The sequence below is a fragment of the Leuresthes tenuis genome, unplaced genomic scaffold (assembly GCF_036924035.1).
Source record: "Leuresthes tenuis unplaced genomic scaffold, fLeuTen1.0.hap1 SCAF_3, whole genome shotgun sequence".
Lineage (NCBI taxonomy): Eukaryota > Metazoa > Chordata > Actinopteri > Atheriniformes > Atherinopsidae > Leuresthes > Leuresthes tenuis.
In genome coordinates this window covers 11057905-11176574 of record NW_027325357.1, presented here as the reverse complement: position 1 = coordinate 11176574, position 118670 = coordinate 11057905, and the positions used below count along the sequence as shown (strand labels likewise).

The window sequence follows — 118670 nt, the reverse complement described above, 5'->3', positions numbered from 1 at the left end:
ATGCCTGCCTTTCATCGGCACCGAGTGAAGGAAAGAGAGAGGGAGAGAGTAAGAGACAGAGAAATTGGGAGAAAGGAGGGGGGTGAAGAGGAGGGGAGAGAAGCAAATACGGGACTCATTTGTTATGGGTGATATGGGGATGAGTGAAAAGGAGTGCACAATAGTGTTTGAAAGGAAGGACAGAGTGGGGCGAGGGCCGACCAGTAGACTGTGGGGGGTGGAGGTGGGGGTGTGAGGCGTGTTTGGGCTTGTGGGATGTCAGGAGGGGGTAAAGTACCAGTCAGTGGTTGTTTTGTGTAAGAACACCGTGGGACCCCCTGACCGGCCACTTATTTGTTCCTAATGTCACTGGGATGAGCTGGGAATGAGTCTTGTGGGAATTTGTATCGTTTTGGCCTGAAGGCATTTTCAAACTAAAGCAGATAATTCAAACTAGGAAAGTGACAAACAAAATACTTCATTTGAATTTAACAAAATATAGATATAGATTTAGATATATATATAGATATAAATATAGATTTGAAAGTGCGTCATATGATCCCTTTATCCTAATGATTGATAATGCTGGACTACCAGGTGTTGCAGAGCAATGACTTTTTTTCATTGCTCTTCACATGCCCTGTTAAAACAAGGATGCAAATGCAGTAGTGTAGTTAGTGTCACATGAGCTGTACCACCTTTATCAAACTGACTCTGACCTCACTTTGTTGGCGCTGTGTTCACATACAAACACTGGAGAACGTCTGGAGATTTATAACTGGACTTTGTTGGCAGTTGCCATTCAGACATGAACTTCACAGTGGGAGATTGTCCGCTAGGGATGTGTTCTTGCAACAAGAAAAGCTATGGAGCGGCAATGGTTAGAACATGCAAGGGGCAAGACACAATGTAAAAAAATGAAGCTGCGGGAATCACATTGTTCTGTTCACAATGTGTTGAGAATGGTGGATGAGACTTGCCCCATAAGTACATCTTCTGCTACTCTCAATGTGTGTGCATAGAAAAAATGATGAATGGTGATTTCTACAGCCTAGTTTCTGTATCACATCCTGTCTACTGTTTATTAATATAGACAGAGGTCCCCCTCATCCCTTCCCCCTCATTTCCAGCCTTGTGAGCTTATTTCCAGCAAAACAATGTCACTGTGAGACACATATGCACAGCAGCTTTGGAAAAAAGTCTAGACAAAACTTTTGCCACTTTCTCCTTACAATCTCTGGTGTTTATGTGTGAATATGGCTTCATAAATGCTCTGGAGGATTACCTGCTATGCCCAAAAATGGGCTCACTTAGTCAATTTCTGGTCTTTTTACTTGGAAGCTGGCTGGATAACTTCAGGAACAAGTCAATAGTGGATGTTGTGAACATCTCACATGTAGCCCCTCCAAAACACTTTAGGGCTGCAATGCACGTGTCGAAACAGCTTAAGAAACAGCTGTCCCAATATCAGCAAAAATCAAGTATTAGGATACACATGAAGAGTTTATAAATAAGCTTTATAAGATGAATGTAAGGTTAAAATTCATGTGGTCATGCTGACTGATTTATTTTCATTTTATTTTTAAAGTGTCTCTGATGCCTCTTTGAGAGTCATTGGGCAGCAATATAGTTGTAAAAGTGGAAGCATGCATCTAACGTGAGACATATGTGAAAATTAAATGCGTGGTTTGGACTGCACTCTGAGTGCCATGAATACAATTTAAAAATACTTAATGGAGTAGAGATATCAATACCCACATAAGAGTCTATTTTTAACCATGGCTGGCTTGATCTACAAAATGGGGTAGTTTGAGCGTTGTTTTTCTTCTGTATGTATAGCGAATATAGAGAGAGTAAATGGTCAAACAAAACACAAATGGATACGTAAAGTAATCCAAGGGACTTATATATTGTCATGTCCATTCAAACAGGCCTGTTAACACTGTCTCTGCAAAATGCACATGACCAGTTACACACACACAAACATATATTCATTATCCACACTGAGCTTCACTAATAATCAAGACTGTCTTTGTTCTCTTCTTAAAAGAGGGTCAGATTATAAGGCCATGGTGATTCAGGAAAAGACATGTTGGGACAGAAGAAATTTCAAAAGTTTGTGTGTGTATCCATCCAAAGAAGAAATTGTTTTTTTTTGTTTTTTTTTTATTAAAGCTGATTCTGAAAAGTGTTTCCAATAGTCTCCGTTATGGGGGTTCTGAATGCTGGACCAGTGCAGATGCCAGGTGTAAATGTAGAAAAAACATATAAAAATTAAATACTATAGTCTTAAAATGAAAAAGTTCATAAAACATTCACCAAAGTTTAAGAGCAAGTTTGAGCATTCAATAGAAATTGTATCCATACACTAAAAGTCACCAGTCAGTAAAAAGTGGTTTGGACAATAATAGGGGAAGTCTTACTTTTACCTTGTTTGAATGCAGTTAGCTGTCACTGTGGAACTTCTAGTTGTGTTTTTTGTAAAAGGTGGCTTTCCTGATGGTGAACTCCAGTGAAGCTAAAACCTACTCACACATATGTACTAGAAGAGTGAATTTTTCTATTACAAACACCACATCACTTTTGCATCAGATAGTTGTTTTCTGTGCCACTACACTTTCATAACTGCAGCACTTACAAGTAGAAAGTCGCAGTTTGCAGTCCATTTCAAAACAGGTCAAAACACATGTAGAGGTGACACAGAGTAAAAATCTGCAGGGCTTGAACGGTAAGAGGTTTAAGTTGTTGTAGATGGACAAAATTCTGCTCATCTCCTTGAGGAGATCTGGTAGAAAGGGCTTTTCACTTTAGCTTGCTTGTCAGGAAACCATCTGATTCTCCAAATTGAGAGCACTCTGACTGCTGTCTACTGATTAGAGATACAGATTAGACTCTGACAATTCACAAAAACTATGACCAGTCATAGTTTTACAGTGCATGTATATACCTACTCACTGGAAATAGTACTTTACAGTGTAATCTAAAAACATATCAAACAGTACCAGTATGAATAATTAGGTTGTTAATTTCCTGCCAGCATGATCCCTACAGTTGTTTTCCCTGATATAAAGTCATGTCCATTTCCATCTATGCTTCATTTTGGGCAAACTATGTGGTGGTTGGTGATTAAAAGATAATCACATGGAGGTTATTTATAACGTATTTTCTAAATCGTGACAACATTTTCTAGCTGCTCATTGTATTTCTGAATGTGTTTTTAGATTTGATCCTTGCTCTGTTGGTATTGCCAAATTAAACACAGTTGTTTAAACTACGAATAAAATGATAACAGAAAGAGGCTACGAGACTAAGAAGATTTGCTGTGTTATTCGGCATGATCCCGAAATGATTTATTCCCTAAGACGCGCTGCTTAGCTGAAACATCTGGTGATTTACCAACTGCTATTAACTAAGAGTGGAGGAAGAAGAATAGTTTGAGAAATACTTTTTTACCCCAGTTTATATGGTTTTTAAGGGCATAGAAATAGAGTCAAAAGTGTGAGTCATGTTTGTGGGTGGGATATTCTGGGAACCCCATCAGCCTCCAATTTTCCCTGGCCAGAACCAACACATACAGTAAACAGGAAATTTTACACTATCTGCTTTTTGTTTACATGACCCATAATTTATCTAACCCAGCACTCTGAAAGAAAATAGCCCCCACTTTGCCCTTGTTTAGTGACAAATAAGAAGCATGTTATTTGATCACTGCGTTAATTTATCTATTCTATTTCTTTACAGTAAGCGGTCTTCCAGAAAGATGCGGACTTGGAAAATGACGTGTCCCTATTAGATAGATGTGTTGTAGAGGATGTAATGGAAAATGTGGCGTTGCAAGATCAGACAGGGAAATCTATGGCTGTATCAGATTAGCAAACATCAAGAGTCTGAACAGTGATCAGATGGAGGCAGAGAGGGGAAGGAGGAGAGGGAGGGGGAATATGCTGGAAATAGGGATAGAGAGGGGGGTGGGGGGGGTCAATGATGAGGTTGGTGGGAAAAGTAGCCGCAACACAGACAATTACCCGGAATGTTTATTGAACAGGCAGTTTGAATGGGGTAAAAGAAAGAGATCAAAACTGAGATATCACTGTACAATTGAACGGCTTCTGGTACACTGAATCAAAGTTGTCTTTGATTATCAGTTTTGCTGTGATTTTGGTTGCAAAGGCCCAGATTTGAATCTTTCTCACTGATGAGAGTAAAAATATAGTATTAACTATGTCTCGTGTCTCTGTAGTGGCTTCAGCTAATGCAATGTATAATAGCCATCTCGGGGCTTCATACAGGACAAGCCCTCTTTTATTTTCTCTTCTTCTTGTTTTGTCAGTGCGCTATAAAGATATTTTGGCCAAAGATGCTGAGGCGAGTTAGAGTTTGGCCAGAGAACTGGATGTCCTGGCTCACTTAAACATGAGGATAGACAAGTTTGATGATTGATAAGACCACATTCTCCGTAACACACATGCACCAAATTCACACAAAGACTGATTTAACACAACGTGAGGCTGGACAGCGTATGAGTGTAAAAAGCTATGGCTGGGAAAAAAATACAAAATTTCACACACATTTTTTTTTTTAAACCTATAAAAGGTCTTTGACATAATTTCACACATATTTCGAAGAAACAAATCTCCCAGAGAAATTCAATCACCAAGGTCACCCTTTCAAACTCCTCAGAGAGTGCTGAAAACAAAATGCTCTCACCATATGTGGGTTTCAGTTCAGCAGCACTGAAGGATCCTGTATCTCAAGTGAGGTTTCTTTAGGGGACAACACATTTTCCAGTTCAGATATTATAAATGTATTAAACATTGTTTCACGACATGTTCTCAGCTACGGACAGGCTGAAGGAGTATCTATTGTAAGGTTATTGACAATTTAGAAAACAGCATTTTTTATCAGAAGGACACATTCACCCAGTGACTCGGTCATGTTAAAAGCTATATAAAAGACATAAATTGTATAGAACAGACAGTCACCATGTTGTCAGTCATTGATTTGCGGATGACCATCCTGAATCCTCAGTTCGGCTTTAGGCCCTTGCCATCTTAGACTTTTGGAGCCAGAAGTGAGGTGGAAGGGTTGAAGTCGACGACAGAAAGCCTGAGAACACTATTAGCTGTTTTATTAGATCCTCTGACTATTAATGTCAGTTGGGTAGCAGCCACAGCACTCATTTGTCATTCACTACAGCATTGAATAATGCTTTTATGTAGCCCTTAATATGATTCAAACGGGCAAGAAAAAGGAAAATCCCAACCCGCACAGTTGTCGTGAACAAGTAAATTCGCTCTGGAGACCAAAACTCTTTCTTCTACCTGGCAGTAGATGTTCATTTCTGCTGTACAGTCGGGAGATTTTGACCTGGGGATCAATGGGGTTTGAAAGGAGCTTGTATATATTGAAGATGGATTAAGTGACCTGGTGTCAAAAAAGAAGCCAAATGTGCAATGCCACTGACAGCCTCTAGGTTTTGACTCCAACTTGTCTGGCTCCAATAGATTCAAGATCTAAAGCTGTGCACATCGTAAATTTTGAAGCAGTTCATTTTTCATTGAACCGAAGTCATTATTGTGTCATAACTCAATTTTACTCCTTCTGATCAGTGTGGTGGTTGTTCTTCTGAAAATAATTTCGTGATTAATAGCTGCTTTTGGGTGACAGACATACTCAACTGAAGCGCCCGGTAACTTGTTTGAGAGGCTGACAAGCATATATCCTGAAAGATATGTCACAAGATTTATCTACCCGTCAATTCATTGTTTAATATTTTGATTCATGGCGTATGTTTTGTTTCTATTTGTCCGTGCCGACAGCAATACAGTTTCTACAGACAGTTTTGCTGTGTTTGATGGTTTCAATAACTTTGGGACCAGTGTAATTTAGCTTGTTCATTAGTTAATCAGATGAAAACAAATGAGACATTCAAATGATTCGTATATTTTCATGAGTAAATGTCTCTTTCCTTAAATTTTACTACATTCTTGGCAATTTTGAAATGAAGTGGAATATTAAAGCTGATGCATTTTTTCCTAAATGTTAACAAGAGAGGGACTTCTCTTCATTTGATTGTGGAACCAACCCCAAATCAATAAGGGAACTTTAATTTATTCTCTCAAATTGATTATTTGGTTGTGTTGAATCCAATCTTGTTTACAACTTTTACAGTCATAAAATCCCCTATATTTCTTTCTTCCCGATTTCTTCTCATCTCTGGGGCCTATTCTAAAGAAACGCTGTTTACTTTTTCTAAAAGTGGAAGTTTGGCAAGGGAGCGTGTGAACAGAAACAGATGCTGCATACTTCCTTGTTCTGTCACTTTCTCACTCCTTATCTCTAACACATAGGCACACAATGGCAAACAGCTGCTTGAGGCTTGAGCAGCTACAGTGAAAGTAAATCATTCAGTATGAATACATACATAAATACAGCAGGTTGATTTTTTACAAGATAATAATGTGGCATATTTTACAGAGATCATTTTTTTCAACCCTTTTGGTGAGAACTAATCTTAGACCTGGTATCAATATTTCTTTTTTCTTCACAACTTACACAATAGCTGGGTTTCTATTCATCAGTGAAGCAAACAAGAAGAGATCTTATGCAAAGAAATGTGAATCAGACATGTTTCCATTAACTGGTTTGAAGTGAATAAACTAGGCTGGAAACAGGCGGAAACAGTTATTCTTACAAAAAACAAAACCTCAAGGAGGGGAAAAAACAAGGGTTAGAGTTAGTGGTGGACAATATAAGTATGCTGTCTGCACACGAACTTGGAGGTAAAATAAATGGTAGTTCTGGACGTTACTTCAGTTCTACGAGTATGTGTCTCAGAGTATGTTTGGAGGAGAGCCTGGGTGAGGATATTCTCGCGTTATCACGTTATCCACATTCTCTGGATTTTACTCAGACATTCCTCTGTGTTTGTGTGGGAAAATGTCTGATGAATCAGGTCTGGACATTGTCCGCATGCCCTTCTATACACATACAAGAGAACAGGGGATGGTCCGAGTGAGACCCGTTTAGTTTGAGCACTCATGAAGCAGGACAGGGTTTTTTTTTACAGTGCATTAAGCATTGCAGATGCCCCTCCAGTCTTATCTTTTTCATCTAAAGATGCATTTATTTTGCATTTGAACTATTTTTGATGAAAGAGTGCAAAGCAATAAGCAAAAAAAAAGGAGTAAAGCCAGGAATAAACTTGCTTTTTAATCACATGTTCATGTAAGCAACTCGCTCCATTGCAAGCTTTGGGGGATGCAACTCTGGGTCATACCAGACAACTCAGACTGGAAAAAAAACATGCCATCTGCACCTTCCTCACTCTGTTTCTCCAATATTTTCCCTGTGCGCGGATGTGTCCAAAATGACACTAAATCTCTCGGCAGCTATTCTGACAAGCACATTTGTCACTGTGCAGTGGCAAAGATGCATCATTCTCGACAAGCAAAACATCCTGCCATTTTTACCGCCGCTGACCCCATGAGCCGACATCCAGTCAAACACGGAGAGATGTAAATTAGTCCCTGTAAATGGTGAAGTAACTGTACTGCGTTGAAAAAGTACCCGTTAACGCAACATTGGTGCAGATTGGTGAACTATTTATGTGAATGTCCATACTTAAGTATAGATCCGCACGACACTATAAACAACCGTCCAAACAAATGCACAAGGAATGAAAAGCAGGTATATTCCTGGCCTCAGAAGCTGTCTCCAACATGCACGCGCTGTCACCATGAATAGACAGGGTATTTACATGTTTTATTCATATGCGGCCTAAACCTGTCATTACACTAATGTTATTCTTGGGAGTCAGTGGAGGTAAATAAGCAACAACGTCCTATTTGTCTGATATGGACAAATTGCACTCCTTCAGCCCTTCAGAATATTGCCTTGAAATTTCAGGGCTACACTGCAATGTGTTTAAATTACTCAGCCAGTACTTTAGTCTGTCAGCCATGCCTGCTTACAACCTCCCCCCTGTTACAATTACATGTTGGTTACCGTATATATCTGCAGATGCTAGGCCTTCTGCGCTTCTCCATCTTTTCAGCCCCTGCCACCCTCCTTCCCTCACAGCCACCTGGCCCTGCCTCTGAGCATGCTGACTGACCAGATGCACCCTGAATAGAGCAGGCCGACAAGAGAAGGGAGACAGAGGTTACTACGGATGAATATTCAGTCAAATACAGATTTTTACACCAAATGGCAACATATACACAAGATAGATTTGAGTCTGAGAAGAAGAAAAAAAAGATATTTCCAATGTATGGATGGGGTGCATTTGAGTTCCTTAAAGGACAATAAAAACGAACAGATGGATTAAATCTGAAGTTATTCAGTGCTGCTCAGAAGGGTGCATTTACTTTTGAATGAGGGTAATGAAAAGGAGCAGCAACTCCTCCTCATGAATGTTTGTGTTTATCTGACAATATTTGCTTGTTTGTTTTTGGAGAGATGATTGTCTGCGGACTCTCACATGTTTAACGTGTTCTCTTAATTGTTGGTTGCCTAATTAAAAAGAGATTAATGCCCTATTTGCCTGAGGCTTAGAATGAATTTAACACGATTCGCTGTACTTTCTTGAGGCAAACTGTCGGGAGGGAATAATAGACTGAAGTGAATTAAGTCCACAAGCTGCCCAGTCTCAACCAGGCACTATTATCTTAACCTGCATTGTCTTTTTCACTCGTTTTCGAGGCTGGGCATAAATCACACAGTGATTTAAGTTAAACTCAGTAAAGATGGGGCACAGAGGGTAAGAGAGAAGAAGAGGAGAGCCGAATAACTCATTCAAGCTCCTCAAGTGTCCCCAATTGGTTTGGCTGCCAAGGCAGGGCTGAGTTGGTCGCATTAAAAGAAGTGAGACAAAAGAGGGTTTCAGTGAAAGAGCCTCAAAAAGGGTGGTGAGGTGGTTAGTCTTAAAACACTTTAAGAGGAGATCCCCACTTCTGTTGATGGGGTAGAGGGGAGGGTGGAAGGGAGTGGGAATGCTAAAGCCCCCCCCCCACACGCACACACTCGTTCGTCTCCCTTGGCACAGGCTCTTGTTTAGCCTTTAGGTGCCAAAGCAATTAGTTATGTTAATTGCAAGGTCCGTTGCCGGTGAATGCAGGTTGAATAGGGCCAGTGGATGATTGGCCAGGATCCATGAGGGGAATGGTTGGCGGCGGTGGGGAGGGAGTGCGGCGGTGGGGCGCGAGGGGGCTGTGACGTTGCCGGAGCAATCATCCCATGAAAACAGAGGAGAGGAGTGTGTGGGAAAACGGGGGAGGAGCTTCAGCTGAAAGAGAGAGACGGAGAGGGTAGAAGGCTTAGAGCTTGAGAGAGCCAGCCTGAGAAAGGACGCAAATGCAACCGCAAAAAGAAAGAGGGAGAATTGGGTACTACGGTAGAGACAGACTGAGTAACAGAAATAGAGTGCCAGGGGGAGCTTCGCAGAGACGGAAGGAAAGTAAGTGAGAGTGTAGGTGTGCGCGCGTGAGTGTGTGTCGTGCAGCGTTTTGCTGGTCTGCTCGGTTATCTGTCTCCATCTGGGTGCCATCTGTGTCTCTGGCTCTGGCCTTCGCCACACTGGAGCTCACATATGTGGGAATGCAAACACATGCCTGACATATGAAGGCGTGGAGTCACAGAAAAGGACAAAAAGCAGAGGATAAGAGAGCAAAACTCTGCCACCGCAGCTGACTTTCTCCGAAGGACCGAAGAGTGGACTCTACTAGAGTGGAGGTAGGAGCCAGCGGGTCTAGCCTGGATTTGTGTTGCTTCTGAGTGTATTTTTAGTGAATAGTGTTGGTTTGTAGCTATGAGAAAAGGAGTGAGAGTGTGTGTTGTGGCAATCCGTGCTGTGCATGTGTGTGTGTGTGTGTGTGTGTGTGTGTGTGTGTGTGTGTGTGTTCCAGTCTAATTCCCAGAGCTGCTCAGTACTGTACAGATGGTGTTTCATCCTCCCCTCTTTATCTCTTCATCCTCGTCAGCTGAGGTATGAGTGAAGCTTTCTTAGCACGTGCACAGAAAACTTCTGCTGTGTCAAAATACATTTTTTCCCCCGTTTATTTTCTCTCACTGTTACCACAAGTCTTTCGTCAACATTTCCCTTGTGTTTGGCATAAGGTGGAATAATTGGATTCATTTTTTTTCCTTTAGTGAATTCGGATGTTGCACTACTTTCGCTTTTTATTGTGCAGCGGAATTTCCAACAGAAATCCTTCTTTAGTGAGAAAGAAGACCCCAACATTGACCAGTCTTTGATTTCTTTCTTTTTTTCTAAATTCCACCATTTTCTTATGCCGATGGCATTAGCAGAAACTGAATCTACCTGGATTAAATAAATGAATATATAAATAAATTCGATTCAGATGAACAAACTCAGCAATGTAATTTGTTTTGTGTGAATGAGGCTCGGCTCACAGCTGTCATTTACTTAGATGGTAATCAGTTTTTCCACATGACAAACAGAGCAGAAGAAACAAAGTTAAGAAGACGTGTGCATCTGTTGTACAGTATCCCAGGCATATGGGAAGAGCAGGGAAGCTGCTGTGTCTGTCTTTCACGCTGTGTTTACATGTTACCCACGAATATCAATGGGACCCAGTCTAGCAGTAGCTTAGTTGAATTTGTGTATTTTCTAAGTTGCCCATCTACAGCTCCTTGCAGGAGAAAGTGTCTTGTGCTTTTTTTTTTTTGCCCCACCCCTTGCATGAGATGATGGAGATGATCTGAAAGGAGGAGGTGTGCGAAAGAGAAGCAGACAGAGCAAACACAGAGAGTCCTGGTTAGTGTCACGCCAGGCCAGGCCAGTTCATCAGGGAGATAGGAGCGACTAACTGTCGGCTGCACAGTCTCAAAGCAGAGACCCCTGTCTGCTCTGCTGGACTCTGTCATTCTCCTGACAACGCGGTCTGCGCTGCTGTCTATCCGTTTGCCAGCTTGTGTGTCTATGCAGAGGGAATTCCAGCTTCTTTTATCTAGAAATGTCATTTTTTATTTCCGTCCATTTGCGGCGGGCAGTTGTAGTTTCTCTCATGGGCTTGAGTGGCTTTTGAAGTCTCTGATCACACACTTGATAAGTGTATGTTTGAGTTAAGGAAGCGTGTCTCCATGTGTGCACCAGGTGTCCTGCAGACATTGTGTCTGCAGAGCCTACAAGGTTGCTTGTCTTTTAGCTTTCCGCAGCTTTTTTTTTTTTCCTTTCTCTGTTTGACCTCAATCCCAGCTGGGAGTTTCTTTGCTCAAAGTGTAACAATAAATAGAGAATCAAACCACAATGACCCTCACTTGCTCTTTCTGAAGTATTCCTCACAGAATAGCCCCATTTCAGCGTGCACATATACACAAAACAGAGCAGCTGCTTGTAGAGTTTGCTGCAGGAAGTGCTCTATTAGTTCCAGTGGCAAGGGCGGTGATATCTGGCCCTCAGGGTTCAGGAAGAGGTTTTGAATTTAAATGTGTGTGCGTGCTTGTATGTTTGTGTGTGTATGGACATAAGAGACTAGTTTATTTACCCCAGCAGAGATATGTCACTTAGTTGTGCCATAAATGATTGTTTCGTCTCCTGATTGTGTAAATGCAGAGGTGTATATAAGTCACTGAGCACCTGCACTTCTCTCATCCCTCCTCTCATAAACCCATTTGACATTGTAGCCTCTCTCGTTGTGCTAAGTGCATGAGTCAGGGGCCTCTTGCAAGAGTCTACTGACCCTTTACTACCCTGAGAGACCTGCTCAGTGACCCAAGGAAAGACCTTTACTTAAGGGGATGGTGTGGTTTGAGTGGAGCAGCAGCACATGCTTAAAAGGCTGTAAAATTGCCTCAGTTGAATTCCCTAAATGTCAGTGAAATGCTGAGAGTGGTGAGAAGTCACCTACAGTCTGTGTGTTGATTATGGAATCTAAACATTTAACTAAAATGAGCTCAAATGTGCGCTGTAATGTGTCCTTGTTTGTCCAGTAGCCCGGGTTACCCTGCTCATGGAGTCATTTCGGTGTTTATTTTGCAGATGCAACAGAGGCTAAATGCTTAGTTTTCCAAGACTTAACCAAGGAGGCACAAAAACAGAGCTGTGGGACCCAGAGCAATAAGATGTATTTTGAGTTGAGCAGTTTATCGGAAAGACTGTCATTTTCCAGTGCAAACCCCAAAAGGCTACAGTTGGTACACAAGAGGATTTGAAAAAGAAAGGGGAGGGAAAACTAGTGTGTGCTGTGTTGTGAGGTGTGTGGGTGGACAAAAAATGGGTGGCGTTGCCTCTCCTTGAGTTGTCTGTCATAGTCATTAATTTCTCTCTTTCTTCAATTTTCCTTCCTCTTTGTGAGGAAGCGTGGACGCGCTCCTCTTGCATCCTATGATTTGCTTAAGACTTCAACTTCAAGTATGCAGACACATCAGCAATTATGTTGTTGAATATTACACGTAGGAAGCTGCATTCATCCTGCCTCGGTACTTCTTGCCGTCGTGTTAGCCATCAAGACACGCATTTAACACACCAAAGGATACGTTGTGCTCTTAAACACAAGTGCAGGCAACCCCCCCCCCCCAACAGTTTGCAGTGATAACACATAAACACACTGACGCACACGCTCATCCTCCACAGCTATCCCTGCTTCATTCTCTACATTGTTTTGAGCACAGCTGGCCTCTTTGTTTTACTTATCTGTCCTTCTCAGCGGTTGTTGGGCCCTGGTCTCTCGTACAGCTGGGCTCTGAGCTTGCCCACAGCTCTGTTTATGGACCATACGCACTGCTCTACTCAGCTTTGAATCATTACATCACAAAAACCAAAAAAGGGTGACAGATTAGGATAATGTCTTTGTTTTACCTCGGTACACTTGGATATGCTTTGTTGCCGTATTATTGTCTCTCTTTTATTTTTTTTATTTTTCACATTGATTTGCCGTCCCTTTTTTAATTGTTTGTCGGTAATGTGTCTTCACAAGCCTACTGACAGAAACGTGATCATCAGGTGCCCTTATATGTATCACAGTGTGAGTGAAAAAACTGAAGCATCTCCAATGGCCGAGTAATAGTCTCGGCATGGTATGTGGTAATGTTAACATCTGGTTGGACCTGATCCCTGTCCATTGTGCTCCGGTGCAACCAGGGCCTGTTTCAACCTGCCACACCTGGTCCGAAACTGGCTCATCTTCATGTTCACTTTGTTTTCTGTCTTGGTCTTTGTTTTATTAACGACTGTAGCTTACAAATTCAGAGTGTGTCTGTGTGTTAGTATTGACTTGGGACTAACTATGTATTTTGCTTGGCTGCGGTCTAAGTTCACTTTCTTGGTGTATAATTTATAGTAGATACCAAGGCTTAATCCTCCAGACAGACACAAATATTTATGCCCATCAGGGTAGCTATATATCTATTTCTTCTGACATCGTTTTCACTGTTAGATGAAATGTGCAGTGGGGGGAAAGAAAAAGTCAGCAATACAAATTCGTTTGAATGTCATGCTCCCTTAAGTGCTGCAGCTGACTGTTTTCCACTCGGTGGTTTTGGGTTTAAAGACTCACCAGGCTCATGATGATTGATGCCTAGGCTAACCAATTAGTCACAGAGAGGTGAGAAGGGTTGTAACCAAATAGGAAGATAATCCACTGCGCTCACAGAGGGGGGAGTTGGTGTGAGAGTCTGGATCTTTTGTGATGTTGAGTATGGCTGAATAGTTGTTGTTGTTGTTATTGGTGAGGGTGTAGCATGTGCCACGGTCAGGCCTTTCCTCAGGTGAGAGAGTGTTACTTCAGGGATATCTCTCCTCTCCCCGCATGATGACAGCCGATGACAAACCCAACACCTGGTAAATGGGACCAGTGCACTTCCACAGACATACATGCACGATGACACATTTCCACTTCCAGCTCCGTCACTCATTGCCCAGCTGTTTGTGACGCAGGCATGTCTCTGAATAACAGAAATTCATTTGCTCTATTGACGATGGAGCTTATAGCTTATTGCATGTGTGTTGGGTCTGTGCCAGCATGTAGATTTTCCCCCTTTTTAAACCAGTTCAAGAAGTGATATTACCGGTTGCAAACGGGTTCATTTAATAATTTGACAGTTGTCTTTTAAAAGAATATATGTGTGTGTTATAGTTATGGTTCTTTGTGAAACATGGGAGTGCTCAGACGCTTGTTTTTTTAAAAAAAAATGTTTTCTGCTTTGAGTATTTTTGATTTTAGCAACCGTAGCTCCTATCCAGCTGTTCTTCTCCCTGCAGTCTGACCTCATATACACGTGGACACTGTCCGTGCTCAGAAACCCAACATCTGCCAAACCTCCCCCTCCCTCCAGCGTCACATCACTGTACCTCTTTTTACTGCTCATTCTCAGTTTTATAGACGACGTCTGTCTGCCTTGCCATCCCCTCTTTCTTTTTTTTAAATTTTTTTTCTTCAAACTGCCACTAAGTACATTTCCATCTGTGGGTCCCTCATTTCACTATGTGGCATGCTGGATTACTGCAGTGTTTTTGCAATTATCTCACAGTGATGAGGTTATGCAAGGGCTTCTCTCACCGTTACTCCGTCAGGACGACATGGGAGGAATTCACCTCAGGGACATTTCTGTGCTTTTTCACATACGTGCATAGAAGCCTCTAAATGTTTTTTTCTCCACCAAAGTCACCCCTTCCTCCCCTCTCAGCTCTTTCATACATAGCTCTTGCTTTACCCTTACTGTCAACCTTACCACCTCCACATTGCTCCCCATCCTAGCAGAGTGTTGACATTGGGTTTTATCCAAATATGTAGTCTACAGGTCTGGAAGGTTGGTAATGAGAGCCAAGAAAAACAGCCTGGCTCCGAGTCTAAGACAACCAGGCTTGTCCTCCTGATGAAACCAAATGAAAACAGTATTTTCTCTCCTTGTTATTCCCTCCCTCCATCCTTTTTCTTTCTGTTGGTGTCCCTCCTTCTTTAACTGGCGCCTCTATATTGATGACTAATTTCTTCCTTCCTGTCAGTGCTCGGTTAAAAACTTTTACAAGGTCTTACTATGATAACAAATAGAAAATCTTCAGGCCAAAATAGCAATGTTAAGTGTGATAAAGTCAGTTTAATGTCACTACCACAGATATGTGCGTAGTTCCTTCTCTGCATTAGTTTGAAGAGCAAGTAAAGTCTGACTGTTTTTGGTACATTATAGAACATAGTTTGAAAAGAATACAAGTGCCGATGTATTTTTAAATGAGCCGCTACAAAATACGATTGTAGCATGTAGCTGAAACTACTCTTTAAACCAGCTTGCTGTCAGCTTTATTGTCAAAGAAAAACTGTGTCATTGCAACAGTTGAAGAGATGTCAGTCCCAAGAGAGCAATAGTATGAATTCAGCTGATTGAATTAACTAAAGACTCTAAAATGCCTTCTGATTTTAAGAAATGTCTTACTACAAAGTCATTGAACCTGTTGTTTATCTATACAGCGGTAATAACTGATACTGAGAGTGGCCATGCATGCACTGTTGAATTATCTCTTTTTGAGTGGATGCGGTTGTGTTGCTGCATGCACCCTCGCTCCGTGTGTGTGGGTGGAGGTCAGGAGGGAGCCTTGGCTAGAGGAACAGATGTGTGCTGTATTGTGGCTGTGTGCGTGGATGGACGGGGACCAGGTGCAGCCTTTGTCTCCCCAGCATTTAAGTCCACTCACTCTCATTCAGCTGCCTCGTGCCACCCCTCCCCTCCTCCTTCCTCCTCTCATTGGAGGGAAGGCAAAGATGTGTGTGTGTGTGTGTGTGTGTCTGTGTGTGTGTCGGGGCTGCCTTGGCCTGGAGGAGGAGGCTCCAGCAGTCCCTTCTGTGCCCCCCTCCTCCCTCACAGGTGACTGTTGGAGGTCCCAGCTGGCTAGCTCTTGGCCGATTAGATCCATATGGTACAGGAGGGGGGAAGAAAGCCTGGTTAATGTCCAAATCAATTGCTGCTGTCTGTGCTTTTTGTTGATTTTCCTCATTTCTTATCATATCAAAGCTCTGTTTTGTTAAAAGTGCAGAGTTACTTCTTTATTTCAAATTATATACATGAATGCCCTGATGGTTAGATCTTATTTTAAACATTAAAAAGAATAGCCAATAGTTTTATTTTCAATATGACATTTCTGTGTACTGTGTGGTATGTCTGTAACCATGCTTAGCACAAAGAGAAGAGACAGTTAAGCTATCCATGCATATATGAGAGAAGAAACATTGTTTATAGCAACTTTTTTTTTTAGCAAAGTTGGTTTAAAAAAAAAAAGAAATAATTAAAGACATTGCCTCTGACTTTCTGTATTCATAAGAAAGCTATGGTGTGCAAGCTAATTAGTGCATTAAACATGCAAAGTCTATATTTTAGAGCTCACAGCTTTAGAGTTGTATGACATTTTGTTCTGAGCTAGCTTGCTATCTAGCTGGGTGTCTTACTTGGTAAGTGAGGCTAAATAGGCCCTATTGATAAATCTTAAAAAAAAAACTGCATCTTTCTGTTTTTTAGCATTCCTTTAACAAGCAGTTGAAAGTCTGATCCACTTAGGAGGATTTTTGTAGGCTACGTGCGTGTACTGAACCAACATAGTTGTACCGTTGCACATGCCATGAATTTTCTTTTTTGCTCCGTGATAAATTAGCCAGGCCTGCGTTATATCTTCTCTCACCTCATCTACATGACAAGACGGAGATAACGGAGAGCACAACCATTGAACACAGCTGCCAGCCTTTCATGGAGCGTTTAGACTTCGGACTTAAAACAAGAGCTTCATAAACCCTAACAAAGAACGTGTTTATTTACGCACTACATCAAGTATGATTCATTTCTGCTGACGCATTTTGAGTTATCCTTTACATGGAAGATAAATAAATGACCATTATCTTTTCTTTTCCTATTTCAGCAGTTAATTTATTCATAGTAGTGGCTCAACAGAAATAGTTGCTTTCTGTTTTTCTGTCTGCCTTTCACCATCTGAGCCCCATTCTGAATCATCACCTGTGAGGCAGAGGCAATTAAAGCCGACTGAATGTTTTAATGCAGACGAGCGTCACCTGAAGCTAAACAAACAAGGAACACCTGGCTAGCAACAGCCATCACCGTAGATGCATTTTACTTTTCCGTTCCTGCAATAACAGCTGTTCTAGAGATCAAATACAAGTAACTTATAAGATTAAATTGCCTATATCTGTTGGAGAAGACATGAGAGAGAAGAGCAGAAAAGAGTGGTAGGAGCAACACACGGTCCTTTTTCATTTTATTAACCACAAATTTTAGAAGAAATTTTGAAAGGGTGAGGACAAAAGTAACCTGTCTCATATTCAGGTTGCTGCTCAGACTATATCCCCTGTATCTCAAAATGTTGTCTATACACCATGTCATTTTACTATAAACCTATCCTTGTATGATGAGGAGCTTTGTGTACTCTCTCTTTGTTCCATTAGAACAAGGATGACAGGTGGCGTTTAAACCAGACAAACAGCCCACATCCTCCTTTAAGCCAATATTCACCTGAGTTAACTTTAGACCACTTTATGCACCCTGTACACGTGTGCTTTGTGGTTCCAGCGACAGCTGCCTCCCCTGACAGTCCTGTGACCATATACCATGGACTCAGGTGCTTGCAAGCCAGATGAAGTCATCCAGCTATGTTTGCAGTCTAATTGACAAGCAGAGGCAATTCTCAATGGGCTGTCAGCAATATATGCACACACCTGATGTCTCTTGTTTTGGCTATTACCTCTGGCACAACTAACAAGAGACCCTGCCATATCTTGAGATTTTGTGATCACAGCTGTAACCTAATTTCTCAGTTCCCTACTGAAATAGGTCACACGATAAGTCATTCCTGTTGTACATGCTTATATTCTATGGCATTATGTTTACCTGTCTGTCAAACAAAGTTGGCTTTTACAAAGATGGCTGTTGAAGATGTGACAAAGTGTGAATACATTGTGGAAATTCTAGTATAAGCCGAATCCCCAAATGCTAACTCTTGTGTGTGTGTGTATGAAGTTGTTTACATAGTAACAGTGTTGACACTAAGGCCATATGCCCCGTTGATTCTGTTATTGAGATGTCAGTCTAATTTCCTGGCCATACGGGCGGAGTGTGCGGAGCTTTGGAACCGGTGTGTGTTCATGCCGCAGGCTGCTTCCTGCGGTGCGCTGGCAGAGCGTGTGTGTGGTGGGTATGGCAATCCAAATGTCTGCATAGATCCCTCCTTCCTGCCCCCTGTGTTGGTGAACAGGTGGAGCGATGACGGGCAGGCCACAGGGCTGAGAAAGAATGAGAAGGATAGAGGCTGAGGGAGAGAGGTGGAAGAGGACTACGAAACAGAAGGAAGAACAGTCAAAGCTGTATAATGAGTTGCAGGCTTGACAGATGAGTTGCATGGGGCAGACAGAGTTTGCAGATAGGACTTAAAAGGCAATGGGGCTGGGAAATATGTTGTCAAGATTGCAGCAAGGTTTTATTTTCATATTTAAACATGTCACTTTGAATTTCCCTGCATTCGACGCATTAATTTGTGTAAGTGTTTACATATTTTTGTACTCATAAAAGTAATGTAAGTCTTTAGTATTCCTTTGAGTTACTTATTGACAGTTAAAACCTTCCATCTTAAGCCTTTATAAACTGGTACCCTATGGCTCAAGGCCATCAAGAGTTCATAGCTGTGAAAAAGATATAAAGAATGCCATTGAAGCCAAAGCCCTAAAACCATGAAACCACATTTTAAAAGCTGCTCTCATCTGACCCATGACCCGCGAGACCATGCTTGTCTATTAATCGTCAATTGTCGAAGCAGTTAGAAAAGTCTGATCCACTCTAAATGGAGACGGGACCCGGCCTTCATGGATCTCCCAGAGACAAAGGCAGCTTCTGATCCCACATCTCCCCACCACCACACCCCCATTACACTTTCTCCAAACCCCTTGTCTGGTGGTCTTATTCACCGTCAATAGCATATTGAGAAGTTGCGTTTAACATTCAAAAGCTTTGCCGATCTTGTTAGTAAAGCGTGAAATAGCCCCGTCCCTTTCTCTCTGTGTCTCTTTTCTTTCTATGCCCCCCGATTTGCTGGGAAGCTCAATGAGGGCGCATTCTACTCCCACACAATAGACTTCTTCAGCATTTCTTCTGTTATTGATCTGAATGGGTGAGAGTGAGGGGCTATACTTTAGACATCTGGCTCTTTGATGGGGGGCAGGGTGGTTGATGCCCTGGCAGTATGTGTTGTATGAAGTGAAGTGTGGGGTGGGGGGTTGTTTTAGTTTTGCAGCTCGAGATCTGGAACTTTTGCATTCATTTTAACCCAATGTGCAGAGAGTTAAACTGGTCTTGCCTTCTTTTTTGTTGCTAAACCAGCCATTCTCTCGTGTCTTTTAAGTTAATGATAATGCAAGTGCTATTCATCAGAGCATCGCTTGTTCATTTACTGAAAATAAAAGAGGCTCATTACAGCAGCAAAAACCTGGGCTTATTTTTAATTCACTGCCTTGTTTCTTTGTCAACAATATTTTGAAAACTGTTTCTGACCCACAGCTGATCTCTCTCTTTTTTTTTCTCTCTCTCTGCAGACAGTATAGAGAAGAAGAGCCCTGCCATGCCCGGTTCGCCTGTGGATGCTAAGACTCATTCCAGATCAGCCCCCAGCAGCAGCGCCAGCTCCACTATGCCACCCCTGCCCTCTGTCAATCCCAGTGGCCCTCGTCCGGCCTCGTTTTCCACCACAGCATGTAAGACTAGTCTTAAATTCCTCGTGAATGTGTGTGGTTATCGCATAGGTTGAGAGCATCTGGCCTTAGGTTGATCTTAATGTCAGCCCTCTTCATCGCTCGTCTCCTCCCCAGTGACCAATGGGAATCATCATTCCCCACCAACCCTGAATGCAGTACCGTCTCCACCACAGCGTTACAGCAACGGACCATCCTCCTCCTCTTCCTCATCGCTGGCTAACCAGCAGCTGCCGGCCACCTGTGGGGCTCGCCAGCTGAGCAAGCTAAAACGTTTCCTGACCACGCTGCAGCAGTTTGGCAACGACATTTCTCCTGAGATTGGAGACAGCGTCAGAAGCCTCGTTCTGGCCCTCGTGGTAAATCCTTTCATCCTTTTTCAAGATGGGGAAGAAAAAAATGTGAAGGAGTGTCTTGTTGAAAATGATTTCTTTGTGGCTTTTAAAACCTTCACTTTGCTTGTCCCATAGAATTCAACAGTTACCATTGAGGAATTTCACTCACGGCTTCAGGAGGCCACCAACTTCCCATTACGGCCCTTTGTTATTCCTTTTCTCAAGGTAAACTTACCTTCCTCCCCTGTCCTCTGAAATTTACTTTTACTTTTTCACAATTGAATACTTGTGTGCATATATGTTTTGTTGTAGCACCTTTCCTTTCTCTTGCATTTAAAGTTTAAACTTTAAACTCCATGGCCAACCTTCTCTCCCTCAATCTGTTGAGATTTTAACCAAAGGATAATCCTATTTCAAGATGATCTGAATAATCTATTGACAGTCAGACGGCAGCTTGAGAGTCATGATGGAACGTAGATTACAGTCCATAAATGGGCTTTTCTGTAGTTTTTAATCCTTGAATAGGTTACAGATTTCTTATCAGCAATTTAAAGTAGCAATCAGGCATTTTGTTTTGACCTGACAAGCAACAGATGAGTGTGTGTGTTAAACAGCCTCTTGAGGCCCTTTTTGAACCAGGGGAGTCTGCAACAGTATACTTTTTAGGAGCTCCCCTCAGTAAAGCAGCCCATAAATCTTTAGTCGGTTGTACCGCTGAACTTCAAGCACTCAAAATCTCTTTTTCCACCCTTACCTCTTACTTACCTTTGGAGCCCCTCCATCTGTCTGTCTGAGGCTGAGACAAGAATCCTCTGTTCACCTCCTTCTACTAATTTATTACAAGGGTGTGGGCTCCCCACTACTTAATTCCAACTCTTTGAGAGTAAGAAAGAGATGGGACAGATGGGACAAATTCTGTGTGGAAGTGGAAAAGTGAAAGAGGTGGGTGTGTAGGAGAGAAGGAAAAGTGGGAACTCGGAAGTGTGAAACATGCCTATAAAGTATTCCCTTCTCTTTTTATGGTCTCCAGTGCGCCATATGGAGCCGCTGTCCCTTTTTAAAAAGAGCATTCAGCTGCCAAGGCGCCGCCAATCTAGCATCCGCCCCGCTGAACCCCAGAGAGCCCTACGCTCAACTGACACCCACCACATGTGTCCGCTAGCTGGGGCCCCAGGGAAAGAAGGGACGCAGAGGAGCGTGAGAGGTGTATAGGGGTGTTGTAGAGAGGAAACCATAAAGCAGAGGTATAGGCATCTTTTAGGAGGGTATAGAACATATGCTGCAAGATTAAACTATCATGGCGTTTAAAGAAGCTCTACAGTTTTTAAAATGATGGTTAGAAATGCTCCAACGGACAGAAAGGGTATGGTTATTTATCTGGTTGCTCAAGAAGAGGGAGCAGAGGGAGTGAGGAAGCGGTGTAATTGCAAACACACTTGAGTCTGTTCCTAATTAGGGAAAGGCAGGGAACAAAAGCGAGAAGGAAAATTCTGACCGTCAGAAACTGATATATATGCATATAAATGGAGAGGGAAATAAGGTAAGGAAAGAAAGAGCAGAAGAGCTTGTGTATCGTTTGTTTTTAAATGTTTCCAAGCGTTGGTATCATCATGCATACCTTTGCTGTGACCGACATACTGTGCTCAGCACTCGGGAGGTTTGAAACCAACATCAGGGGCAACTCTGTCATTTTCATTTGAATTAGGAAAGCCACAGCCTCCATGGCGGCAGCCACAGAACAACACCCAGAACCCAGCTTTACAGCCAGACCTCAAGGAGACGTTTCCCCTTTAAAAACCTTTTCCTCAGGAGGCAGATCAGCTATGTTGCAGCAGTGCTGTGGGCTCTTGGTCAGTGGACGTGTTTGCATATTAGAACTAAATTTCACAAATATTATTACTTCCTGCTAGGCAAACCTTCCCCTGCTGCAGAGGGAGCTGCTCCACTGTGCACGGGCAGCCAAGCAGACCCCTGCTCAGTACCTGTCCCAGCATGAGCACCTCCTGTTAAGCACCACTCTGGCCTCCTCTCCAGACTCTTCTGAGCTGCTGATGGAGCCTCCTGAGACCGGGACCAAGAGACACAGCCCCAGCAGGTTGGATAACAGCAGAAAACCGCTACTAACATTACATATAACCTACCAGAAGTTTGTAGAATTGAACATGAACCCAGTCTTCAACTGAGAACTGCTCTCCTCTATTTAGAGTAAAAGAGAATGGTTTCCATGAGCGTCCACCGGTTGCCATGGAGCCCGCAGCAAAACGAATCTGCACCATCAGCCCTGCTCCACGACACAGCCCTGCTCACCCGCTGCCTCTCAGCGCCCAGCTTCACCCAACCCCTCCACCCTTGCAGCATTACGCCCTGGACGACATAGCAGCCCCACACATTTTGCAGCGAGAGCACAGCCAACGTGTGCTGGAGATCCGCGAGCTGAAGGACAGGCCCAGAATCCCTGGTATGTGATAACTGTATTGCCTCTACTTTGTTGGTAATAAGATACTACTTTTCAGTGTGACTGCTAGTACAAGACCACCATACCTTATAGTTCTTATAGTCAAGAAAGTACTAAAAAAAAAATACTGTCGCTTCCACAGTTGTAAAAAATTCAGAAATTGCTTGCAAAATGAGAACAGACTCGCATACTACATATTATAATTTTTATACAATAATGGGTGGTCTGTTTGTGTACCCAGATCCCATATATCTCTGGAGTTCAGTTATGTGAATAAACAGAGCCATACTGTCCAGGCAGTGAGGGTTGGTTCTTCTCTGGTGTATATCTGCCCTCCATTTGGGGCTTGTCAGCACTCAGTGGAAACAGCAGTAGCTCACAGACTCAGGCACACACACGCATACACACCTTGATGTGTTCATGGCAGAGGTGCTGTGTTTACGAGGCCTTGGTCCCTTGTCTAACAGCCTCCCGCCCGCCTGCCGCCACTTAACTCAGACGCACACACACACGCATAAACATATCAGTCCACACACTCGTAGCTTTGAACTGATGAACATTGATGAGAACCAGAAGTAGGGAAGATGTTGAGAAGGCGGGTGTGTGTTTGTGTGTGTGTCTACGTGCTCACGATCCCTCTTATTTGCTGTTTCTTACCTAGACTGAGGAGATTGTGGTTTTTATCTTTATACACTGTGTGTATTATTGCAGTTCCTATGTTTGTGGACATATATTAAAATGATTTTGGCTCCTGCTTGATCACTACCCCCTGTGTGCAAACTATTATTTCTGTTCAGTGTATAATTACATATTGCGTAAGCCATGCAGTGATTGGAATCAGATAGCTGTGCATATGTGTGTTGTAATGGTACGCAGTGAGTGTCAGACCGGCTGGTTGTGTTTAGAAGTGGAGCCGCTCCACTCAGCCTGAGTGTCTCCCTACTGGAATGCTGGGAGCTCCAGGAGAGGAGGGGCTAAGGGAGAAGTTTGGGGAGCGTGTGTGGTTTACAGCTGACTTCCAGATGTGTGTAGACTCGGGATGCTCGGAGGCTGTTTTGCATCACCGGTTTCTGCTTTTCTCTTTCACTCCACCTTTGCTGCTCACTGTCCCCAAGTCTGTCATGCCTCTTTTGTGACCCCTTTTCATTCCCCGGTAACCTCACATTGTTCCTGTCACTCTTGATTTTGAATCAGTAAAGGAGTCGCTTTTTGACTTTCTGTGTGAAAAATGTACACAGTGCTGACTTCGTGCTCTAACATCTATTTAGTGATCTATCAGTTTATTAAATTATTTTATTTTTTGCGATTGCTACAAAGCACAGATTGAACACATCAACAGATATCTTTCACTCACTCACTGTCACTTGTGGCTTCTCCTACATTCAGAGGAATGTTAATCACATTGGCCTGCGGTCTGTCCTGTGTGTGTTTTAATCAGGCACTAACGGGGGCTACCGCGAGGAGCCGGTGGACCACAGACTGACAGACAGAGAGTGGGCTGATGAATGGAGGCATCTGGACCATGTAAGTCTGCAGACAGGCACGACTGCTGCTAATGGTTTGTGATATAGAAGGAATGTAATTTGTTTTACTGGGATGTTGAGCAGGAGTGCTTTAGCTTTTCACAGCTTGAAGGTAATGTTACACTGGTACCATTTCATGATGAGACATCAAAGGTGTGTGAGCTGTAACTGATATTTATGAATGATTAATGCAATATTGTTAATGATTCCTAGATCAGTTAAGGCATTAACAAATAACAAAACCTTAGAGGGCACCATATGAACTTCCTACTATTTTGACTGCAGACGTCATTTACAACTGCATTCGTAATGAATTGTAGAACCAATGATTTATACATTTTTATAACTGCACTAACTTCTGCTCACAGTTACAAACATTTTAACTGCAGACCTTACAGACCTTAAGTATTAATTGGTAATCTGCATTATAATATAATTATTATGCAAAGGGAACATTTAATCATTTCCTTTGGTTTTCCATTTAAACATTGTTCACGTCTGTGTGGATTTGTTCTACCTTAGGCAGGCCAAGCCGTGTACATATGGAAATAAGTGTTGATGTAGTTAAAGTCTGACGATCGAAGTGTTAAGAAGCTGTTCCAAAGCCCTATTCCAGCCGATAAATGGTCAAACAGAACAGTCGAGAGGAAATGCTAAAACCAGGCACTTAGGTATTCATGTTCGTTTGGATGTTTTTCTTATTAGGCATGGAGGCTTTAGAAAATGTGTTTGGTTCTTACAGGAAAAAAAGTTTTGAATACTATTAGATAACAAGAAAGCTATAGCCTCAAATGATTCTAAATGTAATGAATTGTGAATAAAATAGAATTTTAAACCAAGGTTGCTTTGCATCTAAATTTGCTGTCTTCCCCACTCTCTAGGTGTTAAACTGTATAGTGGACATGGTGGAAAAGACACGCAGGTCAGTGAGTGTGCTCAGACGATGCCAGGAGTCAGATCGTGAGGAGCTCAACTATTGGAGACGCCGAACGAGCGAGCAGGAGGACCCACGCAAAGGAGGCTCAGTCTCCACTCCGTTTTCCAAGACACACAGCCCCCACTCTGCAGAGTCGGGTGAGTACCTCCATTTTAAGCCTGAGTGTGTTGGTATAAAGCAGCAGCAGTATTTTAGTAGCATTTCCATGATTGCTTCCTATTTTATTTCTGTTGATTGCTTCATTAAAACTAAGAGAGCAACTAGATTTTTGTTCTTGTACGCTATGATTTTAGTTTTGTGTACTAGTGACCATCACTAGTTAATTTATGCTCAGAAGAAACAGCCATTTCTGTGTTTGAGACTTTAGCATTGAATAGATCTTTAATATGAATAAGCTTCATGGATGAGCATCAGTTTGACTTTCTAAAAAAACAGAAAGGGGGAGCAAAGACCATAACCATTGGATGTTGAAGGTAGATAAACAGTCCAGCCTAAATGTCTGCTGTGTTCTAAATAACAGGATATAACGATTTGGACATCCTGAGATTAATTTGGATGATGAACCCAAACCAGGACAGACTCATTTCTGTTTTCATGCTCGTTACGTCATCTAGAGGTCATTTATGGAATTGCACTCATAAGTCACATGTCAGTGAGCTCTTCCAGTTAGTCCCCCAGTCTGCTATGTACTGGCAGTGCTCTCTTTGTGTGCCAGCCTTGCCATCCCCCTGCTGCTCCACACTCACAGACAGGTGCCAGGACTGGCCTTCGCCATATCGGCCACAGAAGGGCCGTCCTGCCGTCCTGCAGGCTCAGAGACCCAGAGCTGGCTGACTCGCCAGAGCACCATCTGGGCCCCCAGCCGGAAAGCCAGCCTGCTTGCCTGGGCTTGGGCCGCGGTAGTGGGGGTGTGCGAAGGCTTGTTGGAAGAGAGGCGATGTAAATGAAGGGAAAGAAAGAAAAAGATAGGGAGATGGGACATGAGAAATGGGGAAATAGGAGGTGATCCAGGCAGAAGCATTGGAGAGGCAGAGCCCAGAAGCGACAAAGAAGAGAGTTTAGACGCAGGAAAAGAGATATGAGGGAACAGTCAGAATATTGACACAGCTTGTTGGCCTGCAATTCCCTCCAAACCAAACACATTCCTTTCTAAAGCTGTCAGATCTCAGATCAGTCCAAGACTCTGACAACCAACAATTACGTTCGGTTTTGTGGCCTAGATCTGCACACTTGTTTGCGTCGGTGATAAAATTCAAAGCTCGATGTTAGAGCTATTGTTACTTTCTGCCCATTAGGCTTTTTTTTTTTCTACACACCTGTTAGCTTGATTGAGCCGTCAGTCAAAAGCAGATGTTATTTAATACAATACATATAAAAAAATAGATAAATAAATAAAAAAGTCCTGACAGGTGCTTATCCCCTCTGTTTCACCCTTTCCCTCAGACTCTCAGCGTGACTTCATTCCACGGCCAGGCTCAGCATATGTTACAGATGAGATCTGGAGGAAAGCCGGTAAGAATGCTGTCGAAATGTTCTTCAGGCACAAAAATGACTACTTTTAGACCAAGGCTAGATTTTGACCTTGGTGGCTACTTTTTGCTTACGCACACAAGATGAGCTAAACTCGCATCACTCGTGTGTCTCATATGCAGAAGAGGCGGTTAATGAAGTTAAGCGTCAGGCCATGGACGAGGTTCAGAAAGCAGTGGCCGAGGCCGAGCAGAAGGCTTTTGAGATGATCGCCGCCGAAAGGGCTAAGATGGAAAAGACTGTGGCTGACGCGAAGCGGAAAGCTCAAGAGGATGCCATCATGGTCATCAACGAACAAGAGGATTCCAGTGAGGTGAGCAGGAATAGACATTTTTAAGACCATATGACATTTAGGTAGCCCTGCATGAAAGATGTTTCAAGATAATTTTGTTTTACACTTTGCATTCATAATCAAGCTGCTGTGATCTACAATATTCAACATTTTTACATTAGAATGACAGGGGTCTTGCTCAGTGAACATAATGAAGCATTTAGCAGTCAGATACTTTCCTCAAGAATATGGGACTCACAACTCCCCTAAATGAATGTGAAAGTTGCGTAGAAACTGGATGTGTCAATTGTTTGCTCATGAGTTCCGTTTGTGGGTCTGTTTAAGAAAGCAGGTTTTAACAAAAACTGGAGATTGGAAACTTGGCTTCCAGGACAGCTGATTGCATTTAGTTAATTCATCTTCAGTGTTCACTCTTGAGTAAGAGCATGCATTGGTAGTGAGAAAAAGCCATAATCAGTGGGGCTCCAATCCTATTATTCACCATAGCAACCGGTGAATAAAGAGCAGAACTTCTGTTGATAAAAGGGGAATGAGGAATATGAAGTGTGAAACTGTGGCCTTGGACGGAGAAAGGAGTCAGTAAATCAACACCGCTAAGCCACTTAAAATGATCGATGAAGCTGGAATCCTGCTTGAACTTCACCATATATTACATCTTAATCAAAACATTGTAATATGATGAAACTTAATTAAACAGTGTGGAGACTGCGGTTGTGATTGACCAAGAATGAGTTTTGCGATTCTCTATATAAAGGTTTTACACAAACTTTGCACAAATTGCCGTAAAAAAACAAAATCGCGTGTAGTTTCAAGACATTTTTTCACAAGGAGCCCATTTATGGATGTTAAAGATGAACTGAAGACACAGTTGTGTAGCAGTATGTGAAACCCATGTAAAAAAACAAAAAAACAACAACTTTAAAGTCCACTGTTCTTTTCTCCTTAGTGTTGCTGGAATTGTGGTCGTAAAGCTAGTGAGACATGCAGCGGCTGCAACGCCGCCCGCTACTGTGGATCCTTCTGTCAGCACAAAGACTGGGAAAGACATCATCTGATCTGCAGCCCAGGACTTCAAGCTCAACCCAAACCTGTCTCTACCATCACTGCAAGCAGGGTAGCTTCTGTGGCTACAGCGGCAGTAGCAGCAGCTGGAATGTCTCCCGTCGGTCTAGCTGGGGTAAAAGCTCCTGACAGCATGCCTTCAGTCTCCAGTCCAAACGGAGAGAAGGCTTCAGTCACCTCTCGCTCCTCCACTCCCTCCACCCCAGCCTCAGCCCCTGAGACCAATGGACACTAGGAGGTGAAGGATTTTAGGAGCTAACGAGTCACCAATCCTCTTTGCTTATTGGGAACAGTTGAATCAGCAGCATGCGGAAACTATTTGTGGGTTAAGTTAGGATAACAGATTTTTCATCATATTCTTTGGCAGATAAAGAAGGACAGATTATGGATGACTGTTTTGAGTGATATGTCAACTGGGACTTTGGCTTTGGCAAAGAACAAAGGGACTCGTCTCGTATGCAGTCATTGGATGAACAGATCTCGCGAACAGATGGAAACGTCTTTCTTGTCGTCCAAAACCTCAAATCTTGGATCTGTGATGGTTGAGGGGAAAAAAAACTAATGATTGATCTCAGTCTATCTATGGCTGCAGGGAGGAAGTTGTGAAAGGAAGGTATATAACCCTGCACACCCCACCTCCCCCATCTGCAAACTAATATCCTTACTTTGTGTGCATAAATGAAAGCTAAGGAGGTGGTTTTGGTAAATGTAAAAAGTGTAATAGTACCAGCCCTAAAGCATCTGTCATTGTTATGTAGGAAAATCTGACACTAGACCACATAAGAGTCATCTCTGCAACTCCTCTGGGTACATAAATATTTGCTCTCCAACTTCTTGTCGGAATTTGTTATGAATGAGTCGAATGTTGTGCCGTCTGTGACTATAGTTGAGCACATGATTATTTTTATCAAAGCAATATTAAAATGAAGTGTTCAGGTATTTCAAGTTGTTTCTACATCACCAAAGTTTTCAGTTGCTGAAGAGTCATTGTCGTTGCCTGTTAGGTGTCAGTGAACAAGAAATAACCCCTCTGATGACGAGCTTCACAGGTAACCTGGTCAGTGTTTGTCATTTTCCATCGGAGATGATTAATGGTGGTTGAGTCAAGCAAGCACACAACCTTTCAGTCATGGCTGCAGCTTCACTCGGGCACTTGTTCACATCAGCAGCTGTGTGGCAGGGTCAGATGTTGCTCCAACTCTTTCATCACGGACGTTTGTGCATTGGAGGACGAGAGTGTCGAAGCCAAAATCCTTCTTAATGCATTACAAATGACCCACGGGGAGAAAATTCCCACTGATGTCTACATCGCAGTGGTACGGTCCAGAGCAGCGACTTTGTCCCTCAGAATCTCAGGAGCTAAACTGTGTTTGTATGTACAAATCATTCTTGTTCTTTTGTTGCAGTTAGGTTAAAGTTTAGTGAGGGACTTTGATTTATCGTACTCTGCTGTTGCAATTGAGATAACTTTGTTTCTGTTTGTTGTAAGATGACTTTGTAAAGATTATGAGAGAATGCCTTTATTTTGTGAGCCACAATTCTTCCCTTCATTCTTTAAACATGTTCTTTTGTTATGAGGCTTAACTTCATATGGAAAACACATCTTGACATAAAGTATGGAATAAAGAAGTAGACTTACTTCAATAAGTTTTTCTTATTGTCTGTGTCTTTCCTTTCAGAATGTGCAGTCAAAAGAAAGGTAAACCTAGACAGATCTAATTGAAATGCAGCCTATTTCAGATACTATTGGGCAAGAAGCGGGGTACACCCTGGGAAAGGTCGACACAGAAACAGCTGGGGTACCTGGAGAGAACCACGCTGACACGGGAACATCATGCAAACTCCATACAAAAAGCTCCAGCTGAGATTTAAACCAGGGCTTTTTGCTGTGAGGTGACAGTATTTACCACCACCCCGACATGAAGCCTCCATTTGAACATTTTGCAGCTAATTAAAGGGATATTCTTCTTTTTTTTTTTTTTTTTTAAGTAAAGTGTTTCAGAGTAGTTGGCGTCTTGCCTCCAATAGATGGCAATCAGGGAGCTTTTAGCATAGAGAATCAGAAGCTTTCCCAAAGGATGAGCTAAAGCTAAAAGTTACGCAGAATGGAGCCACCAGAAGAGCCAATTTCTACCATAAAAAAACAACTCGAACCTATGAAAAAAAAAATCAGGTTTGAGAAAGGGCTATAATGTGTTTATTTACACTTCATCACTTCTGCAGCAAGCACTTGTTTACACTTTCTCCAGTGCAGAACGTCTGTAGTAACTCTGTGGCGGGTGTGACAATACGGACCAAGTGATCAGTGTAAATATCTACAATATAGCATTAGCTTGAACCCCTCTGAAACATTTTAGATTTGATCATTTCACAGTGATGTGGTTAGCACCATCGCCTCAAAGCAAGAGGGTTCCTGTTTGAAGCTTGGGCCTTTCTTAGTGGAGTTTGCATGTTCTCCGCTTGAATGTATGGGTTCTCCCACTATCCAAACACATGCATGTTAAGTTAATTAGTGGTTCTAAATTGACCCTAGGGGTGAGTGTGAGTGTGTGTGGTTGTTTGTCTCTGTGTGGCCCTGTGATGAACTCGTGACCTGTCCAGGGTGTACCCTGCCTCATGCCCAGTGGCAGCTGGGATAGGCTCCACACACCCCTGTGAGCCTGAATTAGATTAATCAGGTATATGAAATGGATGGATGGGTCATTTAATTTGCAAAAATTGAGCTATTCTGGCAGTTATTTTCAGTAGCTTTTAGCTTTAGCTTTAGATTATCATTGGGAAGCCTCTTATTCCCCAAACACTGAACAGCTCTCAGCCCATCAATACTTCACATAACCTCCCTAAGAAAATTTGCTTTCAGCTAACTGCCATCAGATCAGTAACATGATGATGAAGAGTATTCCAGAGTTGATTCTGGCTCTCTTGTCATATGACAGCTTGAATATACTTCACAGACGGATGGCTATAAGTTGGAAACAGTAACATTTCCAAGTTCCGATATTTGATATTGGCTTTTGTTTATGCCAAACAAAAGAGTTTGAATTGATCAAGTCAATGCAGCATCTTTTTCTTTGTGTTTTGTACAACATCTAAACTTGTTTTGGAACCGTTATTGTACATGAACCCTTGAAATAACTCATTAATTTAAAGAAAAAATATAACTTCCCCTCAGGACGAAATAGATTCTTGAAAACATTTGCAATGAATGATGGAATGAATGAGCTCCTTTGTGTTATGAGCGCATGATTTCTGCTGAACAAATTTCATAAAAAGTGGATAAAATCTCCATGGAAGGAGTCAAATGATACGAGCAGAAGCGCACCTGTGAAATTGTTGGGTTGAGGTTCTTCTCAGACAAGTCTCTGAATTTTGCATCCTCTTTGTCCCTCTAATGTTATGAATCATTCAGTGGCTCCTAATTAAATATGCAAGAGACACCTTTGAATTCAAATATAAAGAACTGAGGAGGCTGCTGCCAAGATGGAATTTTTCTGAAGTGGGTGGAAATTATGTCATGTATAATGCATACTGTTTTCTACCTCTGAAGTTCATTAACATTACGATCTGTATATCGAAGACCTTCTCGAAACAAAACAGTGTTTGTGGGAGAGGATTACTTTCAACTGTTACTTTAGTCATCATGACATTTTACATCAAAGAGGCAAAATATTCAAAGGCCAACAGGCAGAAGAAAGTTGTAGTATTATTTGTTTCCACAAGGTGACAGTACAAGCTATATGTTGGGAAGTGAAGTATCTTGCTGATGCTTTACAAGACTGCAGCAAACTGTCATACAAAAACATTCTTTTAAAGACTACACCCCTTCATATGGTTGCAAATATAGCAAATCTAATGTAAAAACCGTAAGAAATCAATTATTAGCATTAGAATCTGTACTTCAAAAAAGTACTTCAATACAAAGTACTTCACCAAGATGAAAAAAAGGATTATATATATATAAACATATAATTATACAATTAGTCAACTGTACAGACATTAGCACAAAATTGATCAAACCATTCATTGAAATCTCATGTCTTATAGATGGAAGCATTGTTATCCAGGAAGAGTAACTGCATCATATGGTTAAGGTGATTAATCAGAACAACTTTCTATTTATTTGGGAAAGCAAGTGGGCTCAAACCATCCCAACAAAATGTCCTCATCATAACAGAGCCACTGCATGTGTGAGGGTTTACGATAAACTTTGTTCAACCTAAATGGACTGTCACATGGTTAAACAAACACCACTTTATCAAATATGATCAAATATGTATTTTTCAAACACATTTTAAAGTATGAACAATTGGACTGTATAGTTGACAGTCTAGTATGATCAAACCTGATGGGTGAATTAGGCAAATAGCATTTTATTGTTGCACTTGCAGGTGGAATCCTATTATACTGCCAGGGTTTCACTTTTGTTTTCTTTTAAAATTGTATGTTTTTATCTATCTAAGTCAGCTTTTCTCAAGCTCAACATAACATAATAGTTAGCAATAAATTTGGACTCCATAATTCTATAGGGAAACAGATTATTTGGCTACTGTTCTGAACATGCCAATCCTTGCTGTGAGGATTGGCATGTTCAGAACAGTAGCCAATCCTCACAGCAAGTTCACCTCATAATCTGACAGTGCTATCACAAAAAAAACTGAACCAGTATGGTTTGTTTGGAAGTGTTGCCAGAAGAAAGCCTCCTCTTTCAAAAGAAAAATCATACCAGCACTGCTTAGATTAGCAGGGCTGACTCTAAACAAACTCTAAGGTTTCTCAAACAATGTCTATTGGACACAGAGACATTTTGCAATACTGTACAATACCATATTTGGCAAAAAACATAGTGTCAAGCACAGTGATGAAGAGGTGATAATATGAGCTAGTATTCTAGAGCCAAATGTTGACCCCATCTGTTGAACATCTAAGAGCTTTGGCTCAATTTGGGTCATGCAACAGGATAAAAATACCAAAGACAGTGGTACATCTACAACAGAAGGGATGAAAAAGGCACGAATAAAGGTTGAAATGGCCCAGTCAAACTCCGGACCTCGACTAGATTTAGATTCTCTGACAGGACCTTCAAAGAAATGCGGGCGCACAAAAAAGAAAGAAAAACACATACCTCAATGAACTGAAACAACACCGTGAAAAGGAGAAGACCAAAATTTCCTCCACAACAATCTGACAACATCATACGGAAGGCAATTACTTCGACTTATTTCTATTAAAGGTCCACCAGCTATTGAATCAGCAGATGTACTGAGTTTTTCTTTTTCTCATGCTGCCTCTGCATTTTGTTTAATCAAAAAATGACAAGTTGTAAAATGACATGTGTTATTCATTTGTGGTTGCACAGTGTTTACCCTATCTTAAGATCTGATGAGGACAATAAGATTGTTTGTTTTTCATTATGCCCTGATACTTAAAATCTTAGAATAGATAGAAGATGTTAAGATCACTATTAGTCACTTAGTTAAAAATAACAGTTTTCATTGTTTAACATTTCACTTTTAAAATCACCTCAAAGCAGCTCGTGCTGTCTGTATATTCGTGTCTCTGGTAAATAATTATGAAGTATTCATGCTGATCATCAGTTGATCTAAAAATTAAACATGACTCATCAGTTCTCTGAATGTAAATGTACAAGAATCGCTGTGTATAGTAACAAGATTGAAGTGTTTTCTTTGTGCTGATGATGGTAAATGGACTCGGTTGTCACGTCTTCTTTAAAATCCTTTTTCGTTGGTTGTTTGGATCCGAATGTTTTTTCCCCTGCACACAAAATTCAGGTCTATTTGTGAGGATATTAAGAGCTTCCTCTGTATTGGTGTGGAGTTTTGTGTACTTTTGCATTACCTCTTTGTGTTTTTTGCTTTACTTCTGTTCTGCAGTTATTTTTGAGTTCTTAGCTCTGGTGCCCAAAAATTTCCCCAAAAGAAAAAGCGGGCTCAGTAAACAGTGAGCAGTGTTTGTGTGTATGTGCCAGTCTGTGTTTTTTTGGCACTGAGCAGGACATCTCAGTGTGTGGTGTGCTACCTCTGCTTGTTTCTTGGCAAAAGTTCTACAGCACAATATGTGCGGGAGGGGTGGGGGGGGGGGGGGGGGGGGGGCAACTGGTGTTATGATGTGCCTGGTTTTAATCCTGGCATCTTGCTGGAATCAGAGTATATTGAAGTAATTTTAGAAGCTGTCCTTGATTTCATGGCTTCCAGTGAAGATATGCAAAGAAGTTATGCTGAGGAATCATTTCTATCATACTCCTTTTTTTCCTGAAATCTCATTCTATTATCCTAGATTTTTGTTAAATCAAAGAGTAACAAATACTGACAACAACATGGTACTGATGTTCTCAAGTTCATCTTGCATATTTTTTGTGTGGTTTGTTATGTTCTATCAAGTAATTGGTTCATGTTATGAGTCATCAGTCTCCTACGCAGTAATATAACTTTCATACAATGATCTTTAAAGATACAGAGCATTAGACCAGTGTTTCCCAATCCTGGTCCTCAAGGCACACCGCCCTGTATGTTTTCCATGTTTCCCTGCTCCAGCACACCCGATTCAAATGAATGGGTCGTCCTCATCCTTCTGTATAGCTTAAAGACCTGACCCATTCATTTGTATCAGGTGTGCTGGAGCAGGAAAGCATGCAGGGCGGTGTGCCTTGAGGACCAGGATTGGGAAACATAGGATTAGACATCCAATATCAAATATAGAATGACTAGATTTGTATGCAATAATCTAGTAAATAAATTGTTGTGCAAGTGAGAAAATCTCCCTAGATTTAATTAAAGGAGAACAATTCAGGGTGTTCATATAGCTCCAGTTTGCATTAAACTGGAACCATACAGAGAAATTAAAAATACCCAATTCAAGTCCAATTCATTCCAACTTACTGCTGTCCAGTCCGATAGCATTCTTTAAATCCAATTAATGGATTCAGTCCCATATCCTGGGCATGCATGGAGCAAAGGGTGACAGTCCTAACTACAAGCTTCATCACAAAGATGTCACGGCTTGGTAACCAGTTCTGAAAATACTCAAGACCAGATAATGAGTCAAGCTAAAAGAATTAATTGGGACACGAAGTGAGTGGAGAGTCAAAGGCTTAATCCAGGCTGGGCAGGAACTCTGCAGGTGGAGTGAGAAGGTTAGGAGATATTTCCAGGATAGGGTAATTATCCTAATTAGTTGGCTTGTCCGTACTTGTAGACCAGAAGGAATCCAAGCTGGAGGAGAGAGTGCAGACTGTGTTGCTTGGTTCTGAGTCAGCAGCGAGGTGAGCAGGCAGGTTGGTGATAAAAGGTGGAAGAGGTTCATCCAACCACGAATGTCCAAACAGGCACAGGGAAACCAGAACACAGAGACAGGAAGAAGGAGATGAGTACGAGCGAGACAGGTAAATGTAAGACTTGAGCAAGAAATAACTCTCAATAGAACCACTAGAGTCGGCCTAATTACCACAATGAATGTGAGACAATCTGGCAAAGAGTGGATGTTCCTGTTTCTCCTTGATGAAGGCAGATGTCTTTATGAAGGCAGCTCCTTGATGAAAGCAGATGTCTTGATGAAGGCAGATGAGGAACAGGTGTGATGGCAAGACTCCATCCAAGGTTCCTGAGCAGGTTTCCTGGGAGAAACCAAAAACAGTCAAGTATGATTGTGACAAAAGGACGATTTTCAGATTAATCTGAATGATAGAGAGAGTGTCTGAATCAGTGGGGCAGATTTATGTGACAGAGAGCAGATTAATGGATAATAATAACCCAAAAACAGTCAAACTACTCCAAAAAAAATAACAACATCATCTAAATTATTATCCAACAGGTTCTAAAACAGGTTCTAAAAAGACACCAAAAACAGCTGGAAAGCAAGACACAGACGAATGGGGCTGCGTTCACCCTTATCAATACAGATTAATACATTTTTTCACTTTTAATACATTTTTGTGATTACAGATATGTGCATTCTTTTAATCAGATTCTTGAAGCATCCATATATTTTCTATACCCTCTTAATCCAGTTTAGGGTGACAGTTGGGCTGGAGCCTATCCAGGTTGTTATTGGGTGAGAGGCAGGGTACACATGGGACAGCTCACCAGTCCATCACAGGGCCACACAGAGATCCAACCAATGCACGCTCATGGAACCCTCTTGCTGTGAGGTGACGGTGCTAACCCACACACCACCGTGAAAGCATTGTCCTTTTAATAAATAATCAAGTGATTGTATGCAAATACACATGCTTGTGTTCGAGCCTGATTTCCTCTTTGATTTCCCCCTTCTTCATCCTTGTTTGGAGGGTGTGGAAGCGCTCTCAAATAATCATGTCCTTTTAGAAGTGCACCACTAGTTATCAAACATGGCAATAACAACAACTGCAAAGAAGAAATGCAAATTTAATTAACATAAAGTTGATTCACTCGTTGAAGAAACAAGAGACAAGAACATTTTATTTTGTTTAATTTGGTTGTCTCAGTTTAGGGATTGAGAACAGAACTTGAATGGCAAAAAGTAACGGGGCATATCAACTCTGTAAGTTCAGAGTAACAAACCATCCAACATCACAAATATCCTTCGTTTCACTATGTTCACTATGCGCGACTGCAGGTATAACACCAATGTTAACCAGGAAAATCAATAACAAGGCATCATGTGTTCTTTTGAATTCTTGGAACTTGTCTTTTCACCCCTTTGCTCATGCCTGCTCATTTATGGCCTCTTTCCTGGAATTAAAGTTTTGGGACCGTTACTGATACCCTACGTTTGTATCATCTGAAACATCACAGTCGGTGTGATACACTCACCGAGCCCTTCATTTTCTAACCTCTAATGTAACCCACTAAAACCTCTCTACCATAAATTCTCCTTTATGATGTTTTCGTATGTTTTGTTGTAGAGATCTTTTTCAGAGGGCAGCAGGGGTTTACTGCTCTGCGTTTCATCTAAAAATGTTTTTACTGTATTGTCCTTCTCAGGTATGTTTGTGGGTTGGAGTGGACTTCATGATAGAGATAAATTAGAATTATTGCCTTCTTGACAACTTACAACATAACCTGAAAAAGCAGAATCTAGATAAAAGCTCAATTTATGGCAGCGATGGCACTGGGCTGCACATTAGGCTAGATTACTCATTTGGCTCGTGCATGAGGCAAGCAATTTCATTCAAGTAAATGACACACTATATATGTGCTGTCACCTAACGGCTTGTGGAATTTGTGTTTTGAAGCTTTGAGTGTCTCCTCATTTTCTGCCATTTAGAAGTTAAAAGTATGAGCAAGGGTTGGACCTGACTGACCTGACCGAATGTACGGCCATTTACTTGACACAGTACTGCGGCTGAAATAACATACAACTTTTAAGTCTTAGTAGAATTTCAATAGGTCATTTATGTTAGAAGTCAGTCTTACCTCAATGGCAGTTTCTTTGATTTATAGCTTTATGTTTCTCTGTTCAAGTCAGTGAAGTTGCTGCCGGTGCTGTGCACCCATCAAACCTGGACCTGCATACAGACAACAGGAGATGACCAGGTGTTCTTATTTTAGAACATGCAAGGAGTCATTTTGACTTTTCTAGATGAAGATTTTGTAATTATCTAAGGAAAGATCCATTCCAAGGCACTGTCTTCCTCCCTAAAACACATCCATGTGATGTTTGTTCATGCAGGCAGATATGGACAATAATTATGTTTAGAGAATACGCAACATCTAGCGGTTGAGAGAGCAACTGCATGTGAAGGGTTAAAATGGTGTCCATCACGGCTCGGCAGCACTGTAAAAATAATGTGTTTTAGCTCTAACCAGGATTGTTTTCTACCCCAAACCTAGTAAGGTTACTTTCTAAAACCAACCAGAAAGTGACAACTTTTGATCATGTAACCAAGGCAACCAACAGGATGGTACTCTTGATATTGAAGGTCAAATTGTAAAAAGAAATTTTAAACCTAACCATGATCTCTTTCTAACCCCAACTAAGTAATGTTATTGCCTAAATCCAACAAGGAAGTGGCAAAAAAATTAGCTATAAACAAGCAAAGAGGACAATGCAGTGACATATTTCACTCCTCAAAAGGACTGAAATACGTCACTGCATTGTCCTTTTAATAAAGGACTGCGTTTCATTAATTTACATATTAATGCAATCCTATTTAATGTGATTGAACTAGATTAGTCTTTTTCACATCTCACTCTGTTTGGCTCTTCTTGAAATAAATAAATGCTATCTGGACCAAAGTTCTTCAAGGCCAATTTACTTTCACTGTTCTGCAGCAGTACTGTACACAAATAGTTGTATCGTACTGCTGCTGTTTTGTTTATGTGTGATTACCAGTTATTCTGACAGCAATGTATCAAAGCATGTCTGTGTGAGTCTCTAAGCTAACAAGGACAAGTGACTCAGTATTTAGGAGGCAAGGAGCCCACACATCATGCCACCTCCCGCACAATCAAGACTCAGCTCGAAAAAAATGTAGATACATAAACAGAAAATAGGACAACAGCTGCTGCTTTGTCACCCTTGGCCCTAACCCTAAGATATCCGAGAGGCTAGTTTGCAGCAAACATGTCAGATGTACAGAAAATAAGAAAATAAATGCCATATTCGGATTCATCATAGTTTCCTTTATAATCTATATGAATTATATGTTATATTCCCTTTATGTGACCTCATTTACACGTTAACCATGTATTTGTCAGATAAAAAACAAGAATGACTGATAATGTTTGGCACATTATTTTGTGTTCAAATTCTTCAAGGTTTTCCGCCATTCTCTGTGGTCAGAAGTTTGAACGCAGCAGGGAGACTCACACTTTGACTTTGGGTGTCTTTTCTGTGTTGCCATCTTTACAAGACAGTATCCAAGGTTGTAGAAATGGTAATAGTGAGGAACGTAGCAGAACAGCAGATGTTGCTTGGTCACCTTAGCCCTGGCTCTTGGCTCTCTGAAGTGATGTCCTTTGTGTGCACACATCAGAGCCAAGGAGACCTGCCTGAAAGAGAATAAAAAGGGTCTCTTTCTTCTCTCTGCTGCTGGAGGAGGGGTATATAGAGGGGTGGTGTTGTTGTTCTCAGAACTATGTGATTGGAAATAACTGAGCAAGGTTTTCACCTTGACTTAGGCTAGTCTTTGGGGTTCCTTTTGATACAAAGAAAAACATGTTTCGCATTCAGGAAATGAACAGTGGGAAAGTATTAGATGAAGAAATAGGGAGTATGTGTTGAAGGAGGATTTTGTAGCTTTGGTATTAAAAAACTATCACCACAAGGGGCAGAGTTTTAGCAGAAGAGGTGTATGCTTCGATTCCCATTAAACATTGATGAACCCTTTTGCAAGTCCTTATTTTCTTTTTTTTCAAAAGAATAGTGAAAAAAAATCACCTTCATAGTCTCTGTTGAAAACGACTGCCTCTTTCAATTTAGAGGAAAAATAACAAACAACTAACAATAAGCATTTACACATTTTTTTTCCTGGGCATAGCAACAAAGCTACCTTTACATTATGTACAGTTTACATTATACAGTTAACTTGTTTTGAACACAAACGTGGTAGCAGACATATCAACACTGTAGCCCTTTCTCACTTACAGTATGAGTTCTACCTTGTTGACAGAAAAATATGTACTTGCTGTTGTTCCTTCATCAGTAATTCACACACCAAACAGAGGTGGCTCAGCGCCACATTGACACAGTAAACTAACATCATGGAATCAGCTGAGAAACTATTTAGCTGCAAAGCTGAATCCAAAACGTTAACGATACAAGCTTTTTATTTACCACTCAAGAAAAACAGTTGCAAGTTCTGCATCAGATTTCGGTCCTTTCCAAAAAAGATGTTTCTAGTGAAGAAAAGCAACACGAATATTTACTTTTATTTAAGCGTTTTTTTTAACCCTTCCTTGTCTTTGCTACAGAAGGCGGTTGTGCTTGTTGAGAGGGGTTGATGATGAAGTTAATGTTCCTTCTCCAAGAGCTTCCACTATTGCTGTAATTACTGTGCTTTTCACTATTACTCATCTTTATTGTCTGTTAACTGGCAGTTTGTTACCGCCACTCCCTTTTCTTCTGTTGGCTCCAGGGCAGACTAGACACTGTTGTGATGTTCCAGCTACAACCACAAAGTCGTATAACAGGAAAATCCGATCCACCTGTACAGGTTCCTAGTTTTATATCTGAGCTGCGTAGTGCATAGGTGGTTTTTGTATAATATCACAGCTATTACTCTTTTCTTATTTAATAGTAGCTTTTCTAGATAGCTGGTTGAACTTCTGATGTTACTAAACTATTATTTTCAAACAAGAGCACTCTTAAATAATTCTTAACATCAGACATCAGTCCAATAAAAACCCTATGGACACAAACAAGCCTGCAGATGCTTATGTTATTCCAGTATCTTATTAGTCTGTATAATGCAACTGCAAGACAAAATCACCAGTGACTTGGGTTGTAATTTTGGAACATTATCCATTTTGGAGCCGTTTCACCAATATCTCGCCCAGCACAAGCACAACATCACTGTGCTGTCTGTAAAAATGGAATGGAGACTGAATCAGTCCCTGCTGTCTCCAAAATAGACAATATATACGGAGGAATATTTTAACCACAGAGTTTGGGTATGGGCTAGGATCAACAATAGCATGAGGTGATGAGGTGAATTAATATCTAGTGCTGCAAAGAGGTGATTTGATTTTGCTGAAGAGTTTGGGGCAGAGTCTGTACTTGGAAACAAACTGCAAATGTCACAATATGGAATACTTTTATCGAAATAAACCGAATTTACATGGTGATGTTTAACGAGAGTTTTTTTCAGCAATAGCCACACAGTGTATTGACAGATATTAATTACATTCTTGTTTGATAGTGGCAGGGTACCCAAATCAGGCTTCACATTACCCTTGTATGAAAAATTAACTCACAGGAAGCATCATAAAGTAACCAGTCGCTGCCTTCTGTTGGACAGAGTGGCATCAACCTTCATAACTAACTTACTGTCAGGAAATTGATAAGGATATTTTCTCACAACATATAGCTCCTTTGACATTTTGACTTTGACTTTGACTGAATTGTACTTAAAGGAGTCATATTATATAGCTTTTTTCTCATGTTAACATATCTGTGGCATTATATAGCCTAATTAACACAAAGAGCCCCACGGCTCTCTCTTCCTGTCTTTACACCTCTGTTCAGCTAGTTTTAGAGGATAAAATGAGCCACTTGACTGCATTTGGCCCCTCTCTTTATGAATGTGCCACACTTGAGAGCTGTCCAACAGCATTGAGCCACTGTGAAAACATACAGTTGGACACAAATTGCAGTCAATAACCCTTGAAAAACTGTTCATTAAAAGTTAACATTAATTAATCAACATCATCTGTCTTTGAACAGCAATGCCCTTTGTTTCATTTGATTTTTTTTACTTATCATCTAGAATGCATTTATTAGTCCTGAGTGATAGTGGTAACTCTTGGCCTTCAGTTTTTGTGGAACTGATGACAATTGAAACCGTGTGGGCGCACATACTCTACATATTAATTCTGCCTTACCACAGACAGCCTGCCTTAGAGGAGAGATGAGAGGGTTTCCATTTACCTGCATCAACCATGCAATCAAATGTTACAGCCCCAGCAATCAGTTGAGTCATTTTCCAACCTCTCCCGTGCACACGTGTGCACAATTGCAAATTTGGCACAAACAGTTTTGACAACAGTTTCAACAATTACGTATTTCCACTTAAACATACTGGCTGTGAGGTGGGATCTGAAATTTGATAGTCAGAGGTTGTCATATTTTCATTGTAGAGAGAATCAAAGCACACAAATACAACTCTATTGAGCCCTCTGCATAACAACAGTTAAGGGAAAAAGAGATTGGACGCATGTAGCAACCCAATTCCCTCACCACTCAATAGGATGCACCACTGCAACATTTACTATGCAGTCCTTCTGGTCAGCCATGTTGTGAAAGGTGTACGATGTTATGAAAGCAGTTCCTACAAAGTGTCCTATTACTAGCACTAGAAATGATATGAAGCACATTTTAACTACATTAATATAGGCTTTTGTTTTGGATGTCTCTCTCAAAGTTGACTAAGCTGCAGTTCCCCGTCCTCTAATTGTAATAATTCAAACGTAACAAAACTTAAGGTGAAATGCCCGGCTTGGATGAAATGCTTACAACTGAAAGATATGCAACATTTGACAATGTCACAGGCTGACATGGACAAGCATTTGCTGGTGCTGTGGAGCCTGTAATTGGACTAAATTATTCTGTATCTTACTCTCACAGTAAGCATGTGTCCAGTTTGATTTAGAGAAGTTGAAAACATTTCAAGAGCTGCTCTCATTCCAAAGCACTGTAGTGAATACATGATTCTCAGAGTACTGATTGCTAAAATGATCAAAAGAAGTGGAATAAGATGTTTCTATGTACTATTTTTGTGAGCTAGATTTAATTTAGTTTGCTTGTTAAATGGTCATTTGGGTTTTAACATTAATTTTCAAATAATTTAAGACAGACTGAATCTGGTTTCTGCTATGAGTTGAGAGACAATAATGAATTCAGCTAAAGCTGCACCAATCAATATTTTTGAGACCAACTCAAATGTCAGAGCAGATACATTAAAAAAAACATAAACTGGACCCTTTCAAGCACACAAACCAGTCTTTAGAGTAAAACGTCATTCATGTTTCTAAAAAGTAAGCAAATGAGATCACATGTGCAGGAGTGACGGGGTTGGTGGTTTACAGGCGTAGTATGTAGAATATTAATGCTTACTGTGTATTAATGTTGATCTTGAAATCAAAGCATTTTGAACTCCAAGATTGAATATATTGTTTATTGACTAGATAAACTGTATTTCTTGTGGCTTTTTCTTTACATTTGTCTAGTCAGAGATCAAAAACTATGAGCTCCCAGTTTCTATTAAAACATGACATAGACAGACTGCACTTAGTCACAGAAAGAAGTAATAAATCAGAGAAAAAAAATGCGATTTATCGGTTGTTCCACAGAGGATACTTAACAAATATGTCACCACAGATGCATAATCTTATGTAAAGGTACTGTTTCAGTGAGTTTTATGAGTCAGTATTCTGCTGACAAAACATGCATATATGTGCTTTTGTGTGTGTGAGTTGAAAATTGAACTGATAATTCCAATTTTTCTGCATTTAATGTTGGAAGTTGGTAGTAAGAATGCAGAGTCATGTCATTTTTTACTTATGTGCATCCAAAATAAGTAATTGAACAAGAACATGGTTGCCACCAGGCTGTCTTGTAAGCAGTTCTGTATCTATAAATGAAAAAGTATTAAAGATAAAAAAACTGATATAAGGCCTACTTTGTCAGCCTTCTCTCTAGGAAAATACTTTAAAAAAGCAAACGTGGGACTTGACAAACCTTACATGAAACCTAAAATGCACAGGAATTAGACTACCACTGAAATTCAGCATTGTGAGGGAAGATGAAAAATTCTTTCTTCAACCTGCAGCAGCACCTTGGGTTTTCACAGGCATGAATTTTTCATCAATATGTAGGAAAAATTGTCTTCCCTCTTACGCCCCCTAATTCAAACTTAACTAGAAGCTTCCAAATGGTACGAAAATGCCCAACAGACCTTTTCACTCCAATAGAAAATGAAAGAAGGATTCTTGACTCTGTTTTGACAGAAAAAATAATAATAATTTGAATGTGAAAAACAAACACTTTCTCTCTTCTTTAATAATTTTATTAAAGTTGCTTTTCAGTCATTGCGAGGTGTAGATCACCAAATTAAAACACAACAGAAATGTGAATATACAGTTTGTGAGTTCTATATGTACAGATGGAATAAACTCCAACATGATCAAAACAAATACATTATACATTAAAGTTTATCTTTTTAACTTTGTGATACAATGAAATCAATCTGTGTTAATTCTCTTTTAAGATATTTTTACATTTGAGACTGAGAAGGAGTCTCACACTGACAATCAAGGTAATTTAACTAATAACTGATCACTTGTAGCTCTAGCAATATAGAAGAAGGAGCCTTTTTGGCATTCTGTGCACATGACAGTAGGAAGGCTAAATAAATTAAATAAAACAGTGCGATACTATCATACAGCATGTACAGCAGGGATGAGCCCACATCAACATGCAGGATGCAGTAACCCTCCACCTCCTCATCCTCTCCGCTTTTTCATCATACTTAACTGTACTCAACAGTAAACAACTCCATTATAAACACAAAACATTACCAGTAATATATTTCATTCCAAACTGGTTTGCTTTAATAGCCTATACTAGTGTGTTTTTGGTTGTTTCTGTTTGGCTTAATATCAGACAAACACTGCAAGAGAAAGGCAGCCAAAACACAACTGAGAGACAAGGGTTAGAAAATTGATAAAATTGCTTTTGCATTGCAGAGTCAGTTACTTTCGAGTCTACAGATAGGCTATAGGATGCAGCTATGCCAACTACGCCTTTGATATAAGCGGCACAACAATGAGTAGTCGAAGACTGGAACATCAGAGGATGCAGCTGGAGGTTGCTGGATGAAGCTATCGTCTCCTGTTGCTTTTAAACATGTGGATGCCTCTTGAATTCTGTCGTGTGTGTCTGTGTGTGAGTGAGTGTAGGCGTGTTAGAGTGCATGTAGGTAGGTGGGTTGATGAACCAGTGTGTCTTTGTCCGTGTGACAGTGTAGGCAGTGGATGTGACATTCTGGATTCACTCTTTAGTCATAAGCCACCAGGAAGCTAAAATAAAAACACATAAAAAGAGAAAAGAAAAGTTAGGTGGCATCTCCAGGGTAATTTTGTAAATAAATATGCAAGTTATTCACATCATCAGGGAGGGAGCACTTTCACAGAATGTAGGATCATCATTTTGTTGTCATCTTTGTTTATTAGCAGAGTTGGACAGACTTGACACCAGTAAAAAGATATGTGCTGCCTTTCAGAAGATCAGAGAAAATCTGAAAGCAGGTTCCCAAACCAGCACAGTGCTGTTTTATCTATTCCTCCGTGACTGACTCCGGAGTCTACTTTGTCCTGCTCCTCTAACAATAAAAAATAGTAACTCATCGAAGCGCAGCATACATGTAGATAAAGCGTTCCCATATGCAAAAACCTTCAGTGACAGAAAACAGCTTTTTTTTTTTTTTTACAGCTAAGCCCCGGAAACCTGCAGAAAATATTAAGATGAGTAACAAAAGATAAAATCCAGCCAGGGTGAAAAAACAAGATGAGTTTTCAGGATTTCATCCTTCTTCTAGTCACTTTGATGCAATCAGACATGGTCACTATCTACCTAAATTGCAACTTCCTAAAAACATTTTTTATTTATATTAAGCTAATTATTCTTGACTGAATTCCTGTAATTGTCCTTGTTTACTGTTTTCCAACATCCAGAACTGGATTTTTAAAAAAAAAACTTTATAATTGCAGTTCATCCCTGCTTTCTTTCTTTTTTTTAATATAAAACATCAATTTATTTTTGTATGGAGTCTGAATACTGTAATTGTACAATCCCAGTTACTGTACTCTAGTTTAATCTCAATTAAATACATTTACACACTCTGACTTGGTGTGCTGTACAGTCAAGAATTGTTGGGAATGATTTCTGAAAAGAGTAAATCCCTGCTTTCTTAAACAAGCTGCATGTGATTCCTGTTGAGCACTGGCAGGGACAGATTCATGTGTTTAGTTTTTATTTCTGAAACAGTCAGCGTGCATACATTCGTATCACAGATGTGGAAGTAAACCACGTACGGTAACCTAGCAACGGGCACAGCCGATGCAGCCCACACAACTAAATACCCATCTGTAACATACGCAATAAGGCAGAATTGGTAATTAATACTTTTGAGTTTCTGATGTGAAAGTAGTGCAGCGTTGCCTGCAACAAATTGATCAAATGTCAGGAAGAGAGCCATGATAGTGGCCTGAGCTCCAGTGGCTGTGAATCATGTTACTCTGCCATGTGTTGTGGAATCAGTGACGTGAGTGCAGATTATGTGTGCGTCAAGCAGAAATCACTTTGCTCCCTCGTTAATTCCCCCCCCCCCCCCCACATCTTTGTGCTTATGAATGTCTGTTTCTTTTGTGTTCGTCTTTACCCTTTTATGATGCTCTCATATATCATTCAGCTCTATGTGAAAACAGCCTCGAGTATTTGAAGAGAGAATCTATTCTTGGATATTTATTTATTCAGAAACATCCCATATTTGCATGTGTACAATAAATACAGGTTTTGAAAATACCATCTCCCTTTGGACTCAATAACCAAAGTGAAAATAATTGTGGCCAGGAGAAACTCTAAAATTAGAATATCCTCAGATGGGAGATTTGAGTGCATCTCAACACACACCTCAGGCAGCAATTGAATTAACAGCTGAATGTGAAAAAGCAAATAACACAATAAATAATAAAAAAAATCCTGTGATTTTTCAGCCAGGGCTGTTAAATATTGAGAGTTCTATTTCTGTACACTTACAACAATCAGGGTCTGTTAGTTTCAAATAAAGGCTCTTTTGTTTTGCAATCCATCAATGGATTGTGCCATTGCTAAGCGCATTCCTTCACTCCCCTGCAACTTCTACCGATGCACCATTGAGACCATTCTGAGCACTTGCATCATGGTATGGAGAGGTAACTGCACACAAGCAGACGGTAACTGGCTGCTGAGAGTGATGAAGTCAGCACAGCACATTACAGAAACCGCCCCTCCACCCCTGCAGACATCTACCGTCACTGGACCATCAGAAGGGTCAGCAACACAACCAATAGTGCGGCCACGTCATCGTCTTTTTATTTATTATATTTATATGTATGTTATTGGTGTAGTTACAGATTTTATATGACACTGAATAGAGAGACATTCAGAACTAAGCATTTCATTGCACTGATAACTTGCTTATTACTGCATATAATGATAAAGCTTTTGGCCTTTGATAATGGGCTCTCGGTCTCTAAATCTCACTATAAAGATTCTTATAATGCTATACTAAATGCAAAAAAATTAATAAAGTAATGTCAAATTTCCTGTTCCTGAAGGAAAATGGTAAGTGCATCCATGACTTGTATATTATCTGCAAAAACAGACGGACAGTTCGGCTGTGCAATTAGACAAGCTGACCGATAATGAGGACATTTCAAAGCCATCCAGAATGATATGGACACTTGTTGCAAGCTCCATTTTCAGCTCTGATGTCTACACAGGCTTGTTTATTTTCTAAAGAAATTCTTCAAAAGAGGGACAGCTGCACACACAGTAGGAGAAGCAAGCCTCAGTTTGCACAGTGGTAAATGACTCCACAAGCATCAGAAAAATGACTGATCCTAGAAGCAATGACCAAATTAGCAGAAAATGAAGCTAGCTTCCTCTCAGCACGCTAGAGTTCGGGTCTAATGCCAATCACTCTGGGGAGACCTTTCAAGCTAAAACTGGACTATGAATCAGAGATTGCACACCAATAACTACATATGATATATCATGATGTCCATGGTAGAAGAACACTGTGATCAGAAGGTTTGGCCTTATTTCATATCTGTTGATATCATCTCAAGCAAGGTTTTTTGGTTCAGGCTCTGTAAAAAAAAAGAGATTCAAAATATTCTACGTACACTTATATCTATATATGTCAGTGAATGAAACACAGATACAAACCTGGGAGCAACATTGTAGAAACTTCCTCAGTATCTTCCAACATGTCAATGATGCAGCGTTGGAAATCTTTGCTGCCGTTAGACTGAAGATAGCTGCAGAGACAGACAGATGGCAACAAAAAAAAAAAAGGTAAAGACACATCTTTGAAAAAGTTATATGAAAAAAAGAGCATCACAGATGAGAAAATAACTTTAAATTTCACAGATTTTTTTTTTTAGTCTGATACGATAAAGCAATGATAGCATATATACAGTATGTTTTGCACAGTGCATGCATATAAAATTGTTAAATGTGTAATGATCCGGTTATTTTTTTAAGAGTGCTGTCTAGAAAACAAACAACTAAGTCTATTGAACTGAAAATAATTTTAATTTATCACATTTTTCTCAAAGCACAGCTTTTCAATATAGTCAATGACTATATGCATGAATTGCATCTAAAGAAAATATCAAGTGTACCTATGTGTATGAGTGTGTTTGCATGTGTGATAGTGGCATGTGTGTTTGACTTTGTGTGTGTGTGAGCAGAGAGATTGGCCATCTGCTCATCTTCACTGGTGGGGAACATTTCCATCAAGAAGTTAAGGGTGCCAAATAGTCTGCCAATATCTAATGCATAACACACACACACACACACAATCACACTGTACTGACCTCATCCAGGAGATGCGGTCTTGCCAGAACTCATACATTATGTAACATGACTTTCCCGTAAGCTTCTGAACAGACACGCTGACAGCGAGACCAAGAAAAAGAGTAGAGTGGAGGAAGAGGAAGAAATAATAGTGAGTTCCATGAAAAAAGTTTTCATCTTTAGAGAGGTATCAGTCATAGTTAGGCAAGCGGGAAGGAAAGACAGCAACAGAGCACTGAAAAATACAATGACCTGTTTTAAAAAAGTAAAAGATTAGCAAAATCAGTCAATAGTTATTTCATAAAACACATTTTTATCAAGCTGGTCTTGTGAAGCCTAATGAGAGCTGATACAATATCCCAGCATAACCAATAAGACTATATTACAGTGCAAGTATTTTTCTATTCTTTTTTCTTAGTTTTGGCACTGTTGACTATTTAACCTCCTGATTCAGCATTGCTCAGTGCTTGCAAAGCTGCCGCAGCAGCGGAACTGGACACAATCTTTATAAGATGTATTGCTTGCTCTGGAAACAAGCCACTCACTGCAGGTTGTCAGAGTGGGCTGAGGTGGCATCGATGTAGCTCTTCAGAACTTTCCGGAAGTTATCCAGATCGTCATCAATCACCGACATCTGCCTCTGAACCAGCAGGATGTTCTGTGGGCACCAAGACAAGCGACAGAAGGGGAGATGAGATGACAGCTGAATTTTTCAGTGCAAGGCTTCTAAATCCATCTTTGTGAGGACTGACTGAGCTCTAGAGACTGGTGTTAAGGACAATAGAGGAACGTGAGGATATTTTGGCTGATCTCACTTTCTGAAATACGTTTAAGTTACTATTTGAGGGTTTAAGTTACAATTAAATTCAAGTCAGGGATAAAGGTTGAGGTAAGGCATTAAGTGGAAATGGTTAGAATAAGGGCCAAAGGAAGGTGCTATAAGTGCCCTTGCAAAGATCAAAACCTGGGTGTGTGAAGGCCCCCGGGATCCAGGCATGTGTGCAGATATCGTCCTTTTGATCTGTGAAATCATTGTTTCTTCCTAGGTGTGCATGTTTATCACTAATAACAGGTTATATAAAAATAAATAAATGCAAATTATCATTGTTCTCACTTGAGTGGAACACTTGATGCTTTGTTTGCCAATGTAAAAACCTTAGCCTGAGAAAAAACACCTGAGAGCAATGTGGACTTGGGGAATTTGAACAACCAATTATCAACATCACAGCAAACTGATCTATTAGGATACTGGCATGAGAAATGCCCTATTCTAATCATGTTATGGCAATATCTATTTTGTGTCTTCCAGAGTAGTTTGTCACTTTCTATGTACAGCACACACTGACCACAACTGCCTCTCAAATGCGAACCTATAGAACAATAAGTCAGTGATTGTCATTTTCTCCAAATCCATGTTCTTCAAACATAGGTTTCTTTTGGTCTATTAACAATCACATCCCTGGAGACAAAACCTGCATATAAATGATACCCGATGATTCTGGGTATGAACTGAGGTCCTGTTTTATATTTACCCTGATCCTGCCACCTTCCCCTTCTCAGCAACTCAAAAGTACACACATCCAAAATCAACTTTGACCCAAATCGGTCTCGTTTCAAAAGGATAACTGGTTGATATTCACGTCACATTTTACTGGAAGTTTTACATGAACGTTTTTTCTTGTGAGGCTTGTCATGTATTCATTATAATAGTTTGTACAAGCATACAGACTACTGCTTGTGTTAAAATGGATAAATAAAAAGAAGAATTTCTGGTAGAAATGCCACTTCATTCCCCATCTTATCCATCGCTCTTATCCATTATCTGAGGGAGCTGTAAGTTCAATGCTGACAAGAAAAAATACATCTTCTTAAAGGCATGACTGCTGAGTGCAAATTAAAAAGAAGGACCGCAGATCATATTTTGCCAGCTTTATGGAACATGCTGTAACTACTGGAGGGGTAAAGAGTCAGAGGGAGTAAATGAGGTGAAGATGGAAGTGCAATCAGCAACTGATTGTTTAGCTAGACGAAAATTATGCTTTGATCTGAAACAGATCAATGTTTTGAATTTACAACTGATATTGATCTTCCGTGCATGTCCACTGTTTAGATGTGTGAGCCGTCTATCCTTGCTGTTTTGTGTTCAGTGAAAAAGAGCTGAGTTTGGATACAAAAAAAAAAGGTTAATTGAAAACTTCTGTTCAGCAGGCACCGCAGTGAGATTGTTCTCAGTCTGCACTTTATTCTGCCATCAAAATGCTGCACAAGTCTTCCAAAGACAGAGTTACTTTGAAATAATTCTGCTGCGGTTACATCAGGCAGAGAAGTGAAAAATTGCAGAATTATACCTCAAAGGTTTCAGCATATTGTTCAATCTTGAGGGTTTGATGTCTGTAAAATCTTGGTTTAATCGTCGAAGAAATCTGACTAAGAAAAGATTAAATCGGTCTGAGGCTCTACAGTTTTGAGAATGAAATGAGAAACCTAAAAGAAAAAGAAGAAGCTTTTAGGACTTGTTAAGGGGTGTCTTTCAGCTTTCATCATATCTGCTCCAAGGAGGAGTTACAATAAAAAGTAAAAGCAGAGGGATTGGAGCTGTGTGCCATAGCCTCTGATTTTGGAGGAATTATCATTGAACAGTCTACATGTCTCAGACAGGTTATGCTCAAGTTTATTCGTATTATCAGCGTCACACAATGTGTCTTGCAATAAACGATCAAGTTCTCACACAATATAGCTGCCACTGGAAGGCATTTGGTATGCATTTGTGAAAAATCTGCCAGACACTGTTGATCTCAGAAGTGGAACAACTCTGAGAACAGATAAAAGACAGAGTGCAGGATTAAGTTTAATCACGGAGACAAATTTCTGATGCCATGCTGGCTCCTTTGTAAGCCAGTCAAGTTCTCAAGGGCTCAGAGAAAGGTGAGCACAGCAAGAGAAATGAAAAGAGGATTTTAAAATCTTAAATTGGGATCAGGCTTAGCAGGGATCGGTACGGTATTTTTTATTATTTTAGAGACATGGGAAAATGGTCACAATATGATTTAAATGTTCCACTAAGTTAACTTTTGACAAGGAGAAATTCATGATGGGTTTGCTGCAGTGGACAGATATGCAAACTTTAGCTAAAACCAAATTATTTGGAGGACAAAGAGCCTTCTATCCAACACTGAATCTTTTCATATATTTGCTATTCTGAAATATTGCTTCACGACTGTGTTTGGCAGATACTAATTATTACTTTTTTCAAAACTGTTCACTTGTATTCTAACAGTTCGGAGAACTTGTAAAAGGAAAACAATGTCACTCAATGTGTAAAAGGCATTAAAGGGAAGTTTTATTGTGACACATGATAGTTGATCTGATCAATCATTTACTTGCCTTATATGCCAAATGCAACTATGTCACTGTTCTTTCTAGACATGGCCACTGATTGGATTTGCAGCTCCCCAAGTGGCAAACACTGCCACTGTTACTCATGGGATTTGGAGTAAATGAATATATATAATATATCATCTTATTTTAAAGGCTGTTGATCTCAACGTGTATCTTTGTAAAGGATCTCTGGATCATGGATATGAACTTGGGTGTCCTGATGTTTGTACATACCTCATTTATATGGTGTGAAAATGTGCTGTGTGATTTAACTGTTTAACAAAACATAAATAAACTCTATCTGAACATATGGAGTAATCTTTAAATGTAAAGTCATTTTCTGTAGAAATGTCATTTGCATTTGAATAGATCTGCTACTGTTCCTCTAAGATAGTCATGATTACCTAACTATAGTTTGTTATGATATTGTACAGTATACATTTTTACTCAGAAATCTAACATACCAAACAAGTTCTCACTGCAAAACCACTTTTCCATACCTGAATTAAAGTTTTCTCAGTGAATAGCAAAACTCCATTTGGCTGTCTTCTCTTTACTTTATAGAGTTTTGTAAAACAAAAACCTTGACCTCTTTCTGAATCTGTTCATACAGTCACACAACAAGTTCTTCACCATTTTAAATGTGTTTTCTGCCTTTTCTGGACAGTCAAAAAGTCAGAAGCAACTGAACCAGCTGTTTTTTTTACCACCAAGTGGCTATATGTGGGTGTAATCCAAGTACAATCACATGTCTGATTACATCACCTGCATTCCCTTGATATAGCATTTTAAACCTTCGGTGCTCAATATCTAGCACAGTGGATTCAAAATAAATAATTCAAATCCAATTAGACAAGTATTAAATCTTTTTTCTGAAAACTAAAGCCTAAAAACATACTGCTTCTTAAATAATGCACTCGTGAAAGAGCAAGACGAAGAAGATATCTTATTTTTTTAACTTTTCTTTTCTCTAGGGGTATTCCAGGTGAAGTCAGTGCTCACTTACAGACTTGTATGTGCTGGCTAGTGTGTCCTCCTTAAGCGGCTCCAACTTGGGACCCTGAAACAGGAATGAAGATAATTTATGCTTGAGGATTGAGCCTACATTATTGCCACATAACCCATTTAAATATATGTGTGCAGCATTTTTTTCCAGCTGCAATACATTTGCATTCTCTGACTTATTCATTATAATCTTTGGCTCCTGACAGTATACACTTCTTTATCTTTGATCTGCTGTGTTTGATCTGACTGGTTTTTGTGTGTAGTTTCTTTAGTTTTAATTTTCAGGAGCTACTGCACAAGACAGCTTTCCAACAGGGAAATAAAGGTTACAGCCACTCATCCAAAAAAGGCCATTGTGTTTCTCACAGTAAAGCTAAAATGTTAGGACAAAGTAATGAGATAAATAATAAGATACAGATGGACGATGGAGATGAGATGAAATCTTTTATCATGAAAAATAAGAAAAAAACTTGTAGGTTTATGAGATATGTTGTACCATGTCCTTTGGATGTCTTCAGTCTGTGAACGTTATGTTTTGTTTTGAATAATAAAACGCAATCAATGTAATAACAGAGCTTTTCGTCTTTGAAGTTAGGCATTTATATGCATTTTATCTTTTTGGAAGAATTATAACCTTAAAGGCTGAAAATTCATTGTGTTGCATTTGAGAGAGCGACAAACAAGAGTGAGATTTGGACAGAGGGTATATGTGATGATGTCAGCAATGAGGTGCAGGGATGGATATTGTACTTAGAACACCCTGCAGGTTAAGAACTGCTTTGATATTGCACTCTGGGTCTTTCTGGGTTGACAAAACAGAGGACCAGAGAGAGAGAGAAATGCATTGAGAGGGACTGAAAGGAGGGGAGAAATGAGCATCAAAAGGTAGGAACAAGAGTTAATAAAGGAAAAAGCAGACACATAGGGGAGAAGGAGCAGGAGAGCGTGAAACAGACTTCTGGATGTGTGGTGGAAATAGGTCACAGGATGAGAGCTGGAGACGTGACTGTGCTTTGTGTTTTACAGATACACAGATGTCCAGATGTCCATTTGGAAAAGTAATATTTAAAAAAAAATACAAGTTCATTCATTGTTCTTTTTGAACATATGCAGAACCCATAGAAATGTTCTATATATATATAGATATATATAACATAACTGACACATTATTAGATAAAAATGACTGAAAATACACAAAGTCCTTAACCTGTCTGTTTTCTTCAGTCCAACTGTGTACCTATATATCATTATTCTAAACATTTCAATGTTGTCAGCTCCAAAAACTCTAGTTTTAGATTAAGTCCACTACCAACTCCAACAATGTAATAGATTAACATTTGTATTCATAAGAGAGTTAGGCTTTTATTCAATCTATGGATGATCAACATGACTTATGAATTCATGACTAATTGAAGTAATATTTGTTCCATGACCCTTTTCAAAACAAGACCACAAAATGGGACACAGCTGAAAAGATAGACGAGCACTGGAAAAATACATCTGCAGAGGTGATGTGGATAATAGACAGAGCAAGACTCGTCCTCAAAAATCAATTCTGTCTACCACAGGCGCTCATAGCTGAACTGACTTTGTTGCAATGACTTTTTCAGAGTTTTCATGTATGCTGTATGATCTGACTGCTGAGAGCCAGTTGCTCTATTTTCTAAAGCAACACTATAAATAGCTGTTAGATTAGCTCTAAAGATAAATCATGTGTATTTCACTGTCCCTCTCTAGTGCGTTTACCAGATTATAATAGAAAATAATAATTGGCGATATTCCTTTTTTTTCTGAGTTGTGATCACTTTGATTGAATTTGTTGAATAGAACAATTTTCAAAGCTGTTTTCAGTCTTTTCTGTAATTGTGTTGAGGTTCGTTAATCACAAAGCTGCCATGCAATCATAAAACAAGAAGAAACAAGAAACTTAGAAACAGAGCAAAGAAACTGAAGTTTATTGGGGAAAGCCTGAAGTAACGCAGGTAGACAGATAATATAGTAATGGACACTATCAGAAATGCGTTTTCCACATAAATAAAGAAAGACACACCTGACATTCCAGTTTATCCAAAAGTTGTTGCAGCCTGTTGACCTGAGAGCACCAGTTCTCCCCATCCTCCATGCCAACACCTGAAGGCACTGCAATATGAATAACCAGAGTGACATAATTCCATCACATGCTGAAATTCTAACCAACATATATATATTTTTTTATTGTATACATTTACAGATAAATGTATACTATGTTTGGGGAGAACTATTGAAGTGTATCCACAAAACCATTTGAAATACTCTAATAACTAAGGTCACAAACTAAAGTGTAATTAGCCCCATTCTCTAATATCAGGTTAGAGATTGTTTGGAAGCAATGGGAGCCTCAAAATGCTCATTGAAGACATCTAAAAGCTTCTTGCACTTGCCTGCTTGCAGTTTCTGTCAGTCTTTGTGCTAGTGGTTCCGGTCCTTAGTTAGTAGTTTCATATTTTTTATTTTTTTTGCACGAGCAGAAATGAGCTCTAAGATCTGGGTCACCACTCATTGTTGGCTAACTTATAACATCTAATCTTAACATTTTCAGTCATTATTGTGCACTGTTAGATGTGAGCTGACAGTATTTATCTGTCTGAAAGAGCCAAGACCTAATTTAGGTGTATGGAACAATGCACAAACACAGGGACTAGATTTAAAATCATTAAATGAGTGCACATAATTATATCTCTTGTACATCTTATGTTTAAAGATATATGTAATTCTGAGCCGCACTATGTATAGTTTGGAGCTGGAGAAACAGCAGAGAGTTGTCTATCTCTATTCCAGTCTTTGATTGATGTAGGAGACCTCATTCAATCACATCCATGAAGATGATATCCATCATATGACAACGGCTAGGACATAGCCGGCAGTGTAGAGCTTTAAAGGAGGAGAGAATCAAGTGGGAAAGAAACCCTGCATAGTAAGTACTGTTAATGATGATAATCAGGTTGAGACTTATTTTCCATATGTAAAAATGTTTGTTTTCCTTTTGTGAGCCAGTCCTTATTCAGGCTCATTGTGAATGAAACATAAATCAGGCTTAACATAAAGTAAGTAAATCTAAAATCTAGAAAATGTTAAATAAAAACATTAAAGTAAAAATAAACTCTTTAGGGAAAGCGTACTGCCAACTGTATTTATGCACTTATATATATATTCATTTATAAATATTCCATTATTCCAAAAAATGAATAAAATAAAATAAATAAATAAATAAATGTGAACTTACAAACGAGGACAGTGTTCATGGTCACATATTTTCTAATTTAAGGCCAATAACCTGAAACAAATGTATTGTCCTGGACCATTTATAATGTGAATTTGGTACATATTTGTGACACAAGGAACTCATGGGTACTCACAGCGGAAAAAGTACTTGTTTTCGTCTATCAAAGTCATTCTATAACCATCTTTTTTTTTTATCTTTTAATGCTGCACTACAGCCTGAGAAAAGAGAGAGTACATTTGGCTGAAAATGACTTTACTAAAGATGATGGAACGATTTAAAAAAGAAAACACCTTTACCAGTTAAAATTATAAAGGATGTTCCTCTTACCCGTGGTCAGGGTTCCAGAGCAGGGATCTGATGAGGATACGCACTGGTTGTTATGAACCCTGCGACCACACCGTCTGCCATTTCTCTGCACTGCTGTAAGCTCTGGTGCCTTTACCTCCCTCCTGCCATGGCAGCGGTGGAGACCCAAGGAGACAAACATCAGAGAGAAAGACAGCAGCTGTCAGAGGAGTGTGGAAGAAAGAAGGAAACAAAGTGATGATATGGCAGGAGGAGTTAGAAGAAGAGGACACAGAATGAAGTTAAGGAGGGAAATGAGAGGATTGGGGAAAAAAGGTACAAGAGCAATGCAGAGAAAGAAAGGCAAGGAGAGAGGGGAAAAGGGATGGCAGGCTCATGAGTGACACAAGAGGCAGAGACAAACAGCAAGTATCCAGAATAGATGTGAAAATATTTAGTGAAAAGCAGGACAGACACCAGTGCTTTTTACCCCACAGGTAGAGATTTAAAGAGGATGAACCCTTGCACTTCCACGCACAAATCATCACATATATAGACATTGTGCTCTGTCATGGCTGTGAAAGTGTGTTGTGCAGTTGCACTAAATGCAGAGTGTCAAGAGTGGGATGTCAAGCACTGTGCAGTTATGAGGGTGCTACACCCATAGATGATAACAAATGTGAGCGAATACTTCATTTTCACTTGTGAGCTACTCTCTTTGGGTTCCTCAGTGTGGGTGAACATTTGTTTGTTCTTGTTAGTGAGTTCCAGTCTCTCCCTTCTTTGTTGTGTCTTTGTCAGTGCACGCTATAATGTGTGTGCTGCATCATGCTGACAGCACAGAGGGAGCGTATTGCTAGGAGGTTCTCATGCTGAGAACTGCCTGGAGTCCAAAGGCCATTGCAACAGCCATAAATCCGCTGCAGTGAAGCAAAACAGAGACAAATAAAGTGCTGCTTAGCTTAATTTACTCTTTAATTCTGCCACTCCCAAAGCTCAGAAAATTACTTTGTCTGCCCAAAATCTATATCTGTATAAAAGCTTATCTGTCATTTGTGGCCGAAAAGTACCTCAGTCTCCATTACAGGCACATTCAGGCTCTGTTCCCTTCTTGTTTTATTTTTTTCTTTCTTTTTCTTTATGAATCACATTCTTAACATGTAATTGTTACCTTTTCTCCTGCTGCTCCCTCTCTGCTTTCAAGAGTATCTTCTCAATAATTCACCTTCGCTATAATTACTCTGTTATTTCCAATAATACCAGCGTGGCACCCAGAGAATTTTAAGTTGTAATTAAGTTATATTATTGATTTTTTTCCTAAACATTTAAAAAAAATAAGATTTATTACATCAAATGAATATGAGCCTGTGCTGATGACATATTCCAATAGTCCAATTACAGTAAAGGTTTAAAACATGGAAAAAACAACAATGCTTTGTCCCATAACCTGGCTATGGGTGCTACCAGATGCTTGGGGCATCCAGGGCCACTTCCTCCAAGAACACTAGGCACCAGGTGAAATTCCCTGTTTTTAATCCTTTTGTTTTTATTCAAAGAGTTTCATTTACATTTAATGGAAGTATTAAAGACCTCTGCAGAGGTTCTGAATTTCAAGCAGCTGCCTATTATTGAAGTAAGTAAGAGAAATAATAGAAAGTTGTGTGTTTAAAGCATTGTGCTGGCAGGCATGTCTTAAAAAGAAATTTTAAGTTCACCCAATTTTAAATTTTAAGGTCAAAATGATCTTTGGAATTTCATTACTTCTAGAGCAATACAATTTGCACAGACAATATTACAGAGAGGGTAGCCTAACCCACCAAAAGATAACATGTATTTGTTATATGTATATGTAACATTTCCCACAAAAAAATGTGGTTGAATACTTGAATAAATGACTTTTCTCGAGTGATTTGTATTCATAAGCCAACCAAAGGTGTCACACACACACCAATCAACAGGGACCACTGGTCTTTGATTCCAATTTTTAGCCTGTAAGAAGAGCTTTTTCAGGTTATTAGAGTGAATAATGTTCTAATCGCTATCTTGGATAATAGGACAATGTAGAGAAAAATAGCACAGCAGAGTGGAAAATTTGGCAAAGGCATCATCCCCCCAATCTGTCACTGATCCCTTCACATGATTTTCCGTATATAGACACCATCTTGTGCCCAGTCACTGCTGTCCTAAACCCACTTTATCCTGTTCATGTTGATGGGGAGCTGGAGTCTTTCCCATGGAGTACACCCTGTACAGGTGGCCAGTCGATCAGCAGGCTAACACAGAGAGGAAGACAACCATGCATGCTCAAAAAGAAATTTATGAGCAATTCAGAATCCCCTCTAAACCTACCATGGATGTCTTTGGACTCAGAGCACCTGGAAAAGGTTTTAACTTCTCGCAGTGAGGTGACGGTGCTAATCACCAGCTGTATACTCAGTTTCTTTATGCACTGCATGGTATAATTTGTACATGCATTTTCTCTGCCACAGCCATAATTTCATTGCTATCCTTAAACAGTACCTAAACCATCATACCAACAACTATGTGAATGTAACTGTAAAAGTGCTTGCTTTTAGCTTTACAGCAGAAGCATTACGAAGCAATCAATAAATGAGTGTTTTTTCCTCTGGCTTACTACTTTGTTTTGCTGCTGGCCTTAGCCTTTCACTTTTTACAGTACTGCTCCACCTGGCTCACAGGTGGGCCAAGGAGGAGGGACCAACTTTGAATAGTGAGACTGTAAACAGTATCAGAAAACTGTTGCCTGGTATATCTTTAGGTTTGGATTTAGTTGACGAATGACTCCGTAATTATTAATATTTCTATTTATTTATCAATCAATCTATTGCTTTTTTAAATGAGGCCCACACAAGACTTGAGGTAGAGAAACGCTGCTTTTGGTTAACTGCAAACTGTTTACTTCCTGCTATGAAAGTGAATTTAAGAGGAATGATAATTTTGTCATAAAACATGAATGGTCTGGCAGCCTCTCAGAACTCTTAGACATCTGCATGGCTCTGCTTGAGTATTGTCCAAATGAAGAGTGGAGAATGTGATGTAATTCATACAAATAACACCCCAAAAATCACATTGACTGACTGTGTCATACTACTGAACTTACGGGGCAGGGCTGCTCTGCTCTTCAACAGCCTCCATGGCACACTGAAGGGACCTCTGTAGAGACAACAGCTGACTGGAAGTCTCTCTAAGCATGAACCTAGTGACAAACTGGCCCAACACGCTGGAATCTTGGTACTCCTAAGAGAGAAATTAAAAGCAGAGAAGAGACAAGTCTGATCAAAAGAGACAATTTGATAATATCTCAAAAGGAAATACAGGCTCTTGTGCTATGTGTGACAGCTGCAGTTAAATGGGATAATTAATTCTCTGAACACATATACATTATTCAGTGCTATGTAACCAAATTCTAGGGTGGAAGAACTTAAACAAAGTCCCCAAACATGACTGTGATTACACAGTCTCAGAGGAATCATATTCATGCAATGTGCTAATGACATTAGAATTCAGAATCTCTTTTCCAAAACTTACAGTGACTTGTAGCCTCTGCAGAATATGCATCATGGGATTATCAGTCCAGAGCACTGACAGAGCACAGCTGCTAACTAGCAACTGTACAATCCTCTGAGGATTTCCCCACTTCAAGATGTATTAGAAAGAGCCAGAACAGCAGAGAGAGGTGATCTAATTAAAGCAGGATGCATAATCAGAGCCCTTTTTTTCTCCACAGTACCGTTCTCTGTTTTTATTACAATTCCTGAGGCCATTTTAAAATATCTTGTCAAAATCAACTGAATTATAAAATTATTGCAGATCAAAATGGTCGCAAATTGAGGTTTTTGCTTAACACACAGGAACATAAAGCATACCTTTATGGGAATACATAATTTTGGCATTTGAGACAATATTTGCTTTCTTGCCCAAAGTTAAATTCAGGGATTGATGCCAATCCCCTCTGGTGGTTAGAATAATGAGTATATAACAAAAATATGTGAACCTGAGAGAGATCAGGGGGTTCAAAACAATGCTTCAATATAGCCTTAAAAAGTGACTTATGGTGTACTTGAAGGCTTTACCTTTAATTAGAATTTACCATTACTTTTAAAATATAACAATTCAGGCATGTGTGGTTTTTAATTTTTCTTTTTACAAATTGTTAATATCCAACACTTACTCTAATTAAATCTATATGAAAATACTCTTGGGAGAAAGAATTGCCCCACTCAACATTTTATTGTAACATATTTCACTATATGACTGTAAATTATGTCATATGCATAATAAGTGCTAATTACGAACAAAAAAAAAAGAAACCTGGTTCAGTCGAGCTTATAGACTTTTATGCTGCATTCCAAATACCTCAGAATTTGGAAGTTGGAAATAAATGTTATTGTACATAATGTAATCAAACAACCAAAGGTGCAGCAGAGCTGGAAATCCAAAATCTAAATGCAAAACAAAGCTGAAGACAAAAACAGACATGTGATTACCAGACTAAAGCCAATTAACCAAAAGAAGAAAAAAAATTGTAACAGCGAGGACCTGACGAAGACTGAGCTGAACAAAGGAGCATATATACTGGGGGAAACTAATGAGGAAGTGGCTGCAGCTGACGCTGATTGAGTTGGAGACAGGTGTATATGGAGCTGATCACTAAAACAGTGGAACTGAGGATAGCAAGGAGTAATGACAAGAATCTAAAATAACACAAAATATAAGCTCAAAGTAAATACCAATTAAGAACATAGAACAGAGAGCAGCAAAGGAATGCAAAGAAACAGCCAACTAAGAACACAGAAGAGTAAAACAAAGAACTAAGAAATAATTAAACCAAGAGCAGAAACTCAGAGTAACTATGAACAAAAATACAAATTAAGACTAGACAAATACAAACAGAATAAATCCTAAATTTGAAGCAATGACTCAAAACACCAAGACTCCATACAAAAAGACAGAACTGAAACAAATACTGACAAGAAAAAAACTAATCCAAAATCCAAAAAATCCACAAATCCTAACATTAATTGCTTGAAAGAAAAGGCAATGACACATGGATGCATATAGTAAAAAAAGCAAAAACATGAAGAAGTTAAGAAATTTACCCTGTTGTTATAGACTAAACTTGTTGCTAACTAAGTGAGCCGATGGTATTTGAGATGGTTGTTTTTCCAACTTGACTGCTAGATCTAAGCTATCTCAGGTATGTTTATTTTAAAATACCAAAATGTCATAGTTCCACCTTTTTAAAAATGTATATTAGCTGTTTATTCTTTCGGTGATTTAGTCCACTTAGATGTTTGGACAAAGTAAACATGTTCATGGGGTCATTTTGAATTGAGACTAGTTCCTGAATTTTACAAAAAACTAAATATAAATTACAAAAAAAAAAAACACTCAGTATGTAAAAGAAAAAGAAAAGTCATTAACTGCAGTCTGATATAGTTGGACTCAAACGTTCTCTTCATAATAAGAGATATTGTGGTTATATCTTGTACAGAAGGGAATAAAACCATATTAGATAGAGTTAATAATTAATTATATTAACCTTGCAGACATAAATTGTTCCAGTCGTCTTATTCTCATCAAGTAAGCAGATATGTGTGCTTCAATTTCTGTTCTAGATTGGTACCACTCTAGCGGTGGCCTACTGCAGTAGCTCTGGCCATAATGTGTCTTTTCTTGTGAGATTGTGAGATTTTCTAAGCTTGGAAACACTGTTCTTTGAAACTTTTTTCCCATGCTGGTTTGGACACCATGCTGTCAGAATGATTTCTGCTGGTAATTCTTTCACTTTATTACATGTGTTGTGAAGTATAAAAATGGCAACAGGAAAGTTTCTTGCATGTGAGAGTAGCTGAGTTTACCAATGCCTAACTAATGTCTAGAGTAATAACCCAAATCTAGATGACTTGAAGAGGAGACATCTCGGTTGCAGGGCAGGGACAAAACGGAGAAAAAGGAAGAGGAATTTTAAACCTTTTCCTCCCGTGAACATCATGGAAATAGCGAGATCACTGGCAGATAAAATGGATGAACTTATAATATTGGGAGAGCAATATTATCTGTTTACCAAGACATGACTGCAAGAAGAACTCAGACACCTCTTAATCTAGCTCTCTGACAACATGGGCAGACAAAGACAAAGATGTAACTGAAAAGGAGGAGAGATTACAGCGCTTGCTATAAAAAACCTGGACATAATTAATACTCTCTGAAATTCTCTGCACCCCGATCAGTGAACTGTTGGGTGGGAGTTTCTGTCCATGTAGTCTACCTGTGTTACATGCCAACCCGTGTTACATATCTCTCATTTTTCTTTTTTATTCCTCTTTTGTTAACTCATCCCTCCAGGCAGACTTGGTGCAGCTTTGCATGCTGATGGTTTCTGTCATAACCGGGAATCCACACTAAACTAAACCATAGGCATTTATAGCACAACCTTCTGACTTTCTCTCTGTGTGCAACACTTGTTTTCATTCAACATAGGTTCTAGTAGATATGATTAATGTAATTTTACATAAAATCAAATGGTTTGCTTACATTTTTTTTTAATTAAAAAATGTAGACATTACCATGCTTGCTACTTAAGTCTTACCTCTTTAGTTTTATCCATTGCCTTTAAAATGGCAACATTCAGGGTCTCCAGAGCTGAAAGAACATTTAGATACTCCCCGAGGTGCTGAGAAAAATAATCTAATAGGAGATAAGAAACAAACCGTAAGTGTTACTGTAGTGTCACAACAATTGGAAGAATATTTTTACACCACTAATTTGGCAGAGGTATATTAACAATGTGTCAGTGTCTCAGTATAGTGAGCTTTAAGGTTTTTCCATTGCCATTTGTCTGTTATCAGACAAACGAATGCAATTTTCTGGAGATGTGGCCAAAAGAAGAGCCCATTTAATTATGGTGCAGATGCTGATTGTTTTCTTTAAAACTACAAGACTGGGCATTGGCTTTGGAGGAGTGCTCTTTCTATGTTAATCAGTTAGAGTTACAGTGTAACAGTCAATTATTCTCTCCGGTGTTCTGTCTATGACTGGAGTGAGAAAGAATGATTAATGAACTGCATTACAAATCTATTCCTTGACAATTTTTATGTCAAGTTGATCGGACTGGCAATCAAACTTTTTTTTTTTTCTTAATCCAATGAATCATAGTAAAATACCTCTAGGGAAATTCTCTAAATCATTTCTAAACCTACAGCAGTGAAGCAGAGTGACATTTAATTAGTATTTTCTTCCAAATTAAAAATCTTCGCCCACTCTAACTGAAGAGTGACACATGGTCAACAATGTGATGTGAGGATAATGGATTACTAAACACTCCTCTCACTTAGAATTAGTTATTTTACTAAATATAACACAAGCGCTCTGACACACTTGGTCGAACAAACACAGCACGATGAAAAATGTTCAGTGAACTGGACCTGAGTGAAAAGCAGGATTCTGTTGTTGAAAACAGCCAACTTTTTCTGACGTCAGTTGGATATGATGCCGTTCCCATTTAATCAATTATGCAGAAGTTTTATTCTGAGCGAAACTGGTATTTACCAGCTGGTGCTCCATTTTTTCCACTATATTCAGGCCACGCAGCCTTTTTTAAAAATATTATCTTTTAAATAAAAGAGGTCAATAAATCAGATCCAGATGTCTCTGCATATTCACAGATTGAAATCAATATTACTGGTGAGCGGTGGTCTTCGTGATTGTAGTGTATTACCACATAATATAGAGAATTTCACTAAATAAGAGATTAAGAAAAATTTCAATATTCTCTGATGAATTCTCTTTTGAAAAAAATCTGCCCTTTTGTTTTTTCTTATGCAAATACGAATGTTGATGCAACTCTTGCCAACATAAATATCAAGGGACAACCTAGCACAGAATTAAACTGTAAATACTGAAAAAGCTGCCTAGCTTTTTTTGTGAAATTCATCTGCCACCGTCTCTGAGACAAGAGTTTTACTGAAAGAAATGTCTTCTGACACATTATAATAGACAAAGTACTCTCCCACCAACCTGATAGCTTGTCAGTGTCCAGATTGCTGCAGGGCAGAACACAAGGGGAGATAAATAGGGAAAGTTAATTAGGCAAATTCAAAGACGTGCTCTTCATATCTGCCTGAGAGATTTTATGTCTCTTAACTGTGGGGATATTAGAGCCCAAGGAACAACCTCACAAAACTTCAAACCATGACTTTGCATGACTGAAACTGAAGTTGGTGTAATTGTTCTGCTAAGAAATTTGTGCTGTTAATTTGTTAGAAATGCATGCAAATGTAACTGGAGGCTTTAAAACTGCTCTCAGTGTCAATGTGTCATAAAGACAGCACCATTACTATCTAAAAGTCCCCCTATTGTTTTAATGTCCTTTTACAGATTATCAGTTGATTTTCACTGTCTGATGCAAAACAAGAGTGAAGCCGGTAAATGGCTTGAGCTACATGAAGCTAACATAACTTCCCATTCCTGTTTCAGATATGTTATCATAATGAACAAAGCAACATATTTACCTTTAGAATCACTTCAGAATATTTTCTGTGCACACTAACTTCATGCGTCATTACAAAAGCCAGGTTCATCATGCAATTCATATTGTTAATGAGAACAATAACAATATTTAATCTGACACCAGTGGTCAGATCACACCAACTGTCTCAAAGTTTGGACGGTGGTTAAAGAGGCTTCAGGGCATCAGTGACTTGCTGCACAAAAATCAGCTTATCACACAGTGATAGAGAAACTGGCACCACAAAAAAGGTGATTTATCACTGCAGTTGAACACTAAGCTGACTCAATGGTTGGGTGTATTTTAAAGTAATTTTTGTTTTATCAGCGCTTATACACACAGTTTGATATCCTAGTGTCTGAAAAAGTGTTGAGGGAGTAAGTTGCTTAATTATCTCATCCCAAATCTGCCAAAGACAATGAAAAAACTGCATTGATGATCAAGGACAAAACCTGAAACCAATACATACATTATGTATAAGATGAGAAATGGTCTCATCTTGCTATGAGTTAAACGTTCACTGCAGAGCACAAATTTCTGCCGCTACCCTCAGGCTGACTTCTTTGATTGCAATTTCAGAGGAGTAGATTTTTTCAAGTGGCTGGTTTAGTCCACAGTATTTTATGCCTGGAGGATGAGGGCTGACAATAACTCACTGAGTTTGGTCGTGGGGTTGGTGTTTTACCATGAAAAATTTAGGGAACATATTAAGCATCATGCAAGATCCATAACTGCTTATCCTTTCTAACTTGGTACTTTACATCTGTAAAGTTACAAGGTAAACACTTTGTGAAGAAATTTGCTGAAGCATTATGTCAGAGACTTAAAAAAAACTCACTTATTTTGTCGGCCATCTATGGAGAAGAAAAGCTCTTGTAGCTCCTCGGTGGTCAGGATCCCATCAGCAAAGTAAGTATTGAACTCTTCAAACGACAGTTTGCCATCATCTGAAACACAGAGAAAATAGAGAGCTTCATTATTGGACACATAATATACCATGATAATTAACTGCAGTGTTAAATCCTTGTTACCTTGTTTTTCCACTTCAAAAATGGTTCTAGTGGATGAATTAATTGACAAGTACTTAATTTAATGGTTTGGATTATTGGTGAATCAAAATACTTCAGCTATACTGTGCAGGTTTTGTGTATGACAATGAAGAAGTTTGAACAGATAAATATGTGTCTACTTCCAAGACCTTCAGTTCTGCGTAACAGCACAGGGAATTACCATCACCTGGCAGCATGTTGAGACTGGTATAATGGTAGGTTGTACCATCTCGCTCTATCTTTTACCATGCAATGGAGCTATAATTAGACCATCACAATGGGTCGTTGGAGGGGAGCTGTTGACCAACGGAACTCGCCTCCCACCAATCAGGGTATACATGAACAACCTGACAACAGTTACAACAACAAAAGCATGCACCAAACACCTGTTGGATAAGCTGCAGGAGAACATCAGTCATGCACGAATGGCATTCAAACCCAACAAATACTACAGCATCTCCATCATCAAAGGTCTTAGCAGCATAGGGCATTACGGGAATGGAGCCATGTGCCACAACTGTGCCAAATCAAGACTAGATATGATTCTCAGAGAGTCCAGAGATCCCACCAAAAGAGCTGCTGCACCAACTGTAGCAAAGGAGAGGAAATGATATGCTGCCAAAGTGGTAAGGCAATGGCTTATCTCAGACAACGAGACATTGTGGGTAATGTCCAACATGAGATCAAATGGAGTAACCTGTTGAGCAAGCAGCAAACAGAATAAGCTTCATCATCAGAGCCACCAATTATGTTCTGTCCTCTCCAACCAATCTCTAGCTCTGGTTTGGAGAGGATTCAGTTTGTCACTTCTGTGTATCTCAAGCAACCCTCAAACACATCCTGGTGGGTTTCAAGGCAAGCTTAACAGAAGGTAGATACACTTGGCGCCACAATCACGTTTTAAGGGGCTTGGCTGCAACACCCTAAGACAAAAAAACATCAGCCAATACTGCTCTTCTAAACACTCAGATAATACTGTTCATCTGAGAAGGAGAGAAACAGCAGAATAAGCCCTCTATCTTCTTTGCAGGCCCACTCGGTACAGCGAGGGACTGGAAAAAACTGGTATTGACCTACACCAAAAGCTGACCTTCCTATCTGAAATCGCAAACACCAACCTGCGTGTGGGTCTCTGATCCAGCTCTCTGACCCGGTGGAAGTGGGTTGTAGTGGCTTTGTGGCCTTCTCCACAATCAGGCTGCTAAAGGAGTTGGGCGTTAGAGGACAGGCACAGCGGAAATTAATCAAAGAACTCTCCACTGTGGCTGAACGAAGCAGTCACCGGTTGTGGCCAAAATGAAAAAGACACAGTATGGGCTGCCAACGACCACTTCACTCACCAGGCGACACATGTCCAGGTCTGATCGCCCTGTGGTGGGCCTTCCACAGTTGAGGGTGTCTTGTGATGAATGGCTGAAACACCCAGTGAGGCTAAGGTACACAACTAATGATGTGTTGCAGGGGAACTAAGTGTTCACCATCTAAACACCCCAACTCCAAGGAGGTATTCCACAAATGAAAAACCGATAGACCCTTTTAATTCTTCTATCCTCTATTCTTCTCCCCTCTGTTCCCACCTAAGAGTGAAAGCAGGGGAAGGTAGAGTGTACAGCCCAGTCCAGGAGGGGAGTAGGTTACCCGGTCTGGCCCCACTCCCCGAGTGCCTTCCGCACTCTCTCTCTCGCCTCTCAACAACTATTTCTCTCTTGTCTCCTACCCTCTGTTCCCATTGAACCCCTAAACACTCGAACATATCTCCATACCAGGTAAGTACTGTGCAGAATCATTAGCGATCGAAGCATCTAGTCCTACAGGTAGAATTAGAAGGTTATTATAACACAACACAATATCTAAAAAGCAAAATAAGGAAATAATACTACAGACTGTCAGCAGATAGGAATTATTTTCTACTCAGAGCAGATGAGTGTGAGCAGCTTGTTGTGACAGACAATCACAGAAAAATCAATAGCAGAAGATGAATTGTTTGGTTGTCATCTGTGAAGAAGTGCTACTTCGTGAGCACACTATCAATCTGCCTGCTTGCACTGATTACGCAGGCGGGTCAGCAGTTAGTCTGCCAGAGAGAAACTATGACATATGACATATTTCTCATGAAATAACACAGATAGATTATAAATACAGTGAACATATCTAAACCATGACAGACACTATGCAAGTTGATGAAAACTGCAATAAGTCAGGCACTCAGATAGTTATGTGAGTGAAAAACAGACCAAAATTATCAATAATAAAAGAGACAATATAGACATACACATGACAGTAGCTGAAGCTCTTTTTGCCCCTCAGAGGAAAGGCACATTAATTGATATCACTGATAATTTGACAGTTTTGCCTAAATGCCTCATCGTCAAAAAAAGCAGTCAGAAACAGACTAAGATTTTGCCAGTAGAAGAAACCAAGAAAACTGTTACAACGATGATAGTTTTTTAATTTATAATCCAGGGCCATTGCAACTTGCTTATATACAAATTATATACAAATTGTGCCATTGAGCAGATTAGCTTTGCATCGCTGGTGAAAGACCAAGTTGTTAGACGGTACATTGATCGGCCATAACACTATGTTCACTATGATCAGATCCTATAAGACTGCTATCTGGGGAGTTCGGAGCCTGGGTGAACTCCTCAGTCTTCTTTGAGTCCTTCCGAAGCTTTTTTTTTTTTTTTTTTGTGGAGCACACTGCTGTGCTGCTGGGAGGGGCTCCTGCAGTTGCCATATAGATGGTGTAACTGTTCTGCGAAAATGTTATATATAAAAAGTGTCAAAAACAGGTTTTTCCAGCAGGACACTGCATTGCAACATGAGGAACAGTGTTACCCATTTAACCTGCTAGTGGTTTTAATGTTGTGGCTGACTGAGCCTTATGCTATTTGTGAAAAAATCATTGTATTGGACAAGATTTTAGCAGATTCTCATAACAGGTATTTTTTAATAAATCTACATTAATATATGTTTTATTTTAATTGAGGGCTGAGGGGTATAATCTTTTGTTAGGGTTGGCTCATTTACGCAAAGACAACATAAAAGTGGTTAAATATTATAGTTAGATGACTCAGCAAAGTAGAAAACTGAATACCAAGCTCGGGGACCATCTGCTGAACTGACAACCCTTCTCATCATTATCTCTGACCAGAACATGTAACGTGCAGGTTGAGAAAACACTGCACTCACCACGTTGAGCACTTTATTTTGAAAATCATATCATCACCAGATGCCCACAACTAAAAAAAAAACAAAAAACTGAATGTGATTTGTCATCTGTAGATAAATATGACTCCAAATTGATATGGTTGTCTATCGAAAGTACAAAGAAATGGTCAACGGCAAAATTGTATTGGAAGAGTTTACAAGTAAATTAATTTGTTTTTCTTTTCAGTGGAGTTAACCAGAATGATACAACTACAGTATAAAAGGCCAGTGCAAAATAAATAGTTAGGCAGAATTTTCAAACCAAAACAGATTCATCTATACAAATCTTTGCCTAAACAGAAAAGTGACCTATAAATTACCACGGTTATCACATTTCTTCTTATTTCAATATCCAGCCGACCATTTTCTGCAGCTCATCTGAGTCCAGGTTATGAGGGGAATAATCTAAGCAGAGATCACCTGGCCTTCCTCTCCCCAGCCACCTCTTCCAGGGGGGCTCAAAGTTGTTTTCAAGCCAATCGAGAGATATAATCTCTCCAGTGGGTCCTGGGTCTACCCCAAGGCCTCATCCTCCTTTTTTTAAAAATTTAATTTAGTTTCTTTTTTGGCCAAGTTTAAACTCTGTAGTTTTAACACACAATGTGCTTGTTAGAGATTGAGCAAATTATGTTTTTCAAAGATGATGGCAATTATGCAAATTGGAAGGAGATGTATTATCAGTAACAAGCATTCATGCACTCCCATCTAAATTCACTGTTTAATGTTGTTTTTGCCTAGAGTATGCAGTCTAATTAGCTTTTAATGCTATCTGGGCTGGAGCTAATGGATTGAGAGAGTGAGGAAACCCCCTATGTCTCTCCTCACAATGTCATATTTGAAAAGATTCAGAGTGTCAAACTAGACGGACAGCATGATTCTCCGAAGTGACAATCGTCCATCTGATGGAATAATGATGACCACAGGCAGTCTTGACAGATCTGGGTTACATGTCTTCACCATAATGAAGGATGATCTCAACAAATGCATATTCCTCTGTGTTTAATTTCTTCTTAGTGTATAATTGTATTCAATTTCATTCAGTTCAACTTTATTTATATAGTGCCAAATTACAACAAATGTCATCTCAAAGCACTTCAAAGATACAATCTAATTCAAGCCATTTATATTTTTTAGTTAATATATAGATGTTATTAGCCTTGAAAATGTCAAATTGCATGTTTGAATAGACACCATAAGTGAAATTAGCATCAAAAGATGGTATTTCAGGCCAGCTGGAAAATGATTCTCAGCCAGGTGTGTGGAGGATGATGCATTATCATCATACTTATACCTGCTCCTGTGCATCATCACATCTGTCACTTTAATCTGTTCTGATAACTCACAGGGGGAGCCAGAGTGAGAAAGGGGATAGAATTGCAACACTTAATTGACCCAGTGGGATGGTCTTATTCAGTTAAGCGCTATTCTGAAGCATGTTTATCATTTATGATGTGTTGCACAGCTGTATTATTTATCCCTGTGCCTTCACTGGTTGCAGAGTTAAGAACCTGAAAAAAGTTTGTCAGCATTGGACTCAGAACTTAAAGAACCTAATAATCCACAGAATTTAGGAAAACTTGTAATAATGGATCAAGTATAAAGTAATAATGGATAAAGTGGATAAATGCTCAAGACAGAATTCATTTCTATATCTGTTAAAATGGAAAAACACACAACTGCACCCTTCTCAAGTCCTATCTGAGTCGGTGAAGCGCCCAGTTACTAAGTATTGCTTAAATATAATACCTTAAATGACAAGAAAGTCCCTGACCTGAATCAGTTATCTCAGTCCAACTGTTTCATTTGACAACAGTCACAGCTAGTGTTTAGAGCACAGATGTGGTGGTGAATATTCATGTTTCAGCTGTGCGATATCCATCTTTTGACTGAGCAGCAATCTAGAAAGCCTCTGAATGGCACATCATCAAGCAGGAAATTCCTTTGCAATAGAAAATAACGGAGCTTTACATCATAATGAAGCCAGAGGCAAAAGCAATTGACATTAATACAGCGCCAGAAAAAAATCCCTCATGAATTTCAAAGCGCGAGAAATGTTTCCTAAGAAAGAGTGAGGCCAGTCAAGAGAGCTAGATTTTAAACACAACTCACATGTGGCTTCTAATCTTTTTCAGTAAAAAAAAAGTCAATTACTCTAAACAAAGTTCTCCCAAGATTTAGAGTAAACAAGACCAAATGAGAAAGTGAGGACGTCCTGCAAAGTAGGGCACAAAGTAGGCCGCACTCACATCTCTCCAAAGGTTAGTCCCAATGCAGACTCTCCTAAGTGGTTTATAAATTCCCCACGAATGCATCACAGCTTCAGTAGCAACCAGCACTACTAGGAGAGAGGTCTGGTTTCTTTATGCTAACCTCCTATGCACTACTGTGTACTCAAGTTATTACTGATTCTGATATTCTTAGTATCAATGCTCTACTTAGGATGTGTTCCACCAGCCCATCTGTGAGGAAGGCTGAAGCAGCTTTTTTTTCTTCCAGATCCTCAGCTGTGCCTGTATGCTGCTTTTAGACCATATAGCCTAGACTCTCAATTTCAGCAATGGCTTGAATCAAACTACTTTTTTCCTTCTTCAATGGTGCATGTCAGGACAGAAGAAGGTTCATTAAAAGCTAAAGAGAAAGGCATTCTGTTGAAAGCGGTAAATCTGAACAACAAATGAGAACATTTTCCAGCAACTTCACACCAGCTTTGCAACGACACTTGAAGCTATCATACAAAATAAAAAAATAGCTAATTTGCTGCGATTTCGGCAAGTTTGGCTGTAACTCACTCAGTATAATGGTCCATGGATTTAATGCACATGGTTGCTGTAATAGAAAAAAAGATAAGCTCGCAGTATAAAAGTTTGTTGATCTAAAACTGTGTTGGACTAAATATTTCACAGGGTGATTTTTATCCCCCCTGTAATAATAGCCAGCTATTCCAGTTTCCACAAATTAGCTTTTTCCGGAGCTTTCATCTGTATCCCCGGAGGAGATCTCAGTAGTCAAGCAAATAAGTTCATCTATTTTGAGTAAAAAATTTGCCCTGTGCAGTCTGTACAGCACACAGCACACATTTTGCGTATCCAGACAACAACTCAGACTTTGTGACAAAGAAAAAAAAAAAGACATATTGAAGATTTTTAAGTTATGACATTGAAAAGTTACAACATCTTGGAGATGCAGAGCTACATAAGAATGAATTTGGTGTCATAATTATGCCTGACAAACACAGACAATATTCCTTTTTTCACTGCTGCATTGAAGGGCAACTAGTACCTCAGGATTCCAATAAAAAGTTGACTTCCATGTTGGTAAAGTTTCTCAACTCTGTCTTTTGCATTTTATATACTTTCCCACAAAGTGCTTTTAGCGCATTCAGATTAGTTTGTCCCTTCATTTAAAGGAACTATGTAACTGTTGACAGGTGTTTGCTATAAATAGCAAGGCAACAATGCAAACCCGGAGGCTGCCCTGTGTTTGTACACTTTGTGCATAAATATATCAAATTCTGGATATAAACAATGAACAATCTTCCTTTTGGCTGTAGTATGGTGCGTTCTGTCACTACCCGATGTGAGATACACATCTGCAAGCACTGTGGGGAAACGCAACTGTAGACAACGGTTATGTATTGGTATTAAATTAGAATATCAACACCATTGGTTATAAAAAACTAAAAGTATAATAATTAAATAACATTTGTCCAGCCAAGAGAAGTGGGCTTATTATATAGTGACAGGGTGTTCAGAGTTAGTTACTAAGTGAATTCTTCATTGTCAAAGTTTAATTAGTCTCTGTATACGTGATCAAATAGGTAGGTGGAACAGGATCCTACATATTTGCCAGTGGGACTCCCACTGGCTGAAACACTTAACGTTAATATATCTGAGCTCATACGAAGTTGTCACTGTTAGGTACATTAAATCTGCTCACAGTTTCTAAACAGGTGTAAGATGTAATGCAGCTCGGTTTTTAAGTATCTAAATGCAAGCCACAATGATGGGTCCACCATACATCTATAAACAGATGTTTACCACAAGCTGTTATGTTTTGACTTACTTAATATTATCCACAAAAAGCTATTGTTTTATTATAAGAATATTGAATTATTTAGTCACAGCTGCATTCAATGCATTTGTAGGTGTATACATTGCAATAAAAAAAGAAAAAAAAAAAGAAAATCACATATGGGCATGTATTTGTGTCATTGTTCTGGAGAAAGAGGTCAGTTACAATGCGTTCTCAACCAAAAACAACAACTATGTGCTGTCCATCACCTCAGATATGGTGTGTACCTGCACTGTTATGCAACATGTAATACAGAATGTATGGCACATAATCATAAAGTGGTGCTGCAATTAAGTATGCATCAGCAACTGTCTGCCCTACCCACAGTGAGTCCGCTGTATAATGAACACTATATAGTGGGTGAGTGAGTGAACTAAGAGTAAGAAAAAAAGAGAGAATTATACATGGTTAGGACTTATATATTTTACTATTTTACTGTTATACCAAGTGGGTGCTGCCCCATAGACAAACAACAGCCTGGGTAATATGTTACAATCTTCCCATTTATAACCATAGATTTTGGAACAACATTTTGGTGAAGTAAACAAACATACCAGTTAAAAGTTTAAATTTTTGGTTGTTGAGTCTGGGCTTTATATTTACCATAGGAAAAAAAGAGCACTTTTCACAAAACAACCTAAAATAACAACCTGATTAATAATTCAATTAATTGGTGTATCAGGTGTAATGGGGAGAAGGTGAAATGTCATTGGATTTGTTTCTTCATCATTCTCATACTATATATTTCATCCTGCAAGTGAATGTAAAGGATGAGATATTTTTAAACATTGTAGAGCAAAATGAATGCCCACTGCATAACAACTATCAACTACAGACTTTATATATTTCACATATAATCCCAGTGGTATTCATTACTTAAAAGATAAAGAGCGGTGAATGTAGGACAACAAGTTATCTTTGAGTCGGGCTGTAATAGCCCTCGTTCCCCCTTCAGCTCCACAACTGGTTCAGTGATGACAGTTGAGCTCATTATGATGAAATCTAAAAGTGAATATATTTGACTGGAAGAAACAGAACAATTCATGATGAAGAAGACACATCTCGAGGACTGTGAAGGGCTGTTGGAAAAAAAAATTGACTGGTGCCATGGTGATTACAGTTTCTGTGAAGTGTGAACAAAACAATGTCCCGTGATTAAAGCTACACTTCCTTTTGATTTGCTTTGGCACCTCATTTAGCTGGTTATTAGAAATTAATTACCGGTAATATCTCTTTGGAAGAGCCTTTCTAATATAAAGCAAAATCAGAGGATGGAAGATGTCATTACCAAAAGAAGTTAGCCACCTGGTCTAAGCTTAACAGTAAGGGCAGAAATGCAGGCACATTATTTTGAAATTACCCTCCCTGTATGATCTGATATACTCATTACAAAGGCAGTAAATTAAGACATGTCATATTAATTTAAGTCTACTTTGCTTATTCATATAACACATTTTTGCATTCTGCAAAGGAAGTGCCCATTTTTGGGATTCTAGCAGGACAAGCATGGGATAACATTTTTGCCATTTTTACACAGTGTATCTAAATCAGCTTGATATCAGATTCAGAAAAGCAAGGACAAATAATTCCTGGCTGAACTAATTAATGTCAGCCCAAGACCGAACAGCCACACATGCAGAATTGGTTTTACAAAAAATGAAAAATCTGATTCATTACTTATCCAACAGCAATACGATACTGCATATCCCAGAGCTTTAGTCCAGTCTCATTTCACGCAACTTGCTCTGTTCAGCAAACGCAATTGCTCATGTGAATATGAGAAGACAGTTTGAAAGAAAATGGGTTTAACAATAAGTCCTTTCATTACAAAGCAACTCCCAACAAGACTTTAATATTACAGATAGATGATGTAAAGCAGTGAAAGAGTTTCCAGAGATCTCACAGATTGCCTTGTGCAATACAAATGTGCACGTAAATGTCATGATCAAAAAAGATGTATGTGCTTGTAATGTGGCTTTGGCAAGGAAAAATGGCTTTGTCTTGTGGGGCCTTCACTATCATTTACCTGCTTAGAAATGCTAAACAGGTGCAAGAACAACATGGCATTTTGTGACAGGAGCCCATGATGCAGGAGTGTGTACACATATCAGTCTATAAAAGACAAATTTGCAATTGTTGCAACTGATAATAAAATACTGCCACAAAATGTAAGAACTTTGCTTCATCATGTTAACATGCTTTGCATTAATCTGTCAGCAGCCCCTAATGGTCTCTGTCCACACCACCAGTGAGGTACCTTATTTGTGTGACAAGATCTTCCAGTCTTTGCTATAATCGAGAATCCTGACATCATTTAATTGGGTGGAAAAAAACTTGTTCAAGCAAGTGAAGGAAAAGAGCTTCACTGGAACAGTCATTCATGAAAATTGCTTTTTCTCCCCCCAGATTATCTGCGCTTTCCAACAAGTGGAAGAATAAGGAAGAACACAGCATTTTGACAATTTAATCATAAGCAAACATATCATACTCACCATTTTTGTCTGCCCTGCGGAAAATCTGAAAAATAAAGGAGGGGAGACAGTTATTAATTCCAACCAAGAACTGCTAAAGGGAGGCTTACAATAAGCAGGTGCAAATTGTTTACAATCATCGCAGTTTGTCAAAAACACAAAAGGATTTTTGGTGTCTGCAGTGCATTTGTCAGATTGCATTGAATAGAGGGATTACAGGAGCAAGGACATTTACATAAGCTGTTAAACTGTCTGTGTGATTCGTGTTTTGTTGCATGCTTACTGGTAGTGAGTCAGTCCGAAAATAGGTTCAACAATTAGCACTTCTGAGGTAAACAGTAATTTCAGAAGCAACTCAAGGCCACTGTGCACCAAAGGGGTTGGACTGTCAATATCCTGCAGATGCCTTAGTCACGAAAACAACTCATATTTTTCTTATCTTATTCTTCTTGAAACTATAGCTTTAAACGCATTTAAATTGAATTTTTTATTTAATAAATGGCTAAATGATCTGATTCAATTTCATGATGGGTAATGGGGACTGTTTTAGTGAAGTGAAAACATTTATCAATGTTCATGTCTTTGAAAGGTTTTGGCTGACATGAAAGCATTTTATTTGTTGCCAGGGTAACAACTAATGGGTACATTATCAGTCACTGCAGGGCTGCTGTCTGCTCTTCTTTTAACTAACTTCCTTAAACGGCTGGTTGTTTAGACGGTACTGCAACGCCACACCGACCCACCGATCATATCAAGTCATTTAAACATAGCAGGAAAAGGAGTCATGTTAGCATTCACATCGTTTCATCAACCGAAATGAAAACAAAAAAGCTATCATTAGTGTGTTAAATTACACACAAGTGCCTCTTATAACATCTCAAATATTCTGCTTCTAGCCGCCCTTGAATCTGCAAACTAATCTTTACTGCCCAGACGCCACTGGAAGAATCATTTATTGTTTTTTTCTTTTTGTCGGTTGTAACCCAAAGAATTTATTCAACCTTTGAGTGTTTGAGTTAATCATGTCAGTCATCTAATTTTAACAGTGTTGCACAGCATATGTGAATTTACGACAGTAGTTTTGGATCTGTTCACTCTGACCACAGTGGATGGCCTAGAGGTGCATAAGATGGTTTATTATTAACAGGACAGCATAGATGACTTAAGTGTATATTTAAAACAGGTTTGCAAAGGTTAATGAATACTTAAATAAAGCATCTCAAAAACCCAACTCATTTTTTTTTAATTGCTCTGGGCTATTCTAACTATCAAAGCTGAATTATAGAGCTGCATTGATGCTTAGACTACTGAATACATGTAGACGTTGGTTACATTTCAGGTGTTTTGTTGACAAAAAGAAAAGTAGTTTGCTTGTGTTACTGGTCAGACGCTGACAGGGATTATTGTCGTCAGAGTTATGGAGTTTCAAAAACTCCACAACCTTCATCTTAACAGAGGTTTGAATACCAGGAGCAGAAGGTTGATAAGAGAGACTTTCTTCAAGGCTGAAGATAATAAACTTGCTTGACACATCTCAGCAGAAATACAGATAAAAGCTTGAGTTTGGATGAGTCACTTACGTTGGGAAAGCCATTTATTGGCCGATTTGAACACAAGCGCTGCTGCCTATTTTGTGGTAGAGAGTTTAGTCAGAGACTCAGTAATTTGTACCTTCTACTTTTTCCCTTTTATTATTGTTCCTTCTATTGGAGGATCCCCCATGTCTTTTCTCAACATGCTTTCCAAATTGTCACACCCACCTCACCTGCTTCCAGCCTCTCAATCAGTCCACCTGCATCCACTTTATTGATTACTCCAGCATTATCCAACCCTCCATCTGCCGTATTTAAAGATTATCTGGTCTGCAGCTTTGGTTTTATCATATCAACACAGATGCTCATTATCAAAGCTATTCATCGATATGTCTTTGATAATATACATACATCACATATTTATTGGTATTTGACAGTTTTATTTCAATTTTAAATTTGTCTTTTTTTCTGTTTCTGTGTACACTGTGAGCTGTTAATATATTTAGTTTGAAAATAATTAAAAATGTATGTGCTGTAGGAAAAATACTAAGATTGGATTTAGAAACGGCATCAGCAGATACAATCTTGAATGACTGGGACAATTATTGTAGACAAAACTAAATCTTGATCAAGACACCCAAATTAGGAACCTTATAGTCCAGAAAATAGACACTGTATTGCTTAATCTCACCATACAACATTCAATAAATCAGATCAGCTATAGATGCACAAAAAAGTAAAACATAAATCAAGCAAAAAGAGATTTTAAGAGAAAATACAAATAACTGTCAATGAATAATCATTTGAATAAATAATAACAAAATATTATGGCTAGAATGAAATGAAGAAAGCTATTTTGCACTAACATTTGCTGAAGTCAAACTATGCACAAAAAGTAGTTCAAGAAGTTTACCAACTTTCTAAAGAGGAAAACTAGAATTTGAAACCACCTAATTTAGTTTAAGCTAAGCTCTAAACTTTACTGGCACTGTAAATGATTTGATATGTTCTCTACCACAGATTTTTTTGCCCCCTTCCTCAGTCATTTGTTTTCATTGTTAGGCGGCAGTCACGACAAAGACGTTTTTCAGGGTTGATCTGCAGGTTATTAATAACTGCAGAATCTGCCCCTCGCTTTCATTCTGTATAGGTCAACAAGCTCAAGGTCTGTACTTCTGCCCTTTGTCTGTCAATATCTGCCTCTCTACTGCTTCATCCTGACCTATAACAAGAGCCGGATCATTTCAAACCACCTCACAACACACTCATTGCTCTATTTTTGACTCACCTGTCAGGATGTGAAGGTGACTGTAGAGCTGCAGTTGCTGGCTGTTTTTTGGTTTAAGTGACATGCTGCTATAAATAGCATGATGGCAGAACACTGCGATCCAGCTTCATTAGATATATGAATATGAAACTTTATTCTTCCTGCTTTAGGCATCTTGTCCTGTCTGGTATATCCTCTTTTCTCTTTCAGTCAGCAGACTGTTCTATTCTCCTGTTGGTATCGTATCAGACTTGACCAGCATTCCTCCCTTCTTTTCAATTCAATGGAGAGCAGGTAGCATTAAACTTGTTTGTTGTTTGGCTGTGTCTTTGGGCTCTCCAGTGTCAGGAGACGATAATGCATCATTTACAGCAATCTAGGAAAAGGTCAGACCAGCCTCCTAGAGCGCTGCCGGTCTGATGTCATGGTGGCAAGGAATTAAGATAGTGGCTTATCTCAGGCTCTGTTGTCATGCTACTTAATGCAAGGCTTTGAGAACAAGGAAATCAGTTTAAGACATCACATTTTGACGAGTTCTTTTTAAGTTCCCTAGAAAATTCACCAAGAGTTGAACACGAGAAGGGGAAGGCTGGAAATGCGAGTGACAAAATGGAAAGTGGTGGTAATCAAAATAACCTTAGGGAGGAACCCTTAGACGCATTAAACAAAGGCATTAAATAAATCAGCCCACAATATAAATGATGAAACGGCAATGATTAAAAGAATTGTTCCCGGCCTACAAGTAAGGCATTTTTGAAGCACTGCATGATCTCTGAGTTGCTATAATTTAAGGACTCACTATCTAGATGCACTTATCTCAGTAATTTGAGAAATATGTTTTATGTTATACAAGTTTTATGCATAAAGTTATTTTTTTTTGTATGGTACTTGAAATTGTTTTCTGTTTCATTCAGTAACTTTAACACTTTGGGTTTGTTTATTTCTGATTAAAATCAGTGTGTACCGCTGCACTGATAAAGCCTTATTTAATCATTTCTCAATCATCGCTGATTTCCTTTACAACTCCAGAACACACAATGTCCCTTTTTTAGGCATGTTTCATGACCGAAAAGTGTGACATTATTTGGTCTTTGTCAAACTCTGCCAGCTATCTCAACAAAATAATTTAACTGAATTTTTCCAGTCTCAGCACATTGTTCCCCTTCACCAAAGACAATTGGAATGTGATGTATGAATATATAAGACTGACTGATCAAAGAAACATGGCAATCAAAACCAAGCCAGAATGCCCCTGTCTCACCAAAAGAGAGCATTTAGAATTTCTAGACACCATTATCTTCTGCTCAGGCTATTTTCAGACAATTCAAGCATTGTGGTTTTTTTTGAGCAGGGACACATCAAGCAGATTGTGTGTTTGCACCCTATCAACGAAAAAACCCAGCGCAGAGGATTGAGACAACTTGATGTCGTAAACCCCATTAGGGACGGGCATTTCTGCAAAAGTAATGTTCTCGTTTGTTAAAGGCTCTCTGGGCGCTGCGTTAGTGACAGTCTAGACACAAAGCTGCCAGTTGGTGAGCGCTCAGATCTGGAAACATCACTGGCCTGCTAATCTCAAAAACAAGATGGATTGTTTCTATGGCAGCGTTGCAGGTTAATTTGGCAGGTGTTATTTGTTCAAACTCCATTTCAGGTTAGTGTGTCTGAGTGTGCATGTTTGCCTCTTCTTTCATTTGGCATAAAACATGTAACACCAGCCTTCAGTGACGAAGTTCGAGCCGTTACCTTTATTATCTTTATAAAACAGTGGCCATTTGTGCGTGTGTGCAGTGTGCAGATACCTTCTATGTGTAACAAATGAGGAGAACCCCCAGCAGCCCCAAAACCTGTCCGACTGAGAGATTAATTTATCATGCAGAGGCAGCAGCTGCAGCTCTTCCTACTTTCCTCTCGCGTGCACGCGCACACGCACGGGGACATCTGATTAAATCCCTGCTGCTTTCACTCATGAAATTTTTAAGAAAGCAGGCTATTAGAAAAATCAACAAGCTAAATAGTGTGAGTGAACTGTGGAGCTTCCATAATTCTTTTTCTTAGATCCAGTATTGAATGTTGGATTTATGGAAAGATGCTGAGGTCCCTACCGGACTAACAAGAATAGCAAAATAACTACTAAACGGTGCAACGAATAGCACTTTACACGGTGATGTATGAGTAAGAGAGCCGATCCACTTACATCATGAAAGATAGTAAGCCCTTGTCCGGTGCTGTGCAGCAGCTGTTGTTGCTGCTGAGCCCGAAGGTGCTTCTGTTTGGCCGACTGCAGGCACATGGTGATCATCTCTGTGCAAGCCAGCATTTTTAGAACGCGTCGACAAACACTTCGGCAGAGGCTGGAGAGAAGTGGAGGTGATGCTGTAGGACGGAGGCAGTTTGCTGCAGGTGTGAGAGATGTCAAGTGAAGGCAGGAGGCAGGCGGGGAATCAGGGATGCTCCGCAACTTTGTGGTGTGCTGCTGAACATAGCCGCCAGCTCCTCCTGCTGGAGCCGCTGTGATTGGTTCGTCGTTAACTTGAGAAGGAAGACCTATGAACCCGACTTTTAACAGTTTATTGGAGTTATGCATTAACCGCAGTATGTCAGTTCTATGGGAGTGATGATGTCTAAACTCTGACACACTATAAAGATGCGACAAACCAAGAAGAAGCCCTTGAGGAATTTCTGTCTGTTTGTTGACGTTTTAATGGACTTTCTTTAAAAAAAAGAAAAGTTCATATGTTTGAAGGTAACTTCAAACATAAGCGTATGGCCTCTTTGTCCACTTTCTCTCCATTCAGCTGCAATTCAGCATCATATAGCCAGTTTATGAGACCAACAAAAGTGTCATTTATTCGCTTTTGTGGTGCATCTCATTGTTTAGAGGAAGAACATACAGCCATCTTAAAATTAAGGAGAAATAAAGTTGTCTAATTATCATTAACATATTGACGTGATAGTCAAAAGTTGAGCAACTCAACGAGGCCAACTTTTGACAGATGCTGTCATCTGCTGGATGTTTGGAGTCATTGCGCTGGGTTTCTTAAAAATACATACGTATATAAATATATATCGTGGATCAGTTTTGAATTGGATTAAATTCCAGTGTCTATTTATGTCTTTGCTGATTCTCACTTTGAATTTTAGATGAATACGCAAAAAGTGGGAATTCTTAAGAGAAAGGTGAGACTAGGGGCGGGGCTGAAAAACTCCACAGCGATCCTTTAAATTTTTCTCTTCCTGAACTTGAGTCGGTTTCACTTTCCTTTCTTACCTGTCAGTGCCAGAAAAAGCGAGTGATCGTCACAGCAGCCGAATAAGGGAAACAACCCACGTACGGCCTCTTATTCTTGGCTCAGAAACTGTCGTTATTACCCAAGTTGAGCGGAGGCTTGTTTTCTTTTGGATGCGGTCTGAACTACAACAACACAGAAAGAAGAGGTTGGATATGAGAATATGGTTATTATTGATGTTTACAGCTGTGTTTTAGGACTCTTGGAACGTTTTCGCAATACAATTTGGTTTACCTGTCGTTTCAGGTGGAATCATGGCCTCTGAAGTTACACCGAAAGTTAATTTGAAAGAGGGTGAGCTACTCAACTCGGTTTCGATTTTGTTTTGAGCGTTCTTACCTTAACTTAAAGTCTTACTCTTTATCATTGCAGGCCCAGTGAGGAGTTTTGTCTGTGCTTATTATCGATTTATTTCGCCTGGGATTGTGAAAGTGGGGCTGATTTGTCATAAACAACTTGTTTTCACAGGTCCTGCCAGGTTAAAGCCCTCGCTTTCTTTTTTCTTTTTTCTTACAGTTGAACTGTGTTTTTGAAGGGGGAAATGAGAGAAAGTTGTATACTGTGCTCCACATAAAATGGTACCAACTATTATTTCAGAGAACTAAGCGTTCTGATAAGTCACGTGAGGATTTGAACTTTTCTTTTGCAGCAGAGGAACTTGCCCTGTCTCTGAGTGAGGCCCTCAGCTGCGGGGACTCTGAAGAGGCTGTTAAAGTGTGCAAAAGGCTGTCCGAACTCTCTGTTCCAGTGTCAGTCAGCATCAACAGCCAGGTCTACCCGCAGGACACCATTAGGTGGGAAATGATTGAGCATAAGCATGGGTATTTGTTCGACTTCCATATTTTAATCAAATGTTTCCAAATCTGGAACCTGTAGGCTTTGTTCATTGTGTAGACCATGCTTATCTGAAGCCTTTTCATTTGGGATTATCTGATGGATTATTAAACAAGAATTATAGTCACGTTTGGTAACAAGAAACGGAAAACAAAAGCTTGCTGGTGATATACATGTATGGTGGTGGGTGAACATTTTAATGATTATTCTTCAATGTACAAGTAAAAATAAGCTATGACTCATATTATATTATATTCTGTTCTATAGGTTGAGGGTTGGAGTGGAGGATGCTCAGTCAGATACCTACATACCTGTGACTGTAGTGGTTTCTTCTGGCATGACAATTGCACAACTTAAAGACAAGGTGCTGATATGACATCAGATGAAGCTGAAGCCCTTTTATTGTTTTGATCAAATCTTGCCAGGTGCAGCCTAGCTGTAATCTATTTATATGTGAACTTTTCCTGTTTATTGGCTGTTTTCTGTGTTATTTTCTGTGCTGTAATTGACTTCAGAATGTGCTCGTTAACAACTTTGTGTCTGTGTTTTCAAGTTTCTCGTTTCCATCTCACATTCACAGGTCAGCCATGACTTCGGGTTTCACCCATCACTACAGCGCTGGGTGATTGGCAAGCGGCTAGCTCAAGACCAGGACACGTTATACGGCCACGGTATCCATAAGAGCGAGGACCAAGCTTTCCTGTTCATCCTCTCTGCCCATGCTGCTCATCTCACACGGCATCAACAGAAGCTGGACCAGCAGCAGCAACTTCTGGAAGGTCAGTAACCTACATAAATACACACAAACCGATGTCCCAGGAGGAGTTGGGCATGTTGCAGTGTGACATCTAATTAATGTGTCAGTAAATCAGTTGTTATTCCCCCCCCCCAACAATATTGACAAAACAACCAAAAATCAAAGTAATGAAGGACCTGTTTTAAATAATGTGGATGCATGCTTTCTCAAACATATGATTCATGTAGTTATGACAATTAACACACAGCAGGCCAAACATGAAATGTAAATCTACCCAAGCACAGCATATTTAATATTCTTAAACCAAAGAAACAATCTAATCATTATACATTTCTTTTTTATTTGAGAATGTTTGCTATTTGATTCTAAGTTTGTTCAGAAAGATATACAGTATTGTGATTTAAAAAGGAGTCATAGATTGCTTATCACCTGCTTTGATTGCCAGTAAATTTAACTGGTCACTGTTCGCATTGAAGATTTATTGATTTGTGTCCATTTCTAGATATTATGGAGTCAATCCAGTCTGTACAGCTTTGTTCCAGAGGAGCCAGGGGAAGTGGTGGTGACAAAACCGCTCCTCCACCAGAAACCGAAGACGCTCCTCCACCTCTTCCTCCTAGAGACCCCAACGCTACTAAGCCCACTGTTCCTCCTAAGCCTCAGGTTAGAACACAGACAGACATTTACGACCCTGTTAACTCCTGGCATTAACAAGTGTTTTGTATGATGTGGTATTTTTGGTACTTTAGTTTACACCTGGCATTAGAGTGCTCCCCTATTTGCTTATAATGAATAGAGTAAAGAGCCCACATTATGTTCCTTTGCAACGACCAAATGTTAGTTATCTTCATCTGCTTACATTCACATCAGACAAGTATGTATGAATTTGACCTGACCTTGAAAACCCACGCTCAGTAAAATGCCGTACAGTTTTGCATGCCGAGGACAACATCAGTACAGCTTGTACGTCTGTGTTTCCGTGTGTAGTTGGGCTGGGTCTGTAAGATGTGCACGTATGTGAACAAGCCAACACGTCCTGGCTGTGAGATATGTGGAGGGGAGAGACCAGAGGATTATAAGGTGCCGGAAATCTACCAGCCAGATCAGGAGGAAGTTCTACGGCTACGACGGGAACAGATGGCCATTTTGCAGTATGAACAGGTGACAGCGCTGTCAAGCAGGATTTGGGAAAACTTTTTTTTAGCCACATATCAAATTTCCCCATAACTAACTGAAATATATAAATATAAAATATTCTATGATTAGCTTATATAACTATTCATCAGATGATAAAACAATTATGAAATATATTCTCAGGGATTTAGATGGACACTACTGGGGGAAAAAAAAGGCTACAACACATCTCAGCTGTTTCCCTTTTTAGTTTCTTGAAAAGAACTGCATAATTATCTTAATTCATCTCTGAATCTCTGTGCTATGCATGTAACTCTCTCTTATTCTGTGATGAAGGCTCGACAGGAGGAACGGGAGCAGAACTATTTGCGCTTGTTGGAAACAGAAGAACGGAACCTTATCCCCAACACCACGGAGACAGATTGCCCCATTTGCTTCTCTCCTCTGCTTCCAGGAGAAGGCATCGTGCTCAGAGAATGTCTGCACACCTTCTGCAGGTTTGATAGGAAACACCTCTGTATACACCTCTTTGTCATAGGATGTGAACATAGAAGGGCAGCAATATCTGAACAATGACAAAAGAAAAATAGTTTCTTTTTCAAAAACATATTTAAAAAAGAATACTCAATAGAAGTAATGCTCTTTTGTTGGAAGCACACCTTTGGCGTCAGGAGATAGTGATGCCACTTGTGAATAATTTGGTCTGGGTTTTCGAATAACTGCTTGCCAGTGTGCTTTGCCACAACAGCAGTTAGGACTTACAAGCAGAAGACTTACAGAATTTAAAGGCAAAAAAGACACCAGAACTTGATGTACGAGGTTTAAATAAGCCCATCTGTCTCTCCTGGGGAGGTTGGGATCACTGGAACTTAATCTGGAATCCCTTATTTTATGGATTTGAAGATGCATTAATGTAGGGACTGACTTTATTTATTATCATTATTTTATTTTATTCATTTTCTATTATAATTATCAAAAAGACCACAAAATGTAAACTTTGTGTCATTTGTGTGATTCTGTCACCTCTATTTGTGGGAACTTTTTTTCTCAACGTTGCTGTGAATGTGCAGTGGCGTATACTTTATGTACCATATTTTCTGCACCATAAGGCGCACCTAAAAGCTTTAAATTTTCACAAAAAATGGTTGTGCGCCATATAATCCAAAATCTGCCCCTGAATGGGGCGAAGATTGTATCGAGCTCGTACTTAGCGATTGAATCGTGTCATCATTAATGCTTTTGCCCATGTCCCAGTGAATCTGTTCTTCAGTCTGAGATGGGTGATGCAGACCCATGTGCAGTTTATAAGTTTATAAGTGTAAAAAACGACCGACGATGTTGTCCTTGACCGTCGGACCATTTCCCGCTGACACAGGGACGTAATACAAACACTACGTGTGCTGGCAGCGATAAACCAATCAGAGAACATTAGGTAATACGTACGCCTTACAATCAGGTGCGCCTTATGTAATGGTGAAGTACAGAAATGGACTGAATTGAGGGTGCGCTTTATAATCATGTGAGCCTTCTAGTGCGCAAAATACGGTATTTATATTTTATATGTGTGTTTGTCCATGTCCAGGGAGTGTCTAAAAGGCACAATAGTGAACAGTCAAGATGCTGAGGTGTGTTGTCCGGACAATTGTGACAGCAAGCTACTGGACCGAGAGATCAAAGAGGTGAGTGGAAGCCATGAGAAAAAAAAACGTTAACACAAGACTGCATGGTCCAAAAGCCACAATGTAGAAGGTACTGAGAAACATTTGATCAAATAGACGAATTAAATGTTATGATTGCAGCCAGAATTAGATTTAGATTTAGCACATTAGCTTTTGTATGCCTTATGTGATATATTTTCCAGTCATATATGCCTGGATTGGTTGTTCAGATGAGTAGAAAAATACAATAACCCCATTTCTTTTTAAAGCTGACTGTGAGATGTGAAACATTAGGCAGCATGTAAAGGACAGATTATATGTAAGCCGGGGTGGTCAGGTTTCTTTGGTTCATCAGTGTGCAGCACAAAGGGCTTTCGACATTTACTCCGTTGTCAGTGCTTTATGTTTAAAGCCACCCAACACCCCCGAAAAGTGTCCAGTAATTTTTTTCCTCGGCCTATGAAGGTGACAGGCCTTTGTGTGTAACCTTTTGCTCCTCCTCTGTTTCTTTGCTTTCATACCGAGTGCAGCTGCTCACAGAAGAGGAGCACCAGCGTTTTTTGGAGCTGCGCCTGAGCATTGCTGAGAGCCGCTCGGAGCACAGCTTCCATTGTCAGACTCCTAACTGTCGAGGGTGGTGCATCTATGAGGATGAAGTCAATGAGTTCCACTGCGACCTCTGCGATGAAATCAACTGCATTCTCTGTCGGGTAGCTTGATCACATACATTAACTGAAGAAGGCAGTGTAGTTTTAATGTAGTTTTTGTAGTAATAGTAGAAGAATCGCACACAAAGAATGTTATTATTGTTTTCAGGCCATCCATAAGGGCATGAATTGTAAGGACTATCAAGATGACCTGCGTATCCGAGCAGAGAATGACCAAGCAGCTCAGCAAACTAAGCAGATGCTGGAGGTAGGTCAGACTTAAAGTTCAGCTTGATAACCGGGGCAGTCAAAATCTACCTGTAATGACAACAAAAATGAACTCTCAGCATGGATAAGAAACGCTTTGAGAACAGCCACAACTTTTCTTTTCCTCCTTAATTTTTTCTCCTATAATTCAGTAACACCTCAGGTTTGATTTGTTCCATGAATTGATCACTTTACTTTGATTTGGGCCTTTGTTTTTTGTCAGGCGTAGAATGGGGAGTATGTAACTTTTGAATATATTAGTATTTTTAGGCTTTTGAAAATACCACGTCAGGCATCTTGGAATTACTTAAACTGCTATTCATATTTTATTTTTACACACATGGCAACCTAACGTTTCTTTCCGTCTCCCTGTATTTTACCACAGAGCTTGCTGCAGAATGGAGAAGCCATGAAATGCCCACGGTGTGACATCATCGTCCAGAAAAAAGATGGCTGCGATTGGATCTGCTGTTTGATGTGCAGGACAGAAATCTGTTGGGTCACCAAACAAGCTCGATGGGGACCAAATGTAAATACAGATGCAATCATTTACATTGAGCCACATTTTCTCCATGTGTTGATGTGGGCTCAGTGTTTAAGAAAGTTACTGTACTCTATATTATGTGTTTGAGCTATGCAACTAACTATCTTTTTCTTTTTTTATATATATACACATTTTCTTACAGGGCAGTGGCGACACATCCGGTGGTTGCAGATGTAGAGTCAATAATGCGCCTTGTCACCCTAACTGCCAAAACTGCCACTGAGCCAAGCACACTAATAAACACATATGGATGTGGCACTATCTGGAGAAGTTCAGGCCACACCTGATGCTTAACACTTTGCCTCAACACTGGTTGCATTAAGTCTTTTGATATCAATAGCAGTATGGGGATAGGACTCTGTAGTAGTCATGCTGCTCAGGTATATTTCTTCTTTGACAACAGATTCATGGAAATACTGACACAGAACAAGCCTTCGGCTTTATCTTCCACACCGTCTACAGATATTAACTATAAGCGAAAATAATAGCTTTACAGGGACTTTTACCATAATATTGATACTTTTTTTTTTTTTTTTTTTTACATTAATGCATTGTAACATTCTGACCTTTTGCTACCTTTTTGAACTTAATTCAGTGTGATGGTATGTTGACTCATACTTTGCTCAGGGCAAGCAACTCAAAGTAATATTTGTAAAAGTTCTACACGGAAATGCAAGAAGAGGCTCATTTGCCTGTATAGTCAATTCAATTGTCTCTTTTTTTCCAAGCAACTTCAGTGTTTGGCTACAACTAATTAACAGCTAACAGTCATTTTGATTTATTAATGATTTATCACTTTTCAACCTGTCCCACCCTTTATTCGATAAACCATCAGGACAAATGATTGAGTGTAACAATTACACGAGCCAAAATGATTCTGTTTTCCACACCTAGCTGAGCTGAAGGTTTTTTGAAGTTGTAACCAGTTTATGTTTGTGATTGATTTGTTACTACTATTATTGATTTGGTTATTGAAGGGTTAAGCAATTAAATCTTTCGACTGTCTACTGATCAGACTGTGGCGAAGGATGCCATTTTGAAGTGTTTACAACGTATGAACGTTTTCATAGTGCAACCAGGCTGCTTTTACGCACTAACCTACCTTAAAGTATAGCAGCTCAGTGGACAAATGGTGATATATTTTAATCAGTTCTCTATCTCTGTGTTTTATGTGTCTATGCTTCAAGAACTGTGGATATGTATTACAACAAAAACATTGTGTTCTGTATCGATAAAGCTTACAGAACAGCTTACAGAAGCTCGCGTGTCATTATTTAGAAAATTGGTTTTGGAATATGGAATCAGAGCTATTATAGTTAAAGATTAGGGTCAGTTTTAGTGCACCTCACAGCTTAACTACGCCATACTAATCCCTCTGTCCAGTTAAAAAAAAGCTTTGTTAGGTTTTGAGTTAACCTATGTCCTAATTGTATTGTAGATTTTTTTTCCTAACCATATGGAAACAATGCAAGTGATGTACTTTAATTTTAACAATATGGCTACTAGCAGAGCATGCTGGGATTATGCCACAATAAAATGTACTATGAAGCTCAATAAAGTGGTCTGACAGAGGCTGACGCTGACAGTGGGCACCTGAATCAAACTCTTAAAGCTCAACATGAGAGGTGCCAAAGTATAATAAAATATAAAACAGAATAATAATATGTATATTACAGAATATAATATATATGTACTGAATATGGAGTCCAGACAAATAGAATAAACAATATCACTCTAGTTTATTAGCATTGCATTGTACAACTTAACATTAGTATGAGTTTCATTGAAACAAAATAAACATAAAAAGGCAGATAAATCATTTAGTGCAATGGTGATACATGGATACCAGTAAGTGCAGATGTGTGACGCATTATACTAGTGGTGAACAGCTGTGCTCTCAGGTACCTAAGACTGTTCTTGGTGCCAGGTAACCTTCATTTTGATTAGCCTTCATCAGCTGAAGCTGTGATTTACTAATGTTTTGCTCTGATTATAGTTGAAACATCTCTCCACATCACTGTGGTGACTAACTGAAGTGCAAAGTTGTTTGTCGACTACTTATTGCTATCAACTGCAGGTGACCTGCAACTCAGGGACCATAACTGTGAAGATATATGTAAAGCAAAATACATCAAAAAGATCCAAGAAAAGTTCAGTTCACCATCTTCTAACAAGATAATTGCGCTGTATTTACTGTTAAGGGTATTCAGGTGAGTGCCAAGCCACTGAAACTTATGGAATCCCACACTTAAATATACGACTGAATGATCACCAGCCTGAACTGCGACAGGACTGCAAATGCTGCTCATTCTATACTCGACACAATTCAGCTTACACCGTAGCATATGTTCAAATAAAACTTAAGTTATGCTTAGAACCGAGCAGCAGTCATCAGAAGGTTCAGATGCTTCTCTCAGGGAGGAACACCCTTCCAACAGAAGTGAGCAAAGCACCAGCCGAACTCAGAGATTTTGTAAAACTAATGCATTCAGTGCAAACTGGGTCCCTCACTCTTCTAACTTGACTATGATTTTACATCTATTTATCCTACATCTAGCAGTTTCAGTTACCAGGCATTATGTGAATGAGTATGTTAATGAACCATAGCAATATTGATAGTGCACTCCAGATAAAGTGCCACAGAAAACATACATTAGTCATTTGGGGGCATGGCACATGAACACATTTGCAAAGTTGTGTAACCATATGTTTAGGTATTTAGAACATTCTTGTGAACCCATAGCGATATGTTAGACTGTTTATTTCCTTGATTGTGAAAGCTGTATTCTAACACTGTGGGTTTATCTCCAGATTTAACTTCTGAGGTACAAAAAGTAACACTCAAGTAGGCTAAAATACATTTACTTTAGTATCACCAATTAAATATGACTCCCTAATAACAGAAAAGTTCAGTTGGCCCCCAACATGAACCAAAACCAATGTGTATGCATCTTCTATCCAAAGAGAACATCCTTATTTTAAAAACACCAATTCTTAAAGGGACAAAATTACCTTTGTCTCTTTAAACAAGAAAAATGACGACTCTAGTGTGTAGAATTACTTGCATACCTTGAAAATAACAAAATACAACATTTTACAAAGAGAGCATTCAAAGAATCCTCAATTTGGTCTCAGTCCTGGTATAAAATAGATAACATATGAATTGCAATCACACGTACACACATATTCTCTCACGCTCTCTAAATTGGCAGCAGTTTCAAGTGTAGTGAGTCGATCAGGTTCTCAGCATAAATTTCTGTGAGCAAAACACCATATCAGATATCTTAATACGAAATATAAATAAACTTTAATGATGATGCCATCAATAATAGTCCGTAGAAGCGGTTTCTTCATTATAACAAGAAAACTTCTTCATTTGAGGGCACCACCAGCCTCTATATTGTTGAACACGCTTCAGGAATCACAAAAGAGGCTGAGGCCTCACAGCCTCCATAAAGAGCAGGACGTTTTGAAACATCTTTCATGACAAAAGAGGAGCATTAAGATGTTCAGTTTAGCGAGTACGTTCCAGTGTTACAGACTCCACAAATTGTGGTTTAACTGGTCAAAGGGTTCTTGGAACCAGACCGACCATCTTGATTTAGTCGAAGACCGGTAAGGTGGAGTGTTGGGATTAAAGGCAGTTCAAGGAAATAAGTCCAGTTTGGGGGCCCACTCCAGAGCCGTATTGACCACAGCAAGAGCTGCTGCTCCTAAAGCCACCGTCAGACCCATCACTGCCAATCTGACAAACCGCCGTGCTGTTGAAGGTTGAGCAACTGCCCCTACTGGGCTCACTGCTGAGCTCTCCATGGCGGCCTGTTTCTGTCTTCGTCTGCGACGAAGAACTGAGTCTGGTCGCTGTTGAGTCGATGCAAGTTCAAAGTCCTTAAAGGTAGATGCTGCCATGCTTAAGAGGTAAAGGAAACAAACATATGGAGAGACCAAAAAGAAAGAAAGTGAAAGGGTTAATGAAAGATCAGCAAGTGACTGCAGTTGGTGAGAAGCAGAAAAAAAAAACTAAAACGTGTTTTAAACAGTATTGTGTAAAAGTCTAGAGCCATCCCTCATTTCTTTATACTTTGCTTCCAACGAGCCAGACTTTGTTCTAATCTTTCTAAAGTGGTCTTGAGCAGGGTTTCTCAGGCTTTCTGAAGGTTTTTCAACGTTTTCCTTTATGCATAGACTGCTTTTTCACGCATCAGTCCAGTCCATGGGCTTTTTGGGCTGAAAAGCCACCTGACTCAAGGGAAGAAGCAGTGAACGGTATGAAAAAAAAAATAAAATCAATTGGAAATTGTGTTGTAGGGCACTCTGTTAAAAGCAATGTGCTACGAAGACAAATAATTTGTTCCCATTTTTTTTAGTTGCATCTCAATAAAATGACCAGTTTGACAGGAATGCAACAGTACTTTTACACCAACGAGGTGATTCCCAAAGTGCTCAAAAATTGGCATATCTTAGTGCAGTGTATCCCCAAAAAAATTGGACACGCGGATAAACAGAATCTGAGAGTGATGTCCTTAAGAAGTAAGAAAAAAATAATCCAGCAAAGACCTGACAGGTCCTGAGAGATGCATCTGGACCTTCAGTTGAATCCTCCCCAGAGCCCGGACCTCGAAATTATTGAAGCAGTGTGGGGGTCATCTTGACAGAGAACAGAACAAAAAGCAGCCAACATCCAAAGAAGAGCTTTGGAATGTCCTTCAAGAAGCCTGGAGAACTATTCCTGAAGACTACTTTGTGGAATTACAAGAAAGCTCGTCTAAGAGGGTTCCAGCTTTTATTGAAAAACTAAGGTGACCCTACACCTTTTAAAGCCAGTTAGAATCGTGGAAACTCTGTTTTTGCTTTGTTTCGTGCATTTCCACTTATGTTTACAAATGATGAAATAAACTAAAATCACTGCATCTATTTCACGTTTCCCTGGCAATGCATAAAGTAATGGGCTGATAAAAGGGCTGACTCAAGACTTCCAAACAGTACCACAGAACAATGGACAGTGTTATACAGTACTATGTGCAGTGGCAGAGAAATGATGGTGACAACAGTGAAGCAGGTACAGTCCATAAGGGTAATGTGCTCACATGTGCTAACCCTAAGGACTTAAGTACCTTTCATGAGCAGCAGCCTCTCTTGCCATTTCAGATGGAGGAAACTGGACAAACAGGTCCCCTGCTCGGCTGATGAGTGTCTCGTACGGCAGATCCTGAGGAATCTGAGACAGCAGGTGGTGGACCATGGCCATATCGCATTCACACTCCAACACCTCCTCCTCTCTGTGCAGCACAATCTGCAACAAAAGTTACAATGAACATGTACGGACATATTTCTCAGAGGCCACACTGACAGGGGAAAGCACTCACTAAGTGTCCGGGTCATTTTTAGTAAAGGCTTCATCAACTTCATCAGACAAAGCTTTGACACAGCTGGAGAGATCTTATCATTCTTGGGTTCATCAAATGATTAGCCATGTGTCATGAAGCACATTCAAATCATTACTGAAATGTCACTCATTTAAATGAACACTGGAGAATTTACAATTGTTCCCCTCATTGGCTCCCCCTACAGTCGAGGGATGTAACACTCAGATTTCAGGCCTGGGAATGTGCATAACGAAGGTCAATGTACTTCAAAATGAGTCTGAAGCACAGTTTTAAGGTTCGCAAACTTCTCAAGTGTTGTTCTAACTGCAGATGAGGTTATGAAATCATTAAATCTGACCAAACTGTGTCTTGTTTTTACACAAACCTTAAGGACGCAGTTCTATTTTGGTCCAACTTTCTAAACTATTACCTCAGAATAAAAGGAATAATGAGTACAGGAAACTCACCACAGCAGCAAAGTAAATGGGCATCAATGGATGGCAGGCCAAGAAGAAGTCATACAACCGCACAACGTGGCGAAAGTCTGACAGCACGTGGCCAAACCAAGTAATTAGCCAGCTGAGAGCGAAGACTGTGCCCACCTCTGCCCTAAGAACCAGTGGATGATTTACAGTGAGATCAACTCGCACACACCACTATGTTTTTTAATTGTGCATCTTGAGACATTGCATATATAACAACCGACTGTTTTAGACCAATCCGAAGCCATACAGCTATTCATTTGAGTTGCATCATGAGTTCTGACGTGAAGGCCGACTGTCGGGTTAGCCCTCAAAGTCAAGGACTTAATGACGTGTTGTTTACGGTCGAAACTTAAGCTGTCATAATGGGATCAGTGTGCTGACAACTGAGTACCTTCACTTAAAATGCAGTCATCTTTCTATTTGACAATGCTGAGTTTTCAATGTTAATTTTAGCTTTTTCTCTTTTCACTTGAAAGACATAACAAACAACAGTGTCACAAGAGTAAAGGATGTTAACAAAGATAACCATGTGACCAATACAAAAATCCCCCCCTTTTTGCTGAAAATACCAGCACAGAAATCCTAGATTTAACGTAACATATTAAATTGGCTGACAAATCAATCTTTTACAAAGATTCATATCTCATCTTAGTATAAAGTGGGAGATAGAAAAAAACTAAAAAAACTCGATAAGCCTGTAAGAAAATAACAGAGTCTTACTGCTGCATGAAGTCATGCACCTCTGGGTTGACCCTGTCAATGATGGGCATTAGATAATTAAGTATGTGTTTTGTGTTGTCCATTGTGGGATCCATGAAATCCCTGTGAAAGAGGACAAAACAAAGAGATCTGTACACATACATGACACTTTTTGAAGCACTAGGACACACTGCACAGAAGCAAAACTAAGAGAGGGGATTGTAAAATAAAGAACCTGCAGATCTATTTTAATTAATAGTAAGTACCTGAGGTGATGTGTGGAGAGCTTCTCCACGAGAGCAGTTGCCAGGCGCTCTCCCACGACCAATAAGAAGGTGACAACAATGTCGTGGTATCCTTGGTAATAATGCAGCTGCGAGTTACGTTTCAGAACTCTGAGGATGATGTCAATTAGCTCTTCCTGAAGACCTTCTCTCTGCTCGTCTGGCATACCTGAACACGTCCATTAACAATGAATTGCTGCTGTTAGCTTTTGAAGTCTTTGCAAACGCCCTGCAGCGTCCAAGTGAATACAAACAATCAAAAGTGCAGCAAAACCAACTTTTCCAAACCCATTATGATCTATATTACGAGCACTGACTTGTGTATGATTAAGCACAGAGAAACAGCTTTTAATGCAGAATAATCAAGTCAAACTAAAGGCACCCTATTCTTTCAAACTTAATAAAAGTCATTCTAATACAAGTCTGCCTCAAATTAAGTCTCTGCAGGGTATATAAAGTCACTAAGTAATCAATAGGAATGGATGGGTACATTCCCTGCATTCATCTACAAGTCAAAACTGTCAGAAATAATGTTAATGAATTAATGATGCACATCCACGTTTTAAGGATAAAAGCCATTTGGTTCAAACATTGTGGTAGTCTAAATACAAGCACCTATGTTTATATATCTTTAATACTGACTGAAAATTACAGCATGGCACACTAAAGTGATTGTGACCATAAACAAACAATAACACTGACAAAGATTACAAGCTGGCACAGATCAGAGAACAATGGGATTAGCATTTGCGCAGGTCACGATTGGGACATTTTACGCCCTGCCAGAAAAACACTGTTAGCCCAACTCCTTAGAGTGCAGTGTTACATCAACACATCTTAACTAAAGAATGAATACTTATGAAACAGCTTGGCAACGATTCCAGCTGTACGAAGTACACAATATGTCTGCAATCGCAAAGGATGATTGCGGAATTCTGTCCGAGAGCGGAACCGACTGCCAGAAAAATTTCATGGCCCATGAGCAGGGCAAAAGCACTCATTGCTCCAACTTGAGTCATAAACAAAGAATTTTGGTCTTTCAAAAGTTAAGTAAACCTGAACAGCGAGGGGTGAAAGCAAAATTCATGACAGAGCTTTTGAACTGGACCGCACTGCTGTCCCAGTAAAGTACAGCGTATATATATAAAGCAGTGATTAATGGCAGGTATTATGACAGACGTGGGTTCAACTCACCCGGTGGAAACCTTCTCAGTGAACGCTGGACATCCAGCAGGACCTGGTTGTAGTCTTTATTGTTTTCCCGCTCCACTGTTTCTGGAAAGGCACACTACCATTAGAAAGAAATGTATGTGAAAGAACTTTGACTCTGCAGTCAATATTGGTCTCAACTAATCACTTATAACCGTTTTGATTCTGGGGAATAATAAAGTTTATTCTTTTTTTTAATTCAACAAACAGTTGGCAAGTTATTTCCCCTCCACAAAGACCCTCTTCGTTGCACACGTGATATCTGCAAAAGTAAGCATGAGTGGCATAAATGTTACCGGGCTCCTGATCCAAGAGGTGAGGAGGTACGTTTAGGAGCCTGGGCCAGACTTGACAGCGTATCTCATCGGTCAGCAGTCCTCCCTCACTGATTGCCATCCTCCTCAGAGTTGCTACATCCACAGGATTCGCACTGAGGGCCTGTGAGATGTCCGCAATTTTCCTCTTTCGTCTGCTGTCCCGGGCTAAAGCAAGAAAGAGCGTCTTTCATTTGTTTGTGTTGACTTTAAGCTTACACGTTATGCGACACATAGCAAACAGTATAGAGGGTACATTTAGACATGGTTTATTTACACTAAAAAACAACACGAGGACTGCATAAGTATCCACAACATGACAGCCGAGACTAGGCTCACTTCACATGACACACTTGGTTACCGTTACCTTGCCTTCCATTCACTGGCGACGAAGCACCATGACGTCTAGGTCTCTCCATCTCTCTCCGCTTCTTTATGTTTCCTTGTTAAATACTATGACTTTCCATCCTTTTTTTTTTTGCTTGACAAACCCCAATTTAGGCTTCAACCTGGAAGCTAGCTAACGCTCTAATCAGCAAGGGCAGTCTCATACAAACGCAGCCGGATAGTTAGTTAGCTATTGTGTTAGCTAGTTACAGAGCAGACGCCACACCGCCGTGTTTCTAAAAACGACATTTCCTGCAACATAGCCATCATTACACGGGCCACTGAAATGCCTAAAAGTAACACGGGTAGGACAACAAAGACGACTACGTGTTTACATTGACGGAAGAGACCAAGTATAAAAACGCGTTAGCTTCCTTGCTAAGAGTCAATGATGACGTAGGCTCGTGAGTGAATGTAATGGGAGGGGAGGAGTGTTACACCCCTGACTGTTTACAAATACTGCCAATAATCCTAATGATAAGATAAATATTAACTGGGTATAAGCTGATTTGGAATTCATAATCTTGAGTATCACGTTTCCGTTGTTTTAAGTGCTGTTATTATTATTGTTATTATTACATTTGCTTTTGGACTCGAACTCCTTTTTGCTCCTGTCTCCACAGTTTTGACATCAGAAAAACAAAAAATCATATGCATGTTTTCTTGAACTTTGAACTTACTTGGGACAAAACCTTTTTTAATTGGAGTTCTCACTCAAGAAGCTGGGATTTGTGTGAGGCGCAAATGCAGCTTTTCAGTGTCTTCTGTCGCCCCCAGGAGAGGTAAAAACAGGTGCTCTTGCCATGGCAACCTTGACAAAAGTTCCTATTTGTTGTATGCAACATCAGCAGGCTCCCAAGGGCAAACAGGTGAATCTGTCATTAAAAGAAAAACAAAAAAAAAAACTTGTTATTGTGAAGCATCACCTATATAAGTTCTCAACATTGGCCTTTGCACAGATATGGACTGACAGAGATGCTCTGAGTTTATGGATTATGTTTTGACAGTTAATTCATGATCTCTGTCTGAGGTTAGCCTGCACCAGTTCAACACATGATTTGTGACTAGACTGGGCCTAAAAGAAGGATAAGAACAAGTGTCAAGGGTTTATTTTTTGGTTTGGTAGTGTTAGCTCCAATGTTCTGAATGGTAAATATGTGTTCCATGGGTTTCTGAGTATTTTAAGATAATCTGGGCCACTTTTTGGATTAAGTGCCTCACGTACAACACTAGCATATGTTGTACTGGCCGAATGTTGCCGAAATGTCATAAGCCTGACATCGGATATGGCAATAGTTGTGAGGGCCAAGTGTTGCCCTGATCCTCAAAGTAAATGCAGATTTGTGCCACATCTGGAGAATATGTGAGATTAGGTCATTCATGCTCACCCTGAGTCAACACCAATATTCAAGGCCAAATGTGGGCCAAAGAAAGCTGCAGATGTGGGCCGTGTTTGGGCCGAACAGTAGTTGCCTTCTTGATATAGATCTGAGAAAAAACTCATGAAAGCAGGGGCGAAAAGGAAAGGGATTAAAAATATATTAGAGGAATATTTGAGGCTCACATGCACTGATCTAAAGAAGGCATAGCTGATTAGTTCCCTGAGGAACACAGATCAAACGTAGATAGTGCAGTGTGAACAGACTCTCAAACCAGAAGTGGGCAGTATTACTAAAAGGATGCCAACTGCCATAAAGTCCAAAAGAAGAAGTGGAAACGTAATATGACTGAAGAGGGAGCTGTTGTATTTGATGTGTTGTGTCTGGACAAAGGCAGACATTTTATTGAGACTTCAGGGAACTGAGTCAACTTGCGAACAAAGGTAATGTAAAGTCCTCCTTACTCATATGGCTGTCATTTCAGTTGATTCCATCCGACCCCACAAAGCACATTTTGGCTGTTCCACTTGACCAGACCTGCAGTAAACCACCTCAATACCACAGCCCTTATGAGATACGGCGCCCTCTTCTGGAGGAAGATGTGTGTTGCAGCGGCAGCCGGACGACTCATGAACTGCGTCCTTGCGTCTGTCTCTTCTTCTGACAGAATTCATTTAACACCCGGACCTGTCTTTGATTACAGTCTCTCCCCTCATAACCGTCGGCCAGTCAAGTCACATCACATTGTCTCTGTCACAGTTTCTTGCCACGGGCTGTCCTGTAGGTGGGGTGTGTGTTTCGCATGAAACGAAAACGAAAACTAAGCTACATTTAAATAGCTGCTTCCTGAACTGTGTAGTCAGAGCTTTCGAAGCAGAGGAGCTTTCGGCCGAGACGTCCAACACCTCAACATCATAAAGAGCTTTTCCGCTTTGTCAAACTTTGTTAGTGAATATCTATGTTAGTGTTTTATCGAGGGATTTTTATTTTTTTTGTCAAGGTAAGTTCATATTTCCCTCTCTCATACGACTATTGCATTTGGTGGAGTTGTTCGTATTAATTATTATTATTAATGAAATATGACTTACTGAGAATAATAATAATAAAATAAACAGTAAGCCGATTATCTTAATTATAGGGTTGGATAATACGCGCACTATAGAATTACACCAACTGAATAATCTTGCAGTTTTGAATAAATACACGGTTATGGGAGATTTCTCAGGATTCTTCGATGAATACCTGGGGAACCGCTGGGGTCTTTCGATAAAGTCAGAAAACATGTCAATAACACGTCGTGTCGTGATAAGCTCCCATCCGTTTCCCGTGAAAGGAAACTTACACGCCCACGGACTAATATCCAGTAGAGGGCACGCTTTTCATTGGGCTTAGTCATAGTAATTTCACTAAGTACATAATCACAAAGTAAAGCACACATAAGTTCATCAGTGTCTTTAATGTCTCAGAATAGTGTGAACCGGCTGTTGTAGACGTCGTAATATACTTCTAACACAGTAATCGAGAGCGTGCTCTGATTTCATCCAAGACCATAAACAGTGAGATCATCCCCTCTGATCTGAATCCAACTCTCTTTTGACCTTGGGAATCATGCTGATTGCGAGAGAGGAGGAAAATGCATGAAGTGATTACAGTGTTTCACAGTGACATCAGCCCTTCCCCTTAAACAAAGTGCTATTTGACACTTTCTGTTTCTGTGGGTTTGCTCATCTGTCTTCATGTTCTTTTGTACATGTTTTCTCGGACTGTGTTGAAATCGCTTTTCACTTTAATTTCTTTTTTCTTTCTTCCTCTTACTGCTCTAAAATAATCAGTGTTACCAACCTGAAGCTCAGCAGCTACCATATGCAAGACTATGGAAAGGCTACCTTGGAGAACAGGGAGAAGAGGACCTTTCAATGGTAATAAGCACAATGTGGCAATCGAATAATAACAAAAAAAATGTATAGGATCTTCCACACTAGAGATCAGTGTGTTCATTTTTAGTGTCTCACTGTATGATTTTTATATATTCTCCTAGATACAGATGCTGGACAAAATGTAAATGGTCGTGGAGAAAGATGGAGAAGACGAGGGGGTGAACACGGAGACAGGGATAGGGATCAAGAGGGAAGAAGAAGAGCACGAAGTCGAGGGGGTGGCCAAGGTGAAAGGGAGGAAATGTGGAATGAAAGAGGTGGGGGGATGCGTGGGAGAGGAAGAGGAGGAAGAGGTGCAGGAGCAGGGATCTTGGTGGAAGCAGGAGGAGCAGGTGAAGGGTTACGAGGGAGAGGGATAAGAAGAGGAGGAGGAGCAGATATATGGAGAGGGGGTGAAAGAGATGCAGACAGACATAGAGGAGGAGGGTGGGGTGAAAATAGAGGGGGGCATGCAGAGTGGCAGAGACAAGGAAGAAATGGAGTACTTGGTGGAGCTGACAGAGAAAGAGGGAGAATGGGAATGGGTGAAAGGAGAGGAGGACTCAGTGGGGACAGAAGAGCAGGTATGAGGGATGAAAAAAGAGAGGGTTCAGGATCACGTGTCCATATACTGAGCTATAAAACACTGGAAGAACTCTCTGAAGAGGACCCATCCGTTGTGGCCATTACACTCTCCTCAAACCCTGGTTTTCAGGCACTCCTTTGTGAGACACCAATGAGACAGGACCTTGTGCAACTTATCTGCCTGGTGCTGAATAAAGCCTTCACATCAAGGACAGACAGAGGTACCCTGCAGCACCTGGCTGGTATCATAAAAGATTCAAAGTTCTTCCAAAACACCCTGGTTGTCTATGTGGGGGGTATGGTGTCAGAGCCCAACCCTAAACGCAGAGCGCTATACCCACAACAGCTGGAAAACATCTTGACTATTCTCTCAGAGGTAAATAAAAAAATGAATGCTTGAAAGATCTGTCATATAGTAAATTAAGTTAAGGTGTAAATGAAGGAATATATGAAAAATACACCAAAACACTGCACTAAAATATCTGAGAACACTCATAGGAGTTGTCTTTATGGTACAAACTACAATTTCCTATGCACAATTTAGCATTTTTGGCTTTGAGTGATGTGTCTTTGCAATAAAATCTTCTGTAAATGTAGATTTTGAAGTAAAGGGTACTAAATCTGCAAAATAAACGAATGAATATATAAATAAATGTATCCATTTGCTGAAAAGGGACCAGGATACTACAATAGGCTACTTCAACTACATTTTGCTGCTGTTATTTGATTACCTCAGTGGTCATTTTAAATGCAGGACTTTTTCTTGTAATGGCATATTCTTGTATTGCTGTATTGGTACTAAGAATAATTTCACAATTATAAGTCAGAATTTTACTTTAAAGTCAGGGTAAAACAGAAATAAATATGCATTCTAAGTTAGTCCCATCACAGATGTGTTATTAAACACAGAGCCAAACGTGAATGATCAAATTAATCACCAAGTCGATGAAATTATCTTTCAACACAGCAAAAACAATGAGCTGTGTGCTCAGACCAGCTCAAAGGAACCGCACTATTAGTGTAAACATAGTGGAGTTTGTTTTAATAAAACCAAACTGTTTTGAGGTGAAATCCCAAATGCCCACTGCAGATATAAGATAATCCAGTCACCTTCCAGTTTAAGAATAAGTTATCAATATTGTTGAATTGTGCAGCTTATATTCTATTGGTGAACATCACCAGTTGCAATGCTCTGCAGTGTAGGATGCTTGCAGCTCATGGAGTGAGTCAGTCCAGCTGTAGCCCTCTAAACTTTGTGGTGCAGTGTTGACACTTCACAAAATGAATCCCTGGCCTGCTTCTCCATTACGTACCTGCACATGCAACAGTGGTGCAAGAAATTTAACTTCGCGTTTAAAGAGTATGAATCTTCCGTGAGCTGATTGTAACCCCTCCAACATCTGTGTGTCTGTGTTCCAACTTCACTCATCACAAAATGAATCCAAATCTTACTAATCTCAGCATTGAAGTTGGCAGTCCATGCTTTGCAAATTCTGGCAGGGCAGATGCATATCCATGCAGAAGACAGAACGGCAAGGTGGCCAGTTGTTAGCTACACGGCTACATGGTGTGCTTGGCACTTACGAGGTCTACTCTTGACGTTGACTCAAAATCCTAATTAGGAAAAACTGATATAGTTTTACTCCCAAATTAAATGAAACACAGTTCTCTCCTTTTTAACATGTTTTATGCTACTAACATTTGATACATTAACATGTTTCTGTACCAGTTTCTTAATTTGGTTTGCTCTGGCTCTAAGTAATGTTTTCAAATTATGTTTATAGGTGCTTAACGTCTTCCCTGCAAGCTCTGTTAAGGCAGTGAGTATCTTACTGACTCTACTCCAAGCCTCTATAAACAGCCTAAGGGCATCAGGTGAGGACATCCAGCCTCAAATGGAAGAAAATGTGGAAAATCTTAAAGGCCTGATAGAGCATCTCGAGGGGAGATCCAGGGAGGGTACGCTGCGCTCAGACAGGGACACTTATGTGCTGCTACCTACTCGTGGTAATGACCCAGGTAATGGCCTTTTGAAGATGTTTCGAATGAAAAAAAACATGCCTCAGGTTGTCTCGTGTTGATAGCTTAACCCCTTTTAGCCAACACAATTTCAAGCATATTTTAGGAAGCTCAAAAGTTCAACACAAAGTTTTATAAATGCTTAAATGAGTGAAACTACTCCTGTCTCTAACCCAGATGAAGAAGAACACCAGGATTTTAGGACCATACCACTCTACCCGACCCCTGAGGAGTTCCACCAGGAACAGAGGCCATTTCTTAGACCCAACATCACCTCTCAGAGATATACAAATACCCACCTCTACCTTGATACACACTTCCGGCTGCTCAGAGAGGACTTTGTGCGTCCACTCCGTGAGGGGATCCAGCAGTTACTTCAGAGCCAAATGGACATGGGAAGGACTGATAACCCAGTGAAGACAAAGCGGTTTGATGATATTCGTGTCTATTTTGACACGCAGCTGGTGGTGCCAAAGTGCACGCATACGGGCCTTGCCTACATTGTCCAGTTTGACAGTCAGCCACTTAAGGTTAGACTCCAGATGAATTTAGACGTTCTGATATCCCAGTTTAATGTTTATATGACATTTGAAATGAAACATCTAAGCATGTTAGGTGTCGATCCATCTATTCAATTTGCTGTTTAAAAGTTAAAAGGAGTAAAGACAGAACATGAAGAAGTCTGTTTGTAATACTTTCTCCATTTTTGTTCCTTCAGTTTGTGCGCTGGCAGAACTCCAAGAGGCTGCTGTTTGGTTCCTTGGTTTGCCTGTCATATGATAATTTTGAGAGCTTCTTGTTCGCCACAGTGTCAGATAGAGACCCCACAGACTTGCAAAAAGGACAGGTCACGATCACCTTTACTGAGGAAAGCAGAATCAAGTTGGCCAGAATTCAGGTGGGGCAGTGCATTGTGTTACAGTTACTCATAACAGAAAAAGGCATGCACACGATGTTAAGATCTGATTTCAGGCTATGACTGTTAATTAATATGTACAATGGGCAATGTTTCTAAAAACTCAAAGTACCCTCTCTAATATAAATGGGATGGACAAAATAACAAACGACAGCCTATAAAATGGACAGCCCACTATGAACTTTTTTCTCTTTAAACAGACAGATCAGTTGTTCCTGATGGTTGAAACCACTGCTTACTTTGAGGCCTATCGATATGTTCTGGAGGGCTTAAAGGAGCAGACGGAGGAAAACCTGCCATTTCAGAGGTAAGAGTGTGTTTGTGTGCTGTGGAGGAGGAAAAGGAGGAGGAAAAAAACAAGCTTATACTTGATTGATTTAGTTAACATATTAACAAGGATCCATATGCTTACAGATACATTGTGGAGTGTAGCACAGATGTGGAGCCACCATCTTATTTAAATGGAAGTGATACCTACGACCTGTCGCCCATTGCCGAACCCCTTCACAAGGTGAACATGGGGCCTTTTAACTGCCTGGACCAAGGAGCCTGGCCAACAATGGAAGAGCTGGGGCTTGATGAGTCTCAGATGAAAGCCTTCCAGCTGGCCCTCACCAAGGAGTTGGCAATTGTACAAGGACCTCCTGGCACTGGTACAAAATTTAAAAGCTTTGTTTGACTGATATCTCAATTTGTGAATCAAAGGCTAATGTGTAAATGTACTCTTCACATTTATCCAAACTTGGAATCTAAATGCACGTAGAAACCAAACAAGGACAGGTGTGTTGGAGCTCCGATCACTGTGGGGCTCCACTTTTTACTTAGATCAAAAACGTAATGTCTCCTGTACCACTGCTCTCCTCGATGAATGGGCGCTTTAAGTAACTTTCTGGAGCTCCAAGATGGGTTTACAGAACATGTTTGTGAAGCATCAAAATGCAAAAACACTTCAAAGAAAGATTTCCCTCCGAAAACATACCTAAAGCAAGCCGTTTTGTGTCTTCTGTTTTCTTCAGGAAAAACCTACGTTGGGCTAAAGATTGCTCGGGCTTTGCTGACCAATAAGGATCTCTGGAATAATGATGAATTCCCAGCTCCAATGCTGGTTGTGTGTTACACCAACCATGCCCTTGATCAGTTCCTTGAGGGTAAGGAATGATAATAGCAGAGCCAATTCCTATGTTGTATATTTTTTTTGGGCGGGGGTTGGTCAAATTTCTTGAAAAGACTCTTGTATTGATTCCAAATAAAACTAGTTTTTAGGTTCACCAGGTCATACATCTGTTTATGTTATTATTGAATTAGTTTTCTCCTCTGCTTTTCAGGAATTCATACATTTCTGAAAAATGGCATAGTGAGAGTGGGAGGACGTAGCAACAGTGAGATCCTGAAACAGTTCAATCTACGCGAGCTGACCCACTCACGCCTTTTCAGACATTCGCTGCCGTCTCACCTGCGCAGTGCATATAATCAGGTGAGTTCATGCTTCTACGAACTGCAGTGTGAAACTTAGAGAGTAAGGGAAAGACAGAGTTGAAGTATATTCTTTTGTTTGACAGATTCACAAGGAGCTAAGTGAGAAGGCATGGGAGATCCAAAGCCAGAGTATGAAGCTGGAGTGCTCTCTGAAAGGTGTAATGCGTGAAAGTTTCTTACAGAGGTTTATTTCAGACGGACACTGGGACAGTCTCAATTCACTCCCTGTAAGTTGCACAGAATGAAAAATGCATTTTATGAACATGCACGAACACAAAATGAAAAGACGAGATGAACAGAATGGAAGTCAGAGCACATTTTTCAATTTGTTATTGTTTATAGATCGATGTTTTTTTTGTGGCCTGGAATGAGAAGCCTAGTCTTATGATGGAATGGTTGGGTTTGGGTTCCACGGTTGTCCACCAGAGGGAGACAGAGAATGCAAATGCAAATGAAGGTAGGTCCTTTACTGTCAGTACTGCTCCACTAAAACGAAGTAAAAGTATTTGATAAATGGCTTTAATATGTGGTAATTTTTTTGCAAAACTTAAAAAATTAGGCTAAAAATCTAGGCTCTGTACTGTCTCATCGGGATTCTGCAGCATTTAACCATCTAAAGATGATAATCATCAAATATACAGCACCTTTAAAATGACAAATTATAATAAGTTGTATGTAGACTTGCATTATTTTTACCCCCACTCAGTCCATATGCTTGCTACCTTTATGTGTGTAAGGACTTTTTCTTATGTTTTATTATGCTCCGCACAAGTTGTCAATAACATTAGAAAATTCATACAGTTTATTTTTTGCGATGCTTGGTTTAAAAAATGTTCATACAAATTCTCACTTCAATATGCTTCATGTAGCAGAGGAAGAAATGGAGCTGGAGGAGGATCTCATTGAAATCGCAGAGGAGGCAGATCTGATCCAAGAAGAGCGAATGATTGAAGACGGCTGGACAATTGGTCCCGGAGCTGGCAGAGATGACAAAAAGAAAAGAGAAATGGAGGAGACTGCCAGAGAAGTGGAAGAACTGATGTTGGCTATGAATCTGGACAAAGCCGACATACAGGCTGAGCAGAATGAGGAAGGATGGCAGGTAATATTGAGAAGTTAATTTTGAGCACTTTACATTACTGTAACAGTTCACAAGGTAATGTGATGCAGTGTTATTTATATCCATGTCTGCCTAATGGCACATTTCATTTTCCCTTTATTGTTGCATTTCTTGATTTGGCATGTTATTGCCACCAAATGTCACCCAGTAGAAAGGTCAAATGTAATTAGCATTAGCATTTCATCGGCTTTGCACACATTCACATTCACGGTTATTAGCTACTCATAGTACCTTTTAATCGAACAGTGTGGCGCTAAAACTGTTTTGATTACTTAATGCAGGGATTAGGTTTAAATTGAGAATTGAATTTATTTAATTAAACGCAACAGTTAGCTGTGGTTTCCAATGGAAACTCTTGCAGAAGGCCCAGAAATGCTTCTAAAACCATTACGACGCCACGATCCACTTTATCACCGTTGTCTTTTCAAATGCTCCACATAAATTACACTCTGTAAACAAGCTACCTTTCAAACTTGGCCCATTAAATTTAAGACTAAAGAGCACTGTCTTATTTCAGTTGATGAATAACAAACCAGATAAGGTAACAAATTAATCTCTTACATTAATGCAGATTTAAGTTTATCTGATCCTGATCTATGCAGATGCAACGGGACCAGAGGAGAAAGATGAAGAACAGAATCCGGAAAGAGTTGGGGAAGTCCACAGCTATGACTGAGGAAGAGGAGGATAGCATCTATGATGTTTGGAGTCTTAGTCTGGGAGACAGATGGCGACTGTATCGGTAGATGTGCATCTGTATTCCTTCTTCCTTTGTTCGCAATCTACCTCTGTTTCAACTTTCCCTTCCATCACCTCTCCTGGCAGATTTTTTAAAATTTTCCTCCTTATTCTGCTCTGCCCCTTTCATCTTCTCAGCAACATTAGTCTGGTAGTAGTAATAGATTCCCAGAGTGTGTAATTTAGTCCGCTAATCACTGGGAAATTTTATCCCAAAGGATCTTATCACTGGAGAATCTAGATGTAACTCCACACATCTGTTACTGTGAAAACAGTACTGTGGGGTTGTAATGATCATTTAAAACACCAAATAGGCCAATTTCCTTCCAAAGCAGATTCAGTGATACTAATGTCTTCTGTACTCTGAAGTTCATGGCGCCAAGCTTGTCATGGGTTTGTTTGTTTATTTCTTTTTATAACTTTAGCTCAGATTAAATGAACATGGCTTCCATATATTTTCCTTACTCATTACCGTGCTTTATTATTATCAATTGACTGTGTGTCTTCAGGTTGTGGGTGACACGCTACAGAGTTGAGCTTCGCACAAAAGCTCTAGTGTCTGAACAGGCTTATCAGAATGCGGTGGACAGACTGGCTGATGTTAAACGGCGAGAGAACCTTCAAATCCTCAAGAGAGCTACGGTACAGAATAACGGGACTAGGAAAAAAGTGGAATTGTTTTTTTGTTTTTTTTTGCAATAGATCCTTGTTTTGTCAAAATCTCCAGCAGTAAGATTTAGTTTAAAGAAAGGTGATGTTTTTAGCCTTGGCTATACATGATGCAGGATGCAGTTAATAAGTAAAACAATAAACCCCAGAAATTGTGACGTATATATATTTTCTGAGGCTGCTTGGCAGTCTGACTCCAGCAAAGATATAGTTCGCCCTCCACCAAGCCAAATTCCTGGCAGCTGACTGTTGCTAATATTCCCAAGCATGAAAAACATAAAAGTGTGAGTTAAGATGCTGAATTAAAAACGGGGAAAAGATGGAATTTATTGTAACTATGTGTGTGCAGCAAAAGTTGGGTTGTATGATTATTTATTTTATCTCAATAAAGATGAACATTAAAGCTAATGTGATTTGGTAGGTTGAACATGCAGCCTCCCAAACACTCCATCACTTTGCCTTTATTAGAAGCAGCAGTGTAGAACGTGTAGGGGCAGCAATACAATTCATCATACAGAATTAGTCTTAAATTGCTGAGCAATGATAATGAACACATATTCTGTCTGTCAGGTTATCGGCATGACAACAACGGGAGCTGCCAAGTTCCGTGAAGCTCTGCAGGAAGTCTGTCCGCGTGTGGTGATTGTAGAAGAGGCTGCAGAGGTTCTTGAAGCCCACACAATCACTACACTTAGCAGAGCATGTCAGCACCTCATCCTCATTGGAGACCACCAACAGGTAGGAGCTCGTCTGGATGAACAGAAAAACGTTTCCCGAACCCTTAGTGGTTAGTGTGCCTGCATTTCACCAAACTGAGCATGACTTTTTTATGTAATCTTATCTGAAGATTTTCTGTTTACATGCCTGGGGGGAAATTTAAGGGCAGGTATTTATGATGCTTAAACGTAGATGGGAAGAAAAATAAAAAAAAGATAGCAAAAAGTTTGCTATTATAAGAGATGGCTGAGATTAATTAGGAATGATATTCTGGACATAACTAGACTATTATACATAAACTTATTAGGGACTGCCAAGCACATATGGCAAGGCAGCCTGTCTAGCAATCTGCAGCATGTGATCACAACTACACACAGTTCTATCACACATCTTAATATTCTGTCCTGCTCCCTTCTCACTGTGTATCTTCCGTCTGCTGTAAACTTATAGGAATTGCAATGCATTTCCTGTTTATTCATGGATTTATGCACTCTGCTGTACATTAACAAACCTCAAATCCTTACAGTGCTCATGACAATTTAATAATGCTGAAATATGATATAAACCTTGACATAAAAATTGCTTTCAGTGTCAGCCAGGCTTTGAAATCAAGTGCCTAGATTATTATTTAAGTTATCTGCCCCACTCAAGCTTCACATTTTGCACCAGTTTAATTTGCTAGACGCATGTAGGCTATATGGGATTAACTTGCAAACAAATAAATTGATATTTAAGCGACCTCTGATTTATTGTTTCAAAGTAATGATGCATCAAATTAGAGCAGTTGTAGTCCAATGAAAGATGTGAAAAGCAAAGCAAATGATGTACCTAAAGGTTCAAATTGGATTGTTTTTTGTGCCATGGTTTTAAAGTGTTTTACATCACTCCAACTCAGTGAAGAGGTACTCAGAGCCTCATTTTTGTGGAAACCCATCTTGAATCTGTGCATGTCATGGAGGTGGATGGATCACACTTTCTGAGTAGAATGAGCTGTGGCATTGTTGTGCTGTTCATTAATCACAGGTCTGGTGTTGAATCGAGCAGAACACAGTGCTTCAGATTCATACTTGAATTTGTCTTGCCTCCCCCACACCCTTCCCACATACCGTACAGTTCTTGCACAATCACGTTCTGTCCTCAGGCTAAATTAGATTTGCACAAACACACACAGCCACTTATACCACTTACCCTCACAGGCAAAACAAAAAGAAAAAAAAAGTTTATTTGCATACGTTTTAGAATCCCATGAAGTCACACTTTTAAGACAACCTAAAAGCATATTTCTATAGATTGTTGTTGTCGCCCATTTCTCTGAACTTCACAATAAATGTTCACTAGAAATTGACTCCAAGTGGTCTGATCACTTTTGGCATGTGAGCTGGAGAGCAGCCATTTCACTTTATACTCATGCTACATACTGATGATATTTGACTATCAAATGCACAGAAATGCACCAGTAGAGTTAAGAGAACTATACATTTGAACTTGACCACCTCTGGGATGAGAAAGGGAAAAACTTGAAAAAGGTGAATTTTACATATCTGCCATATAAATGCAAGACTGCCTGTGGTCAAGACTTGTGAAGATACAAAAGAGAACTTGTATTGAAATGTTCAGAGGACATCATAAATGAATGGTTTTCATCCCCTTAGCTGCGACCAAGTGCCACAGTTTATGAACTTGCCAAGAACTTCAACCTGGAGATGTCCATGTTTGAGAGGCTTGTGAAGATGGGACTGCCTTATGTGAGACTTAACTACCAGGTTTGTGTTTCTGCTTATATTATTATGATAACAAAGTCAAGATAAAGACACAGTTGACACCATTTGACTTTAATGGAACCAAGTTGCAGTACGTTTGCCTGCATGTTAAGTGTTATATATTCCTCGTTGCCTGAGTTTGTCTGTGTTTATCTTTTGTTCTTCAGCACCGCATGAGGCCAGACATTGCTTGTCTTCTGACCCCACATATCTACTCAGAGCTAGAAAACCATCCCTCTGTATTGGAATATGAAAACATCATGGTAGGTATTGCTTTTTCTCTCCTACATTGTTTTAATTATGCTTGCACATCTAGCCAGTGGGAGTGGCTTTTTTTGCCCTTGCATGCATGTAATAAAATATCTACGATGTCTCGACTATTGAGTACATTTTGAGGCTAGGTAGGGTCACAAATATAAGCTTAAAAATACTAAATCAATTAAATATGTGCTTGAAAAATTTGAATAACATGTAGTTTTTCATTAAATCTTACCAGGGTCTTAACACCAATTTATTCTTTGTGGAGCACAACCACCCCGAAGAAGAGATCAGGGATGGAAAAAGCCATCAGAACAGTCACGAGGCAAACTTTGTTGTGGCTCTTTGCCGCTACCTTCTCCTCCAAGGCTACAAACCAGAACAAATTACCATCCTCACAACCTACACTGGCCAGCTCCATTGTCTTCGCAAACTTATGCCTGCCACCAACTTCTCAGGGGTCAAGGTGCATGTCGTGGACAAGTATCAGGGAGAGGAGAATGACATTGTTTTATTGTCTCTTGTACGTAGCAACCTGCAGGGTAAGGTTGGCTTTTTGAGCATTCCCAATCGTGTCTGTGTAGCCTTGTCACGTGCCAAGAAAGGTCTTTACTGCATTGGCAACAGTGTGATCCTGAGCAGGGTTGCATTGTGGAGCAACATTTTCCACACCTTAAGAGATAAGGAACAGATGGGCAAAGCTCTGACCCTGTGCTGTCAGAACCATCCAGATCGACAGATACAGGCATCTTGTGCTGACGATTTTAAACAAGCGCCCGAGGGAGGCTGCATCCAGCCTTGCCAGTTTCGCTTGGATTGTGGCCATGTTTGTTCAAGAGTATGTCACCCATATGACTCAGAGCACAAGGAGTTTAAGTGTGGCAAGAGGTGTGAGAAGATTTTATGTGATCAGGGACACAGGTGCACACTTGTGTGCCACAAGCAATGTCCAAAGAAATGTCCTTTGAGGGTTGAGAAGATCATACCTCAGTGTCAGCATACACAAATGATACCTTGTCACCAGGACCCAGAGACATTTACATGCCAGGAGCCTTGCCAGAAGCTGCTCAGATGTGGACATCAATGTGACTCAGTCTGTGGGCAACCATGCAGCACCAAGTGCAAGGTGAAGGTCACCTTAGAACTTCAGTGTGGACACAACCAGAAAGGGGATTGCTATTACAAAACCCAGACAGAAGAGCCTGAATGTAGGGCCCGGTGTGAGCTGCTGCTAAAATGTGGCCATGTCTGTCCTGGTACCTGTGGTAGGTGTTTCAAGGGACGCTTCCACAACCGCTGTTCACACCGATGTGAGCGTCTTCTGGTTTGCTCTCACAAGTGCATTGAACCTTGTACTCGCGATTGCCCCCCTTGTCAGAGGCCTTGTGAAAACTGCTGTGTCCACAGTAAATGTATGAGGCCATGTGGGCAACCATGTGCGCCTTGTATTGAGCCATGTGCTTGGCAGTGTCCTCACCAACGCTGCAGTAAACTTTGCCATGAGCCATGTGATCGTCCACCGTGCACCCGACCCTGCACAAAGACCCTGGCTTGTGGCCATCCTTGCATTGGTTTGTGTGGAGACAAATGTCCAAGCAAATGCCGCATGTGTCATCACGATGAGGTCACAGAGATCTTCTTTGGGACTGAAGATGAACCTGAGGCTTACTTCATTCAGCTGGAGGACTGTGGGCACATCATTGAATCTACAGCCATGGATCACTTCATGGGGTTGGGTGACAACAGCCAAGCAAACGAAGGAGAAGAGGTGGCTATAAAACTAAAAGAATGCCCCAAGTGTAAAACCCCAATACGTAAGAATCTACGCTATGGATCACACATCAACCGCTGTCTGACTGAAATAGAGATGGTAAAGAAAAAGATAAATGGACATCAGCTCAATATTGAAGAGCAAAGAAAGGACCTTCAAAATCAGTGGAAGGAAAACCTTGAAATTTGTGAAGTATATCTAGGAGAGGAGTATATGCGAGTCCATCACAAACTGAAAGAAACGTACCTCACTGCAAATGATCTGTGGGTCCTGGAAAACCAGATCGATTTCCTGACAAGACTTGCAAAGCTTCTGAAAACTGAAAAGAAAAACATGTTATTCAGTGATGGCTACATATTTCGCCAGAGAGTCACACAGTTCTTGGATTGGCTCAAAAACCCTAACCAAAAATTCACAGACCAACAGGTCTTTGATCTGCAGAGAGAGCTATGTAGACTCAGCCTCATGGCTGAACTCTTTGCCCGTTGCCAAATGGCAGAGAACATGGGGAAAACTGAGCAGATGCAATCTGAGGTACAGGATATCAGAGATGTTTTGAAAATCTCGGGCCAGTTCACTGAGCAAGATCAGCTAAGAGTGAAAGAAGCTCTGAAGAGACTGGATGAAAAGTTTCAAGTCAAAGGCTTGGGAATCAGTGACGAGGAAAGAAAGATGATCGTCTCAGCCATGAAAATGCCACCAGGACACTGGCATAAATGTCCTAATGGCCACGTCTATCTTATTACAGAGTGTGGGGGAGCTATGGAGAGACGACGTTGCCCTGATTGTAATGTTGCTATTGGTGGTGAAAACCACACACTCGACAGTAGCAACCAAGTTGCCACAGAAATGGATGGGGCACTGCACTCTGCTTGGTCTGAGGCAAATAATCTTCTTAACTTTGATCACCTTCACCTCTAAAGGCCATCACAGATAAGTCAGTTATTGCCCTGGCTTTTTAATACAAAGAAATGTCTAGCATCAGGTCCTGTTTGTACTGTAATGACCACTTTAATTCATTCTGGACAAGTAGTGGCCTCTACTAAAGTCACTGAACGGTGTAATTAAAAAAATGTAATATTGCTATCTGCTTTAAGAAATGGATAATGCAAAAAAACTGTGCATGAGATCATATGCCTGATGAAATGTGCTTTTAAAATCTTCAGAATTTACTGATTTACTATAGTAGTAGTAGTATCAGTTATGTGTGTTACTTTTGCTCCATGCAAATTGCCCACTGTGGAATTTTTTACTGTACAACATTAGGTTAGGATTTTGCTTTAAACATGCTTTACTGTAGAAATGATGTGGCATGGATGTCACAAATTAAGATTTAGACGGTAGCTTTTTAATGCTTAAGTGAAAAGCTTTATTTTGTTTCACTGTAACCTTTTGATGTTCTTAGGAATGTTTTCAGAGAAAGCTGTCCTGTACCCTAACAATAGGTGGCAGTAAAGTATCATAAGACAACACACTGTATTTAGACCAGGCATGTTTGCTATTATGAGATTAAAATATACTTGAGACCATGAGCAAATCCTTGTTTTTATTTTACACACAACATTAGCAAACCACCTGGGAAAGCATTGTTTCCATGGAATTTAAAAAGATGGAATTCTTTATTTATTCAGATAGGTAGGCATGTACAGAAACCTTGTAAGTTTTACATTTTGTTGAAATCTTAGCTGCTGATTCATGAAAAAAAGAGCTCACTATTGAGCACTCACACTCTCCTTTCTTTTTCCTCTTTAGAACATAAACATTGTTTAAAGAAGAAAATTAACAGCAAGAGTTAAAACATTTGTGCCTCTAACAGGACATCATTGGCAGTGAAGCCAAAGAAACCCGGAAATAGCCTCCATTCCTCTTCACTATAGATGACTCCCAGTCGAAGAGTTTTATTTTGGCGTCTCGTAACAGCTTGCATCACTTTATTGTATGATGAATGTGTCCCTGTCACAAACTCAGCTCCAATGCAAACTGTACGGTCTGGAAGCACAGAAACGTGCTGTTAGGGAGGTGTTAAAACTGAGCAAATTTGTAAAAACTCGCCACTCTTTCAGTTTTCAGTGGTTAAGAGAGTGCTGGATGAAAGGTGACACTGGAGGAAAGTGTAATATCCTACACGGTGTGCAGACTCATCTATCATGCCAGGTTGCCCTAAAATATGCAATTGTCAGTGTTTCAACTTGTGTATTTCTTGAATAAAATCTACCTCTATAATTCCACAACATATAGTTTGACCGCTGTGCATTTCCTGTGAAGTGAACTCATTGCAGACAATGTATGGTAAAGGTTTTAAACAATTGAAAAAGGATGACACACATATCCCACACTTTGAAATGACAAATTTGAAATGACACCCAATTAAAGATTTCTATTGATACATGTGCTTTTTGTGTATGATAATTAAGTTTCAAGATTCGATTAAAAACCATTGTTCCTACAAGCATGACAATGTGTCCATTTAGGAGAAGACTTGAGAAGACAATAAGGATCAAGGGGGGCCGTGCGATTATGTGTGAAAAGGTTTTTTCTTTTTAGGTGGGGGTGGTGGGAGGGTACTTTCATTTGGATGATATATGAATCCTTTAGCATCTCAAGTCTATATGTTTTCAATGGATTTTGCATAGATAAAATGTTTTTTTTCCAGGCTTTGGCTCATATTAAAGGACTGGATAATGTAATGGTAAGATTGCCACTATTCAAGTGGGTGACCTGGGTTCAAACCTGACACCCCTGCATGAAAGGTACTACCTCCAGTAGGGGTCCTTAGGCAAGACCCCCTTACCCTACTTGGGATTTGAATGTAAGTGAATTAGGATAAAAGCGTCTGCCAAATGCATAAACATAAAGACTTGCCCACAGCAGTTGGTTGAAGTCATGAATAGTCTTGCAACATCATGCAACACGCAACATTAAGCTTATCTTTCAACATCCTACATAATCCCATCTTACAAACTATGCCCACATTCAGATATTTCAGAGTATTAACATTTGTTTAAATTGAAAAGGTGTGTTTTCTTTGACAACCACACAGAAGACTATTGAAACTGTTGAATCTTCAAGGACACTTATTTATCTATAAACTCAAAAAGTCTAAGAGTTTGATATCTTTTTAACGATAGTTTGACAGTGGGAATCTAGGCAAGCAATGAGAAAAAGAAGTGTCTTGGTTGTAAACAAAACAGAAGGAAATTAGTAGCACTTATAAATAAAGCTGACTCTGTATTCATGCTGCTCTTCAGTCATGGTGGAATTTTATTGTTTCTTACTAATATATCTTGTTTTCATTTTATCATATACCCATTGTCTTAAATGAAAATGTTGATGTAGTTTCTTGCTGCTTTTGATGGTATCATTTTCAATCTCTTTTATTTAAAAATCAGCCAGAGGTAAAAAATTCTTAGTATTAACCTATTCCTGACAAAAAGCACAGGTGTTCAAATACACTGAATGAACTATTGGTATTATGCTGGCTAAGGGTAATGGGTTTGTATTATCAGAAAATTACTCATTAATGTTCCCTTTGAGGGTTTTCATCTGCACAGCAGGCTGCAGCCAAAAGTTTCCATGTGACAGAAGCTGTGTGTGATGTAATGTCATACTGTTGAAGGAACACACAACAGCCTTCCTCTTTGCCAAAAGATCTAAAGGAAATTTACAAAAACATTTGCCTTTGGTATCATGCATTACCTTCAAGACTCTTCATGTGCTATGAGCCATGTCCCTTTGTTAAATTATAAATGAGAGGTTGTTTACATGGTAGTCCTCCAGAGAAGTTGTCTTTTAACTTTATTACCGCACTGTATAATTGCGGTTTGCTTCTGCATGCAAATTAGTAGACACATCTTACAAACTCACAGAATTTGCCAGACATTTTCCTTAGGTAACTACACTTATTGCAATCTTCCCGGATCCTTACACCTCAAGATAAGCCCTTTGAAGTCCGTGACACACTCCTATATTTTCGCCTTGTGCAGTGGGTTATAATTCACAAAGCTCTGAGCCCGTCTCACTCTCTTTTTAGGCAGCGAAAGTTTGTTCAACACCAGTTGTTGTGAAAAAAAAAAAAATCATTATTTCATTATAAATCTCAACTCTCCCACTAGCCGTAGTTTTCACCAAATGTTTCTACAACCTCAGGCGTAAGTCTCACGTTGTGCAGATCTCTGAGCTTTTTCTCTCAGTAACCCACAGAGACAGACTCACTTAGCCCCAGCTGACCTCCCATTCCTGCATGACCATCATTTCCACAGGTGCTTTGGGCTGTGTTAACATTCTGCTCATTTCCCACTGAATTTGACAGATCCTCGTCAACTAGAACATAAACACAAAGTAAACCGCAGAAAAACAAGCAGAAATTGAGAAATTCACATAGACAGAGCAAGCAGAGGCAAAGATAAAATCAAGGGGGAAATTGAGAGATTAGAATAAAGGGGGCTGTAGCAGACTGATTGACTGATCTGTTTTCAGGCCACCAGAGACTTTACTGAATTTACTGATATAAGACCAGAGCCAGCGAGGGATGATATGGAGGGAAAATAGGTCTGATTTGATATGAGGTGAATAGAGTAGTTTGGCTGATCCTCCTCTCCACTGGACCAGCGAATGTGATGTGAAGAGAGAGATTCAAGCACACAAAAGCAGAAAAAAAAATCAATATCAAAAGAAAATCAAAGTAAATAGAGAATGTGAATTTAAATGTAAATGGAGGGTAAAATAACCAGCAAAAACCAACAAGACGAGAAGCAAGACTGACATATTTTTTCTGGTTGTTAGATTCAGCTCAATTATCAAACTTACCTTCAAAATTTTACAATCTCATTTGTACCTTAATTATTTCACCTCAATCAATTGAATTATCTCATATGGAAGAACGTCTTCTTCGAGGAAGCATATGAAAAGTATCTATTAGACAGTACTTGAAATTCAGGATTTCAGCAACACCACCAAATCTTTTTAAAGTGATTATATTAATTACTACGAAGTGCATCATTTCTATTTAGTTTGAGAAAAACATCAGAATGTAGAAATCAGTGTCATTTTTAAGTACTCTCATAATATCATATGGATTTTGTTCAATCTAGTCATACACAGTAAACCTTAAATGATCTATATTGCAACCATGGAATTAAGTCTCAAAGTCTGGGAGAAGCTGAAAAGTTTGAAAGTTTCTGTGTGTCAGGCACACAACCTGTGGTTTTAATTGATGCTTAATTGCAGTGTGGGCAGTGCATTAATAGCGTATTACCTTGGGCCTCTCTTGAGAAACCAACTCATTTGGTGTGTGTCATCACATCAAAACTTTGATTAAGGCTGTGGGAAAAGCATAGACCCTGATCATATTTTTTTGTTCACAATCCAGGATGATTTAAATGTAAATTCATTTTTATTCCGGCTCCTCCCATTTTGACAATGTCTTGGTAAATGAGGAGGGAGTGAGCTGAAGGGAAGAGAAAAATTCTGCCCAGGTAAGCATATTTAGTTTGTGAGGGTTTGATTCTAAACTAATTTGAATAACTGTGTGAAAGCCAATTTGGTTTAATTGAGCTCTGCTCCTCTGAACACCTGCAACTAGATTAGTGACTGACATTAAGTTGTTTTGCTGCACTGGGCCTCCAAGTGCTGCTCTTGCCACTTCATAACTCTGGATTTGCCTCCAAATATTTAATACAAGACCATATGTGCTTTGCAGAATATGCAATGAGCTTGGCTTAGTGTGGAGCAGTAGTGAAATATGGCCAAAAAAAGAAAAGATAATACCCAGGCTAATCCATTCTACTCTCCTGTGCCTGAGTGCAGTGACAAAGGTGGTTTATTACCATTACGATCAGTGTATGATTATCTGTATGTATTAGAGCATCTCACCATCGAGCAAAGGCCCAATATGCCATGACAGGACTAAAACAAACTATATGTTTCTGCTCCATCGAGGGAAAACATTAAGCAAAGATGTACTTCCCCTCGGGCACCACCCCAGTACAGCTGAATCTGCCAGAGAAGTGGAATAGGTATCTGTGTGAGCACAAGCCGACACACACTGCTTCCCTCAGCTTTTTGTCAACCTGTGCATATCTATCATTTGTGAACTACTAAACTCATTGATCCACTCCTGTTTAGAGATGTAGTACCACTGCAGACAAACCACCTGCCGTTTTTTGTTTTGTTTTACTGCACAGCTGTAAAACATTTGTCATTACATCTCTTTATGCCTGGATGAATGAAACAGAACTATATATCCATCGATAGGCAGCTAGTACATTCCAAACAGACATGTGTTCAACAACAGGGATGAGATAGTGGAAATGAAAGAATAGAGTAAGAGACATGCTGAAAAAAATGGCTAGGAAACAGATGCCAGGTATTCTGTTTTGCTGTTATGAATTTATTGTTAAGTTGTTTGATAATGTTTACAATGCATGTTCCCTATTATCAATCATGAGAAAGCAAGCCAAATTGTTGCAGTTGCAAGGGAAAAGTCAGAACAACTCAGTCAGAGTTTCAAAGTCTGCAACAATTTAACTAAGTTTGAGATTCATTGCGAATTAGGCTGTGACTTTTCCTAAAACTAGCATTTATAGCTAAATCACAACAATGAACATAAAGAGCATGAGCTTATTATCATACTAATATCTCCTGTAGCGGAGGGGGCACCATGTTGACTCTTGGTGGAAACAGAGCTTGTACTGTCTCCATTACTACTGGCTGGTTTTGTTACACCTTTACAGATAACAAGCAAAGACTTGATTGTGTGTGTGTGCATCACTGTCTGTCCTTTAAACAGAAATTGGTGCAGAGAGTAGGGGAGTCAAACAATATTTTTGGCTGAATTCCCTGAACAGAATAGTGACAATGGCCATTTTTCATTGTTTGATAGACAATAATATTATCAGCCACTAATGTATTCTCCCAAAGTAGCTGATCAAAGGGTTTTTGGAATTACCCAGTATGTTTAAATATCAACACGTGATGCTTTCTCAGTGAAAAAATGTTCTGTATTTTGTCCTCCTCTGACAGAATTGCAGTTTACTCCCCACTGAATGCACCACTGACTCACTTCAGACACTCGACTTGGCAAACACGTGCATTCATATTCTCCAACTCTGTTTAACCTTGTTAAAGAGCAATGTACTAAACGTTCACATAGGAGCTTATCCTATTTGTCTGGCACTGACCTGATTACGATAAGGAATGTTGCCAGCAGCAAATCATATAAATTTGTACTTTCAATGTGTGAGGAAGTTTTCAAGGCTTGTGCCAAACTGACAAATAATGATATAATAATTTGCTCTTTGCAACTGATGTCAGAAATAACGCCAGAAGA

At 39.8% G+C, this 118670-nt stretch overlaps 5 protein-coding genes across 9 annotated transcripts; 3 read left to right on the top strand and 2 right to left on the bottom strand.

The window, feature by feature from the left end:
- The first annotated feature begins 9272 nt into the window (after positions 1-9272).
- On the top strand, positions 9273-29454 carry cbfa2t2 (CBFA2/RUNX1 partner transcriptional co-repressor 2). Of its 2 annotated transcripts, none has more exons than XM_072381779.1 (11): positions 9273-9436; positions 19518-19676; positions 19791-20032; positions 20144-20233; positions 21919-22103; positions 22213-22466; positions 23902-23987; positions 24868-25060; positions 26367-26435; positions 26576-26766; positions 27692-29454. In XM_072381779.1, exons 1-11 carry the CDS (start codon positions 9334-9336, stop codon positions 28040-28042), a joined length of 1923 nt encoding a protein of 640 aa, XP_072237880.1. In that variant the 5' UTR covers positions 9273-9333; the 3' UTR covers positions 28043-29454. The 2 variants fall into 2 exon arrangements, with proteins under 2 accessions (XP_072237880.1, XP_072237881.1); XM_072381780.1 differs by having other exon boundaries at positions 9347-9711.
- A 14087-nt stretch (positions 29455-43541) lies between these two features.
- necab3 (N-terminal EF-hand calcium binding protein 3) lies at positions 43542-80744 on the bottom strand. The gene is made up of 13 exons (XM_072381778.1): positions 80342-80744; positions 75367-75391; positions 65383-65491; positions 64055-64080; positions 62628-62725; positions 59136-59272; positions 56057-56178; positions 54518-54606; positions 52469-52522; positions 48630-48742; positions 48105-48182; positions 47452-47543; positions 43542-44540 (listed from the first exon to the last, which is right to left on the bottom strand). The coding sequence occupies exons 1-13, from the start codon at positions 80729-80731 to the stop codon at positions 44512-44514; spliced, it is 1362 nt and encodes a 453-aa protein (XP_072237879.1). The 5' UTR covers positions 80732-80744; the 3' UTR covers positions 43542-44511.
- Positions 80745-81447: 703 nt separating this feature from the next.
- On the top strand, positions 81448-88869 carry rbck1 (RanBP-type and C3HC4-type zinc finger containing 1). The gene is made up of 13 exons (XM_072381777.1): positions 81448-81582; positions 81681-81728; positions 82084-82228; positions 82536-82632; positions 82849-83047; positions 83528-83688; positions 84013-84186; positions 84496-84656; positions 85742-85838; positions 86348-86527; positions 86634-86732; positions 87117-87260; positions 87418-88869. Exons 2-13 carry the CDS (start codon positions 81689-81691, stop codon positions 87496-87498), a joined length of 1578 nt encoding a protein of 525 aa, XP_072237878.1. The 5' UTR covers positions 81448-81582; positions 81681-81688; the 3' UTR covers positions 87499-88869.
- A 126-nt stretch (positions 88870-88995) lies between these two features.
- On the bottom strand, positions 88996-96414 carry tbc1d20 (TBC1 domain family, member 20). Its single transcript, XM_072381776.1, has 8 exons — positions 96000-96414; positions 95615-95800; positions 95304-95384; positions 94092-94278; positions 93847-93948; positions 93109-93250; positions 92390-92568; positions 88996-91185 (listed from the first exon to the last, which is right to left on the bottom strand). The coding sequence occupies exons 1-8, from the start codon at positions 96049-96051 to the stop codon at positions 90921-90923; spliced, it is 1194 nt and encodes a 397-aa protein (XP_072237877.1). The 5' UTR covers positions 96052-96414; the 3' UTR covers positions 88996-90920.
- Positions 96415-97736: 1322 nt separating this feature from the next.
- znfx1 (zinc finger, NFX1-type containing 1) lies at positions 97737-112880 on the top strand. 4 transcript variants are annotated; one of them, XM_072381773.1, is made up of 19 exons: positions 97737-97841; positions 99247-99317; positions 99437-100275; positions 101684-101918; positions 102096-102448; positions 102637-102816; positions 103035-103141; positions 103249-103487; positions 103851-103982; positions 104160-104308; positions 104394-104537; positions 104653-104767; positions 105189-105412; positions 106033-106172; positions 106678-106810; positions 107408-107575; positions 109207-109317; positions 109482-109577; positions 109811-112880. In XM_072381773.1, exons 1-19 carry the CDS (start codon positions 97771-97773, stop codon positions 112262-112264), a joined length of 5961 nt encoding a protein of 1986 aa, XP_072237874.1. In that variant the 5' UTR covers positions 97737-97770; the 3' UTR covers positions 112265-112880. The 4 variants fall into 4 exon arrangements, with proteins under 4 accessions (XP_072237874.1, XP_072237873.1, XP_072237875.1 ...); XM_072381772.1 differs by having other exon boundaries at positions 105180-105412; XM_072381774.1 differs by having other exon boundaries at positions 99231-99317; positions 105180-105412.
- Positions 112881-118670: the final 5790 nt, after the last annotated feature.

Coding starts and splice junctions, on each gene's coding strand:
- cbfa2t2 (XM_072381779.1), top strand. CDS start 9,334: ATGCAACCGCAAAAAGAAAGAGGGAGAATTGGGTACTACGGTAGAGAC. Junction 20,033..20,143: donor GCCTCGTTCTGGCCCTCGTG/GTAAATCCTTTC, acceptor CTTGTCCCATAG/AATTCAACAGTTACCATTGA. Junction 22,104..22,212: donor AAGAGACACAGCCCCAGCAG/GTTGGATAACAG, acceptor TCCTCTATTTAG/AGTAAAAGAGAATGGTTTCC.
- necab3 (XM_072381778.1), bottom strand. CDS start 80,731: ATGCATAACTCCAATAAACTGTTAAAAGTCGGGTTCATAGGTCTTCCT. Junction 65,492..75,366: donor CCGCAGGGCAGACAAAAATG/GTGAGTATGATA, acceptor TCTGTGTTTCAG/ATGATGGCAAACTGTCGTTT. Junction 48,183..48,629: donor GCCCACTCTGACAACCTGCA/GTGAGTGGCTTG, acceptor TCTCGCTGTCAG/CGTGTCTGTTCAGAAGCTTA.
- rbck1 (XM_072381777.1), top strand. CDS start 81,689: ATGGCCTCTGAAGTTACACCGAAAGTTAATTTGAAAGAGG. Junction 83,689..84,012: donor CTGTTCCTCCTAAGCCTCAG/GTTAGAACACAG, acceptor TTCCGTGTGTAG/TTGGGCTGGGTCTGTAAGAT. Junction 84,187..84,495: donor CCATTTTGCAGTATGAACAG/GTGACAGCGCTG, acceptor TCTGTGATGAAG/GCTCGACAGGAGGAACGGGA.
- tbc1d20 (XM_072381776.1), bottom strand. CDS start 96,051: ATGGAGAGACCTAGACGTCATGGTGCTTCGTCGCCAGTGAATGGAAGG. Junction 95,801..95,999: donor GCCAGTGAATGGAAGGCAAG/GTAACGGTAACC, acceptor TTCTTGCTTTAG/CCCGGGACAGCAGACGAAAG. Junction 92,569..93,108: donor CCATTTACTTTGCTGCTGTG/GTGAGTTTCCTG, acceptor CTTTTGTTGCAG/ATTGTGCTGCACAGAGAGGA.
- znfx1 (XM_072381772.1), top strand. CDS start 97,771: ATGTGTTGTGTCTGGACAAAGGCAGACATTTTATTGAGACTTCAGGGA. Junction 100,276..101,683: donor TCTTGACTATTCTCTCAGAG/GTAAATAAAAAA, acceptor TTATGTTTATAG/GTGCTTAACGTCTTCCCTGC. Junction 105,413..106,032: donor AGAATGAGGAAGGATGGCAG/GTAATATTGAGA, acceptor TGATCTATGCAG/ATGCAACGGGACCAGAGGAG.